The sequence below is a fragment of the Sapajus apella genome, unplaced genomic scaffold (assembly GCF_009761245.1).
Source record: "Sapajus apella isolate SASKATOON/1434 unplaced genomic scaffold, GSC_monkey_1.0 scaffold58, whole genome shotgun sequence".
NCBI lineage: Eukaryota > Metazoa > Chordata > Mammalia > Primates > Cebidae > Sapajus > Sapajus apella.
The window spans coordinates 6351010-6495188 of record NW_022436998.1 but is presented as its reverse complement, the minus strand read 5'-3'; the positions used below and the strand labels follow the sequence as shown (position 1 = coordinate 6495188).

The following is a 144179-nucleotide window of genomic DNA, read 5'->3' as shown; positions in this document are numbered from 1 at the left end:
GAAAACATAGGCAACACCATTCAGGACATAGGCATAGGCAAGTACTTCATGACTAAAACATCAAAAGCAATGGCAACATAAACCAAAATAGACAAAAGGGATCTAATTAAGAGCTCTGCACAGCAAAAGAAACAACCATTAGAGTGAACCAGCAACCAACAGAATAGGAAAAATTTTCACAAGCTACCCATCTGGGAAAGGGCTAATATCCAGAATCTACAAAAGTACTAAAGCAGATTTACAAGAAAAAAACAAACAACCCCTTCAAAAAGTGAGTGAAGGATATGAACAGACATTTTTCAAAAGACATTTATGCAGCCAAAAAATGTGAAAAATTGCTCATCATCATCAGTCATTAGAGAAATGCAAATCAAAACCACATTGAGACACGATCTCATGCCAGTTAGAATGGCAATCATTAAAAAATCTGGAGACAACAGATGCTAGAGAGGATATGGAGAAATAGGAACACTTTTACACTGTTGATGGGAGTGTAAATTAGTTCAACCATTTGTGGAAGACAGTGTGGCAATTCCTCAAGGACCTAGAACAAGAAATACCATTTAACCCAGCAATCCCATTACTGGGTATATACTCAAAGGATTGTAAATCATTCTATTATAAAGACACATGCACACCTATGTTTATTGCAGCACTATTTACAATAGCAAAGACCTGGAACCAACCCAAATGCCCATCAGTGATAGACTAGTAAAGAAAATGTGGCACATATAGACCATGGAATACTATGCAGCCATAAAAAATGATGAGTTCATGTCCTTTGCAGGGACATGGATGAATCTGGAAATCATCATTCTCAGCAAACTGACACAAGAACAGAAAACCAAACACTGCATGTTTTCACTCATTAGTGGGGGTTGAACAATGAGAACACATGGACACAGGGAGGGAAATATCACACACTGTGGCCTGTCAGAGGGCGGGGGATTAGGGGAGGGATACCATTAGGTGAAATACCAAATGTAGATGATGGGTTGATGGATGCAGCAAACCACCATGGCATGTGTATAACTATGTAATAAACTTGTACGTTCTGCTCATGTACCCCAGAACTTAAAGTATAATAATAATAATAATAAGGACCATAGATGAATTATCATTGCTGAGCCAGATCCATACTGCAGATTTTTGAGTAAAATAAATGTTGCTTTAAGGCTTTAGGCTTGAGACAGCTTATTACATAGTTATACATAATAGATAGAAACATACTTCTTAAGAAAATATCATGTTTATGCCTGCATTTATTTTCTGTCTCTTTCCATTTGACTTTAAGTTGTTTGAGGGCAGAGAACGTGTTTTCAGTACTTAGGACAGTAGCTTGCATATAATGGTTATTTAATATTTCTTAAAAAAATGAACAAATTTGTTATATGATATACATCTTAGAAAACACCATTCTGGCTACAGAAACGATATATAGATCCAAGACAGGAAGACAAGCCGGGAAACTTACAATAATCCAGGTAAGAACTCAGAGTAGAAACTGTAGATATTACTGAAATTACTTGGCAGGAAATCTAGAATGAGGAGGAAAGGAAAAGAAAATTCAGATCAAAACTTCAAGAAAGACAAAGCTCAGAAAAGAATAATTAAAGGTTAAAGATCTTTTTTAAAAGTTTGTTAATTAAGGAAAATTTCAGATATTCCCCAAAGTAGAGAGAATAGTAAAGTGAACTCTTATGTATTCATTACTAAGTTTCAAAATTTAGCCATTTTGTGCTTCTTGCATTTCATCTATAGTTATTATAGGCTGTTCACAAGGATATAAGATTCAGTCAATATTTCTTGGTGCCTACTATTGAGGAGGACTATTTAGTGGTTTAGGATGATAGAAATATGAATAAAACTGGGTATCACAGACTTCAGATTTCTGATAGGGAGTTGGGAAAGTACGCTATATCAGCAAGTCCAAGAGGAAATATGGGCAAACAGGATATTTAAGGATTGTTTAATAATTGAATTATTTGCAAAGCTGTGAGCAAGTTTAAAGAAAACAAACAAGGGATGGTAAAGTACTTTAGGGCTAGCAAGAGTAAGGAGCTGTTTCTATCTTAGGACAGAAGAAGCAAGGGGAGAGAGCTCAGAGAGGGTAGCTGCAGGCTTTGGACAGGACCAGCTAAAAGAGCCCTTTAATAGAGGGAGGCCTTTAATAGCGGGAGGCAGCCAACTAAGTGCAGCTTGCAGAGAAGGAGGGAGTAAATAAACGCTCCCTCTCACTGTCCTTTCACTCTGCTCTTGTTGGTGCTTCCTCTTGGTCGAACCCAACTGAAATGAAAGTAAGCTTACTGATACACTCAATCCAGAAAATCTTCCTGGAATACAGGGTGTGCCAGAAAAGGAAGCAAAGGGAATCTAGAGCAGCAAAAAAAAAAAAAAAAAAGAAAGAAAGAAAGAAAAAAGAAATCCAACAAAAAATTGAAATGTAGCCCTATACATTTCAATTCAGTGTGACCAAAGCAACTACAAAGAAAGAATGCATGCAATACAGAAATACAATACAGAGAGAGCCAGAAGTAAATGATTCCCTTTATCATGCAAAAGTAGTGCTTGAGTTGACTTTGGGTTTTCTTTCAACTTTTTGATAAAACACACTCATAAAGGTGAAAAAATCATAACACATCTCAATAAATTTTCAAAAAGTGAACACACATACATAATTAGCACCCAGATCAAAAAAGAAAACACTAGCAACATGCCAGAATTCCCCATATTGCCTCCCTCCAGCCACTATTCTCCTCACAGGAAACTGCTATCCTGGCTTCTAATACCACAGAAGAATTTTGCATGATTGTTGAACTTGATATGAAGTGAATTAAGTAGCATGTATTCTTTTGTGTCTGGCTTGTTTTGCTCAGTTATTTGTGAGTGTTATCTATGCTGTTGTGTGTGGTTGTAGTCTGCTCTATTTCATTGTTATATAATACCCTATTGTGTGAATATACAACAATTTATTCATTCTTTTTTTTTCCCCATTTATTTATTTTATTGCATTTTAGGTTTTGGGGTACATGTGAAGAACATGCAAAATTGTTGCATAGGAACACACGTGGCAGTGTGATTTGCTGCCTTCCTCCCCATCACTTACATCTGGCATTTCTCCCCTTGCTATCTCTCCCCAGCTTCCCACCCCCCACCGTCCCTCCCCTATTCCCCCCAACTGACCCCAGTGTGTAGTGCTCCCCTCCCTGTGTCCATGTGTTCTCATTGTTTAACACCCGCCTATGAGTGAGAACATGCGGTGTTTGATCTTCTGGTCTTCTGTCAGTTTGCTGAGAATTATGGTTTCCAGGTTCATCCATGTCCCTACAAAGGACCCAAACTCATCGTTTTTGATGGCTGCATAATATTCCATGGTGTATATGTGCCACATTTTCCCTATCCAGTCTATCGTCGATGGGCATTTGGGTTGGTTCCAGGTCTTTGCTATTGTAAACAGTGCTGCAATGAACATTCGTGTACACGTGTCCTTATAGTAGAACGATTTGTAATCCTTTGGATATATACCCAGTAATGGGATTGCTGGGTCAAATGGAATTTCTATTTCTAGGTCCTTGAGGAATCGCCACACTGTCTTCCACAATGGTTGAACTAATTTACACTCCCACCAACAGTGCAAAAGTGTTCCTATTTCTCCACATCCTCTCCAGCATCTGTTGTCTCCAGATTTTTTAATGATCGCCATTCTAACCGGCGTGAGATGGTATCTCAGTGTAGTTTTGATTTGCATTTCTCTGATGACCAGTGATGATGAGCATTTTTTCATGTTTGTTGGCCTCACGTATGTCTTCTTTTGAGAAGTGTCTGTTCATATCCTTTGCCCACTTTTGAATGGGCTTGTTAGTTTTTTTCTTGTAAATCTGCTTTAGTTCTTTGTAAATTTTGGATATCAGCCCTTTGTCAGATGGGTAAACTGCAAAAATTTTTTCCCAATCTGTTGGTTGCCGATTCACTCTAATGATTGTTTCTTTTGCTGTGCAGAAGCTGTGGAGTTTGATTAGGTCCCATTTGTCTATTTTGGCTTTTGTTGTCAATGCTTTTGGCGTTTTGGTCATGAACTCCTTGCCTACACCTACGTCCTGAATGGTTTTGCCTAGATTTTCTTCTAGGGTTTTTACGGTGTTAGGTCTTATGTTTCTCCATCTGTTTGTGTCCTCTCTTATTTCGTTGAGCAGTGGCTTGTAGTTCTCCTTGAAGAGGTCCTTTACATTCCTTGTTAGTTGTATTCCTAGGTATTTTATTCTCTTTGTGGCAATTGTGAATGGAAGTTTGTTCTTGATTTGGCTCTCTTTAAGTCTGTTACTGGTGTATAGGAATGCATGTGATTTTTGCACATTGATTTTGTATCCTGAGACTTTGCTGAACTTGCTTATGAGTTTCAGGAGGTTTGGGGCTGAGACGATGGGGTCTTCTAGATATACAATCATGTCATCTGCAAATAGAGACAATTTGACTTCCTCCTTTCCTATTTGAATGCCCTTTATTTCTTTTTCTTGCCTGATTGCTCTGGCTAGAACTTCTAATACTATATTGAATAGCAGTGGTGAGAGAGGGCATCCTTTTCTGGTGCCACATTTCAAGGGGAATGCTTCCAGTTTTTGCCCATTCAGTATGATATTGGCTGTTGGTTTGTCATAAATAGCTTTTATTATTTTGAGATACGTTCCATTGATACCTAGCTTATTGAGTGTTTTTAGCATAAAGGGCTGTTGAATTTTGTCAAAGGCCTTCTCTGCATCAATTGAGATAATCATGTGGTTTTTGTCTTTGGTTCTGTTTATGTGGTGAATTACGTTTATAGACTTGCATATGTTGAACCAGCCTTGCATCCCCGGGATGAAGCCTACTTGATCATGGTGGATAAGCTTTTTGATGTGCTGTTGCAATCGGCTTGTCAGTATTTTATTGAAGATTTTTGCATCTATGTTCATCATAGATATTGGCCTGTAGTTTTCTTTTCTTGTTGAGTCTCTGCTGGGTTTTGGAATCAGGATGATGTTGGTCTCATAAAATGATTTGGGAAGAATTCCCTCTTTTTGTATTGTTTGGAATAGTTTCAGAAGGAATGGTACCAGCTCCTCTTTGTATGTCTGGTAGAATTCAGCTGTGAACCCATCTGGACCTGGGCTTTTTTTGGGTGGTAAGCTCTTAATTGCTGCCTCAACTTCAGACCTTGTTATGGGTCTGTTCAGGGTTTCGGCTTCTTCCTGGTTTAGGCTTGGCAGGAGGCAAGTGTCCAGGAATTTATCCATTTCTTCCAGGTTTATTAGTTTGTGTGCATAGAGTTGTTTGTAATAATCTCTGATGATGGTTTGAATTTCTGTGGAATCTGTGGTGATATCCCCTTTATCATTTTTTATTGCATCTATTTGGTTATTCTCTCTTTTCTTTTTTATTAATCTGGCTAGTGGTCTGTCTATTTTGTTGATCTTTTCAAAAAACCAGCTCCTGGATTTATTGATTTTTTGAAGGGTTTTTTGCGTCTCTATCTCCTTCAGTTCTGCTCTGATCTTAGCTATTTCTTGTCTTCTGCTAGACTTTGAGTTTTTTTGATCTTGCTCCTCTAGCTCTTTCAGTTTTGACGATAGGGTGTCAATTTTTGATCTCTCCTTGTTTCTCATGTGGGCACTTATTGCTATATATTTTCCTCTAGAGACTGCTTGAAATGTGTCCCAGAGATTCTGGTATGTTGTGTCTTCATTCTCGTTGGTTTCGAAGAACATCTTTATTTCTGCCTTCATTTCATTGTTTATCCAGTCAACATTCAAGAGCAAGTTGTTCAGTTTCCATGAAGCTGTGCGGTTCTGAGTTAGTTTTTGAATTCTGAGTTCTAACTTGATTGCACTGTGGTCTGAGAGACTGTTTGTTACGATTTCCATTATTTTGCATTTGCTGAGGAGTGATTTACTCCCAATTATGTGGTCAATTTTAGAGTAGGTGTGATGTGGTGCTGAGAAGAATGTATATTCTGTGGATTTGGGGTGGAGAGTTCTGTAAATGTCTATTAGGTTTGCTTGGTCCAGGTCTGAGTTCAAGTCCTGGATATCCTTGTTAATTTTCTGTCTGGTTGATCTGTCTAATGTTGACAATGGGGTGTTAAAGTCTCCCACTATTATTGTGTGGGAGTCTAAGTCTCTTTGTAAGTCATTAAGAACTTGCCTTATGTATCTGGGTGCTCCTGTATTGGGTGCATATATATTTAGGATCGTTAGCTCTTCTTGTTGCATTGATCCTTTTACCATTATGTAATGTCCCTGTTTGTCTCTTATGATCTTTGTTGCTTTAAAGTCTAATTTATCAGAGATGAGAATTGCAACTCCTGCTTTTTTTTGCTCTCCATTTGCTTGGTAAATCTTCCTCCATCCCTTTATTTTGAGCCTTTGTGTATCCTTGCATGTGAGATGGGTTTCCTGGATACAGCACACCGATGGGTTTTGTCTTTTTATCCAATTTGCCAGTCTGTGTCTTTTGATTGGGGCATTTAGTCCATTTACATTTAGGGTTAATATTGTTATGTGTGAATTTGATACTGCCATTTTGGTGCTAGCTGGCTGTTTTGCCCTTTAGTTGAGCTGGTACTTGTTGTTCCTTTATATGTGTAGAGCCTCTTTCAGGAGCTCTTGTAGAGCTGGCCTGGTGGTGACGAAATCTCTGAGTGCTTGCATGTTCCCAAAGGATTTTATTTTTCCTTCACTTATGAAGCTTAGTTTGGCTGGATAGGAGATTCTGGGTTGAAAGTTCTTTTCTTTAAGGATGTTGAATATTGGCCCCCATTCTCTTCTGGCTTGTAGGGTTTCTGCTGAGAGATCTGCTGTGAGTCTGATGGGCTTCCCTTTATGGGTAACCCGACCTTTCTCTCTGGCTGCCCTTAGTATTTTCTCCTTCATTTCGACCCTGGTGAATCTGACGATTACGTGCCTTGGGGTTGCTCTTCTTGATGAATATCTTTGTGGTGTTCTCTGTATTTCCTGGACTTGAATGTTTGCCTGCCTTGCTAGGTTGGGGAAGTTTTCCTGGATAATATCCTGAAGAGTATTTTCCAGCTTGGATTCATTCTCTTCGTTGCATTCAGGTACGCCTATCAAACGTAGATTAGGTCTTTTCACATAGTCCCACATTTCTTGGAGACTTTGTTCATTCCTTTTTACCCTTTTTTCTCCAGTCTTGCCTTCCCGTTTTATTTCATTGAGTTGATCTTCGACCTCTGATATCCTTTCTTCTGCTTGGTCAATTCGGCTGTTGATACTTGTGCATGCTTCACGAAGTTCTCGTGTTGCAGTTTTCAGCTCCATCAATTCACTTATATTCCTTTCTATTTTGTCCATTCTTGTTAGCATTTCGTCAAATCTTTTTTCAAGGTTCTTAGTTTCTTTGCATTTGGTTAGAACATGTTCTTTAAGTTCACAGAAGTTTCTTACTACCCACCTTCTGAATTCTGATTCTGTCATTTCATCACACTCATTCTCCATCCAACCTTGTTCCCTTGCTGGCGAGGAGTTGTGATCCCTTTTAGGAGGAGAGGTGTTCTGGTTTCGGGTGTTTTCATCCTTTTTGCGCCGGTTTCTTCCCATCCTTAAGGATTTATCCACCTGTCGACTTTGTAGTTGCTGGCTTTCAGATTGGGTCTCAAATCTTTCAGATTGACGTTCTGTTTGTTGATGATGAGGTTATTTCTGCTTCTTGGTTTTCCTTCTGACAGTCTGGCCCCTCTGCTGTAGGTCTGCTGAGGTTCACTCCAGGCCCTGCTTGCCTAGGGTTCACCTGCAGCAGCTGTTTAACAGCAAGGGTTGTTACCAGTTTTCTTCTTCTGCTATCTTTGTCCCAGACGGATACCCGCCTAGTGTCAATCTGATCTCTCTGTTATGAGGTGTCTTTTTGGATATATAGGGGTCAGGGAGCTGCTTGAGGAGACGGTCTTTTCTTTATAGGAGCTCAAATGGTGAGTTGTGAGCTCTGTTGTTGTTCATTCAGAGCTGCTGGGCAGGTACTTTTAGGTCTGCTGCAGCTGAACTCATAAACTGCTTTTTGTTCCCAGGTGCTCTGTCCCAGGGATTTAGGGCTTTATTTATGAGTTTCCGTTATGCTGCCGCCTTCTTTTTTTTTTTCCTTCAGACCTGTGCAGCCCAGCAAGGAGGCCGCCTAGTCACTGTCGGCCTATAGCAGCTTTGCTGAGCTGCTGTGGGCTGCGCCCTGCTGCCGAGTGAACTTCCCTGCAGTCCTGTTTATATGGGTGTAGTTAGAACTGCTTTGGCGATGGTGGCCCGCCTCTGTTGGGGCGGAGTCTCTGCTGTGGCGGGTTGCCTTGGCAACGGCGGGCTGCCTCAGCAATGGCGGGTTGCCTTGGCAACGGCGGGCTGCCTCGGTAATGGCGGACGCCCCTCCCCGACAGAGCTGGACCGTCCCGGGTTCAGCTGCGCTTGCTGTGAAACTCTCAATCCAGAGTTTCTGGTTGCTGTTCTTTTGTGGGGGTGGGGCCAGCCGAGCCTGATCGCCTGGCTCCCTGCCTCAGAGCCTTTTTTAAGTTGGTGTTCCAGTCCCCTGTTGAAGAGGCGCCGGGGTCTGTTTGTTTTCCCCTGCGGCCACTCACTGCGCTGGCTTAAACAGCGGCACTGAGGTTTGTGGCGCTTTTTTTTCTTTTTTTTTTTTGCCCTGGAATCTACTGTCCTGGTTCTCTGCTCAGTCCCCTTTTTGAACCAGCATATGGGCGACTTCCCGTGGCTCCAATCGCCAGCCAAAAGGGCACCCGGACCGGTGTATTTTGTACGGAGAACCGCGGCTCCGGGGCGCCGACAAAGCAGCCGCGCGGGGCAGAGCAGCGGCGCTGGCTGGCACAGCCGCGCTGGCCGAAACAGCCACGCTGGCGACCGTGGAGCTCCTCTGCCTGGGAATTTCCTAGTCAGTGGGCAATAAAAACGCGGCATCCACTCACCCTCTGCACTTTCACTGGGAGCTGCAATCCTGAGCTGTTCCTAAACGGCCATCTTGGATCTCCTCCTCCACAATTTATTCATTCTATGGTAGTAGAAATTCATACGACTTCCAGTTTTTACATATTAAAAGTAATACAGTGAGGAACATTTGGGTTTTGAACAAAGACTAAGAAGTGCCATTTGCAAAGCAGACACAGATGTGGGACTTTCCTGTGAAGGACAAAGCATAAACAATGGGATGGAGGCATGAAATAGCACAGCACTTTTGGGCACCTCTAGGAAGTCTGGCATCACTAGGTCATGGCAGGTGAGGTGAGAGTGATAGGGCCTGAATCCGGAGAAGCAGAAAGGGTCCAGATTCTTCAACAGGGTGTGGGGATGGGATTCAGTGAAGACTGAAAACAAAAGACTGGCTGTACCTGATGAGGATTTTAGAAAAATCGCTGTCACATTGATATTGAGAATGGATTGGAGTAAGAATCAGACAGAAAACAGAAGGGCTATTTCATGGGTTTCTTCCACATTCCAACACGGATAATTAACTGTGCTACGATGTTTAAACATCGGAATTTCCCCAGTCTTTAGAAATATCTTCCTTAGGAATGCTGCATTCTTGTGTCCTCAACTTTTGGAAGACTTTGGTTCTAGATCAGCTTGCATTCTTTTGGGCCATTAATTACAGCAATCTGCAAAAGCCACTTGGGCCTCAGCACAAAGTGGAATTTTCACTATATATTTTTTTATTTATTTAAGTATTTATGGGGAAAATCTGGCTTCTAATATACATGCTGGATGGGGAGTCTAATCAGGCTAGAGCAGGAGAATCCTGTCCATCATAAAGAGTAGTCACTTCCCTTTTAAAAGGCAGCAGGATCCCAATGGCAATAGCTTAAGTTGAGCAAAAAGGCCAGTAGGTCACATGGAGGAAGTGGTTCTTATAATAATTGGAGGTAGTCAGCAGGCAGACAGTGTTGTGTTGCCTCCACTACATTTTTTTTTTTACTTTGTTGAAAAATAGTACTTATATGAAGATTTATCTATCGATAGTAAAATATTAGGTTCATGCCTCACACCTGCATATGTTGTGGTTCAAAGAAAGTCCTGGTGAAATATAACCAAACGACACAAAACATGACATATTACTTTCATGGGTGAGCAAAAGATAACGAGAGAGAGAAGTAGATGGACAAACATATATACAATATCATTACAAATAATGAAAGTTCTACTTACAAAGGCAAAGCCAGTTAGTGTTCTTTTGCAAGTCAACACTAAACCAGACTAAGATTAGTGAAATTAGTGATCTTTAAGAAGTTAGGAAGGGTAATGTCATCAATTTAGACAGAAAAGAGAACAAATATTTTTGATGCAAACTGCAGAAGTGGTACACAGTTCTGAACTTCCCATGCAATCAAACAAGTTCATGGCCATGTTGGGTGTGGAGTCTATCACCAGCCAGAAACTCACAGTCCAGGCAGCCATTTGAGAGTAATTACTAAAATTAAATTTCTTTAGAAATCACAATATTTAATTTTGTGACCTGATGGTAACTAAAGTTTTAATAGGATCTGGAGCTAAGCAAAGGAATTCATGACCAAAGCTTGGCAGCTCACCACATTCAGAAGAATGATTAAGACAAGTAACTTTTGAGTTTGATTATGTATCTAACTCTTAGCAAATAAAGAAAAATAAGGAGAAAAATAAGATGTGTGTCCTATTCCTCTCACATACACTCTGTTATCAAATATCAAACTGCAAAGAGGGGGTCATACATGTTCAGTAATAAGAGAGATCAATTAGGATGAAATGGAGAAGGCTTTTGGAACAAATATGAGGCTAGAAGAATTTGGATGTGTGAAGAGGGGGAAGCCAGTTTTTCTGGAGTAGAGTGTGTATGTATACCTATGTATTATGTTCTGCGAGGTTTAGAGGAAGAGTGACATCACCAATGTGTCTGGAAGAAATGAAAAGTTCTCAGCCTCAGTCAGAGGTTCAAATGATGAAGGCCCTGAACAATGAAGCAGAATAGTGGGGCTTGTTAGGCCAATCAACAATGAGTCATTGAAATTTATTGGCTAGGAGGAAGGCATGGTGTATTCGTTTCCAGTTGCTGTATAACAAATCATCACAAATTTAGTGGCTTAAAAGCAACACAAATTTATTATCATACCATTCTGGATGTTAAAAATCCAAAATGAGTCTTTCCAGCCTAAAGCCAATGTGCAGGCAAGACTTCACTCTTTCTGCAGGCTCTAGGAAGCAAACTGTTTACTTCCCTTTCCAGTTTCTGGAGGCTACCTACATTTGTTGCCTTGTTGCCCCTTCCTCCAGCTTCAAAACCAGTAATGACATCACTCTAGCTTCTACTTCCATGCTGACTTCTCCTCTGACTCTCTTGCTTCTCCCACCTTTTGCAGATCTCTGTGATTACACTAGGCCCACCTGCATAATCTAGGATACTCTCCCTATGTTAAGATTCTTAACTTAATCACAACTGCTGTGAAAGGTAACATATTCATAGGTTCTGGGGATTAGGATGTGGATGCTTTTGGGGGACCATTATTCTGCCTGCCACATGGTGACCTAATCCTAGCCCTGACTCAGTAAATAGATGTCAGCTCTTAAAAGCTGTCATCAATGAAAAGTTACTAAGGAGGAATGTATAACAGGTCTTAATCTTTATAATGACTGCTTTCGTCCCCATGTGTGTCCAATGCACATAATAATTCCAGAAACAACCTGCATAGAAAAGAGTACTGTGTGCCTAAAAAATACACTTTTCTCTCCATTCCTCACCACAGGCAATTCACAATGGCTCACAACTTGCAAATTCTGCAAGCACAGACAACTTGGAAAGGACAGAATTCCCAGAGGAGGGAAAACTCAGCACACTGAGACTTTAGGAAATGGTCCAGACATAGCTAAAGTGAGTGACCATAGGAAGGAACCAGATCATGTTAACAAATCCACTGAGTCCTAGATTTCACTTCTTCTTTTAACATTAGTTTTATTTCCTTCATCAGTTACAAACATAAGTTGTTACTGTGGTCACATGAATGGAGGAAATGTCCATGTATCTACTCCATTGCAGTGAGGAGTAATGAGGTTTCTAACTTATTTCACAGTAATAACTGAGAGCTGACTCAACAAGTACATATTAAAAACTAACTTAGTGTGGGACACAAAGGACAGAAAAATGAGCATCAGCCAATCCATTTCCTCTTGTTTTTAGTAATCCTCACAGTAGTCATGTGAGAGAGTTGTATTAGCTCCCATTTCCAGATACAGGAAAGAAAGCCTCCAAAAAGTTAAATAATTCATCCTAGGACATATAGCTAAGAAATAAAAGGGCAGGAATTTAAACACAGGTCCACTTGTGGCTAAAACCCATCTTCTTCCTACCATACCATACAGCCTTCTCCTGGCCTCAGATCCTTTTGTAAATCCTCACATTTTTGGTTCATATTCTGCCAAATGCTTATATTCACTAACATGGAGAGAATCCCTAACATTGAAAAAACTGACAAATCCGTTTTTTTCTGTCAGTCATATGTAAAAGGATCCTAGAATTCTGACTCCTATTGACTCGGGTGTCAGCAGTGTTTATGGTATGTTCAGCCCATCTTACACTGATACACACAGTTGATGATTACAAAATACTCAAGAGAACTTTATAGTCAGCAAATACTGCTAGAGCTCAGAGCGTGCACATAGAGCTGTTGCCTGGGAAAGGCCAGTGAAAGCTTCAGGAAGGAGGTCAGATTTTAACTGAGTTTTAAGGAGTGGTTCAAATTTGGATAGGCAGATGGGGTAAGAGCAGCCAGATCAAATGAAGACTAAAAGGCAAGAAAGATGGGAAGCCCATGGCCTTTTCAAAGACAATGAGACAATTAATTTGGAAGGAGAAAGTGATATGCAAATATAGAATGTAACCTAAAGGATTGTACAAAAGCTCTTAATCCTTCCAGACAATTAATCCCTTCCTTCTCTATGTTCTTACAACATTTTGAAAACATATTTCTATTGTAGCATTTAATGCTTTGCATCATAAGTGTTTTTGTGTGGTATCTATTTTACCATATACCTCTTCCATTAGTTGTGAGGTCTAAAAACAAGGCTTGTGTCTTACTCATCTTTGTATCTCTAGCTTTGAGCCAATGCCTGTATGTTCTCAATAAATGTTCATTTTTATAAATTTTTATTGATTTTGAGAATGTTCATAAAAATGAACTTTTATTCAGTCTAGGTCCTACTCATTCTTTAAGGATTCTCCATTCTTTCCTTATTTCTTTCCTCCCATTTTCCTCTTTTGAAGTTGTTTCTAATTACCAGCCAGACAAATGTAACACAAATCCAAAAGCAGGCAACTCTCCCCTCTGCACCAGTAATTCCCCATGCGCAAGGGTGCTATTTACAGTGGTGTGCTGAAGCCACCTTATATCAGATCGCGAGAACCTATTTTAAATGATCAGGAATTTTGCAAGTCAGTTGTTAAACCTAACCATTATAAAAGAAAAAATTGTATAAGCTTAAAATTAATTATATTTTAAAACTCATTACTTTGTGATTATTTTACTCTCTCTTACTGTTATCTATGTGCATGTGATTATTTATGCTGATCATAACTATATGGTGAAAATATATAATCATAAACTACTGTACATCTCTTCTCAATTCCATGTTTAGTGATGTCATGTAGGTAGTTTAAAATTGGCCTTGGAGTATTTACAACAAGTAAATTGTCAAGCTCTATAGAACAGAATGTGATTTATCATTTTGTTGATTGTCTACATCATGGATTAGTAAACTTTTTGTATAAAGAGCCAGGTAATAAATATTTTAGACTTTATAGCTGATCTCTATTGCAACTACTCAGCTCTGTAGTTGTAGGTTGGGAGTAGCTACAGCTAAAAACACAGACAACATAAAAACAAATAGATTTGCTTGTGTTCTAATAAAACTTTTTATATAATCAAGGTGGATTTGGATGATAGGGTAGTTTTGGTTTTAATTTGAAAATACTTGGTCTATACCTAAGAAAGCAATGGAGAAACATTATGCAGATTAAGCTTAAAAGTGGGTCACAGATTTTACGGTGAATAGTACCAACAGTTAGGAAATATTCCTCTATTATTCTGAAAACAATTCAGCAACAAAGCCATCCACAAAATTGGTGAATGAGTGAGGTTCTAACATGTATCATTGTTTTTCACTTTCATCTTATGCATTAATGTACATGAAGATATCAACAAGCATTCACATCAAAGCTACCTTCTTTTGTGAGTTGTAACCAGAAGTTAATGATGGATACAAGAGTTCAGCTAAAAACCAATAAAGACGTTCTTTGAAAATAAATTGGTTATATAAAATTTACAATAAAAATTATTGAATATTTTATTATTGATAAATTGTGTGCTACACATCCTTTATATTAGTAAAATTTGTCATAACTGTATGTATGTATACATGTATTCTCCCCACCCCCTATTCCTGGTTGTTACACAATACCAGTACACCCTGGTACTATTATTCTACACAGTAATTTCAAATGGTTTACATACATCTTCTTATTTTTCTCAAGATTTTTAGCATCTTGAAACTAGGGACCATGTCTTATTTATTTCTTTGGTCTCTGAGTCTTAGACAATGTTTAATCCTTATTAGCTCAGTAAAGATGTATTTTTGAAAGTAATTAGGTTAATGATCATAATGGCACTGCCTTTTGTGTGCTGAGCCTCTACTATGTGACAGAAACAGTGCAAAGTATTTTATATGTTCATTTAATCCTCATAACAACTTATGAAGTAAGAGGTATTTTCTCCATTTTACAACTGGGGAGACTGAGGATTTGAAAACCTACATGGCTTATTCAAAGCAATACACTTAGCAAACAGTGAACCTAGGATTTGAAACCAGACCATGTCACATTACAAGCTGAACCCTCAATGATGACTTTGGAGCTTTCATACCACCTCCCATTTGTAATCGTATTTGCTTAATATTTTTTAATTTATTCACTTCTTTCCTTTAAATGTGGTTAGCCTCATTTGTGTAATCACAGGTTTGATAATCTGCCCATATATTTCCAAATATATTAAAATATACATGCAACTGTAAATAAAAATGTTTCAGCTTTCATGGCTTACTTTTAGAAACATTAGCCCCTTCTATACTGCTCTGTAGCATGGCATCTATGAAAATGTCTATTAGAATACCCTAAGCCATCAGCTTTTGCCGCCCCAGTAATGAGTTAGCCGGCGAAGATTTCTCCTGAAGGGCAGTGGCCCCTGTTTGTCAGCATGGAAGGCAAATATAATTTGGGGTGTTAGACTGGTATTTGGGTTTAGAAACAAGAAAGAGATTGTTTAGCACACTAGCTAAACCACTTTCTCAAGCCTAGGTTACCAGGGCTGTATGGATTATGGTTTTGGACCCTAGATGAGATTAAATTAAATTTTTTTCTTTTCCTGTCCTTGGTCCTCAGCTGTGATTCAATCTGTATTACTTAAAAGGTGGAATTTAGTTATATCTGAGTCTTCTGGCCTTATGACACTGCATGGAACCCTAATCTCAAATTAGTATCTAAAAGACAAGTTTTCTGAAACCAACTCCATGCCTGACACAGACAGTATATGGAGAATTAAATTAAATTTTAAAGAAAATTAAGGATCATTTATAAAATGGCTAAAGTCTGTAAACAAAAGTCCCATCTAAATGAGTTTTATTACTATTTGATCTGACATATGTAATCCAGTCATCTTTTATTGTGTAGAAGCACAACTGACTCGATTAAACTCCACTCTAGAATTGGTTTAAAAATGAGAGACAATATTCTGAGACAGGATGGCTTTAAAGCAGAGAGATGGTATTTGATGACTCACCCTGTTCCTTTGCTTTAAGAAACCATTATCTCTGCCAAGAAAGACATTTCTAGTTTGTTTAAAGTATCAAAGATTAAAAGATTATATAATAGCTTGGAATCAAAATGTAGTTTCCATGAAGAAAACACAGTGGTTGAAGAAAAAAACCTCACCATAAACAGACAGTAGGGAAAAGAAAATTACACTGACTGTTGCTCAGCTTCAGTGCTCAGACAAATGAGTGTGTGTGACCAGTGTGATCAGCTCAGAGCCCTAAGCACCTCACAGGCTTCCCTGAGAAGACTTCAGTGATGCTCCCAAGGAAACTCAGGCCACATCCCCTCAGCACGATCATGTGGGGAGCACAAATCTAGGCTGGCAGTTACCATATTGGATTGCCATTGTTTCCCTGGCTATTGCTCCACCTGTGAACAACTTGACATGAAAAATTATATCCTGTTACCTTTGTAAACCAATTCCTGAAATATTTGCTGATGCATAGTCAATGTCCTATAAAAATGTTATTGCCTGGAGGCATGAAAGTAAATTAGGGAGCTTCTGAAAAGGTTAGGTATTTTATTACCAGTTTTAGTCTTGTCACAATTTACAAGTCTTATCAAATAATACTGTGAGAGTGAGAAGACAAATAATTTAAATTATTTGATAAAGAAACTGAAACACAGGGAGGTTGAGTTTGACTAGTCACAAAGATTGCAGGTGGAAGATGAAGAATAAACTTCTAGGCTTTATGCAAAAAACTGAGTTCTAATCACGACAGGAAATTTAGGAGGCCAAATAAGGCATAATTTTGATAATTAATGGATTATAGAAGTTGTAGATGAGATGTAAGAAGCTTGGCTTAAAAAGAACATTCAATAATGTTAGAGAAATCAGTAATGAGAAGTTTTGTTTGGGTTGCCTCAGGCAGTCAGATACTTGAAAATCACAATAATTAGAATTATTCCAGAAAGATCATCTAAAAGAATATGTTCACTTTGCCTTTCCCTAAGGCATTATGATTATTTTATCCTTTTAGCAAGGATTGATTTATCTAATTACCACACTCCATTGCTAATACTTTTTAAGCTTCAAATACAAGCCAGGCATACCCAGAAAAAAGGTAGGCACATGTGGCTCTGTTTAGGGCAATAATTCTCAATACTGACCATTCAGCAAATCACCAGAAAGACTTAATAATACAGATTCCCAGGCCACAGCCAGAGCATTTAGATTAGACTCTTTGGGAATTACACCTCAGGCATCTGTCTTTTGAAAGCTTTGCGGATAATTGTAATGCGCAGGGGAAGTTAAAAATCACTTCACTTGCAGGTCTCAGCATTAATTTTGTGGGTCACAACCATCATTTTATAAAATATTGGTTGTAAAAGAAAATATAAGACAGTATTCTGCATAATAAAGGTATAATTTGTTTTGTAACTTCTGTTTCAGCTGTGTATGTGCTCGCACTGTGTTGCAATGCACCGTACACATACTAGGTGTGTGGTCCAAAATGTTCAATACATACCAATTTGGGTGGATGAGACTCTGTGGTTGAGAGCTCTAGCAGGCAGAAACAGCAGGGGAAACAGGTAGATGAGACAGTATTCTTATTTCCTTCTCCATTTCACTTAAACCAGGTTTGTGGGTCAGTTATACTTCAGAAAACTAAATTCACAGAGCTAGAAGGAGCTTACTTTTTAGGAAATTACCCTCATTTTATGGATTGACACATTTTCTTAAAACAGTGAATCTGTCTTTAGCGGTAGAAAGGAAAAAATTTGTGTTTCAACAGAAAACTACATATTGTCTACAGCATACTCTTCTAGGATATCTTAATGTAATTCTGCAGAAACTACTTCACAAACCTGAAAAATATGAATAACTGACAAATAATTTCTTGTTTATAGACCTGCAATGTTGTCCTGTCTAGTAGAGGTTTATTTGGCTTCTCTCCAGTGAGGAAGAAATTAGTGTTTCCTCCTCATGCACATTCATTTCAGCATTCCTTTACTTAATATAAAAGTGTGATTCTGTGGCTTCTTTGAACTGCTTAGAACATTTATATAGTTATAACTGTATGAGTTAAATAAGATATTTAACACATGTTCATTATCTTCTCTATAAGAGCCATGATCCTCTTATCCATTGTCCTTTATCCTTTTTTTGAAAATTAACTTTTAACAGTGATAATTCTCTCTTTAGAACAACATGGCAGGTCTTTTTACTTTCCGGTATCTTCTTTCTGTGGGCCAGATAACCACCATTTCCTGATCCCATACCACCAATACAACCAGCCACGGTCCAGCCACAAACAGGATCTAAACTCACCGCAGATGTTGGGCTTGGACCTAACCCAAGAAAATCATGCCCATGGCTAAGGTTGAGTAACACTATGGTGTGTCTGTGGTTTCATGTAAAACAGAATGCATACTGACGAAATCTTGGAAATCAAATTATATATAAAACTAGAAAACTGCTGAATTTGCTAATTCATCTTTTACTTTTTTCCTAACAAACTCAATTTCCAGTATTTTTTTTAGTCATGTGCCTTATTCATTTCAACCAACATTTTTAGGGGACTTTCTTTTCTAGCACCATGATGAAATAGATACACTGAAAAACTTCCCCCTTTAAAATAGCTGAAAATGACAGGAAAATCAAATAAGAATCCTTTTAAATGCACAGCTAAGCTTAAAAGAAAATAGAACAAATAGTGCAGAAACAATTGAACATCTACATGAAAAAAAAAAAAAAACCAGGCATACACCCTACACTCTTCACAAAAATTAACACAAAATGGATCATAGAGCTAAATGTAAAGCACAAAATTATAGAACTCCTTAGAAGATAGCATAGGAGAAAATCTAGATGACATGAGGTATGGTGATAACATTTCAGGTATGATATTAAAGATGCAATCTGTGAAAGAAATAACTGATAAACTGAACTTCACTAAAATTAAAAACTTCTCTGCAAAAGACACTGTCAAGAGATTGAGACAAGCAACAACTGGGAAAGAATATTTGGAAAAGATACACCTGATAAAGAATTGTTATCCAAAACACACAAAGAACTCTTGAAATTCAACAATTAAAAAAAATTTTAAATGAAAAAGATCTGAACAGACACCTCACCAAAGATGATACGCAAATGATAAATAAGCATATGAAAAGATGCTCAAATATCATGTCATCAGAGAAATGCAAATTGAAGCAATATTAAGATATTAATACCATTATATATCTATTATAATGGCCAAAATCCAAAGCACTGACAACATCAAATGCTGGCGAGGATGCAAAGTAACAGGAACTCTCATTTATTTCCAGTGAAAATGTAACATGGTACACCTACACTGGATGACAGTTTGGCAGTTTCTTATAAAACTAACCACACTCTTACCATATGATCCAACAATTGTGTTCTTTGCTATTTACCCAAATGAGATGAAAACTGATGTCCATACAAAAACCTGCAAATAGATGTTTATGGCAGCTTTAGATGGATCATTTGGCAATCATAAAATTGCCAAAGCTTGAACACAACCAAGATGTCCTACAGTAGGTGAAGAGATAGAAATTCTGTGGTGAGTCAAGACAATGGAATATTATGCAGCACTAAAAAGAAACGTGCTATCAAACCATGAAAAAACATGAAGAAACCTTAAATATTTATTACTAAGTGAAAGAAGCCAATCTGAGAAGACTAAATAATTCCGATTACATAACATCTTGGAGAAGGCAAAACTATGGAGCCAGTAAAAAGATCAGTGATGGCCAGGCGCATGGTGGCTCATGCTTGTAATTCCAGCACTTTGAGAGGCTGAGGTAGGTGGATCACTAGAGTTCAGGAGTTCGAGACCAGCCTAGCCAACATAGCAAAACCCCGTCTCTACTAAAATTAAAAAAAATTAGCCGGTGTCATGTTGCACCCCTGTAGTACCAGCTACTCTGGAGGCTGAGACAGGAGAACTGCTTGAACCCAGGAAGCACAGGCTGCAGTAAGCAGAGACTGCACCAGTGCACTCTGGCCTGAGTAACAGAGTGAGACTCTATCTCAAAAAAAAAAAAAAAAAAAAAATCAATGATTAACAGGGCAAAGTAATTACCATATTATCAGAATTAAAAAGCACAGGGGATTTTTAGAGCAGTGAAACCATGGTGCTGGATACATGTCATTATGGATTTACCCAAGCCCGCAGAATGCACAACATCAAAAGTGATTTCTAATGTAAACTATGGGCTTTGGATGATAATGATGTGTCAATGCAGATTCATCAATTGTAAAAAAAATGTAGCACTCTGGTGTGTGGTGTTGAGTTCAGGATGTGGATGGTATGGAGTGTCCAGGGGATATATGGGAGATTTCTGACTTTTCACCTAATTTTGCTGTGAATCTAAAACCACTCTAAAAAATAAGATCTATTTTTTAGAAAGATTAAAGAACAGAAAACATGAAAATTAAATCAAAGCTAACCAATCTTCCTACAAAGAAAATGCCAGTCCTAGACAATTTTAGAAGGCAAATATTCACAAATACTGAAATAATACATAATTATAATTTTACACAAACTATGTTATACTGTAAAAAATTAAGGAGCACTTCACAGTTTGTTTTATCGATTTTGCACAATCTTGACAGCAAGCTCCAAAGAACAGACACTATCTTACACTCAGCCTCAACACTATGAATCAAAACCACACCTCATGGGCTATGTTATCACAACTTGGTGCTATCCCTTTGTCTTCATTAAAGTGACTTTTGCCTTCTGGGAGTATCTTGCTCAAGCACATGGTTTTCTGATTCTTTACTATAGAAAGTTCTTAAAAGACCCAATAACTTTTCAATGGTAAACATCAACAGACAGTTTGCACCCTGCAGTTATTTGAATCCTTCCTAGTCTTTTCCCATGCTGAACAGTTATATCTTGATGTTTACCCAATCCTAATTAGTCAGCCTTCACCACCTTTGAAAGAGTCTTCTTAAATCAACTTCCAAGTCAGTAAATTTTGCCCTTACCTCCTATCTTCAGAGACATTGCTAAAGCTTTGCAGAGTTAGTATACTACTGTAAGCATTTGTCTCATCAAACTGTCAGCTTTGTCTCATGGGGGGTCGTGTTGATAATGTTTAGGGAGTCAGCTTTTAACATCTCAAAACAGTGAGCTATGATCACACCACTGCACTCCAGCCTGGGTGACAGAGGAGGAATTATAGGTCAATCCTACTTATGGAGATAGATGTAAAAATTCTAAATGAAATATAATATAACAAATATAGTAATGTATAATGTATAACTTATTATAATGCAGTAACAATTAATATGTGATGACCAAGTTCTCTTTATCCCAGGAATGTAAAGTTGGATTAATATTAAAATATCAATTAGTGTAATTTACTACAATTAATAAAGAAGAAAAATTATTTGATCAGCCTAATGCAGAAAAACCCTTCCGCTAAAAGTCAATGTTCTTGCACATAATTAAAGTAAATCTAAAACCAAATTTGACCACAATGACAGAAAATTATTCAGCAAATATATATTTATAAGCAGATTCAAAAGAGTTTATATAACCTGTCCTAAACCTTGTACTTGACCAAATAGACTTAGGTCAGTTCAGCACTAAGGATAGGTAAAGTAAACATATTTAATAGTAAAGTGCTGAAAGCTTTTCCTTTTAGATCAGAATAAGACAAGGGTACTTTTTATCACCATCTTTTCTTTTCAGTGTTGCATTAGAAGTCCCAGCCAATCTAGTAAGAAAATAAAAGGCTATAGATTACAAAGAGCAAAATAAAATCTCTTTAATTAGATGATAAAATTATAATCTTAGAAATCCAAGGAATCTTTAAAATTATTTGAATTTATCAGAGTTGGACTGATTAAGTGGCTTGAAAAGTTTTTTAAAGAGGAAAAATGAATTTACAAGAGTTTAGCTAATTGTAAAATCAGAATAATAAATTATTCGCATTTCTATACAACACACAGAAACTATAATTTTAAGAAAAAACATTGTAATTTACAATAACTTTCGGGAATGTAAAATACCTAATATTACAGCTAACAAAAAATGTGTATGATATTTATGGGGAAAAATTAAAACATTATTCAAAAGTGTTTTTAAAGGCTTAAATAAATTAAGAGAAAAAAACAGGTTCAGTGTATTAGAAGATGTAATACAATAAAGAAGTTCATTCTTCCCCAAATTCATCTAAGAATTTAAAGTCATACCAATCAGAATACAAACAGGTTTTTTGATTTTTGTTTGGGGGCATTTATTTTTTTAGAAACTGACAATGTAATGTGAAAAGTAAAAATGCTACAAATGGTCAAAACATTCCTAAAAATAAAAGAACAAAGAGGGGCAATGGCCCTTATTAGATAGCTAGAATTATTATAAAATCGTAATTAGCAAAACCATGTATTATTAGTGGAAGAAAACCGGAAAAGTGTGAATGAAACAACAGATTGCCTAGATATATGTGGCTGTGAAAATCAGAGGGGATAGTTTTTTTTAAGTGTGCTGGAAAAATTGTTATCTATATTTTTAAAAAGTAAAATTGGATCACTAATCAAAATTAAATCAAAATCCTAGCGAGCTTTTTTTTTTTTTTAACAGAAGCTGACAAACTGATTCTAAGATTTATTTGGCATTTTAAAAAGGCCCAGAAGATCCTAAACTATTTAGAAAGAGTAGGACAAAGTAGCAAGATGCATATACCTGATTAAAAGTTAACTACACAATTACAGAAATAGAGTGTGGTGTTGATGACAGAATAAGCAAATAGGTCAACAGAGCAGAATGGAAAGTCCGGAAATAGATGTACACATGTATACAGTCTTAACTTTAGACCAGCTGGGAAATTGGGAAACGGAGAAAGGACTGTCTTTTTAAAAAATGGTGCTGAAAACCTTAAATCTCTATATGAAAAACAACAAACTTCAACCCTTACCCTCACAACATGCACAATAATTAACTCAATATAAATCCAAAATTTATGTTTAGAATTTAAAATTTTAAAATTACAAAGCTTTATAATTTATAAATTATAAATTTATAAAGGGCAGGAGCTCATAAATTATAAATATATAATTTCATAAATTATAAATCTGTAATTTTACAAAGAAAATTGTAATTTTTATTCTATAAAATATAAGTTTTATAGATCTTTTAGACAAACTTTGCAAAATAGGGTTAGAATTTCTTAGATAGGCCCCAATCACCATGAACCGTAAAAGAAAACACTGATAAAATTGACTTCATCAAAACATAAAACTTCTTCTTCATGAAAGACACTATTAAGAAAACAAAAAGGCAAGCTACAAAGCCAGGTAGAAAGCCAGGGAGGGGAACAACATACACTGGGGCCTGTTGGAGGGAGGGGTTGGGGAGAGGGAGCATCCGGAAAAATAGCTAATGGATAATGGGCTTAAATACTTAGGTGATGGGATAATCTGTGCAGCAAACCACTATGGCACACTTTTACCTATGTAACAAACCTGCCCATCCTGCATTTGTACCCCAGAACTTAAAATAAACGTTGAAGGAAAAAAAAGAAGTAGAGGAAGGACATTCTTGGCAGAAGAAATAGTTTGAGCACAAGCACAGAGGAGAGAAATAGCATACTGTTTTAGAAACAAATACTAACATGTCACCAAAGGTGAGTTTTGATGATGATAAACTGATGCACTCCTATGTGTGCATGTCAGAAATTCATTTCATTCTCTATCTCAGAAGGACAGCATTCCAGAAGATTATCCTGAGCATAGCACCTAATTCAATGGAATCTCTCCACAGTGGAAATCACTTGCTATTAGTAAATAAGGATCTTTATCTTCAAAACCTCCTGTGCCTCAAAGAGTTTGTGTAATTAGTACATGTGAATTCATAAATCCAAGTTTGCAAACTGAGTGGATTTTGATGATTCATTTCTGTATCCTATCTAACCCTTAAGACTGAAGCCACCTGCTATCCTCTCTGTGAAATTTCCTTGAAATAATTTTTTCTGAGCTGTTAGTGTATTTAAATTTAGCTTAAGAAACTTTCAGATTTCTACCTCATTCCTTACTTATTCATAACCTCCACATTTCTGCAATTTCTTGGAAGACAGAGACCATGTTTATTTTATTTTGGTTACAATGACTATACACAGTGGCTAGGCACTTTAAGATGATGAAATAGTTGATAAACTTTGCAATTTTTTCTCTTAAAGATAATCTTAAAATACTATGTTGTTTGCAGTCATTAAAATTATGCCATTACATGAATTGTAATGGTTTTTAATTCTCTAAAATAGATTTAAAATGCTAAATATGCTTTTCCATATAATATTTGAAGATCTAGGAGTTGAAATAGTGATATTTCAAGGTAGTTTAAATAAAGTGCACAGACAGACACTTCTATAAGGCGGCTTTACCTCATCCTTTTGGTATTTCCTATTGCCCAAGAAAAAAAATGATTTATGGTTCCTTTGAATTTCTTCCATTCTTCAGTTATGCCTCAGGCTAAAGGCTAAATTAACTTTATTGCTAGATTCTGGATACTTAGGATGCTTCTTTTAAAATTGCTTTCTATTAACAAACTTCATGTAATAACCCCAGAGATAAGGAGGAAAGGAAAACAAAGACGTACAGGGTGCCTCCTCCATGAAAGATGCCATACTGTGTGTTCTCACATCTGTGTCTCAATTGCTTCTCACAAAAGCCGTGTAAAAAGAGCATTAATATTAATGATAAGAGCCAACATTTATTGATCTCTACATTCATTTGTTGGAACACCAATCTTAGGAAATAAGGTTAATCTCCAAATTTTACAGATGAGAAACACTAAGGCATACAGGAGTTAAAAACACAGCTGGGAAATCATAGCCTTATGATTTAAGCTCTTATATTAATCCTTCCAATGGCCATGCTTTTAACATGAATCGGTACTACTTATCTGTAAATTAGAGAGCATTATCTCCATTTTAGAGATGAGAATATATTAGATTGGTACAAAAGTAATTGTGTTTTTTAAAACTGATTATGTCTAACTCCCAAATCTGAGTGCTCCACCTTGCACCACACCTTGCTGATGCAAAGAGAAAGTTTTCAAGCTGCACTACAATAAAGCTGTTTTTCCATTCGAGTTTAGATGGGGGACTAACTTTGATATATTATACTACCGAGGCAGGGAATGAATTGGGATGAGCTGGCACTTCATCATGACTAGAAAAGCTGTCTGACTGGGATTGGTGGCTCAGGCTTGTAATCTCAGCACAAGATGAGAGGATCGTTTGAGCCCAGGAGTTTGAGGCCGTCCTGGGCAACATAGCAAGATGTCATTTCTACAAAAATAAATAAATAAATTTAAGACTAGCCAGCTGCAGTGGTGTGTGCCTATAGTCTCAGATATTCAGAAGGCCGAGGCAGGAGAATCACTTGAGCCCAGGAGTTTGGGGTTGTAGTGAGCTATGATTGCACCACTGCACTACAGCCTGGACAACAGAGGGATACTCTGTAGGAAGAAGAGAAAGGGAGCTAGGAGAGGGGAGGGGTGGGGAGGGGACTGGAAGGAATGGAAGGGGAAGAAAGTGGAAGGGAGGGGAGAGATGGGGAGGGGAGAGGAGGGAAGGGGAAGGGAGGGAAAAGGAAAGGGGAAAGGGAAGCAAAGGGGAAAGGAGAGGATAAGAGAAAGGAAAGCGAAGGGAAAATGAAAGGATAAGGGAAAGGAAAGCAAAGGGGAAAGGAAAGGGTAAGGGAAAGGAAAGAAAGGAGAAGGGAAAGGAAAGCAAAGGAAGGGAAAGGAAAGGAGAGGAGAAGAGAGGAGAAAGGAAAGATAAGGAAAGGAATGGAGGAGGAAATGGGAAAGGAAAGGAGAAGGAGATGGGGAAGGAAAAAGGAAAGGAGAAGGGAAAGGAAATGGGAAAGTAGAAGAGAAAGGAGAAAGGAAAGGAGAAGGGAAAGGAGATGGGAAAGTAGAAGGGAAAGGAGGTGGGAAAGGAGAAGAGAAAGGAGAAGGAAAAGGAGATGGGAAAGGAGAAGGGAAAGGAGAAGGGAAAGTAGAAGGGAAAGGAGGTGGGAAAGGAGAAGGGAAAGGAGAAGGGAAAGGAGATGGGAAAGGAGATGGGAAAGGAGATGGGAAAGGAGAAGGAAAAGGAGATGGGAAAGGAGAAGGGAAAGGAGAAGGGAAAGTAGAAGGGAAAGGAGGTGGGAAAGGAGATGGGAAAGGAGAAGGGAAAGGAGGTGGGAAAGGAGAAGGGAAAGGAGAAGGGAAAGGAGATGGGAAAGGAGAAGGAAAAGGAGGTGGGAAAGAAGAAGGGAAAGGAGAAGGGAAAGTAGAAGGGAAAGGAGGTGGGAAAGGAGAAGGGAAAGGAGATGGGAAAGTAGATAGGAATGGAGATGGGAAAGGAGAAAGGGGAGGGGAGAAAAAGATGAGAAAGTAGAAGGGAAAGAAGAAAAAAAAAGAGGGGAGAGAAGGGGAGAGGAGGGAAGGGAAGAAAAAGCCCATCTGGCCCAGACACTCTTCTGAGATGGCCCAATGGGGGAATCTTGGTCCTCCCAATGAGCTAATAATGAGCATATGCTTTCGTGTCCCAAATCTGCCTGTGCCACTTTCCTCAGGATTCTTCCAACAAGACAGCAGGAAAAAAAAATGGTGGTTTTCTTTCCTTCCTGGGTTTCTCTTTGGGTTTCCTTGGTTTCTCTTTCATTTTGGTTTTTCTAATTTGTAACCCAACCAATATCATGGGAGGACACACAGCACTTGTGAAAGGGACTTGGGATTTTTGTCAAACAGGCCAGAAATTCAGTACAGTCCACGTGATCTTTTCTAGACTCCATTTAGTCATCGTGCAGTCCAGCACTATCAGCATCACCTGGGAGCAAATTAGGAATGCATATTCTCAGGACCCCACTCAGACCTATTGAATCAAAATCTGCATTTTAACAATATCCCCAGGTGATATGTACACACATTAGAATCTGAGAACCTTGCTCTACTGCATCATAACAAAGATTCCAAGCCCCGGTTTCCTTGTCTGTAAAATGGGAATGATAAGCAGGGCATTTAGAGGATGATAATAAATGCAAAGGGCCAAGTACAGAAACCTGACTCACAGACGGTATTTAATTTAAAAGATCAGTTATAATTTTATGGTTATTATTGTTATCCCAATTCTCTCTAGATACTATTTCATTATTCAGAAACCTCATCTGTTTTTCCTGCTCTACTAGATTTTTTCCGCTGACATGGAGACATATTTGGGACTGTTTTCCCCATCAGAACAATAAATAGAACTTCTGTCCTGACGCTACGTTGTCTCCGTCATAGCCACATTTCTCTCTCTCCTTCCCTTGATATCGAAGCTTCTCAACCAAGTTGTCTATACATACTCTTCTTCCTTTGTTTCCTTACTCTCTTTGCCCACTCCAAGCAGGATTTGTCCCCAACACTCCACCAAAATAGCTTTTCCCAAGGACACCTGTGACCACCATGTTTCTAAATCCAGATTTCCTTTCTCAGTCTTCATCTCACTTATTCAGTGTATCAACAGTACTTTCTGCCTTAACTTACATTTTCATTTTGATTCTAGGACAGTGCACTCACCTGGTCCTCTTCTTACATCGTTGCTATTCCTTCTCAGTCCCATTTACAGGCACCTTCTCTCTTTTATACATGCATGTAATGACATGCTGTAGGTCTCAGTATTTGGACCAATATTTTTCTGTCTACAAATCACTCCTTGGTGACCTCATTCAACCTCAATGGCTTTAATTATAATATCAACTATGAGGTGATGACTTCTAAATTATATCTGTAGTTTGGAACTTTCCCCTAAATAACAAGCCCCTGCATATAACCACCTACTATCGCCCCCAGCCATCTGCATAGGTCATTCCTTCACTTCTTTAGTCTCTTTACATAAAAAAAAAATCACTTTCTCATTGAGACCTACCCTGGACATCCTAAAATTCTAACTACCCTTCCTCCACACAAAAATACACATCTTCCTTTCCTTTTTATTTTTTATTCCTATCACTTATCACTTTCTAATGTATTACATGTTTTAGCTTTATATACCTTACTTATTATTTCTCCCTCCTCCCTCACTTGAATGTAAGTGCCACTAGAAAAGGATCTTTGTACCTGACTTCAAACTATACTATAAGGCTACAGTAATCAAAACAACATGGTACTGGTACCAAAACAGAGATACAGACCAATGGCCTCAGAAATAAAGCCACACACCTACAACAATCTGATCTTTGACAAACCTGACCAAAAAAAAAAAGCAATGGGGAAAAGATTCCCTATTTAATAAATCGTGGTAGGAAAACTGGCTAGCCATATGAGGAAAGCTGAAACTGGATCTCTTCCTTATACCTTATACAAAAAATAACTCAAGATGGACTAAAGATTTAAACATAGACCTAAAACCATAAAACCCCTAGAAGAAAACCTAGGCAATACCATTCAGGACACAGGTATGGGAAAAGACTTCATGACTAAAACACCAAAAGCCATGGCAACAAAAGCCAAAATAGACAAATGGGATCTAATTAAACTAAAGAGCTTCTGCACAGCAAAAGAAACTATCATTAGAGTAAACCGGCAACCTACAGAATGGGAGAAAAATTTTGCAATCAACCCATCTGACAAAGGGCTAATATCCAGAATCTACAAAGAACTTAAACAAATTTATAGGAAAAACAAACAACCCCATCAAAAAGTGGGTGAAGGATATGAACAGACACTTATCAAAAGAAGATATTTTGCAGCCAACAAACATGAAAAAAGGCTCATCATCACTGATCATTAGAGAAATGCAAATCAAAACCATAATGAGATACTATTTCACACCAGTTAGAATGGCAATCGTTAAAAAGTCAGGAGACAACAGATGCTGGAGAGGATGTGGAGAAAAAGAAACACTTTTGCACTGTTGGTGGGATTAGTTCAACCATTGTGGCAGACAGCTTGGCAATTCCTCAAGGATCTAGAACTAGAAATACCATTTGACCCAGCAATCCCATTATTGGGTATATACCCAAAGGATTATACATCATTCTATTATAAAGATACATGCACACCTATGTTTACTGTGGCACTCTTGACGATAGCAAAGACTTGGAACCAACCCAAATGCCCATCAATGATAGATTGAATTAAGAAAATGTGGCACATATACACCATGGAATACTATGCAGCCATAAAAAAGGATGAGTTCATGTCCTTTGCAGGGACATGGATGAAATTGGAAACCATCATTCTCAGCAAACTAACACAAGAACAGAAAACCAAACACCACATGTTCTCACTCATAAGTGGGAGTTGAACAATGAAAACACATGGACACAGAGAGGGGAACATCACACACTGGGGCCTGTTGGGGGCTGGGGGGCTAGGGGAGGGATAGCATTAGGAGAAATACCTAATGTAGATGATGGGTTGATGGATGCAGCCAACCACCATGGCACATGTACACCTATATAACAAATCTGAATGTTCTGCACATGTACCCCACAACTTAAAGTATAATAATAAAAAATAATAGTAATAAACAAAAATAAAGGATCCTGGTTTTCTTTTTTCTCTACTGCATGCCCTGTGCCTAGAATACTGCATGGCATATAGTTGTTGCTAAACAGTCCCTAAATAAATGTAGGATTCCATTTTACAGCTACAGGAACGCAGGTTCAGGATGGGCGTTCCCAAGGTCACAGAGCTAGTCGATTGCAAAGCTGTGAATTGAATGCAAGTCTTTTTGACACCAAATCTCCATGTCAAATATTGCCTATATTTGAAAGAGTTTTTCCATGGTCACTTTCATTCTTCAGCTTTAGTTTTTGTAAATGACAAGTTTTGTTGGGCTCAGTGCTCTTCTCTTCAGCAGGACTACATTTTTAATAAGACGTTAACACACCATCAAATAATTAGGAAGTATCAATTTATCTCAATTGAAGCACCACGTTCCAAGTTATCTGTTTCAGAGAACTTGAATCAAAGCAAAAAGGGAAATGAATAATGCTTCCTCTTTATTCCATCCTGTCACCTCCTCCTTCCTCTGCCTCAACATGTCCTTGAATATTCTTCACACAGAAACAGCATAGGAAGTAGAGGTTTGTCACATTCTATGGCTCCTCTAAAAATAAGGTTTGATTTAAAACACCAGGAAACACACCTTTTCTCTGACTGCAGAGATAGCAGTAAATATCCTTTTCTCTTCCTGCCACTGCAGCCACACCAATAGGACTTGTGGAAAGTGAGTCTAACTCACGCAAAATATTACTATTAGCTTTGCCATTTTCCAGCAGGGCTGTCTGGATTTCAAGTTTCATTGTCCCCATCTAAAGTGGGAATAATAGGACTCCTTTGAAGATTGCTGCAAGTAAGTATTAAAAAAGATAACACAGACAAAGAGCTTAGGGTGAGGCTTACGAGTTGTTATAAAAGTCAACTTTCTTCTGACTACAATGAAATCAGATCATATTGGTAGGACTTGTTGCTGCTCATTCACTCCAGCAGTATAAAGAAGATGGATTGGGTCCCTTGAGGGGAAAGCAAGGATTCAAACTCAAGCCTAACTCCAAAGAGCCCATTATTTCCACCAGAGCAGCACTTCCATTATCCCTCAGGCCAAGTAGCCCCTTTCCCAGACACAATTTGCCTGTAATGGACTCTCCCAGCCTTGGAAAAATGTCATCACCCAAACAGGCCCAGTCATCACCCAAACAGAAAAATGTATATCTAATTGCATTAATTTTACTTTCCTAAGGCATTTCATATCCATCGTGTCTTCTCCATCCCTGATACCACTGCCTGTTCAGATGTCTATACCTCTCACCTGAGTCACTATAATTTTCCCCTAACCCGTCTCTGTGCCTCCAGTTTCCCAGCTGCATAATTTATCTTCATGTTGCTGTCCGATAAGGCTCACTGAACACAGGTGGGGCCTTCTCTGGCTCTGAATTCTTTGAAAGCTCGCAATTGCCTACAGAGTAAATCTCAAACTTTCTATCATGATGTGCAACCATCTCTCCATGCTCACCTCTTGCAACATCTGCCAAGTACCTTTTGCTCCTTTCATAGTGGGACCTTTACTATTCCCCAAATAGATTGGGCTCAAGTCATGCTTGTCCATGCAGTTCAGTAAACTGAAGTACTAGTCTCTAACCAGCAAAATCTTTCTCATAGTCATATTCACCCTTGCATATGGGAGTATGGTTGAGGACAGATTTTCTAGAAGACTATTTGGCAAAAGATAACAGAATGCTTGTGAATATCTGAATCTTTATCCCTATGTTCCACTTCTAAGAACTTATCCTAAGGACAGTTTCCGAGATGAACACAGAAATGTCTAATGCTGTTTGTTCATAATCCTTTCAAGTTGTATGCAATCTGAATGTCTAACCAAAGGGAATTTATTTTAAAAATATAAAAATGTATAAATTATTATATATTCATATGATAGGAGGTACTGGGTCTTTAATTGTGACTTTCAAAATAGTTAGTGACCTGAAAATATTCTACAGTATAAGAATGGAAAAATGTTGGTTAAAAAAGGGTACATACCTTCTAATTCCAATTCTACGAAGGAAAAATATAAATACACACATATGTATGTATACATATATGTTAATTAAAAAGACTAGAAGTTGTATGCCAAATACAAACATTGATTATCTTTTAGTGTGGATATTGTAAGTTATTTTAATTTTCTTCATTTTTATACATTTTAAAAATACATAGTGTATATTTCTTTATATGCAAAAAAAAAAAAAACTTTAAAAGTTCTTATTCAACCTTCAAGCCCCAGCATAAAATCCTCCTCTGTAGCCTTCCCTAATTCTTATGGTCCAAATAAATCCCTCTTCCTTTCAACTTTCAGGGTAGTCGTGCTCCACTACATCTTATAGTATAGTAAGTTATTTATATATCTTATTTAACAATTAGACTGAGAGTGTCTGAGCACAGGCTCCAAGTCTTACTCACCTATCACAAGCTTCACTCATTCCAGGACACCTTCCTCAGCAGGGACCTAATGAGATATTTACTGAATGCCAGACAAATAGAGACAAACACATCTTTTTAGATGTGGCTTCATAACTGACTTTATGTCTGGGATTCATTTGGAACAGAAATGGGTGTATGCAAGAAAATATTTGGAATTTTATGCTCAGAGTTGGAATGTCTGGTTTCTGATTCCAATTTCCTATACCCTTATTTCTCTCTCCCATGAGCACAAGTTTCCAATAACCATGAGTCCATGCTGCCCACACACCACTGTCCTATATTGTAAGAGAGAGGTGAGGGACAAGGGAATCAAGAACCATGCAGGGGTAAGTGTGGAGGAAGTTCGTGTGGAGTTGAAATTGAGAAGCAAAGAGAGAGTCTTCATGATAATAATGGATTGAGAGATTTTAAGAGCAAAAGAAATGAGAAATAAGTTTCTTTCCTGACTTTTATTTTTGGTTCAGGGTGTACTTGTGCAAGTTTGTTAGATGAGTATAATGCATGTTGCTAAGGTTTGGGATACGGACAATCCCGTCACCCAGGTAGTGTGCATAGTTAGTACCCGATAGGTAGTTTTTCAACCCTCACTCCTTCCCACTCTGCACCTCAACTAATCACCACTGTCTATTGTTCCTACCTTTGTGTTCACATGTATTCAATATTTAGCTCCTGCTTATACACGAGAACAGGTGGTATTTGGTTTTCTGTTCCTGCATTAATTCATTTAGGATAACGGTCTCCGGCTGCATCCATGTTGCTAAAAAGGACATGATTTTGTTCTTTTTTATGGCTGCATAGTAATCCATGGTATATATGTACCACATTTTCTGTATGCAGTCCACTGTTGATGGGTCTCTAGGTTGATTCTATGTCTTTACTATTGCAAATAGTGCTATGATGAACATGTAAATGCATTGGTCTTTTTGGTAAACAATTTATTTTCATTTGGGTATATACCCAGTAATGGGATTGCTGGGTCAAGTGGTAGTTCTGTTTTAAGTACTTTGAGAAATCTCTACACTTCTTTCCACACCTCCTAAACTAATTTACATTCCCACCAGCAGTGTATAAGAGTTCCCTTTTCTCCACAGCCTCACCAATATCTGTTTTTGTTTTTTGGTGTTTTTTGTTTTTTTGTTTTTTGTTTTTTTTTGACTTTTTGATAATAGCCATTCTGACTGCTGTAATATGGTTTCTCATTGTGGTCTTGATTTTCATTTCTCTAATGATTAGTGATGCTGAGCATTTTTCATGTGTTTGTTGGCTGCTTGTATTTCTTCTTTTGAGATGTGTCTGTTCATGTCTTTTGCCGATTTTTTTTAGATTTTTTTTTTATTATACTTTAAGTTCTGGGATACATGTGCAGAATGTGCAGGTTTGTTATATAGGTATACATGTGTCATGGTGGTTTGCTGCACCCATAAACCTCTCACCTATATTAGGTACTTCTCCTAATGCTATCCCTCCTCTAGCAGCCATCCCCACAACAGGCCCAGTGTGTGATGTCCTCTCCCTGTGTCCATGTGTTCTCATTGTTCAACTCCCACTTATGAATTATAACATGCAGTGTTTACTTACATGTTTCTGTGTTAGTCTGCTGAGAATGATGGTTTCCAGCTTCATCCATGTCCCTGCAAAAGACATGACCTCATCCTTTTTATGGCTGCATAGTATTCCATGGTATGTGCCACATTTTCTTTATCCAGTCTATCATTGATAGGCATTTTTCCATTTTTATGAGTTATTTGATTGTTGCTTGTAAAATTGTTATATGCCCTAACCCTTTATTGGAGGCATGTTTTATAAATATTTTTTCCATTCTGTAGGTTGTCTCTTTACTCTGTTGATAGTATCTTTTGCTGTGCAGAATCTCTTTAGTTTAATCTGACACTATTTGCCAATTTTTGGTTTTGTCGAAATTGCTTTTGCGAACTTCTTAGTTATAAATTCTTTTCCAAGGCTAATGTCCAAAATAGTAATTCCTGGATTTTCTTCTAGGGTTTTTGTAGTTCTAGGTCTTACATTTAAGTCTTTAATCGATCTTGAGTTAATTTTTGTGTATGATGAAAAGAAGGGGTCCAGTTTCATTCTTCTGCATATGGCCAGCCAGTTATCCCAATGCCATTTATTGAATAGAGAGTTTTTTCCCCATTTTTTTTATAACAAAAAGGTCAAATTTGTTGAAGATCAGGTGATTGTAAGTGTGTGGCTTTATTTTTAGGTGCTGTATTCTATTCTATTGGTCCACGTGTCTGTTTTTGTTCCAGTACTGTGCTGCTTTAATTACTGTAGCCTTGTAGTATAGTTTGAAGTTGGATAAGGTGAAGCCTCTGGCCTTCTCACTCTTTCATAGGATTGTTTTGGCTGTTCAAGCTCTTTTTTGGTTCCATATGAATATTAGAATAGCTTTTTTCTAATTCTGTGAAAAATGATGTTGGTAGATTCAATAACATTAAATCTATAAATTGCTTTGGGCAGTACAGTCTTTTTAACAATATTGATTCTCTTATCCATGAACATGGAATGTTTGTACATTTGTTTGTGTCATCTCTGATTTCTTTCAGCAGTGTTTTGTAGCTCTCATCATAGAGATCTTTCACCTCCTTGGTTAGTTGTATTCCTAGGTATTTTATTTGTTGGGTAGCTATTGTAAATGGAATCATGTTCTTGATTTGGCTCTCAGCTTAAACATTATTGGTGTATAGAAATGCTACTGACTTTTACACGTTGATTTTGTATCCTGAAACTTTACTGAAATTATTTATCAGTTCTAGGACTCCTTTGGCAGAGACTATGGGGTTTTCTAAATTTAGAATCATATTATCTGTAAAGAGACATATTTTGACTACCTTACCATCTTACTATTACTCTTGCTGTTTAGATGACTTTTATTTCTTTCTCTTGCCTGATTGCTCTGGCTAAGACTGCCAGTACTATGCTGAATAGGTGTAGTGAGAGTGGGCATTCTTGTCTTGTTCTGGTTCTCACTGGGAATAGTTCTAGCTTTTGCCTGTTCAGTATGATGCTGGCTGTGGGTTTGTCATAGATGGCTCTCATTACTTTGAGGTGTGTTCCTTCAACACCTAATTGGTTGAGAGTTTTTAACATGAAGGGATGTTGAATTTTATTGAAAATGCTTTCTGCATCTATTGAGATAATCATGTGGTTTTTGTTTTTAATTCTGTTTCTGTGGTAAATCACATTTATTGACTTGCATATATTGAACCAACATAAAATAGAATTTTATAAAGGAATAAGAAATGAAAATTTTGCTGTGGGATGTAAATTCTGACCTCACAGATGTTTTAGAAGAGATTTTTAATAAATATGGAAAATGCTTGAATCCCTTTCATTTGGCAGACAGTGTTTCTTTGAATGAGATTCTATGCTGGGCTATGAGAAGCCCCAGCTTTTATTTACTTAGCACAGGTAGTAGAGAGGCCCAGAGCTTTTCTTCAATCTTTTGACTAATCTAATGAAATAGTACATCAACCTTCAATAAGGATCTGACACAGATCCAACTATGACATCCTCACTTTGAACTGCACTCACAGTAACTCAGTGCAACACATTTGTTCACTCATGCTGATCAGACCAATTTATATATTTCTGTACCTATAATAAGTATTTGTAAAATCAAATGTATTGATTAATATATTCTGTTTGGTAGCCAAAAAGAAATATTTTAAATTCTGAAGTGTCTGCAGTTAGGAAAAATACAAAAGGAGGGGGGCATTTTTGATAGAAAAGTTAGAGGCATGCAGATCAATCATTTAAATCCTACAGCATGATGAAGCAGATCATTTATTCAAGAAGCATAGAACCTGGCTGCTAGGATTATGTTTCTACATTTATCATAACAAAGATGGTTATCCCAGTGAGAGCTCCTAACTGCCAAATAGCAGAGACCACAAAGCTGGAAGGTACCCTAAGCCAGATCAAAACATGTTAAACCCAGAGAGGGGTGCCTCTAGGCAAAGACACACTACTAATAATTAGGACTATGACAACTACTAATTCTATAGGGAATAACACCTAACCAATTTCTAATTCATTTCTTTATGTAAGCATTTGCTTTATAAAATAAGTGTTTAATATTCTCACATAAGTCAAGAACTCTAGGATTTAAAATTATAATAGATAAATAGATAGATGGTAAACTGATAAGTGGGTAAGTAGATAAATTAAATGAGTGATCCATACTAATTATAAGCTGTTAAAAAGAATAAGGTAGTGATACATGCACTGACCTAGAAGATATTGAGGATATATTACTGTGTGGGAAAAAAACAAATTGCAATAAAATATGTGTAATATGATTCTCTTTACTTTTTAAATTCACAAAATAATACTCGACACCTCTACAGATAGATAGAAGGATGAATCCTATAAAATAAAAACTTATTACATGTAACACCTCTATACATTTGTGAAAGTAAATAAAGGTAATTATGCACAATGATATTTGATCATTGGTAACCTACAAAAGCAACAATTTTATGTGATCTAACAACAATTATAGAGGAAAAGACATAGAAGGCTCTATATCAACTAATAACCCTGGTAATTTCCAGAAAGAAGACTGGGACTAAGGGTTGACACTTAAGGTGACATTTTGATTATCTGAATTGTCTGAATTTTTGTAATGTGAAGCATATATGCATTACTTAATTACTTACATGAAGGTGAGATTTACATTTAATTATGAAAAAAGGAAAAAAGACAGGTAGACAGGCAAAACAAAAAACATTATGTGTATGGAGGTTTAGAAAAATTGGGGAGCAATGAGGAGAAGGGAAAAGGAGAGTTTTGAAGACAGAGACACATTGAGATAAGGATGACTCAAGTGAACTTTAAAGCAATATAGATATGATCATGTATGCAATTTTTGCCCTCCACTCCCAAACTTACCTGTTGCAAGATTAAACAAGGATGAGGGAGCTGGAGTTAGAAATGAAGAAGCTATGAGATCAGTGCCATGGGGTGAGTTTCAAACAAATCATTATTCAAGTCACGTATAATAAAAATGCTAATTATCTCCCAGAGCAAATAATTATGGTGGCGTGACCGAGAAGAAAATCATTCACACATTTTGTATGAATGATTTTAAATGCGGGAAAAAGTACTCTATGAGGCAGGGCTGTAATTCCAAACATCCTACTCAGCAGTTAGTCACCAATTAGATACCACAACCATTTCTCAGGTTACTCTCTGGAGCCCACAGTTGTTGTATACATATAATTGCATATACAAAGTGCTCAGTAAGTAATGGATAACTTGGTTTTGTCCATGAGGACTTAGCTTTTAAGTTTTGTGGTTTGCTTCGGAATAAAAATGACTTTGAAGTCAATCCCAGACACTGGGGTTGGAACCTGACATGTATTATCTCATCCAATTTATCTAATGATCCCAGAGGTGGAAGACCTTATTATGGTTCCTAAAAGAGGAAAATGAAGTTTACAGATATCATGTAACGTTCCCAAAGTCACACAGCAAATAAGCAGATTCGTTGGGAATTGAATACAGGGCTGTCTAATGCAAAGCCTGGGTTCTATTTCAGAAGAAAACCAAGTTCAAGATCACCATTTCTCTACCTCCAGCACATACACCACTGGGGTAAATTCTGACTGTGTCAGGCCCAAGCATTTAGTCCTGGCCCACTCCTTTGTCCCTCTGCATCTGTGGTCGAGAATTTAGAGAGCCCTCCTATCTTGATCCACATAGAGAAATAACAATCTAAAGAATATAAAAAATGTATATGTTTACAAACATGTACTTGTGTGTTCATTTATCAATAAAATTTATTACATATAAGGCTGGACGCAGTGGCTCATGTCTGTAACACCAGCATTTTCAGAGAAATAACCCCTGTTGTTTTCCATTTTTTTGATAGTAGCCATCTTAACAATTATAAAATTGCATCTCATTGTAATTTTGATTGGAATTTCCCTGATAATTAGTGATATTGAGTATCTGTCCTATGATTATGGTATATCTTCTTTGGAGAAATGTCTATTTGAATCCTTTGCCTATTTTTAATTGGTTTTGTTTGGGGGGGTGTTATTGAGTTGTAGTATAAAATACTATTTATTTATTTATTTATTTATTTAGAGTTTCTCTCTTTTTGCCCAGGCAACATATATACTTCACATTACAAAAATTAATTCAGATAATCAAAATGTCACCTTAAGTGTCAACCCAGGCTGGAGTGCAATGGTGCGATCTCGTTCACTGCTCCAACTCCCCGGTTCAAGCGATTCTCCTGTTTCAACCTCCTGAGTAGCTAGAATTACAGGCATATGCCACCATGCCTGGATAATTTTTATTGTATTTTTAGTAGAAACGGGGTTTCACCATGTTGGCCAGGCTGGTCTTGAACTCCAGACCTAGGTGATCCACCTGCCTCGGCCTCCTGAAGTACTGGGATTACAGGTGTGAGCCACCACACCTGCCCCAAAATACTTTGTAAACAAAGAAAAATGAATTCCTTATCTTTTGGATTTTAAAAAGTAGTATCTATCTCTAGGGTTGTTTTGAGAGTGAAATTGGAGAGTGAATGTAAATCAAGTAGATCAGTCCATGGCGCATGATAGCTATTCAATAAATGTTAGTCTTTTTTTCTTTGGCATCATGCAGCCAAATTTATTCTTTTCTTTCTTTCTTTTTCTGTTTGCAAGCATTTGGATAAAGCTTCTCCCACTGTCTTCATGAATATATTTGTATATCTTGGAAGTGTATCATTGTTAAAAAGTTAAGTATTTTATGGTGTTTTGAAGAGTTCATGCTGAGGTATATTTGCTCATGCAAAACTATTAGTTGAGTATGATACTCTGTGATATCTCCCAGCAATCAAGTAAATGCTAGACAAGATTAAGGCACATCTCCTTTTCTCACATATGGTTGTGCAACAAAATATGAACTCCAAATGTTATGTGACTAATATAATATATTCACAGTAGTCCTTATCACACATTTTAGTTGAACATCTGACATTTACAATGTGTTACAATCACTTGCATGACATTGTTGATAATTCATTCAATTGCATTACAAAACTTTGTGAATCACTCCTGATTCAAAGCACTGACATTTTATGAGGTAGCTGTTATTTTTATCACCATTTCACAGGTGAAGAAACTGTGACACAAAGAGATTAAGTTACTCACAGCCCACACATCAAATAGGTGGTACAGTAAGGCCTTCACCATTATGTCTTCACCATTCTAGGGCAAAAGACCAATAGGTCTCCGGATACCAAAAGAGGGTAAGGAGTTACCCTAAAGAGAGAAATAAGAGGACTAAAAAGAGCATTTCATCTACTTTTCAGTTGTGTCTAAGAATGTAAGAAGGAAAGAAGAAGAATAAAGGACAGTGATAAGAGAGGAGAGTGGGGGTGAGGTGAAGTGTGGGACCTGGACAGACTAAATTCTACAATGAATGAGAATGACATGGAGTCCCTGGAGCTGCCAGGGCCAGGATGAGGCAACCCTGGGAACGTGGAGGTAGGAGATTCATTAAAGAATATCTGAGAAACAGAAAGGAAGAGGGTACAATCTAGCTCGTCTTCTTGCCCGGCCACTCTTCCTGAGGGCTAATGCTGTGTAAAATAATCTGTAAATACCAAATATGTTATCATCTATCCATGGATGCCAGCAGCTTTGTTATAGAGGGCCAGGACTGTTCCTAACATGAACAGAAAAATTAGAAATTATATTTTACAAGTATTTGTTGACACAAGGCTCTGAGCCAAAACTGGTCAGATCCTAGAAATTTTTTGATAGAAGAGCTGATAGGATTTACTGATGTATTTTTACATGTTATGAAAGAAAGAGAAGCATCAAGGATTTGTTTTTTAACTGAGCTAGTAGAAAAATGAAGATGCCATTTACTGAGATAGAAATGACCGTGAAAGATGTGACCATGGAAAGATGCATACTTGACTGAAAAAAAAAAAGGCAAACAAGAGTTCAATTTTGGATATGTATAGTGGAAGATGCCCATTGGACATTAATGTGAAGATGTTGTTTTGTTTTGTTTTTTGAGACGGAGACTCGCTCTGTTGCTAGGCTGGAGTCCAGTGGCATGATTAGCTCACTGCCACCTCAGCCTCCTGGGTTCAAGCAATCCTCTTGCCTCAGCCTCCCGAATAGCAAGCACTACAGGTGCACGCCACCAGGCCTGGATAATTTTTTGTATTTTTAGTAGAGATGGGGTTTCACCATGTTGGCCAGGGTGGTCTCGATCTCTTGATCTCGTGACCTGCCCACCATGGACTCCTAAAGTCCTGGGATTACAGGCATGAGCCACAGCACCTGGGCTCATGTGAAGATGTTGATTAGGTATTTGGATACACAAGTATAAGACAAAGAAGAGGTCCAGATTGGAGATATGAATTTAGAAGTTATCTGCCACAGGGTTAGATGCATTTACTTAAAAGATCTATGTTGATAGAGCAGTGAAGAGATTTAAGGATGGAACTCCAAAGTTCTTCAAAGTTTAGAGTTTGAGAAAATGAGGAACTAAAAGGAGAATGAAAAGACATTACTAGTGGGATGGGAAAAGCCCCATGAGAGAGTAGGTTGTGGAAGCCGAGAGATGAATAGGTTTCCAAAATAAGAAATAAATCTACTATTTCAGTATATAGAGTAAGGTGAGGCCTGAGAACTAATCATTGAATGTATCCTTGTAGGGCTTATTAGTGACCTTGAAAAGCACTGTTTTGGCAGAGGAGTGGGGATGTAGCCTCACTGAATAGATTCAAGGGAGAAGGAAGGAGAACAGGAGACAGTGAGTTTAGACAACACATTCAAGCTTTTTTGCTACAAATAGAGAAATGGGGGGAATTAAAGGGAAGGGGAGAATTAAGAAATTACTTTTTAAAGATTGGGGTCATTAAAGCACATTTGGAAGCTGAATGGAATGACCCTGTAAAGGGAGAATAAATGAGTGATACTTAAGTAAGAGGACACAATTGCAAGAGCCCTGTCTCTGAGCAGGAGAGATGTGCCAAATGGAGGAATTGGCTTAGAGAGAGGAACATGGCCACTCATCCTTAGAAGGAGGAAAAGCAGTCTAGGCAGTGAGGTATGATGGTGAGTGCAGGAAAAGTCTGTCCATGTGGCTTCCCTTTTCTCAGAAAAATAAGAGAAAAGGCCCTCGATGAAATGAGAAGGGTAGAGGAGATGCTGAAATTTGAAGAGCGAAGAGAGGCACTTCAGACTATTGGCGAATGATTGGACTGAAGAAAAGATAGAAGGATTATTGGTCCTACACACCCTCTTGAGGTTACTAGTGAGTGAAAACATTGGCCAGTGATATACTAACATTTTTGTTACTAAGTTTACAACATCACTTGATGGAATTTTTCAAATTAATTAACGATCTTAAACTTATCCTTAAGAAGTTTTTCTCAAATAGTGTCTTGTTCTATACTTGTTATTAAATGTACAAATTGATAATTTTAAGAATATTATTGTAATCACTTGGAAGTTTTATCATTATTTCATGGATCTTCAGCAAAAGTTGGGACTCAGAAATGTAGACACAAAATATGTGCTCATCGTTTCATGTATTCAGTTTATTTTATTTTTTTTTTTAAATAGAGACAGGGTCTTGGTCTGTCACCCAAGCTGGAGTGCAGTCGGGACAGTCATGGATCACTGTAACCTTGAACTCCTGGCCTCAAGCAATCTTCCCACTTCAGCTCCAAAGTAGCCAGAACTACTGGCATGTGCCTCCATTCCTGGCTAAATTTTTGTGTTTTTTTAAGAGAAGTCTCACTGTTACCCAGGCTAGTTTTAAACTCCTGGCCTCAAGTTCCTCTTTCACTTCAGCCTCCCAAAGTGCTGCTGTTACAGGCGTGAGCCATCATGCCCAGCTCATTTACTCATCTTTTATTCGTCCCTTTCACAGCATTGCCCTTTTCAAAAACATGGCAAGTGTTTATCTTAGAATCTCCCACTTGCTCCACATCTCTCTGTCTTTAACTGTGATAACTAGTACTGCGTAATTACCAGACTTCAAGTTTGTTTCAATGTCTTGAGGAACTAACCTTATAACTTCTAAAAGAGTGTAATTTCGATTGGTTGTCTTATTTAATAATATTATGCCCTGACAGTGTATTTAAATTTATATCTCTGTTCCCTGAAAAAAATAAATTCTTTGAGTTTTCTTTAAGTCAGAACCTTAGTTTGAAATTCCCTTGCCTCCCACACTGCTAGAAGTTTAAAAAATAAAATTAAATCTAAGATTGTTGTATTTCTTCTTTAAACAAAGAGTTCAAAAGTGTGATCTTATTTAAATTAGCAATGATTAACTCAAGGGAATTTTGATGGTAAAAACCTATGTTTAAAAAAATTATTTCTTTAAGCAGATTAGGATTAAGCAATGATAAAGTCTAAGCCATTTTATTGGCTATTTTTTTATTTGAGACTTGATTCCAAAATTAGTTTAACAGATATTAGGGTTTCATATCTTTCTAACCTCAAGATGAATCCTATTGACAATTTACCAAATATTTTTAATTAAGAAAATAAATGTTAAAATACATTTATTAACACTAGAAAGAATAATTGGCATGAGGTTCCTATATATACATATTTTACTATTTGACTCATTTTATTTTGTAAAAATCACAAATACTAACATGACTAAATTGACTTGCTCTTTAATCATTCCCATATTTTCCCAGCTATATCTAACATTTAGACTTTGTAATGTCCTTGGGAAAATGGGCCTTCTTATTGGGAAATAGCTTTATTTTATTTGGGGAGAAGAAAAGAAAGAATGAGAAGACTGATTCATGAGCCTGCAAATCAATAAAACTGAAAATATGTAGCATATGGTTTTCATTGCTTTCCAAAAAACCACACATGTTTTACAGCACAGGGAGATCAGATAAACAGAAAGTCTGGATTCCACTTCTTAAGCCTGGCTTTTCTGATTCTAGCAGGAATGAGATCAATTACTGATGGAACTTAGAGTCATAGTTTCAAGGAAAACAAATCGTTAGGACTGTGGACAGTACTGTAATGAAAGAAGACTCAGTTCTACTGATAGGTCAGGAATGACTAACTGCTACAAGAACATTTTGATATAATTTAAACAAGTGGATTTCAGGTAAATAAAGAGGATTTCAAAAAATATGCCACCTCTGCCGAATGGGTATATGTGTCATAATATGGTTATGGCCAGTTTCCATGTATACATTAAACAATTTGGATGTTTACACAAATTGATATTTGAAGAAAGAGAGAGAGAGAGAGAAGAAAGAAAGAATGAATGAAAGAAAGAAAGAAAGAAAGAAAGAAAGAAAGAAAGAAAGAAGAAAGAAAGACAGGAAGGAAGGAAGGAAAGAAAGAAGAAAGGAAAAAGGGAAGGAAGAAGAGAGGGAAAGAAAGAATAGAAGTGAAGGAGAAAGGAAAAGAAATAGAAAAAAGAGAGGCTAACTAGAAATGAGAAAAAATGATTTAGGAATAGGTAAGAATGAACTCTATGGTAGATCTCAACCTTTCATGGACTATAATTTGCCAATCACTCCATCAAAGTAATTGAATCCAAAGATATCAGCAATATTAATAAAAGTAAAACTAGCAATATACCAAGAACATTTTATATTATATGAAAATGTTTATTTATATTATTTAATTTTTACAACTCTACGAGTAGCTTTTAGAATAAACTTTATCTTAACGTTGAAGATAAACCTAAAAGAGGGTAGATAACTTTTTGAAGATCACCTGACCATTAAGTTGCAAAATTGAGACCTGAATTAAGCTGCCTAATGCCAATGTTTTTCTTTCCTAATACTTGCAAGAATGAGGCCTGTTAGCCACTACTATTCTACTTCCTTCAAATTTGTCATTTTCTGACAGGCTATAAATTGCTTGATAATTCTAAATAATGCTTGTATGTTTCCTGGATGACTTGTTTCTACTATGTTATATGTGTAGTAGATGAGAGCCAAGGAACAAGGGGCTGCTATGGTTCTACCAACTTCATTTTGGAAAAGAAAAAAATTCCATGCCTCAGTTCCATCCAAACCAGTTAAATCAGACTTTCATTAAAGCTCCCAGGTGGTTCAAATGTGTAGCTAAAGTTGAAAATGTATATATCTGGAACCTATATTTGTCTTAATGTAGCCCATGATACCATTAACTATTTTGGTAACCATGTCACATTTATGAAAGATTTTGATCATAATACGTTGTCGTAGATACTGTTTTAAACCACAAATTCCTCCACACTGAATCTGTGCATATGCCTTCTGGGATTTCAGAGCAGATCTTACTTTTAGCTCAGTTTCTTTTTCCACTGTGTTAGGTGGCTAAGAGATTTTTCAACACAGTTTCTACCAATGAACCTGACATTCTTCTCAGTTTCATGTCATACTCAAACCTGATCATCAAAATTTATGGATTCCTCTAAGTTACTAACTAATATAAAACAAGGTAGATCTAAGAGTAGAACCTACATGCACAGTATGAGAGACCTCCCTCCAATCTGATAGTCTACTTATTAATCATCTCCTTTTGCCATTCATCCCATCCAAATTGTCAACTTTTGTTGTTTTCATAAGCTACTTATAATACTTTGACCATAATAACAAGATGTCTTAAAATGACTTCCTTCTAGGAAGGTCTTGAGTGCCCCTGTGGCCAATGAAATGGTAACACTTCTGGTATAAGAACTTTACATCCTAGCTGATGAATATCCAGCTCACAGTTGATCAAACTCTTTTGTCTTTTAATGGGCAATATTCTCTACTTAAAATGGCGTGACTCCTCTGTCTCAGGCTTGGCAATTAAAACTTGGGCGGCTGCTAACTAGAACAGGAATTTCCACTGGGAGTTAATATGAAGAAGAATTAGAGACGTAGCCATATGTGCAAACAGCAGCCTCACCACTGAGGATGGCTAGCTGTGTTTGCAGCATGAACGAGGCTCCTGCTTAAAGACACACCTCTCCAGGACAAAAGACCTGTTCTCATCAACAATCAGCTAAACATAGCCTTTTTAATTTTTTCAGGAAAAAAAAAAAAAAAAGCAAAATAGAACTTTTGAAAAAAAAAAAAAGCCTTTGGAGGGCCGGGCATGGTGGCTCACACCCTGTAATCCTTGCACTTTGGGAGGCTGAGGCAGGTAGATCACCTGAGGTCAAGAGTTCAAGACCAGCCTGGCCAACATAGTGAAACCCCGTCTGTACTAATATTAGTCTGGCATGGTGGCACAACCTGTAATCCCAGCTACTTGGGAGGCTGAGTAGGAGAATTGCTGGAACCTGAGAGGTGGAGGTTGCAGTGAGCTGAGATCGTATCACTGTACTCCAGCCTAGGCAACACTGTACACCATGCCTGGCTAATTTTTGTATATTTAGTAGAGATGGGGTTTCACTATGCGGGGCAGGCTGGTCTTGAACTCCTGACCTCAGCTGATCCACTCACCTTGGCCTCCCAAATTGCTGGGATTACAGGAATGAGCCGCTGCAGCCTGAAATTATTAAATTTTTAAAACAATCTTGCAAGGTAATGTTATTACTCCCATTTCACAAATGAAGAAGTTGAGCTCAGAGTTAATGGACCTGCCCAAGAGACTGAAATGACATGACCTAAACTCAGGCCATGGTAACTGTGGTGCTGGTGGCTGAGGCAGGACTGGCCCTGGATAGAATGTAGTAAGTGTGGGTCTCAGCTTGGTGCTTTTCAGAGGCAGCTTTCTATTCTCCTTCCTGGTAAGGCCAATCTTAGTGGTTTCCTCTACGTAAAGTAGGACTATGTCCTGTGCCAAACAAGATAATCAGCTCTATGCATGTCTCTGAGAAGCTAAAATAGTGCCAGTAGTGATCAACTCTCCAAAGACAAATAGATTATAATCTGGATTCAGAAAGGAAAAAGTGACTAGTTGCCTGAAAGAACTGACATCACCTGCAAGATAAGTACCTTTTCCTGTAACTGTGGGCTTTCTACTCAACCTGGCTAACTGCTGTGCTCACTTGTACCAGATGGATGGTGAAACAAGACTTGCCAGGAAACCGAAACTTGCAGCCAAACAAGGGAGACAAATTGCCAGACAGCATGTTTCAACACTGCTCCGCCAGCACACAACTTACATAATCGCTTGTTTATGCAACAGGGTATGTAATTTTTATTGATAGAACTGTCAGGTTTGATTCAGTGTCATCTAATAGAGAGTTCTTGATTGGAGATTCTACTTACGGTTCTACCACTAACTTTGTAGTTTTGTATTGGGGGTGGGAGGAAAAGTCAGAATCAGCTCTGTTTGCAAGAATGAAATACTGCAAGTCAATGTTGCATTTAAGGAGAAAAGGAGTGAACAGAGGGATGCTTCTCCAAAGTTCGACTCATTGGAGAAAATGAAGAATTTGTAGCAGGGTTACAGAAAATACAACAAGATGTCAATAACCTTATAAGGTTGAAAGAACCAAAGCTGAAACAAGAATGTAAGAAAAAGGAAGTTGTGTCTTCAGAACTAACTGTAAATATGAAGTTTTCCACAGAGGAAACATCTGCACATTGAGACCTCACTTTAAATATCAGATCCTCTAGGAAGCCTTCCCTACTTCCTCTATACCCCAACACTGACTTGGAGAGATATTGTGTGTGTTCAAGTAGCACCTTCTCTCCCACCTGTTATAGCCTGCATTATACAACATCCTAATCATCGACATACTTGTCTCTGTTTCCACAAATGTCAAAAATTTACCATGGCAGGACTGGGACCTCACTCACTGTCATAACCTTTGCACCAAGCTCAAATCCTGGTATGTAATGAGCACCTCAGAAGAATTTGTTGAATTAGTGAACAGTGTCCCATGTTCCACACAATAGTGATGATCTCACTGAAAACCATCAAAGCCAATGATGACTGGAATATAAAAGAAGATGTGGAACAACAAGAAGGAAGAAGAAAGGAGTCGAAGGGAGAAGAATTGGAGCAAGGAAAGGAGGGTGAGGAGGGTGAGAAGAAAGGAAGAAAGAGGATGATAAGGAAGAAGAGGAAGGGAAGAGGAGGATGGGAAAAGAGAAAAAGAAAATAGAAAAGAACAGAAAGAAGAGGAGTGACAAGAGGAGGCTGAAAATAAGAGAGGAATGAAGAGGAGGAGGAATAAAAGCAGCTTCAAAGAAAAGAAGCAGGAATAAACTCTGCCTCACAAAATATGACAGACATAAGGCTCATCCTTCAGATGAAAAAAAAATGCAGAGAAATAGAAGTACTTGGAGGATCCCAAGCACTTCCAGGTCCTGGCATGCAGTCCTGCAGTGGGAATGGTAGCAGCTGTAGGGAGTCCTGTTGTGGCTACTAGGGATGTCTTATTGGAGTGAGTGTACATGAGCTACCTGAAACTTATCTCACTGCTCTCTCCAGCTGAGTCAGGGAGCAGATAACTCTCTCAGAAGGATCTGAGGGACAAGGTGAAGTTTGAAAGGAAGAAGCTAAATGAGCTAAAGAGACATAGAGGAGCAACATGGCACATGGTGGCCTAGGTTTGAATCCTAGCTCTCTCAATTATCATCAAATGGTCTTTGGAAAATTATTGCATTTTCTGTAGCCACAATAAAACCATTCTCTCTGCATTGTAATAAAGATTAAATTAAATGAGATAGCATATAATTGCCATAAAGCATCCAGCCCAAAAGCTGCCGATATGTAGCAGTCACTCAACAAATACTTGTTTCCTTTCTTCCTCCTGGTTGAAGAGGTTGCATTTTTCTTATTTCTTCCCAAATGCATTTGGAAATCAAAAGGAAAATTCTGATGGGAATAGCTGCTCTACAGGTGGTAGTGGATTTGGGGAGATCTATTGCTGGGATCTGTCCTCAGTGTTATCCTGTTTACATTTTCCCCCTAATAACCTAAATGCAGTTAGAGAGAAACTGAATATCAAAATGTAAGAGACAAAAAGCCAAGTTGAATAGGACTATGAATGATGGCAGCATTAGGTTCCAAAAAGAGTTTAGCCGGAGGAAGAGGCCAAAGCTCAGAGAATGCAATATGAAAGTGTAAGTCCCCACACCTGGGTTCAACAACTCCGGTGCATAAAGATAAACATCATATGTAGATTGACTGATACTGAACATTATGTTTTTGTTATGGTTTACACTAATTTGTATGTAACATGAAACCTCAGTCAAGTGTAACTATATGAAATTTGGCACCTTCACTTGAGTTTAAATTTATGGGGAAAGTAAAATGAATTTCATGCCTGCATGACTCAAAAAGATGGAGTGGTCTTTTTCATTGTCCCCAAATATCTTCAGGCTGGTCTAACACAACACAATCAAGATGACTCAGAGGACAAAGAAACCTGCCCTATCCTCCTACACGAGTCTTATGTTTCCTGATCATTGCTTTCTTATAAGCCTGAAAGAAAGACACTCAGAACCTACACTTACTCCTGGGAAAAGGCCAGGCATGGTGGCTCACTCCTATAATCCCAGCACTTTGGGAGGCCAAGGCTAGGATTATCACCTGAGGTCAGGAGTTCAAGACCAGCCTGTTCAACATGGCAAAACCCCATCTCAACTAAAAATACAAAATTTAACCAGGCATGGTGCCACACATCTGTAATCTCAGCTGCTAAGGAGGCTGAGGCACAAGAATCACTTGAACCCAGGTGACAGAGACTGCAGTGAGCCAATATCATGCCACTGCACTCCAGCTTGAGTGACAGAATGAGACTCTGTCTCAAAAATATCTATTACAATAAATACAGAAGGCATAATAGGGATGATATTAGGTAAAATTCATTTTACTCTCCCCATAAATTTAAACTCAAGTGAACTTGCAAAATTCTGTATAGTTACACTTGGCTGAGGTTTCATGCTACATACAAATTAGTGTAAATCATATCAAAAATATAATGTTCATTATCAATCAATCTAGGTATGATGTTTATCTTTATACAGTTGAGTTGTTGAACCCAGGTGTGGGAACTTACACTTTCATATCGCATGAAATATCATGCAAGACCGCACCTGGCCGTTTCCCAGGAATACGTGTAGGTTCAGAGTGTCTTTCTTTCAGGCTTATAGGCAAGCATTCATCAGGAAAGATGAGACTTGTGTAGGAGGATAGGGCAGCTTGCTTTGTCCTCCCAGTCATCTTGATGTGTTGTGTTACAACAGCTGGAAGGTATTTGAGGAAAATTAAAAAGACTATTTAAGTCTATCTGGGTCTACATCTATCTGAGTCATGCAGGCATAAAATTCATTTTACTTTCCCCCTAAATTTAAACTCAAATGAAGGTGCCAAGTAAGTACTGCTATTTGAGCCAAGTATAACAGAATACCACTGTTACAGAGCCAAGAAACAAATTGAATATGAAAACATCTCTGATTAATGCTGAAAATGAGAAAATTAATAGTTCCTTCAGGGCAATTTTGGAGATACATGAGTGCAACAGTCCCATTCTCCCCAGGAACTAAGAAATAAGGGAAATTAGGGTTGCAATTTGAGATTGGACTTTTAGGATGAAGAGAAAGAAAATATTCTAAATCCATAAACATAACTACCTCAGTGCGAATGGCTATCTAGATTAATGAGGATTAATAATGATTTCTGATTGGACCAAAACCGGAACACTCAGTTACCAAAACTAGGGCTAGCACCTTTCCATAGAGAGACACAAAATTTGTTCAATGCCTGGCATCATAGGACTTCTCTTCAAACAGATTTTTGGCCAGAACTGCAGCTGGGTAGGAAAATCTAAACACAGAAATAGGCCAGGCATGGTGGCTCATGCCTGTAATCCCAGCACTCTAGGAGGCCGAGGTGTGCAGATCACCTGAAGTAAGGAGTTCAAGACCAGCCTGGCCAACATGGTGAACCCCTGTCTCTACTGAAAATACAAATATTAGCCAGATATGGTGGAATGTACCTGTAATCCCAGCTACTTGGGAGGCTGAGACAGGAGATTTGCTTGAACCCAGGAGGCAGAAGTTGCAATGAACTGAGATTGTGCCACTGCACTCCAGCCTGGGCGACAGAGCAAGACTGGGTCTTAATAAAACAAAAACAGAAATAAATTAGAAGCTGGTGTTGGAATTATTTGCCAAGAGATGTTAACTATGCAAAAACAGTCTGTGTCCAGTAAACTTGGAAAAATGTTGTAAACCAGATTATCTCCTTGAAGATTCCCATTTCACAAAAGCACATCAAAGTTTCTTTCCTCAATCTCTATGCTTGACTTGAATTGGTCTTTTAGTCACATCAACATATGAAGTGAAGATTTCGATATGAGCAATTCCCTCCGCTTCAAACTGTCTTCCTTCTAATCATCACATGGCTGCCTCTTTCTTGTTATTAGAATCTCAGGTTAAACGGCACCTTTTCAGGGAAACTTTCCTGAACGCCAAATTTAAACTCGCCATTAGTCCACTTGGTGATATTTCAGTGATGCCTATTTTAATTTTCTGCATGTTAAGTAAAAATTCCAGGTAAACACGAAACTTTTCTTCTTTGTTCACCACTGTATCCTTAGCACACAGAAGTGCCTGACACAAATTTAGCACTCAAAAAGTGTTTGTGATAAATTGTTCAAAAAGCATCAGCTGTTTCATAAAATATAGTTTGGAAAATAAGACCTAGTTTCAACCTTTCATTGTATAGGTGGGAAAATTTTGCCCACAGAGGTAAATTGACTTGCCCAAGGCATAGCATCTGCTGGAAGCACAAGAACAATCAAGATAGGCTTAAATACCAGAATGTGGGAGAAGAAATAAACATTTATTGGGTGACCCTTCTGCACTTTTCAGTGGTAGAACTTATATCATCACTTAATACCTAAAACAACTGTACAAGAGGGGCATTGTCATGTTTATTTCTTCAGATGAGGGAGAAAGGGCTCAAGCTAATAAAAGGCAATACTAAAATTTGAACCCAGGTGAAAGGCAGTCCAAAGCCCATGACTATGACATTGTACCACACTGCTTTTTTGGAGTAGAAGGATCTACCATAGCATGAATCATCTGGCCTAAAAAGTAGGAGTATGCCTTAAACAAAGGAAATGCAAATGCCTAGCACAGGCACAGAAGTCTAAAGTCAGAGCATGCCCAGGAACAAGCGATGCCTTCTGATTACCCAAAACTGCAGAGTGAAAACTTCTCAAGTGCTGCCTTCCAGAACATCACTGGTCCCAAACTCTGAATTAGAATTAGCCTGCAGATAGGAGCCAAGTTCCTCCCACTTAAAAGATTTCTATGTACCACATTTTCCCTGTCCAGCCTATCATTGATGGGCATTTGTGTTGGTTCCAAGTCTTTGCTATTGTAAACAGTGCAGCAGTGAACATATGTGTGCATGTGTCTTTATAATAGAATGATTTATAATCCTTTGGATATATACCCAATAATGGGATTGCTGGGTCAAATGGAATTTCTATTTCTAGGTCCTTGAGGAATCGCCAGCACATACACAACATAGAATACCATGCAGCCATACAAAAAAAAAAAAGATGAGTTCATGTCCTTTTTAGGGACATGGATGAACCTGGAAACCATCATTCTCAGCAAACTGACACAACAACAGAAAATCAAACACCACATGTTCTCACTCATAAGTAGGTGTTGAACAATGAGAGCACATGAACACAGGGAGCAGAGCATCACACACTGGGGTCTATTGTGGGGGATTAGGGGAGGGACATTGATGGGTAGGGAGTTGGGGAGGGATAACATGGGGATAAATGCCAGATATAGGTGATGGGAATGGAGGCAGCAAGTCACATTGCTATGTATGTATCTACCTATGCAACAATCCTGCATGTTCTTCACATGTACTCCAGAACCTAAAGTGCAATTATATATATATATATATATATATATATATATGTAAGTATGTATATTTTAAAAAGGTTTCTAATGTGGGACCAATAAATAAGGCAGGTCATAGTAAATACCTTTGCCAGGAATTGGCTTGGGACAAACTAGGAAGCTAAAAACCCTCTGCAGATGTTCTGGTTTACCTATTTATGCAATTGACACACAAATAGGCAACTTATACATCATTTATCCAACAAATATTCTAGTGTTTTCCATATCCCGTGCACTGTGATAAATGCTGCTAACATAGTAGTAAACAGGACAAAGAAAGTCTCTGCTCTATTCAGTAAGTAGTTCATGAATGGATAAGTCAATGTAAGAATTAATGAATATGTTTGAAGATTTGGAGGGCATCAAGGGATACTAGCTATGCTTCAAGGGTTACATACTTAGCTATGGCAAAGAATAAATAACCTGGGAAAAAGCATTTTAGTGCCTCACTACTACTCATCTAAGTGTCATGTACCTTGGGTGAATGTGGTTTTGAGACTTGCTCCAAAGGAAGCTATTATACTGTGCCTCTGTTTGACGAGGCATGTCTAATGAAGCATCAGCTACCACCTGCTTCTTCTCATCCCTGTTATACCAATATCTGATAACTTATCTGAATGGCTTTCATTTAAAAGCCATTGTCACTGTCAGGAAAAGATGTAGTATGAGCTGTATATCTTTCAGGGTTCTCCAGAGAATCAGAACCAACAGGAAAATATGTCTTTATAGAGGTGTATTTTAAGGAATTGGTTTGTGCAGTTGTGGACGTTGGCAAGTCCTAAGTACACAAGGCAGGCCAGAAACCTGGAAACTCAATGATCTATTGATTACTAAATTTCTCATATATAATTTCTCTGAAAATTCTTTTACTTTATCTTTATTGTTAAAATATATTTTAACTGAGCTAAAAATTCTAGGTCAGTAGTTATTGTAGTTTTTTTTTTTTTTTTGAGATGGAGTTTCACTCTTGTTACCCAGGCTGGAGTGCAATGGCGCGATCTCGGCTCACCGCAACCTCTGCCTCCTGGGTTCAGGCAATTCTCCTGCCTCAACCTCCCGAGTAGCTGGGATTACAGGCACACACCACCATGCCCAGCTAATGTTTTGTATTTTTAGTAGAGACGGGGTTTCACCATGTTGACCAGGATGGTCTCGATCTCTTGGCCTCGTGATCCACCCGCCTCGGCCTCCCAAAGTGCTGGGATTACAGGCTTGAGCCGCCGCGCCCAACTAGTAGTTATTTCTTAATCAACAGATAGCGTTCCACTGGTTTCTACCTTCCACTTTTGTTTTCATTGGGTCAGCAATTATTCTAATGGTCATTGCTTTGAAGGTAAGATGTCTTTTGTCTGGATTCTTTCAAAACTTTTCTCCCAGCTTTTGGGTTTCTCTAAATGTATAATGTCTAAATGTAGATTTTAAAAAATTTTATCTTGCTTGCATAGGCCTATGAATGGTTGGGTGCCAAAAGCTCTGGAAAATTTTCAGTTATCATGTTTGAAAATTTGCCTTTGCCTTATTTTTTCAGCAATCAAACATGTATTAGTACTTCTGTACATGTTCTGTACTGTATCTATTAGCAATTCTTAAAGTATTTTCCATATTCTTCCTCTTTCCTATATTTTTCAATATTTTGTCACTTTGTGCCATAATCCAGATAATTTCTTCTTCTCTGTCTTCTGATTTACTGATTCTCTATTCTGTAATATTCAATCTGTACCATATCCTAAGTTTTAATTTTAGTTCTTTTGTTTACCATATCTACCATACCTATTTTTTCCCCAAATTTGCCCTGTGGTTTTTCTAGTGGCCTGTTATTTGCAGATATTTTCAAACCCAATGAATTATTTAAACCTAGTAAGCATATGTTTTTCAATCTGCCTCTAAAATGCCAATGCCTGAAGTCGGTAAGATTCTTTTCCTATGTCTGTTGTTTTAGTTTCTGAGTAGCCATGTAGCCTTTTTTCTTTGTATACCTGTTAAATTTACCTGCATGCTAGTCATTGCTCTTGAAAAAAAATTATTTGTGAGTGATCCCTGAGGCCTAACGTTGAGTATATCCTCTTTCAGAAAGTCCTTACCTTTGCTTCTGCCAGATACCTCTGGTATTTGCAGCTGGTGACAACCTCAAGTCAAGTTCACTGCTCAGTGTTCCCTGGCAGGTATGGGTGGTGTGAACCCAAGATGCAGATCCACATGAAAGCCAATTTGCAACCACAAATTCCCAGGGGTGTCTTTCCTGCTCTTTTTCTTTATTTTCTGCATCTACCACAAGAGCTTTCTCTAAAGTCTCCTAAAATTGAGGCGTGAGAGAGAGTTTAGTTCTGACTCTCCTTTATGCCCAGGGTCATGTCCTCTTTGGATGCCATTTAATTCAGAGACAGTTTCTTGCAAACCACCCCAAAACTTAGGGGCTTAAAACAACAAACACCTATTCTCAAGCACACGAGTCTGCAGGTCATCAAATAAGGTCATCTATACATGGGCTAATTTTGAATGAGCTTGACTAGGCAGCTCTGCTTCAAGCTATACTTTGACTAAGCTTGGCTTCAAGCTGTCATTTGGTTCAAATCTCTTCCATGTGTGTTCATTCTGGGGCACAGACAAAGAGGCAGCCATGATCCTTCCATGTTCTCAGAAGGATCATCAGAGCACAAGGAAGCATACCTAACAGACATCTGAGTCAATATTACAGTCGGTAATCAGGAATTACCTGATTCCTCTGTGCACTATCTTTTCACTATTCTATTCCCATCCACTGCCAGCTTACTGTATACTCTATGCTCTATGTGAAACAAACCTTTGTGTAGCACTTAAGTGCCAGACTGCTTAAAGACATTGTCTCTTTAATGCTTAAATCCACCCTAGGAATTTAGTATTATTGATGTTTGGAGAGGACAAGTAAACTTGAATAAGGTCACACATCTTGTACATAGCAAAGTCAAGATTCTGTTTCTAATACCTGAGTCTTCCCTACCTCCTCATGGTGATGAAATGCAGAGAATGGTTACATTAAGAAGAAGGTGCCCATTTGAGTAGAGGGTAGTCTCTGGAAGTCAAAAGGTAGAGGCAGGGTGCAGTGTGTGTGTAACATCATTCACTCCTCCTACATCACAGTTTGTCCTCAGGACTATCTTGATGATTCATATTCTCATATTATAGCATATAAATAGTATATAATAAGAGGAAGAATGCTTATTATTTGTCAACAAAAACAAGGATCAGAAGAGTAAAGCAAATTGAAATCATACATGGGCTACATATTTTCTTCAGATTTTTATTTAAATTGAAACAACTGCAGAAAGGTTAGAGAGTTCCCATCTACTGCTATGATCAGCTCATTGTAAAAATAATTTGTATCTACTGAGAGAGAGAGAAAGAAGCATTTAGATTTTTTTTAACCTCTTAGCAAGAAATATACAATTAACAAAAGGGATTTAGGAATTAATGAGTGTTGGAGGCCAAACAACGGTAGCCATGTAGTGTTTCTACCATGGTATTTGTAGACTGAGGATAGGAGAAGAAAGTGGGTTTAGAAGAGCAAAGAAAAGAGAAATTTGTGATGTTAGAGGCAACAGTATAAGAGACACAATTATTAACAAGTGTCTCTAGAAGATTAAAATATGAAAAGTAAAACCAGAGTTGGCATTTTAAGAAGATACTTGTACATACATAATTTATTTTTACATTAACACAACCTTGCTGCATATAAATTGTTTTATGAGTCAGCATTTTTTTCACTCTTGAAATCATGCAGAGGAAGAGGAAAACAAAGAGGAGGAGAAGGAAGAGGAGGAGAATGGCGACTATAACAAGAGCATATTTTCAGTAAAACTAGGAAAGAGATGTGCAAAAACTCCGCAATGGGTAGAATATCAAAATGTAGGTAAGACTGGGTAGAAGTCACTCAAGAGGAAGCATAAAGAATTATAAGAGAACTAACAGTGACAGATCTTAGAATGTGCCAGCAAATAAATTTTCTAAAAGAGAAGAGGTCATTTTGAATCACAAAAGCTGTATCTTGTTTTCAACAAAAGTTGAAGGATAAACCAATATAGAAATAGGTAAAGGAAATCCAAAGAAGACAGAAACAATGAAAGTGTGAAACATTTACAAACAAAGATAGATTATAAAATTTATGATTGATTAAATTGTTAAAATAAATGAAGTAACAAATCTTCATAATGGAAGAGTACAATGTACTCTGGAAAATGACCCAGAATTTATTTGGACATAAAGACATATCCTAATAAAGTTATACACTTCAAAGATTAAAAAAAAAAATCATCTGGACACCCTTGCAGGAAGACCAAATTACTAAGCGGCAGAAAATCAGGTTGATCTCAGATTTGTCCATAGCCACATGCAATTCCAAAAAGAATGTAGAGCAATACCAGAAGATATTTGAGAAAATGTGAACCAAGGATTTTATATCCATTCAAACTTTCCTTGCAAGTATAAAATCTGCAGAGCAATATATTTTAATGTGGGAAAACTCAGGGAGCAGTTTTCAAGTGAGTCCTTCTTGAGAAAACCACAGGAGGATAAATTTTATCCGAATAAGGGATGACTAAGTAAACTATAGGAAAAAAGATTAGTGATAATAAATATATTTTACTATAGAACTAAAAATAAAACAAATGTAGTAGGTGCAATGTAAGTTTTCTAGAACCTGACAATAATAGAATATAAATTTTCTAGACTCTGACAATGTAGAAATGAAGCAACTACAAAAAATTAGGAATGCAGAGGGAAGAAGGGAACATATAAGTAAATTTGCTGATTGCCTAATCTGCAAAACTTGGGAGTCAGAGATATTTAAAGCTGACAAAATCAGTCACAGGTGTGGTAACATATTAACATTATGAACAAAAATACCAAGAAAAATAATTTTGACTAAAATGACATGATGGGAACTAATATCTAATGTCTAAGGAAAAAGAGCTCTAAAATTACTATGTATATGGTTAACCACTAAATAAAAATTCAATTCTTCTTAACTATTAAAAGAACTAAAAACAAGAAAGGACAAAATAGTTAACAATTTTAAAAGAAATCATAAAAACAGAAACATTGTGTAAAGTAATATGGCAAGATTAAGATCAAGTATATTTGTAAAACATTAAATATAAATGTTTTTAACACATCAATTAAAAGAAAAGGATTTCAGAGTGGAACACAAAGCACAAGTAAGCTAAATAGAAGTCACACCTAAAACAAACCTAATTAGAAAGATTGAAAATAAATATATGAACAAAGTAATACCAAGGAAATGTAAATGAAAAGAAAGTAGAGGTCATTATTTTAATATCAAACCTGGTGAAATTCAGGTTGAAAAATACTAAAAGAAACACACACAGAATACTTCATAATGCTAAAGAGTAAAATCCATAATTAATATAAAATAATTACATATATCTGTAGGTAAAATAATATTGTAAGAATATTCATAAATCAAAGATATAGGAAATATGATAAGAAATAGGAATTTGAGAAACATTAATTTATCTCTTTCAGTCCATGAAAAATAAGTGGATAAAAAGTAAGAAAACATATACAAGATCTAAATAACAACCAATAACGTTGATTGTATATACATACATTCTAAAATTAGAAAACATTCTTTATTTTCAAGAGTCCTTAAAATAGCCACAAAAATGACTATTGTCAAAACCCCCAAATTTCCAGAAACACAAAAATAGTAAAAAATCAAATCAAATAAAGCCTCTACCATAAACGTTTAGAAGAGATAACAACATAATAAATCAAAGGAAAGCAGGAGGAATTAATAAAGATAAACCTAGAAATCTATAAATTAGAAAATTTAAAAAAGATAGAAATAAAAATATATAAGCTAGTTATTTTAGGAAAATAGAAAAAAATAAATAAAATAAATAAACCACCAAGAAATCTAATCCTCAAAAAGGATGGGCATGGGGAAAAGGAGTATTTAATAGACAAATTTCATATTTAATAGACAAAATATGAAATAAAAGAAAGAAAATAAGTTCAGAAACAATAAATTAAAACAATCAAAAGAGACTATTTTGCTAAACTTTGTGCAAGTAAATTGGCAAATCTGGCCAAAATTAGTGGTATTTTAAGAAAATGCAAAATGGTTAATTTTCTTTCTTTTTTTTAAATTATACTTTAGGTTCTGGGGTACATTTGCAGATCATGCAGGATTATTGCATAGGTGCATATATGGCAATGTAGTTTGCTGCCTACATCCCCTAACACCTCGTAGGAGCAGAAGGCCACTGAAACACAATTCCTGCCTTTGAGGTGTTAATAGCATTGAAGAGGAGATGCTAAGTGAACACAAATCACAATAACACAAAACACTGGTATTAAGTGCTATGACAAGGGGCGGGGAGGGAGTAATAAAAATCTCAAGGCAGGCTGAGTTGAAAAGACTCAGAATGTGTGGGGAGTAACCACTTTATATCAAAAAAAGCAGACTCAGATTTGCTTAACCAGGGTCAGAACAACCAGAGAACAGAATCTTTACACTGGAATGTGACTACATTCATTTATTTTGTATAAGTCACTGGAGAGTCCATGGTAAACATGGCACACATGGTCCTTCCCCCACAATGAGGTTTACAGCCAAGTTAGAGAGAAAAGTGGTTTTGAACTGGGTTACAGATGTCAATGTAAGCATCCAAATCAATAAAATAAATGAAGTAACAAATCTTCATAATGGAAGAGTACAATGTACTCTGGAAAATGACCCAGAATTTACTTGGACATAAAGACATATCCTAATAAAGTTATACACTTCAAAGATTAAAAAAAAAATCATCTGGACACCCTTGCAGGAAGACCAAATTACTAAGCAGCAGAAAATCAGGTTGATCTCCTTCTTCAGACCTTAGAACACCATCTATACATCTAGTCTGGCAAATTACTCCTTCCTTTTCCCCATTTTAACTCATCCTAAAAGCCTGTCAAAAATTCAACTTCCTCCATAAGGTCACCCTTGATAATTTATATTAGCTCCTGAACCCCCATCATAAATACCACTCTTTAATGATACCTTAGTACTGGAACTCTTTCTTCTACATCTTCTCAAGGGTTACTCAATAGAGTTAATTTTTGGGGACTGTGGGCTCTCCTTTCATGTCTTCCTTACCCCCACCAAAATGTACGCTTCTTCCACAGAGTTCAGTAAAATCAATTTTGAGGCAACCAAAGAGTACAAAAGCTTTCATGAGCTGCTGGGTTAAAAATTACATTCATAAATAAAAGCTTCATTGAGTTCTTTAGCATAAAACTGTAACCCATAAATCTCTTTCTTAACAGATCTAATTGAATTCTCCTACAGACTTCATAGTTCCTTAAGCTCTGAAATTTGATTTGGATGAGCTGTCCAAGGCCATGGAATCCTATACCATTGCTGATCTTTAGCTCCACATACAAGTACGGCTTTATTTGATATTAAAATATTGAAATCAGTCGTCCTCATTCTTCTCAGACTCCTACTTGCTAAAATGTATGTGTAACCTCTAAAATCAATAATTATGGCACTTTTATTGTCATTTATGGACATGCTCAGAGCAGCAAAATGTTTGAGTTACATTTTGCTTCTTGCATTAGCTCTCTTTCTGTAAACACATGTCCTTTCGATGATCTATTTAGTGCCATGTTTTTCACACTTCTGTGTTTTTTGTTAATGATTTTCTGTTTAAAATGGCCCCAGGCATAATGCTGAATTGCTATCTAGGCTTCCTAAACACAAGGAGGCTATGCTGTGCCTTATGGAGAAAATACAAGTAGTAAAAAAGCTTACTTCAGGCATGAGTTATAGTGCTTTTGGCCATGTTTAATATTAATAAATCAATAACATATCCTATATAAGATGGTTTTAAACAGAAACACACATAAAACAAGGTTATCTATTGGTTAGTTGACAACGAATCTGTGAACCCCATTGTTTATTTCCCCTAGGAGCAATGGCTCAGGATTTACTAATTCAGTGCTTTTACCAACTTTATAGAACATACTACTATGAATACAAGAGACAAATGTATTTCCACACTACTTAGTGAGTAGCTGTTAGTCCTGCCCATGAAGAGTGTCTTCCCATTGCCTTGGCTGCCTTGACCTCTGCCCCCAGCCACACACCCTCCTAGACCTTTCCATTGCCTATGAGCTGAAGGCCCAGGAAGGGCCTGTAAAATACAGAAGACCAGCATTCTGATTGGTTAGTACCTGTGCTGTGTTTGATGTTAGGTATTTTTAATATCACCTTTGTGTATAATTATCTCATTGACTTCTCTCCAGTAGGGAATTATAGTAAGTCTTCCATTAAACGGAACTTGCCAAAAGAACTTTTATTCAATCAAAAGCGTGTGAACTCTCTCCTTTTAGAAAGGCAGACATAACTCACAAGAAAAATCAAAAATAAAACATTTGCAAAAATAACAAATTTCCTGACATTAATTTTCAGCCAGCTTCCTAGGCCATCTAAAAAGTCCTGACAAATGAGACTGAATCTGAGAATTATTTTTCTTGTCATTTGCTCAAAAGTTTAATGTCCTGATATTCTAGGTTTAAAAAAAGAGGAGTAAGATGGTAATATATGAAAGAAATATCTGATGCTTGAAATAATTCAGAATTTGCCATGTGGGAGAGATATTTTAGAGATATCCCATCAAGGATATTAGGATTTGACAGCAATGAGAGTTGAAGAGGTGTTTTAATTCTCTTAATGGAGTCAAGGACAAAAGCTCTAGGATCACAAGAAACTTGAATTCTGTTGACTTAAAGAAAATATTAAGGTTTTAAAAAATTAAAGTTTGTTTCATTAATTAATTAATTTGTTTATAAATTAAAGTTTGTTTTCAGAAGCCTTAAGCGCTATCAGTTGAAAACTACATCCCTGGAAGAGTCTGTCAGAGAGGTTCTGTCTGATGGCTCTGATGCAGTATTCCAGCTCGCAGCTTACATAAAGGTAGTGGAAGTTCGGTAGGTGTTCAGAAGTTACATCAAATTTGTTCAAAAGTTACATTAAAGAAGAATCACCTAAAGTTTAGGTACAAGAGTATATCTGGTTAGAGACTATACAGGCATAATCACTAACTCTGTCAGACATTATCTTATGCATAGGGAAGGGCAAGGACTATGGTTATATATCTTTAAGGATGTAGTGACTTGGGAAGGAGATATGAGGGCCACATGCTCTATCTTGTTTTGTCTTCAGAGCATTTTTCCATAAAGCTGCTCATAGAGTCAGGGTCTTTGTGAAATTATGCTGGAGAGCAGAGATGAACAAACGTGGTTTCTTAGGTTTGCTACTTTGTCTCACAGTTTAAATCTTGGCTTTGCCATATGTTTCACACATTCAATCTTAGGTAAGTCACTGAACTAAAAAAATGATAAGCCTGTTCCTTAATTGGTTAAATGTGGATAATCCAAGTTCTAGTCTCACAAGGTCTTTGGGTACAAAAAATAGACAGTGGGTAAGTACTGGGCACAGAACTTGGCACAGATAAAGTTGACAATTATTAGCAGTTATTATTAAATTTTTATGTGACATTTATATTTCTCTTAATATGTAAGTAATACATGCTTTTTTAAAAAAATGGAAATATAAGAAAAGAACATATAAAGAAACCATTATAACTTTATCATCCAGAGACCACCTCTTTTAAAATTTTGGTATATATTTTTTAGACCCTATTACAACTCTATCCTTTTTTTAAGTATCTACAAATGTTGTAGACATCTGAATATAATTTTAATGGGAAAAGTATATAATGTAATTCTTTGATGAGAAAAAATATTGGTTTCCTAGTGACTCCTTAATGTAATTATTTGCTCAAAGTGCTGTTCATCTGTAGCATATTATAAGAATTGGAAGACAGGTGTCGGTCAAGGCCAAATTTCATACAAATACCGAGAATTATTTAGAAAGAACTTGTCCTGTGACTCTTCGCTGCCATTTTCCTGTTCCCACAGAGCTATTAGCCTATTCCTTAGTTGCTTTTCATCAGATCAGGAGGCTCATGTTCAGCTGCAGGATGACAGTCCAGTCAGCATTCCCAAAAGGGCAAGAATTACTCAGTCCTTATCAGCGTGTGCACACACACAGCCCACTGACTGTGAAGAGTACTGCTGCAAGCTGCTACAAACTATGTGCCAGTTTCATATGCAGCTATTTCTGAGGACAAGCTGACAGCATTGAGGGATAGATGAGATGATAGACGTCAGCAATAATCTACAAGTATTTTGGCTATCAAAGACTGATTATTCCCTATTTTGTTCAAACAAGCATACCATAACATATCCATTTCAATGACACCTGATGGGACTAATTTACACCTCCTATACTGATGCCACTGTTGCTCAGAATATGCTGGGAGAGATATCTCTCTCTCTTGAAACTACCTTTAGAGGCTTTTGTCTGCTATATGGTATTTTAACCATTTTCCCAGGTATTGAAAAGCTTTTCGACGTTGGTACTGACCATAGAACCAAAGCCATTTAAAATGGTATTTCTTTTTTAAAAATATACTTGATACTCTAAAGTCAAATCTGCCCTTGCCTCCCTTTTCAAGGCTTCTTTGTAGACTGACTAAAATAGTTCTTTGTTAACACACTGTATACAAATATAGGTTGTTTTTTGTTTTTGCCATGTATGCCTTTACAGTCATAATATTTAGCAACCAGAAGATACTGTAATCACAGAGGAATTTCATTTTGCGATTCTGTCCTACTGCTGGACTTGAATAGACTCTGCTAGTAAAGTAACTTTCTCTGTAAGAATGTAGTTACAGAAAAAGTTGCTCCGTCACTCTTTCCACACTATTTTGACTTCATTCTGACTACTACTTTAATATTTTCCAAAGCTGTTCCAAGCTTTGGAAAGGAATGTGTCAACTCTAGGCTTTAGCTACAATTGGAGTCACCTTCCCAGGCCTCCATCCCTGCAAGCCCTACCGCAGCATGTGAGCTGGGAACCTGCAAAGCAGAAGCTACCATTCTGAGAACCTCTAGAGGGCCGGGGGTACTTCTAGGGCTGCCCTCATTAGTGGAGTTTTTGGTTTGCTGAGAATTCACAGAATCTGGAAGTACAGTTGTCCCTTCAAAGAACAAGCAGTTACTTTTCATCTGCTGCACTTTTCATCCAGTGCCGTCAGGGTTTCTCAAATTGTGGCCCGTGAATCATTTATATAAGAACTCTTGGTCCTTACCCTAGACCCACTGAATCAGAATCTCTGGGGTTACAGACTGTGAATCTTATTCTGTGTGTGCTCTTTTGGTTTTGTTTTCGTTTTTGCAGTTTTCCCTGGTGATTCTTATGCATTCTAAAATTTGCGAATCATAGTTTGACGGATTATTTTAGCCTGACTTCTAGGGTACAGTATGAGCTAGACCTGATAACTTGTTAGTATAAAGCTGTGTTGAGCTGGAAGATGCATTAATGTTATGTGTTTCATTCTTCATTAGGACCAGATAGGTAGGAAATCACGAGGACATCAAGGCAACATCAGACCCACATTCTTTCTCCTTGATGTACTCACTTTCAGTGCTCCCTTGGTTCTAGATACCTTTGATCACTCAAATGCATAGTTTTAAAGATTAATTATTTATTTGACAACTATTAATCAGCCCCTGACGAGACCTGGATCATGTGCTTATCAACAACAGCTTTAGAGATTAATTAAATTGGATGCTTCCCATCAAAGAGTTAGAATTTAATTTTTTTTCCTGGTCTCCCCTAGCAATGACTGGAGAACAAACACCTTATTTCAGACAAAGAAATTCTAGAAATCCCCTGGTCCACTGGTTTTTCACGGTGTTCCCTAGAGTTCTGAGGTGCCTCATTGTTCCCCTGGGATGTATGAGTGGCAAGTCAAGTAGGCCCTGTACAACTATTTCCCATTCAGCCATAACAGCTCCAGTGTTCTCTATTTTTATTACATTTCCACACAAGCTTTCAGTTAAGACAAGATAGAAAGTTTATAAGACAACAGTGTAGAATTGACATATTTTAAAATATTTATCTCCAACAAAGATTTTCCAACTCTATATTCAACTATCCCCTTCTTGCATTCTTTCAGTGTTTCTGGCAAATCAGAGAAAATATGCCTCAAATTGGTTACTTGCAAAACCTCTTTCCCTACCAGCTAAACTTTCTTTTCTTTTTTTTTTTTTTTTTTTGAGACAGTCTCACTTAGTTGCCCAGGTTGGAGTGCAGTGGTGTGATCTTGGCTCTGCAACCTCCACCTCCTGGGTTCAAGTGATTCTCCTGCCTCAGTCTCCCAGTAGCTGGGATTACAGGCACCCATCACCACCCCTAGCTAATTTTTTTGAATTTTTAGTAGAGACAGGGTTTCAGCATGTTGGCCACGCTGGTCTCGAACCCCTGACCTCAAATGATTCACCTGCCTCAGCCTGCCAAAGTGCTAGGATTACAGGTGTGAGCCACCACACCTGGCCTCTCACCAGCTAAGCTTTCTACAGGTATTTGCCCTCAAGTGAGCTGGAGGCAATAGATATCTTAACTTTCAAGGAAAATACTGCCCTGATATCTCATTTGGAAGAAGTTTTTGAAACCATGTAAAGACACACAGGGATATTTGAAGCTACCAATGTTAATTTTTCCATGTCCTGAATTATCTCTCATTCTAACCTGCTCCAGTTTTTCTTGGTCTAGGCCAATCTCTTTGCTTAACTCTGCATTGAACTGTTTATCAACACCAACCTTCATTTTCCAAAATAATGTTTGCCTTTCATATCAAGAGCTTTGCTTCAAGTTTGTTCAATTGTTCACAGGAACTTAGATGTTGAAAAAGAACAAAAGCCTCTTTAGCATCAATGAATCACATATAAATATGCATCGTTCTATCAACCTACACATTTAGACACAGAAGACCTGTGCTCCCTAGGAGACCACATTTTAAGACAGGATTAGTAGAGGAGACCAATCGGAGTTGTGAACACAGGTCTCCTGGAGATAATAGTTATTTCCAAATCCCAATGGATGAAAATAACATCATAATTTGGCTGCATGACAATTAATAGGCTGGGCTGTTTGCACTCTAGCTACCTATAACTCCATAGGCCAATGTAAAGTTTACATTGGCCTCCTATCACACTTCTTTTTACATCCCAATGTAAATACCCCATGTTTACATTGGGCTGTGAAGATCTGCTTCGTCTTGACATAGTCCTTGTTGAAGCAATTCTTAATAGACAATTATTGAAGTTCTTCGCACTTACTGCTTATGTTGGCACTTGCTGTTGAGATAAAGGGCTGTTGTTATAGAAAGGGCTGTTTCTGGATAAGGCTGCTTACACTGTTATGGATTTACTCTACTGGAATGATCACTCAACTCCAATTAGTCTAGAATCACTATAATCATTTGGAGAGGTTTTAAATGTTATCCATCTTTGGGTTTAGGACTAGAGAAAGCAAAGGATTTAAATCTTCATGACCTCCAATGGATACAGCAGTTGCTACTGGGATCCTGGAGAGAAAGTAAAAATGTTTGTGAACTTAGACATCTTGTTTGACATCTCTAGGTTCAGGCTCTAGATTGCTTGTTTGCTAGATGAAAAATTATCAGACAATCCAACCTCACAAGGTTGTAATACATATAAATGTTCCAGACTGAGAAAGCATTCTATAATACTCTTTATAAAGGTAAGGGAAACATAATATTTTTGTAACTACTACTGAGATAACTAAATAAAATCATTAACTGGGCCCAACCCAGACCCTAGACCCTACTCAGTTGCACCAAAAATGTTTCAACTGCCTCCACTCCCTTGAGGGCAAACACCTTTATTAAAACCTAGCTGGTAGGAAAGGCTTCTATACCATAGCATTTAGGGAGCTGTCTTAGAGAAGAAAGAAATATGGCTAATTGAAAAGTATTCATGTTCTCTAATTTATCCCTTAATTCATACTTCCTTCTATATATGGATGAAGTCATATCTTACAGCCAAAAGCACAGAGTGGTGCTAATGTGCATTTTCTGGAATATAAGACATGAAAGGGCTTCTTTCTTGGAAGAATGCCTCTAAGACTTTTAATGGTTTAAATATTAAGGTAATCTGTCAAGACAAATTCAAAAATAGCAGTTTACTTTTTGCCTGTTTGGTCCTCTTCCTGCCAAATCCAGCCAACTTCTTTCACAGCAACTTTTGAAAGCTGGCAAGCAGGTAGAAGCACGTGGAAAGCAAATACTCAAAACAATAGAACAAATGCAGGCATACAAATTACCACCACATGGTTAGAGGTGGTGCGATAAGATTCCTTTAGATCATTTACTCCGACTTGTAAAAGCATTGAGCGCAACTCCAGAATGATTGAAAGAGGAAGGCTGGGGTGAGGATATGGTTGTCTGTAAAATCTTTTTGACTCTGAACAAAACACATTACACGCTGCAGGGCCTCTCATACAGCTCTGCAACTTGAGTAATCCACACCTCTAGGGGGCGCCATTCGCATTACCGCCTATAAAAATGACACATCTGGAGTTGTTCATCGTACAACCTGCAAGGCTGTACATAGCTGACCTAGAGAGCATATTAGTGGAGGAAGGGGAGAGAAGAGAATGGTTGGAAAATACAGGTTTTACTTACAAACTGAATTTGTATCCTGGTTCTCCACATATACTCTGGGTGGTTATGGGTAAGTCATGTAATCTTTCTGAACCTCAATTTCCTCCTCTGGCAATTGTGAAAAAGATCTTATGAAGTTTCTGGGTTAATGAGGGCTAAATGAGATGATGTAGATAAAAGTGGCTGATAAATGGAAGGAATTTATTAAATAATATTTATCTGTAATGACTTACAGGCTGCCAAGCAGATACTAGAGAAAGCAAGCATCCTTCATTTAAAAGAAGAAAAATAAGAATAAGGAAAATGCCCCTCACTTAAGTAGTGCTTTATGTATTACCATCAAAATAAACTTGTTTGTAGGTACTATAGTAGATTGATTGTACAGATCAGTTAAGTCGCTTTTTCATAGTCACAAAGTTAGTAGGTGAAAAGGCTAAAACTTTCTTTTCATCAGAAGTCCAGTGTCCTATCTATCTCTAAGTGATTCAGCAAGAAATAGAGGGGGCTGGGGGAGGCATTTGAAGAAAGCTCTATTGGCCAACTGGAGTTGACTACTGAGCTTCCTTGGCAATGGCGTTTATGGGACTCACTAAAATATTTTTAAGAGTATCCTTTCTTCTCATCAGCCACTTGGAACTGCTTTTGTATAACCCAGGGATGGGAAAAGAGATCAGCTCTAGGACCACACATACCTATGGAGAGAGGAGAAACATGTGAAATTTAAATGATGGCCCCAAGCTAAATTACTTTTATCTTGCATGAAAATATGTTTTGTGCTTTCATCTAATAATTGATATGCCATGATTTGAACCAGTTCAACAATTACTACAACAAAGGCTCAGTTTCCAAGGGAACTTCCTATTTAATCATTTTCCTCATCCTGTCCTTGCTCTAAGTTCAAATCCCCCCTCCACACCTAAAATAACATACTAGTTAAAATTGAGAGCACTGCAGCCTCATGCTTGGGTTTTTATTCTGCTATATAAAACTTTGTGTGAGATCCTTCACCACTTTGCGCTTCCATTTTTTTCTCCTCTTTAAAAATAAGATGGCATTTACTGAATAAGCTTTTAACAGTGAAGGCATTTATGTGTAAAAAGCAGGTAGAAGAATGTCACATAGTAGTTGCCTGGTAAATCAGGAGTGCATTATGATCCTAAATTTTTGTATACCTCATGTAAAGATACACCTCACAAAGTTCAAAATCAATGAAGCAAAAACGGATAACGCTAAAAGAAGTAGAAACATCTAAATTATAATCAGAGATTTCCAAAAACCACTTTCAATAATTGATAGAACAAGTAGAAAGAAAATATGGATAAAAGAAACGTGGGATACACTTCAATCAACTTGATATATTTAACAACTACAGAACATTCCATCCGAGAAGAGAATACACATTCTTTTCAAGTATTGTTAAAGGCTGAATGTTTGTGCCCTCTCAAAAAAAAAAATGTATTTGGAGCCCTAAATATTGAAACCTTAAGCCTCAATGTGATGCTATTTGGAGGTGGAGACTTTGGGAGTTAATTAAGTTTAGATGAGGTCATGAGAGTGGGGCGCCCATGATGGAATTTGTATTCTTATAAGAAGAGGAAGAAAGACCATCACTTGCCCTCTCAGCATCGTGTGAGAAGGTGGTTGTCTTCAAGTCAGGAAGGGGGCTCTCCCCAGAAACTGAATTGGCCAGCACCTCAGAGCCTCCAGAACTATGAGAAATGAATGTCTGTTGTTTAAGCCAGCCAGTCTATAGTATTTTGTTATAGCAGCCCACGCTGACTCATATAGGCACACGTGAAACATTTTCCAAGATAGATCATATTCTTGACCACAAACAGCCTTCATAAATGTTAAATTATTCAAAACATACAAGGTAGGAGTTGAAATAGAGGGTAAGAAACTCAAAAAATTATCCCTTCTTAAAGGTAACCGAAAAACTATCAAAAACTATCAGAATCTCCCAAAGGCTCCACCTGTAAATATCACCACATTGGGGGTTAGGGCTTCAATATTTAGGGCTCCAAAATATAAAATTTTTTGGAGAAGGCACAAACATTCAGAATCAACATTTTCTGGAACTTTGGAAACTAAACAAAAGCTTGAAAGAACCAGGAAAATGTTTAATGAATAAAAATTGGCTGACCCTCAGTAAGAACAGAGAGATTTTTATCATTTTAATTTACCCTGGCTTCATGCCCCACTTCCCATCTTAACAGTTGCCTTAAAGATAACATTCTGCATTCCCATTATAGGCACTGGTACTGGCAGGCGCAGAATAGACTTCATTTTCAAAGAACTGTGTTCATTTGTTATGACCAGTTTGGTGTCTCCCTGGAAGATAAACCCAAAAGACTTGCCTTTATTTAACTTAACTTGGACTCACCCAGTGCTGCTACTTGGGCAATAGATAGCAATTGGGCAAGCAATAAACTAACCACAACGTAGGGAGGAAAGACTTGAAAGCTTTGGAGAAGAAGCTGTCTCAAATATACATAAATAAATAAATACATATATATATAGATACACACACACACACACACACACACGCACGCACGCACACATGCATTTTTATGAGAGACAAAAACAATTGTATTGTGATAAAATGTTCAATTCATCAAAAAGATATAGCTATTCAACACACATATGCACCTAGCACAGAGCCCCAAATTGTGTGAACCAAAAACCGATAGAATTGAAGGGAGAAACAGCTTAACAATAACTTCAAAACCCTACTTTAAATAATGGACAGAATAATTAGATGGAAGATCAGCAAAGAAATAGAAGACTTTTTTTATACGTTGCAGGGTTTATTACTTTTTTTTTTTTTTTGAGATGGAGTCTTGCTCTTTTGCCCAGGATGGAATACAATGGCCTCCCAGGTTCAAGCAATTCTCCTGCCTCAGCTTCCTGAGTAGCTGCAATTACAGATGTCTGCCACCACACCCGGCTAATTCTTGTATTTTTAGTAGAGACAGGGTTTCACCATGTTGGCTAGGCTGCTCTCGAACTCCTGACCTCAAGCGATCCACCTGCCTCAGCCTCCTAAAATGCTGGGATTACAGGCAAGAGCCTCCATGACCTGCAGGTGTATTACGTAAAAAAAAAAAAAAAATTATTTCCATAGGTATTTTGGGGAAAAGGTGGTATTTGGATACATGAGTAAGTTCTTTAGTGCTGATTTGTGAGATTTTAGTGCACACATCACCTGAACCCAATTTGTAGTTTTTTATCCCTCACCTTCTTCCCACACTTCCCCCCTCCGAGTCCTCAAAGTCCATTGTATCATTCTTACCCCTTTGCATCCTCATAACTTAGTACCCACTTATGAGGGAGAACGTACAATGTTGGGTTTTCCATTTTTGAGTACTTCACTTAGAATAACAGTCTCCAATCCCACCCAAGTTGCTCCAAATACCATTAACTCATTCCTCTTTCTGGCTGAATAGTGTTCTATCATATGTGTGTGTGTGTGTGTGTGTGTGTGTGTACATACAACAGTTTCTTTATCCACTAGTTGGTTGATGGGCATTTGGGCCTGTTCTACATTTTTGCAATTGCTAATTGTGCTGCTTTAAACATGTATATGCAACTATCTTTTCCGTATGACTTCTTGTCCTCTGGGTAGATACCCAGTAGTGGGATCGCTGGATCAAATGGTAATTCTACTTTTAATTCTTAGTTGTGTAGTTTCCATTCCTCCAAGCAATAAAGAAGCGTTCCCTTTTCACAGCATCCATGCCAGCATCAATTATTTTTTGATTTTTTGATTATGGCCATTCTTGCAGGAATAAGGTGGCATTGCATTATGGTTTTGACTTGCATTTCCCTGATTATTCCTGCTGTTGAGCATGTTTTCATGTTTGTTGGCCATTTGTATATCTTCTTTTGAGAATTGTCTATTTATGTTCTTAGCCCACTTTTTGATGGGATTGTTTGGTTTTTTTCTTATTTGTTTGAGTTCCTTGTAGATTCTGGATATTAGTTCTTTTCTGATGTACAGATTATGAAGATTTTCTCCCACTCTGATGATTGTCTGTTGACTCTGCTGAGTGTTTATTTGGCTGTGCAGAAGCTCTTTAGTTTAATTAAGTTTGACCTATTTATCTTTGTTTTTATTGCATTTGGTTTTGGGTTCTTTGTCATGAAATCTTTGCCTAAGCCAATATCTGAAAGGGTTTTTCCGATGTTATTTTCTAGAATGTTTATAGTTTCAGGTCTCAGATTTAAGTCCTTGATATATCTTGAGTTGATTTTCTTTTTTAAGGTGAGAGATGAGGATCCAGTTTCGTTCTCCTACATGTGGCTTGGCAATTATCTCATCACTATTTGTTGAATAGGGTGTCCTTTTCCCCACTTTATGTTTTTGCTTGCTTTGTCAAAGATCAGTTGGCTGTAAATATTTGGGTTTATTTCTGGGTTCTATTTTGCTCCGTTGGTCTATGTGTCTATTTTTATACCAGTATCATGCTATGGCCTTATAGTATAGTTTGAAGTTGAGTAATGTGATGTCTCCAGATTTGTTCTTTTTGCTAAGTCTTGCTTTGGCTATGCATGATCTTTTTTGATTCCATATAAATTTTATGATTGTTTTTTCTAGTTCTGTGAAGAAGTGGTATTTTGATGGGAATTACATTGAATTTGTAGCTTGCATTTGGCAGTATGATCATTTTCACAATATTGATTTTACCATCTATGAGCATGGGATGTGTTTCCATTTGTTTGTGTCGTCTATGATATAATTTCTTTCAGCAGTGTTTCATAGTTTTCCTTGTAGTGGTCTTTCACCTCCTTGGTTAGGTATAGTCCTAAGTGTTTTATTTTTTGCAGCTATTGTAAAAGGGGTTAAGTTCTTGATTCGATTCTCAGCTTGGTTGCTGTTGGTATATAGCAGAGCTACTTCCCTTATACCTCTCGGGCAGGAACTCTCCCTCATCTCCCAGTTCCTCTCGATCACGTCAACCCAGTTCATTTTTTAAGAACCTACAAAAAGAAGAGCAAATTCAACTCAAAGTAAGCTGAATACAGGAAGTAATATGAATGAAAATAGAAATAAGCAAAATATAAAAATAAAAACAATTTTAAAAAAATAAAGGAAAGCAAAAGCAAGTTCTTTGAGAAGACCAATAAAATTGATAAACCTCTAGCTAAACTGATGAGGAAAAAAAAGACACAACTTATCTATGTTAGATACAGGGAGGCGACATAAATGCACATTCTACAGATACATTCACGTTCAAAGGTACATATTCAGATACACATATAGATACGCATTCAAGGATAATAAGAAAATTTTATTTTTAACATTATATCCATTTTTTAATTAAAAACTCCCAGAAAACTAGGAATAAAAGAGATTCTTCAATCTGATGAAGGGCATGTACAAAAAATTTGGAGATAATGTCATACTTAACCATGAAACAATCAGTGTTTTTTTCTCTAAGATTAAGAACAAGGCAAGGATATTCTTTCTCATTACTTCTATTCCATTTTTACTGGAGGTTCTAGCCTTCTAGCCAGAGGAAGAAAGCAAGAAAAAGGGAAAAAATACATCCAGATTGGAAAGGAAGAGGTAAAATGTCATTATTTGCATACATAATTTGCATACTTCCATATCCCAACCTGTCAGAATCTAGTTATCTTTATCCCACAGTCTGGGACTTGGGATGGAGTGGAAGCTCTTAAGCCCCAAGGGCATCTTGCAGACAAACTGCCTCTGCACAAGGCACACACAACCCCAGCCCATGGTTACTATGGAGGGTGGATACCACTTTAGAAGATAATCTCTAACTAAGGATAAAAACTGCCTTAACAACTGGCTAATGAGCTGGAACCTGGAAAATCAGAGGTCAGAGAGAAATGGATAATAGGAAAGGAATTCAAATGGCCAGCGTCCGAAGCAAGGAAGAACACTTGGACAGGTGAAGCAATGGCAGCTGAAAGAGGGCATGACACGCTGAGTGAACACATTGGAAGAGACTGAAGCAAAGTGATAGGACCAGCCTTGGGCCCCAGCTCTGGCTTTTACTGTAGAGCTATTTGCTCTTAGGCAATTACTTTAACCTTTTCTTCTTGTCTGTGAAATAGGAATGAACACACAATGTACTTCGCCTGGCTGGCTCCCTCTTATCATTCAGGTCTCCTCTTAAACATCACTTTCTCCAAGAAGCCTTCTCTTATCCCCCTTCTGCAGGAACCCTCCCCACCTCCAAGGTCCTCTCCATCACATCAATCCAGTTCATTGTTTTTCATAGCATTAACATAATCTGAAATTAATTTGTTTGTGTATTTGTTTATCATCTGGGGTGGATCTTTGAGATAAGTTGATGACTGCATTACTTAACCAAGAAGAGTGTTAGCTTTGAAAATAAGTTTTTTGGCCGGGCGTGGTGGCTCATGCCTATAATCCCAGCACTTTGGGAGGCTGAGGCAGATGGATCACCTGAGGTCAAAAGTTCAAGACCAGCCTGGCCAACACAGTGAAGCCCTGTCTCTACTAAAAATGCAAAGATTAGTCAGGCATGGTGGTGTATGTCTTTAATTCCAGCTACTCGAGAGGCTGAGGCATGAGAATCACTTGATCCTGGGAGGTGGAGGTTGCAGTGAGCCGAGATCATGCCACTGCACTCTAGCCTGGGCCACAGAGTAAGACTCCATCTCAAAAAAAAAAAAAAAAAGAAAAGAAAAGAAAAAGGAAATAGGTTGTTTTAAGGATAAAAAGGAATCATATGTGCAAAACATTTAGCAGAACACCTGAGCCATCGTCAGCAATTGTTATATAATAGCCATTATTATCATTATTCTTGTCACCGTTATCATGATTATTTATTATCACACTGTAGGTGCTCATTAAGGTGTTGGTTGAATTGAAGTACTGAGCATTAGGCCAGGGAGGCAACATAGACTAGTCCTATGTAGCCTGAAGTGCTGGGCTCTGTGCTGGTAACATGATCAGAGAGAAGCCCTCGACCAGAGCAGCCACTAGGAGGGTCAAACCAGAAAGAAGCCCTAACTTTGGACAACCAGACCATAGCTCCTGGCTGGATGCACAGCAAGCTATGTGTTAGGAAGCTGCAGCCTCAGCTGGGACATCAAACCCATGGGGAACACAATGTGGCACTGTAGGACCCGTTACCCATAAGAGGTCTGTTAGGAAATAAGGATATGCTCTCTATGGGAAGGATAGGATTCAGGTAAAGTTTGGGCTTCCAAGTAGGCTTTGGTTCAATGTCTTTTTTATGAGACTTGAGATGCCTTTAACAAACATTTGGAATAAACTCTGCGCTCAAATTGCTATAAAATAGCACTTGCTCACCTTGGATAATAGAAGGTCAAGATGGGGTTGGCTTGTACTAAACAATGTCAGAACACTCATTTTGTTCTTCACATTGACCCCTAAAAACCACACATAGTCAGTTTGCCTTCCTGGCCTGTGGAGCACCACAGCCTCTGGCTGTCAATTAGGATGTGGCTATTCATTGTCCACTGATGACAACCACTCATAACCTCCTACACTGGTTTGCACTAAGGGGCTTCCTCCTACAATCTAAAGGCAAAAGGACACCACAGAACACTCAGGTTTCAACCAACGTCCTCTTTATGTACAAGAACCAGAAAGGTATTTAACCAGCCCAGGAAGAGGAATCTATTAGAAAGTTATGGAACCCAAAGGCAAAAAGTGTAGCAGGTTTAGGGCCTAGAGCTTGGGCCTAAAGAGCTTTCCGACACCAGGGCACTGGTCTGCTCCCAGAACTCCCATTCCCCTTCCACTCTTTCCAGGGCTATGTGTCTCTCATTTCCCCTCCCTGAAAATCTGCTCATCCTCCTTTCCTTCTATGTACAGATGGGCTTTCTTGGCATCATGACTCACACAGTGTGAATGGCAGCCCCAAAATGGTCACCTGGATCCACTGGCTTACATATCCTAAATTTCTGAGAAATAGCCTAATTTTTCCTTTGTGGATCAGATTTCCAACTATGGTACAGAAAGCTGTGGCCATGATGTAGTGGTCATATAGTATTACAATAGATACAGGGGCCCAATCTGTGTTTGTATGTGTGCATAGTGCGTGTTGTGGAAGTTCTTAAAGAAAGGGGTCTGAGTTTTGCAGGCTCCCAGACATGTCTTCTTCCTCCTGAGAGGCTTTCTCTGGTAGGTCAGGAGAAACGATGAGCAAAGGATGAATTATAGTCTCTTTCTCTCTCTATCTCTGTCTCTCTCTGTCTCTCTCTCTCTCTGTGTGTGTGTGTGGGGGGGTGTTGTGTGTGTGTTCATGATAAATTGGCTTCAAAGCTAAAACTCAGAACATGAGGTACTAGATTAATTTATCATCATCATCATCACCATCATCATTTGGTATAACTGACGTACTATAAACTACACATATTTAACATATACAATGTTAATCGTCTTTTTCTGTTTATTGCTGAGTCATATTCCATTGTATGAAGACTTTTTAAAACATTTCTTAGACAAAACTTTTCAGAGTTCACAGGAATAAAAACAATGTTCACACTTCCTACCCACAAAAGTATGTGGCAGGGTAGATCTTAGCAAAATTTGAAATAAACACATCATCCAAATTGCTACAAGTCAGCAGAACTATTTATGTTGGGTTTCTGCAAATGATTAGCAAAGAATATTGATTGCAGCAATTTCTAAGTAGTGTCCAATAACTGCATTCTTGATACTCACCAAGCGACAATAAGAAACTTGTTCAAAATCACGAAGTTCATAAGCAGTGGAGCCAGTTCATAAGATTGGAATCCAGGCAGAACTTTCAACAGCCTCCTACCTGGACTCACTGCCACTGTTCACTGCTGCCAGTTACCTTCTTGAACCAGATCTAGCATTATTCCCTTGCTTGAAATCTGTGGACCACCCTCCCCACTCTCTTAATTGCCCAAGTCCAGGTTTCAGTGCATTTATCCGTCTATTCATTATAAATCAACAAATAGTAACAAGCTCTAACATTTGTTTCAAAGCAATTTTACATACAATTTGTGAAAAGCCCTGGGACATAAGCAGGTGAACCAATAGTTCTAAAAAGTTTCAATGGCTTGTGAAGAGGCAAGACAGCAAATGCTTGTTGCTGGGACCCAATCCCAGGCCCTAACTGCCTTGTTGGATATATGCATTGAATGTCGGACAGATTTCTTCCTTGCTCATTCAGTGCTTGGAGCTTCCTGACTTGTTTCAAGAATGTCAAGTCTTTTCATTCCTCTCTAGTTTTGCAACTGCTGTTTCTTCTGCAAGGTATGCCCTTTACCCTGCTTAGTGAAGACACAAAAATTCTTTGTGATTTAGCTCAAATGTCCCATCTCTTTTTGGACTCCTTTAACAACCTGTTAATATCCTCCATTACAGCACTGGCCACGTTAGATTAAATGGATTTTCTTGCCAGACTCTCTTTCCCAGTATACTGTGACCTCCACTAGAACAGAGATTATGGGTGGTGAACGTGGCCGGAGTTAGAAATCTGGGATTGACTAGTGATGGAAGATGGATAAGAACAAGAAGGAATGGATGAGAAATGCATGATTTTTTAATTATTATACTTCAAGTTCTGGGGTACATGTGCAGAATGTACGGGTTTGTTGCATAGGTATACACATGCCATGGTGGTTTGCTGCATCCATCACCCTATCATCTTCATTAGGTATTTCTCCTAATACTATCCCTCCCTAGCCCCCACCACCAAACAGGCCCCGATGAGTGATGTTCCCCTCCCTGTGTCCATGTGCTCTCATTGTTCAACACCCACTTATGAGTGAGAACATGTGATGTTTGGTTTTGTGTTCTTGTTGTCAGTTTGCTGAGAATGATGGTTTCCAGCTTCATCCATGTCCCTGCAAAGGACATGAACTCATCCGTTTGATAAATGGCAAAGGTATGCTTCTAGTTCTTCCAGGATTCAGGCAACACTGAACCAATGTTTATTAAGAACTGGACATAGTACTAGAGGCAGAGATAAATAGCAGATAGGACAAAAATAGCTGTGTGTGTTTATGTATGTGAAGAGCAAGAGAAAAGGAGGTATAGTGTGTGTGTACACATGTAGTACAAATATAGCAGGTTTTTACATGTTTACATGTATGGTGTATGTACATATAGTGTATACACATATATAGTAGTATGCGTATACATATGTGCATATATACAGTATATGTACATTGTGCATAAATACATGTATTATACATAAAATAGCATATCAATATATAGATTGTGTGTAGTGTGTGCATATATATCATGTTTACATGTTATGTACATATGCACACATATATGGCATATGTGAATATACACATGTACACACATTGCGTATAGAGTACATAAGGAGATAGGAAAGATATTAATTATATGCAATACAGGCATTTTTTAGTAAAATGAGAAGCACCTTGAGGCTTGCCTTCCTATTGTGGTGAGAGAGGAGCCATTGAAGAGAGAAGAAACAGCTGGAGAATGAGGAAGGAAAGGAGTTGAGAGAAACCTCACTAAAGCCACACAAGAACCATATTCTAAGATGAGCTGGTTTGCAATAGCAAATTCCTTCAAAAAAGGAAAGCCAAGGCAATGGAAAACCAAAAGGGGAAAAATCACTGGATTTGGTAATTAGAAAATTAGTAGGCAACCCAGAGCAAAAGTTTCCAGAGGAGTGGGAGTAGAATGACTCAGAGGTAAGGAAGTAAAATCAAACAAAATAGATTTCTGTCTCTTTTCAAAACTTTTGCCTTGAAAGGATGCTAGGAGAGGCAGCTTGTGATGGAAGCAGAATCAACAACTTAGCTTTATTTGGTTCCCTGGAAGACGAAAGAACACGAGCATGTTTGTGAACAAAAAGCTTACCATTCTGAACTGCAGTTCTAGTGTTCACATTGGGATGCATCGGTCACAGCAAACCCTACAGTCAGATTTCAGATTCGTCTAGCGCTTTGCTTCTAGTAACTCAAAAATCCCTCACAACTCTTCAAGGAAGGGTCTATGATCATCCACATTTTACAGGTAAGGAAGCTAAGGCACAGAGAGGTTAAGTAACTTGTCCAAAGTCACTCAGCTAGTAAGTCTCAGAACCCAGATTCCCACCCAGGTAAGCTGGCTGCAGTAGTTGGGTTTGTAATGCGGGTGCAATGAAGGATGCAGAAAACACAGACCTTGACCTGCCTCCTGTTCTCCTAGGTCCTGCTTAGACTGGCCTTGATCTACCTCTCCTGGCTTTCTCTTCTACCCAGGCAGAGGCTTTGGCAGCCATGTGGAAGTGAAGTCATGGGCCAGGGTAACAATGTTTTAGAGGTAGTAACAAAGGAGGAACAACAGAGGGAGGCCATTTGTTGGTGTTGCAGGGTTTGCACCTCTCTGGCAGTTATGTTATCAAAAAGAGAGGCACAGTATACACTACCAAACCTAAGTTTAGTAGAACTGGCTCCCACTCCTCACATTCTGTAGCCTGGAAAAAAGGTACTTAACCTATGTGGGTACCAATCCTCCATCCATAACATAGGATGACGATGATGATGGTGATGATGATGATAACTATTCTACATCCCTTATGGTGTTGTTGTAAGAAGCAAGTGAGAAATTATGTGAAAGTGCATGCACATATGAACTTTTTCTTTACTGTTTTTATTAATAGGTTCTCAAGCTATCTGAAAAATTTCTCATCTTCTCTACTTCCCCAGTTATACTTCCCAGGGCATTAAAAACTATTAAGACATTTGATTGTGAGAAAGTGTTTCTAAATCCAAATTGTGCAGTTTCCGTATGTACAATTTGCCCCGAATCTAAAATTCCCTAAAATCATGTAATGATGCAATGTGATACCTTTTTACACTTCTCTGAGGATAAGCTGTGATAAATTGTCATTATCTGTGATTTACAGGGCAACTATTGGGTGCCCACACTGCTTCCAACTAATAGTTGCACCACAGATTCCACATCTGCCTGTTTATCCTTCTCTTCTTCCTCCAGGCGCCACATGATAATAATATACTACTGCCAATGTAGCATTTTCCCCTCACATCTCACTTCCTCTTTTCATGGATTTCACTTTTATAAATCAATGTCATCTTTAAATCCCAGCCTGATCCTGATACAGACAGAGGAAGACATAACTTCAGTCAAGAAGCTAAAGGAACACACACGTTGAAGGGAACATGGGAAAACTGTCTGTGCGGCTCCACCTTCTGGGCATATTCTGCCAAACATTTGGAGGGCCTAACCATATTTCTTGGGAGTCTCATTTGGCTGACTGTGGAGACCAGGTCTCTAGATGGATGTTTTACCTTTAAACATGACAATTTTGTTTGAATATGATGAGCCGAGAATTACATACAAAGCTGCCATTCTTTATGTTTTGTCTAAATTGTCTTGATTTTTAACTTTACAAATATAAACTATATTCCAAAAACAAAATTAAAATGAATAGGCAGGAGTTAGATGGGGTACATCATGGATGCTGGGTGTGTAGTTAATAATAGGAACATTTACTGCCATCTACAAGAACACATGGGACACTTTCTCCTTTTCTAGATGAAAAACCAGGGATTCAGGGCCAAATTTCACTTTCTCTTTCTTTTAGAAAGAGCTGTACCTGTTGCATGTAAGTTTTAATTAAGAAAACTGAATATACAAAAATTCCAGATTTCAGAAGCAATGTTTTGATAGTAATTTGCAGTAGCTAAGGATGGCTTCGTGAAAACAGGGCCTTCCTCAGAATCCCCTTCTGTATCTATCAGCTGCTCTAGTGTATGCAATTGACTTAAAAGTTTTGCAAAGCAAGGCACACCTCCAATTCTGTTCTTCCCCAAACCAATCCTTTCTCACAAATACTAACATGATTGCCCAGTGTAAATCTCTCTATGAAACTTTACAGAGTAATCCTATCATTTGTCTGTTATGCAGAAATGAGCTGAAAGCATCAGGAACATTAGCATATTTTTCCTCCATGAAATTTCCAGAGCACAATGACAAACAGATCCCCTTCTCCTGCCTCCTTCTCTCCAACAATCCCCGACAAAATACCCTACACCCAGATTCCTCTCTTTCTGTGGTAAGGCTGATGGAGGCTTAGAAGGACACTTGGTATCCCCACTCCCTCTTCCCATTTTAATCAGTCAAAATGCCAGTGAAATGCAAGTCAACACATGTTCTTTTTTTCTTTTTTAAAGCATAAAAAAGATTTCTTTCAAAATAAATATACAGTTCTATAAAAAACATTAAAAGGCACTCTAATCTTGGCTGCTGTCCAGCAGAAACATGTTCAACTGTTTTTAGAGTCGTCCATAAAAATATGTTCTTTTAGCCAGGTTTTAGAACACTTTCAAACATAGGAAATTCCTTATTCTACAAACAAGTCCTTTTAGAGATACTCTAAATATGCCTGTGATGAATGTCTTTTTCACATCCAGGATTCAAGGCTGTTGAAGTGAGCTAGACTATGAACACCAAACACAAAAAATTGTATTGATACACAAACCGTTCATAAATTGCTTTGTCAGACTACAAAAATACATCAGGTTTTATCTATGGTTTTCATCAGTTAATAAGTTAGTTGTCTCTTAATTCAAGTATGAAAGTCAGTCCCAAGTCTTAGGGGCACCCACCGCAGCCACATTACCGGACAGATGCAGGCCGCAGCGTTCCCAGAATTTTGTCCCAGTGTGTGAAGTACGGGGCAAAGTTGCAGTTAAAGTGAGAGTGATGCAGGTCGTGGTGCGCCACACCCCCGTACCACCCGAAGGGCACCAGTCTGTGAGTGGACCAAGGGAAGTTGTAGCCGGAGTGGTCCTCCACGGACAGCCAGATGTTGAGCACGTGGAAGGTCAGGGCAGTGAGCGGATGGCACCCGAGCAGCGTGACGTTCATCATGTCGAGGACGCCCAAGGAAAACAGTTCCCAGACGCTCATGTACTGCGTGGCCAGCGCGAACGAGGACGGGTTCTGGTGGTGCACCTTGTGGAAGGTGCGGTACAGCCAGGGCACTTTGTGGTGCAGCAGGTGCCACACGAAGAACTCCGTGTCGAAGAGCAGGAGGCAGAGCAGGACATGGTGCAGCAGCAGGAGCAGCTCGGGGGCTTCGTGGGGCAGGAGGGCCGGGCTGCGGGCCCAATGCAGCAGCGTCACGGGGAACACGAACATCACGTGCTGGTAGAGCGTCTGCCACAGGCAGGGCAGCAGCTGCCGCGCGGACGGCGAGAAGTCCGGGTGGATCTTGTAACGCCGCAGCGCGGGCACCCAGCAGCACAGGACGTCCAGCACCACGAAGGGCAGGCAGAAGCCCACGTACGTGGTGATGGAGAAGATGACCGGGAAGAAGGGCGACAGTATGAGGGCCTCCCAGCTCCTCACGCGGTCCCAGAGGGGCTGCAGGAGCAGCTGCTCAGAGCTGCAGAGGACCTGGGGCTGGGAGCAGTTGTGGCAGCTCATGGCGAGGCTGGGCGGGCAGCAGCTGCTGCTGCTGCTGGAGTCCCACCGACTTTTCACAGGACTGCGGGCCCCGCCCCAAGTGACGTCACTGCGTTTCCATCACTCTCCGCGGGGTGCGAAGTCTGAGTAAGTCATCGGCCCGGCAGAGCGGCGCTTGATTGCTGTAAATATGCTCCTCTACAGCCGCATCTCAGCGGCTCTGATACGTGCGTGCAGGCTGGGCACTTAGTACTTTTCATCTATGTTCTGGATTTTCAGTTGATGTACAGTCAACACACGATATACAATGTACAGACCTACCGTGCGGAGTTTCTATGAGTTTGGCAACTCAGTTCACGTGTGTCATCACGAGTCTCAAACTAAACGGTTTCCATTGCCACCAGAAAGCGCATCTTGGCAATCAGTGCAGAACTGTTTGTATTTTTTAATGCATACGTACAACTACATCCATGTGCTTTCATAAAGACGCAAGCATAACCACATTTTTTAAAATTGTCTAAAGCGGCAAGCGGTCTGTAGCTCGGGTGTTGCGGTCTATCCAGCCGCGAACTGGAAATGATCCCTTCGCACAGGGAACCGCGGGTCCCCGACCGGCGGCGGTGACCATCAGCTCAGGAAATCAGACGGGACAGGTGGCCGGATGGGAACCTCCGCCAGCTCCAGCTTCTCCCGAGCGTTTTCCTGGCAGGCGGGCAGCAAGCTGGAGAGCCCCAGCACTTAGGCTCTCCGGGAGGGGCCGCAACCCGGCCGCGGAGCTACCTTAGGAGGCGCTTCCCGGGGCGCCCGGCCGGCGGTCGGAGCGGGGAAGCACCACACAGCTGAGACAGGGCTCCGCTTCGCTGCATTTAAAGCCCAGTCTGCGCCAATCTGGCTAAAAAGCCGTTGTATTTGGGGTGGGAACAGTTAATTCAGCAAACCACCTGCGTTGTTCATCAAGGGAAAGAGATGCGCATTCCTGAAGCCTCCCGGGAGGCTGTTGAAGGAGCAGGTGAGGCGGCCACTACCCTGCCCTTCCCCCTTGTTGGCTTCGCTGGGCCAGCTGGCCCCCGCCCTCCGCCTCCCTTCCCCGAATCCACTCCCGGCCGACAGAGCTGGGCTACGGGCTCTCTCTATCCCCTGCATTTATCCGCCACCCCACTGGGGTCCTTGGGCCAGGGGACACCGAGCACAAGGAGGTCGGTGCTAGGAGAGCTCTCGGGAGACCCTGGGAACAGCACAAAAATCCTTGCTTTCAACCCAAGACATGAAACAAGGGTCCCTTAGAGGATAGACGTTTTGGACACAAGCTTTGAAACCAGGAAGCAATCCCAATTCTTTCTTAGTGTCTTCTCTCTGTGTGGTTGGGGTCAGCCCTTCACTCCTTGAAGCTTGCCTTTTCTTATCCCCACAATTCCCTATAAAGGGAAATTGAGAATATTAAATGGAAAAATATTCAGTCTACCGTGTAAAGCCCACCTAGGTGCCACGCATTGGCTAAATGTTTTATTTGAAGTGATTTCATCCAATCCGGAAAAGAGCTGGCTTCTTCACCTTGCCAAGAAGTAGGATTATTATTATTGCTGTGGGTTTACAGCAGTAAAATCATAAGCCCTAGCACACGGCAAACACACAAAGTAATATGCATACAGTTTTAAACTCCAAATATTACCTGAAAGATAACTGAGTAATTTGAAATTAAAATCAAGTAAGATTATGTAAAGAGAAATAAAAAATACAAAGCCGTCTATTATGAGGAAAGAACAAGTGCTGCAAAAATATGGACCAATATATGGGCTTAAAACTACGATAATATATAGCATATATGCATACATATATAATAGACCAATTCATAATATATAATATATAGCATATAGATACATAGGCCAATTTGTAATTCAGAATCATCTAACTTGTGTGTGTCCATTAACCGCCCCTGATGGAATTCTGACATTCCTTAGACGCTCATTCCCAGAAACCCTCAGGAGTAGCCTCTAGCCCCACAGCAGCCTTTTTAAACCCAGTGTGCCATAAAAAATATTATTGTATTCTACTGACATATTTGCTGTTGATGAGATAAAGGTTCAGAAGCAGTTCTGGGCTTCTTGACAGCCAATGCAAAAAGGGAAAGAGGATGTATTTTTCTAATGCTGCTGCTTTGATTTCTAGATAGCAGAAAATAGGTATAATGCAGGCCCCTGGTTTCTTCCAATTAAACAACCTGTCCTTCCCAGGCTGTTCACCTTCACCAATACCTCCCATCTCCTCCCTTCCCCAATGCTGTTTTCATGTCACTTTTAGGGCAACCCAGAAACTTTTCTTTCTTATTCCCACTAGACATGGTCCTGTCCTTGATGCAGTGTTTCGGAGAAAAGCTTCCTTCTTACTACTCCAAAGGAACCATTAGAGCTCAATTTCTCAGCACTAAAAATGGATTTCTGCTCGTAAGTAAAATATCACTCAAATTTACCCTCAACAGAAGTTAACCCCCAACCTTCCTTTCAGCACACATTGTCCTGTTCTTGTGATCTCAGTTATCATGCTTGGGTGCTTTGGATGCTCTTCCAGACTTTTTTTAAGTGAGTGGCATTGGCAGGTTTGCTTACTTTGAATTTAGCTGCTAGGTTTGCTGTCAGGACTGTCTTCTTTGAGCCCCCCCACCCCAACCAACCCATTCGTTTTCTGCTTTGGTGCATCCATCTTCTATCACTGTTAGAATAGTCTCCATGTGCTGATTGCAGAAAGCTGTGGGCAGCAAAACCTGAGAGCTGTGGCTTCAGCCTGCTTTGTCGGGGCTCTCCCCTCTGACTTCATGGCACTTTGAAGACTAGCAACTAGCTTCTCTGCCATCTTTGCGCTTGCAGCTGACCAGGACAGAAGGTTTTATCTAACTATACCAAGGGAACCATCCCAGGGGAAATGATGAATCATAGTTGTATTAGTTCACTCTATATCATGGGGAATGCTGAACAATATGTCAGGTAACCAAAAATAGCATCACTTAATGGACCAAAATAAAACTGAACACTAAGAAGAACTAAGATGGTATCATTTCTTCAGTTTGGCACACTTCCACCTTTAGACAGTTTTTATTTGTGCAAAAACTTAATAGCTTGCTAGATGAATAGGTCTTTTTAGAGCACAGGGTATCTCTTCTTGGGCTTTTTCCCACAGTACCAAGCATTGCATCTTGTATAAAATGAGTGTTCAAAAGGTATTTGTAGACTCAAGATTCATTGTAAAGGATATTGGCTCTAAATTGAGGCTAAAAAATAATTTTTTTTTCTGGAGTACTGGTTGATGTAGATTGGATCTACTTACCTGGAAAGATGGCTTTCCCTAAAATGGGGTGTTTATGGGTGGCATTAGAACTTTGGCCACGCCATTTCTTGTTCAATTGATGTTTTTCCACAAAAAGGGGTGTTTTGTGACAGATGGCATTAGATCTTTGGCCATGCCATCTCTTCCCCAGCTGATCATGGCTTCCTGCATATCATTTTTGTCTTGGCATGGTTTTTCTGGCAGGGTTGGAGGACAGGAATCCTTTATTTTCTGTTTATTACAGGGGCCAAATCACTTTTCTGAGAGTACAACAATCAAGTCTCTGCATACTAATCACAATCTCAAAGTTCTATGGCACCAACTCACCAAAAGACTGTGGATACTGCTCCCCTACTTCCTGCAAATAGAACATGTAGTAGCAAAGCCTGTTACCAGACACATAATCCCTTCCTAAAGTAACCTTTATGATTTCTTTTTTTTCTCAAATTAGGTAAGGCCTAGTTTGTAGGTAAGGATACTAACTAAAACTGTTCCTGGATATTAGAAATGTATAGTGTTGTGTATCATAGAAGACTCATAGAGGCAGAATGATCTCAAAGACCAAAATCGAATCCTTCATTTTAAAGACTAAAGATTCAAAATGCAGTCTCAGAAAAGTCAAGACAAGACTAGCTAGGGTTAAAAAAGCAAGGTGCAGCCAAAGTGAGCAGAAAAGGGCCAATGCTGGTTCTAAGGTAAGTATCTCTTCAGGAGGAGTTTGGTGTTGCAGTGGGGCATTGAAGCTGCTTTTATGTGACACTTTACAAAAGACTCAGAAAACATTAGTTAGCCAAGCCAAAAACAATGGGAGATGCTGATGAAGAACGTGAGGATGTTAGCTCCCTCCAAACACTCCCTTGATGCTCCTATTAGTCCAAATACTGGTGCAGATTTGGTTTTAAACACTTTATATTTCAATCACACGTCACATGCAAATGGGTGCTTCTACTCACTCAAATTGTTGAAGCTCTCAACAACTTCTCTGAAAATTTTAAGGCAAATAAAATCATCCCCATTAAAAGGCATACCCTTGCCTGGAAAGTAGAGAAACAAATACTTGCCTCACCTGTCAAAGGGGTTATTGCAAAGATCGAAGCCTTATGAAAAGGCTTTGAAACCCCACAAGGCACAATGCAAAATGCAAAGTATTATTTTTAGTAATGCTAAGACAATTTGACAAAGATTTTGAGAGTTTTACTTGCTTAATCCAGAATTGAAGTTGAAATCTGCACCTAACACAACATAATAAAATACTGGTTGAATGACTTTTTAAAAATCAGAATAATTACTTTTCAAAGTTGCCTTTCAGTGTCACAACAGATCAGGGTGACTTCTCTTTTGAAAATCTCTTCATATGTTAAAAAATAAATGACAAGAGATCAAATTACAGCATATTTTTAATGTTTACATTTAACAAATTAACACTTTTAATACCTACAAACACAAAATAATCATTATTTGGGGATGTCACTAGTATAGATTTCAGTCCTATATAAGTGTGAGGCCTGAGTTAAAACCTTTTCCTCCTGCCACCCACCCCCCAACCACATCTGAAGTTCTGATCAGTCATTTACCTATTAGGCAAACTTTTATTTTCAGTTTACATTTGAGGGGCAGCTATTCCTTGAGAACGTCTTCCAGATGTTATCCGCTAGGCAAGAAGTAATCATACTCCTGAACAGAAATACAACCATGGCTGGCCATCAAATTACCAACTGGCTCATAATGCAGCAAAGTTCTCTACCTTCCCTAGAGGAAGACACTGGAGAAAATCTCAGAAAAAGTAGTGAGGGAAGGGGGCATGGGAAGATTTGCAAGCAAAGCCAAGAGTGCCCTCTTGTGGCAAACAAAAACATGATTTTTTAAAAAGTCGCTCTCATTGTTACTTGGTAGCCCTTCATTTCCCAAGTAAACACATTATTTTAAAGAAGAGTTCCAAGTCCTGCCAAGAGAGAAAGGGAAGAATAGAATGTCTATTAAATAAAAGAGAAAAAACATACACACAATTCTTTGGGCCTATGAGGCTTATTCAGTTTTATTGAAAAGTTTAAGTAAGACTTTAAACATTACAAAGTAGTATTCTGCCTGCTTCTATTAGCCAATACCAAGCACTGTATTGTTACTGCAGCTAAAATAACTATATCAGAAAAACATATCAATTGTCATTTTGTCCACTGGACAATACTGTAAAAAACAATGCTACAAGAAAAGCATAAAAATATGGACTTCCCAACACAGGGACGTGAAGCAGGTGTATTCAAAATAAAGACACATATAAAACTAAGACATAAAATGAATCCCTGAGCTGAGCATTCATCCAAAAACATCATATTCACACTTCATTTGGGTGAAAATGAACTAGGACACTTCTCATGGGCAACCACAGACTTTGGCTTCATACAGATATGATCAATAATGACAGTAGCTGATTCCAAGAGTATATTAATCTCAGGGGAAAAAACAGTGATATAGTCTCCACAGGGATTTGCTTCTCGAATAAGTAGAATTATGGCCTGGCATGAAATCTGGAGTTCATGGATATAGATGGTTGAATGTATCAGTCTTCAAGTATTTAAAACATATATATATATTTTTTTAATCAGTGCAATTTGTTTTTGAAGACTCCAGAAGATTATTTCATGTAACCTGAGCAATTAAAACGTGTCAAATCACAGCTGTCACAGTTAGGTTTGATAAAATTCATTGTAGAATCTTTGTTACTGGCACAGCTGTGATATTTCTAGATTTGACTATGCACCTACTGCCAGAAAACATGATCAAATGTCATTTAGATCTCTAACTACAAGGCCATTAGACTAGAGAGCCCTTTAAGGCAAGGACATGAAAACTGTGTACTTTTATACCTAACTCAAGTCAGTGACAGATTTACCAATGACAACACAATTTAAAAATTCCAACATACCTATTAATTTGTCCTATGAAGGGCAAAAAAGTCAATATAGTATATTTAAAATTTTAAGAACAGAATGGATATAATAACCTTTTCACACATTAATGATATTTAAAAGACTTAAAGAGACAACACCATGGTTGAGACACTAGCTTCCTATTCCAGCCCTAATTAAAGAAAAAAAAAAACAGCTAGTGTGTTTCTAATTGTAACAGGGCATCTTCAAAGTTATCATTTTCTTAGGTATGAAAATACAAAAGACCTGGGAAAGGAAAACAAGTGTTTTACAGAAATTAAGCAAACACATTTTCACATGACGTACTCACTGACTTGATGGTACACAGCTCAAGTCCAGCTTTCACTGATATTTCCTCATTAGATTAATAATTTTATTATATAGCCGCCAAGGGGCATCCAGGCCCCAGATGAAGTCAAGATGCTCCCACTCTGGAATGCTCTCATGGGACACCAAGTTGGTGATCTGAGTCAGTAAGATATTGATGTCGTAGACATCTGCAAGCCAGTCATGACCCCCACTCCAGACTGCAGTCGGCACAAGCATGTCCTTCACATTGTACATGGGAGGGTAACTCTGCAATGAAAAGGAAACACAGAAAGCCTCGTTGTTGTTTTAATTTTTGAAGTCATAATAAACACAATCTCCATTAAACATTGTCTAGGTTTGACTAAGAATAACAGACTAAATTATACATATATAATTGCACTTCAGGTTCTGAGGTACATGTGAAGAACATGCAGGATTGTTGCATAGGTACATACATGGCAATGTGGTTTGCTGCCTCCATCCCCATCACCTATATCTGGCATTTCTCCCCTTGTTATCTCTCCCCAACTCCCTACCCCCCGCTGGCCCTCCCCTAGTCCCCCCCAACAGATCTCAGTTTGTGATGCTCCCCTCCCTGTGTCCATGTGTTCTCATTGTTCAACACTCGCCTATGAGTGAGAACATGTGATGTTTGATTTTCTGTTCTTGTGACAGTTTGCTGAGAATGATGGTTTCCAGGTTCATCCATGTCCCTACAAAGGACACAAACTCATCGTTTTTGATGGCTGCATAGTATTCCATGGTGTATATGTGCCACATTTTCCCTGTCCAGTCTATCATCGATGGGCATTTGGGTTGGTTCCAAGTCTTTGCTATTGTAAACAGTGCTGCAATGAACATGCGTGTGCATGTGACTTTATAATAGAACAATTTATAATCCTCTGGGTATATACCCAGTAATGGGATTGCTGGGTCAAATGGAATTTCTATTTCTAGGTCCTTGAGGAATCACCACATTGTCTTCCACAATGATTGAACTAATTTACACTCCCACCAACAGTGTAAAAGTGTTCCTATTTTTCCACATCCTCTCCAGCATCTGTTGTCTCCAGATTTTTTAATGATCGCCATTCTAACTGGCATGAAACGGTATCTCAATGTAGTTTTGATTTGCATTTCTCTAATGGCCAGTGATGATGAACATTTTTTCATATGTTTGTTGGCCTCACATATGTCTTCTTTTGAAAAGTGTCTGTTTGTCTCCTTTGCCCACTTTTGAATGGGTTTGCTTTTTTCTCCTAAATATGTTTTAGCTCTTTGTAGATTCTGTATATTAGCCCTTTGTCAGATGGGTAGATTGCAAAAATGTTTTCCCATTCTGTTGGTTGCCAGTTCACTCTAATGAGTGTTTCTTTTGCTGTGCAGAAGCTCTGGAGTTTAATTAGATCCCATTTGTCTATTTTGGCTTTTGTTGTCAATGCTTTTGGTGGTTTAGTCATGAAGTCCTTGCCTATACCTATGTCCTGAATGTTTTTGCCTAGGTTTTCTTCTAGGGTTTTTACGGTGTGAGGTCTTATGTTTAAGTTTTTAATCCATCTGGAGTTAATTTTAGTGTAAGGTATCAGGAAAGGGTTGGGTTTCTGCTCTCTGCACATGGCTAGCCAGTTTTCCCAACACCATTTATTAAACAGGGAATTCTTTCCCCATTGCTTGTTTTTGTCAGGTTTGTCAAAGATCAGATGGTTGTAGATAGGTTGCGTTGCCTCTGAGACCTCGGTTCTGTACCATTGGTCTGTATCTCTGTTTTGGTACCAATACCATGCTGTTTGGGTTACTGTAGGCTTGTAGTATAGTTTGAAGTCAGGTAGCATAATGCCTGCAGCTTTGTTCTTTTTGCTTAGAATTGACTTGGCTGTGCAGGCTCCCTTTTGATTCCATATGAAGTTTAACGTGATTTTTTCCAGTTCTGTGAAGAGGGTCATAGGTAGCTTGTTGCGGATAACATTGAATCCATACGTTACTTTGGGAAGTATGGCCATTTTTACAATATTGATTCTTCCTTACCATGAGTATGGAATGTTTTTCTATCTGTTTGTGTCCTCTCTTATTTCCTTGAGCATTGGTTTGTAGTTCTCCTTGAAGAGGTCCTTTACATCCTTTGTTAGTTGTATTCCTAAGTATTTTATTCTCTTTATAGCAATTGTGATGGCAGTTTGTTCTTGATTTGGCTCTCTTTAAGTCTGTTATTGGTGTATAGGAATGCTTGTGATTTCTGCACATTGATTTTGTTTCCTGAGACTTTGCTGAAGTTGCTTATCAGTTTTAGGAGATTTTGGGCTGAGATGATGGGGTCTTCTAAATATACTATCATATTGTCTGCAAATAGAGACAATTTGACTTCCTCCTTTCCTAATTGAATACCCTTTATTTCTTTTTCTTGCCTGATTGCTCTGGCTAGAACTTCCAATAGTATATTGAATAAGACTGGTGAGAGAGGGCATCTAGCATCCTTGTCTAGTGCTAGATTTGAAAAGGAATGCTTCCAGTTTTTGCCCATTTAGTATGATATTGGCTGTGGGGTTGTCATAAATAGCTTTTATTATTTTGAGATACATTTCATTGATACCTAGTTTATTGAGAGTTTTTAGCATAAAGGGCTGCTGAATTTTGTCAAAGGCCTTCTCTGCATCTATTGAGATAATCATGTGGGTTTTGTGTTTGGTTCTGTTTATGTGGTGAATTACATTTATAGACTTGCATATGTTGAACCAGCCTTGCATCCCCGGGATGAATCCTACTTGATCATGGTGGATAAGCTTTTTGATGTGCTGTTGCAATCGGCTTGCCAGTATGTTGGGAAAACAGGCTAGCCATGTGCAGAAAGCAGAAACTGGAACCCTTCCTGACACCTTACACTAAAATTAACTCCAGATGGATTAAAGACTTAAACATAAGTCCTAACACCATAAAAACCCTAGAAGAAAATCTAGGCAAAACCATTCAGGACATAGGCGTAGTCAAGGACTTCATGACCAAAACACCAAAAGCATTGGCAACAAAAGCCAAAATAGACAGATGGGACCTTGGGTATATTGATCCAGCCTTGAATCCCCAGGATGAAGCCTACTTGATCGTGATGGATATGCTTTTTGATGTGCTGTTGCAGTTGGTTTGCCAGTATTTTTTTGAAGATTTTTCCATCTATATTCACCATGGATATTGGCCTGAGGTTTTCTTTTCTTGTTGAGTCTCTGCCAGGTTTTGGTATCAAGATGATGTTGGTCTCATAAAATGATTTGGGAAGGATTCCATCTTTTTTATTGTTTGGAATAGTTTCAGAAGAAGTGGTATTAGCTCCTGTTTGTATGTCTGGTAGAATTCGGCTGTGAACCCATCTGGACCTTGGCTTTTTTTTGGTTGGTAAGCTATTAATTGCTGCCTCAACTTCAGCCCTTGTTATTGGTCTATTCAGGGTTTTGACTTCTTCCTGGTTTAGGCTTGGGAGGGTGCAAGTGTCCAGGAATTTATCCATTTCTTCCAGGTTTACTGGTTTATGTGCATAGAGTTGTTTGTAGTAATCTCTGACGGTGGTTTGTATTTCTGTAGAATCTGTGGTGATATCCCCTTTATCATTTTTTTTATTGCATCTATTTGATTATTCTTTCTTTTCTTTTTTATTAATCTGGCTAGCAGTCTGTCTATTTTGTTAATCTTTTCAAAAAAAACAGATCCTGAAGTTATTGATTTTTTTTTGAAGGGTTTTTGTGTCTCAGTCTCCTTCAGTTCTGCTCTGATCTTAGTAATTTCTTTTCTTCTGCTAGCTTTCGAGTTTTTTTGATCTTGCTCCTCTAGCTCTTTCAATTTTGAAGATAAGGTATTGATTTTTTATCTTTCCTTGCTTCTCATGTGGGCATTTATTGCTATAAATTTTCTTCTAGACACTGCTTTAAATGTGTCCCAGAGATTCTGGTACGTTGTGTCTTCATTCTCATTAGTTTCAAAGAACATCTTTATTTCTGCCTTCATTTCATTGTTTATCCAGTCAACATTCAAAAGCCAGTTGTTCAGTTTCCATGAAGTTGTGCCATTCTGAGTTAGTTTCTTAATCCTGAGTTCTAATTTGATTGAACTGTGGTCTGAGAGACTGTTTGTTATGATTGCCATTATTTTGCATTTGCTGAGGAGTGATTTACTTCCAATTATGTGGTCGATTTTAGAGTAGGTGTGATGTGGTGCTGAGAAGAATGTATACTCTGTGTATTTGGGGTGGAGAGTTCTGTAAATGTCTATTAGGTTTGCTTGGTTCAGGTCTAAGTTCAAGTCCTGGATATCCTTGTTAATTTTCTGTCTTGTTGATCTGTCTAATGTTGACAGTGGAGTGTTAAAGTCTCCCACTCTTATTGTGTGGGAATCTAAGTCTCTTTGTAGGTCTTTAAGAACTTGCTTTATATACCTGGGTGCTCCTGTATTGGGTATGTATATATTTAGGAACGTTAGCTCTGCTTGTTGCATTGATCCTTTTACCATTATATAATGCCCTTCTTTGTCTCTTTTGATCTTTGTTGGTTTAAAGTCTATTTAATCAGAGACTAGGATTGCAGCTCCTGCTTTTTTTTTGCTTTCCATTTGCTTGGTAGATCTTCCTCCATCCCTTTATTTTGAGCCTATTTGGGTCCTTGCATGTGAGATGGGATTCCTGAATACAGCACACCAGTGGGTTTTGACTTTTTAATCCAATTTGCCAGTCTGTGTCTTTTGATAGAGGCATTTAGTCCATTTACATTTAAGGTTAACATTGCTATGTGTGAATTTGGTCCTGTGATTTTGATGCTAGCTGGTTGTTCTGCCCATTACTTGATGAAGTTTCTTCATTGTGTCAATGCTCTTTACCATTTGGTACATTTTCAGAATGGCTGGTACTGGTTGTTCCTGTCTATGTTTAGTGCTTCTTTCAGGAGCTCTTATAAGGCAGGCCTGGTGGTGATGAAATCTCTGAGCAGTTGCTTGTTCATAAAGGATTTTATTTCTCCTTCGCTTATGAAGCTTAGTTTGGCTGGATATGAAATTCTAGGTTGAAAGTTCTTTTCTTTAAGGATGTTGAATATTGGCCCCCACTCTCTTCTGGCTGTCAGGGTTTCTGTCAAGAGATCTGCTATAAGTCTGAGGGGCTTCTCTTTGTAGGTAACCTGACTTTTCTCTCTGGCTACCCTTAGCATTTTTTCCTTCATTCAACCCTGGTGAATCTGATGATTATGTGCCTTGGGGTTGCTCTTCTTGAGGAATATCTTTGTGGTGTTCTCTGTATTTTCTGAACATGAATATTGGCCTGCCTTGCTAGGCTGGGGAAGTTCTCCTGGATAGTATCCTGAAGAGTTTTCCAGCTTGGATTCATTCTCTCCATCACATTCAGGTACACCTATCAAACGTAGATTAGGTCTTTTCACATAATCCCATATTTCTTGGAGGCTTTGTTCATTTCTTTTTACTCTTTTTTCTCTGATCTTGCCTTCTGGTTTTGTTCATTGAGTTGATCTTCAAACTCTGATATCCTTTTTTCTGCTTGGTCGATTCAGCTATTGAAACTTGTGTATGCTTCACGAAGTTCTCGTGTTGTGTTTTTCAGCTCCATCAATTCCTTTATATTCCTCTCTAAGCTGTTTATTCTCTTTAGCATTTTGTCAAACCTTTTTTTAAGGTTCTTAGTTTTTTTGCATTGCATTAGAACATGTTCTTTTAGCTCAGAGAAATTTGTTATTACCCACCTTCTGAAGCCTGTTTCTGTCAATTCATCAGACTCATTCTCTATCCAGCCTTGTTTCCTTGCTGGTGAGGAGTTCTAATCCCTTGGAGGAGGAGAGGCATTCTGGTTTTGGGTGTTTTCAACCTTTTTACACTGGTTTCTTCCCATTTTTGTGGATTTATCTACCTGTGGTTTTGTAGTTGGTGACTTTCCGATGGGGTCTCTGAGTAGATGTCCTTTTTGTTGACGATGAAGTTATTTCTGTTTTTTAGTTTTCCTTCTGACAGTCAGGCCCCTCTGCTATAGGACTGCTAGAGGTCCACTCCAGACTCTGCTTGCCTGGGGATCACCTGCAGTGGCTGCAGAACAGTAAGGGTTGCTGCCAGTTTCTTCTTCTGTTATCTTTGTCCCAGAAGGATACCTACCAGATGTCAGCCTGAGCTCTCTTTTATGAAGTGTCTCTTTGAATATACGGGGGTCAGGGAGCTGCTTGAGGAGACAGTCTGTCCCTTATAGGGGCTCAAGTGCTGAGTTGTGGGCTCCATTGTTCCGTTCAGAGCTGCCGGGCAAATATGTTTAAGTTTGCTGCAGTGAAACTCATAACCATCTTTTTTTCCCAGGTGCTCTGTCCCAGGAAGTTGGGGCTTTATTTATAAGTTCCTGGTGTGCTGTTGCCTTTTTTCAGAGATGCCCTGCCCAGTGAGGGGATAGCCTGGTCACAGTCTGCCAGCCGAGGCATTGCTGAGCTGCCATGGGCTCTGCCCAGCTGCTGTGTGAACTTCCTTGCAGTTTTGTTTATAGAGGTATAGTTAGAACTGCCTCAGTAATGGCAGTCTGACTCAGTAATGGAGGACTGCCTCGGTAATGGCAGTCTGACTCAGTAATGGAGGACTGCCTCGGTAATGGCGGACTGCCTTGGTAATGGCAGACTGTCTCAGTAATGGCAGACACCCTTCCCCCAACAGAGTGGACCATCCTGGGTCCAGCTGTGCTTGCTGTGAATCTCTCAATCTGGAGCATTTCAGATTGCTGGTCTTTGTGGGGGTGGGGCCCACTGAGCCAGATCACCTAGCTCCCTGTTTCAACCCCCTTTCTTTCAGTTGAATGGGCGGCTCTGTCTCCCAGATGTTCCAGTCACCAGTTGAAATGGCACCTGGATTTGTGTGAGTTTTTGTGAGGATACCCACCGAGCCGACTGAAACAGCCATGCTGCAGACTTGTGGCACTTTTCCGCCCAGGAATCTCCTGGTCTGTGGGCAGTAGAAATTTGTTTGGAAATGTGGTAATCACTCACCCTCTGCATTTTTGCTGGGAACTGCAATCCAGAGCTATTCCTATTTGACCATCTTGGATCATCCTCTGCACCAACCCAGAGTAAATTTTTTAAATCCCTTTGAGTATCTTTTCAAGTTACCATTACCAGCACCAAAAAAAAAAAAAAAAAAAAAAAATCTAACCCCAAATGAAAGAATCCTCATTATAATTGCCACAGCTGTGGAGCTGCTGCTGTAGGCTGGGCACCAAAATTAGTGTTTAATCCGTGGCAAAGAAGGCATTGTACTCCATAGGTAGTAGATGCAAAGCAATAGAACCCAATGGTTAGAAAGAGTTTGGAGTCATGCCCTCTTACTTCCTCCATTTGAGTGTAAGACAAGTCACAGAAATTCTCCAAGCCTTACTGTCCTCATCTTTAAGTGAAAGATAATCATGCTATGTCACAGAGATGTCCTGGGAATTAAAAATAAATAAATAAATAAATAAATAAATAAAAACAGAGCAAAGTATCTCACACTTCAGCACATTTAGTGTGCTTATAAATGCTAATTTCATTTATACAGGGAAGAAGAAGCTTAAGCAACATCATTTGGCTAGGGCCCCACAGCTACCAGATAACAGACCTAGGACTGTCTGATTCTACAGGCTGTGTTTGCAATCACTCTGAATAATGCATAACAGTGAAGACTCTTATTTAGAACTGGGGAAAAGACAAAGAGAGGAGGCCCAGTCCACAATATCAGCTACAAAGCTTGGGTTGTTCTGAATGGACTGATGGAAAACAAACAATAGTGAACTCCCCCAAACATTTCCCACAGCAGCTGAGCCTGGCCAGAATCCTGATAGGCCAGACTGTCTTTCTTGATGAGTTTTCAGGGTGCCCTTTAATCAAAAAACTGAAAAGTTTACCTGGTTGTAATGAAAATAATTCTTGGCACTGCTTCCCCAGTCAAAGGCTTGAAACTTTTGGAATTTAACAGCCTAAAAGATAATAATTTGGAAAAAAAGTTATCTGACATCGAAGTTAGAGATAACAGCATAGGTAGGTTGCTGGAGCCAGCCATGACCTCAAAACCAACTTTACAGCAATAGCCAGAGTTACTCTTTATTTCCAAGGCATTATTTTAAATAAAATGGCATGGTTTTGTTCTACTTTACTGGATGACTCAATTTCTCATTGTAAGATTTTTAAGCAGCTACTACCTGATACAAGAAAGCAGCTATACACGTAAGCTGTGGATTATACTAGATCAACAGTGGCTCCTGCTAGGGGAACTTTATGCTGGCATTTTCTATTGAAATTTGCATCCTAAACTTTTTCAAAGAGTTAGTGATTTTACTTGGGAAATATAGATATGTAGATAGATACATATATACATACATATTTATATTTTATAGAGAGATGGATACATATATATATAGAGAGAAAATAATTATACAATTGGCCCTCCATATATAGTTTTGCATCTGTGGATTCAACCAAGTGATATTTTACAGATTGAAAATATTTGGAAAAAACAATAAAAGATAACAATAAAACAATAAAAAATACTAATTTTAAAGTACAGTATAACACCTACTTACCTAGCATTTACATTGTACTGGGCTTCATAAGTAAGTCATCTAGATAAAATTTAAAGCATATGAAAGGATGTTCGTAGGCTATATGCAAATACTACCCCATTTTATATAAGGGACTTGAGTATCTATCTCTAAATTTTGGTTTGGAGGGAAGTGCCTGGAGCCAGTCCACAAAGATACTTGAGGGACAACTGTATAACATTTTCTATTTACCCATTCTACTGGTCTAGTTATATTACTTAGTCAAATTTTAATGACTGTATCGATTAAACACTTTTTCTTGAGTACTGGTACCAGTACAATCACCAAGTAGAACTGCATGTCGGCTAATTCTAACTAGTTAGGGATATTAGAGCCATGAAATTGAAATTTACATTTATTTATATTTAAAATCGTATAATATAAAAATGTTAGCAAAAAGTCACTTATTTTTTAAATTCGAAATAATGCAAATCCATATTTCCTCTACACTCTCAAATTAAATGTACGTCAAGAATTAAACCCAAAACTGGCAAGCCAAATGAATTGAAAATGGTATTTTTTGGCCACAAGGTGGCGCCTGGCGAAAAGAAATATCCACTTTTTTTTTGTCAAAATTGCGTTTATGTGAAGTCTTTTCTTACCAACTGCATAAAATTCTGTTTGATGTAATAAAAGACAGAGTAAGATGATATACTACAGGAGAAATGTTTGGCATCTGCTTTTGCCATTGCAAATGACAGATATTAAATACCTGTGGTATATTTAACAAGCAATACAAAATTTGGATTCACAGCACCTGTTAATGCATCTGTTCCCCATCTTTGTCAGTGAAAATATATTGATGCAAACTATTCTGCCACTGAACACAGACAGCAGTTCATCACTTTGTGACACATCCTTCAGAATTCATATAAAGCACCAGCATGAGCATGGAAAACAAAGGTGAAACTTGCCTATAGCTCAGACTGAACTTCTAAATTTGACTTTGTGCTCAGACTCACTTAGGATTTCAAGCTATCCACTTGAAAGGGTATTTCAAAAGAAAAGTGTTACAATGACTTATATAACAAAAATATGGAAATAAGCTAAAGCCCAATAATAGATATTTGACTAAATATATCAGTATACACGAGGAGTATGCCGCTGTTATAATAGTATGATAAAACAGAAACAGAAAATGGCTTACAAATAATCTCATAAATAATATTAAATGGAAAAAGAAAATGAAACTGATATGCATCAAGGTTATATTTCTGTGATAATCATGTCACAGAGAGTATGTAGATAATGATCAGGAGGAAATGCTTATAGTATTAGGGTAAATGGTTTTAAAGTGACACTTTAAAAATTATATTTAGATCTTGAATGGTAATAAAAATGCAAACAGGTTCAACTTTTCTAGAGTACAATATGTATCAGAAGTCTTAAAGCTATACCTACTGTCTCACTACTAAGTCTACTACTATGAATGTATCACCCTAAGAAAATACTCTCACATATAACGACAGATGATATATGACTGCAAAACAACTATCATTGCAAAAAACAAAATGATAATAAAATTCAAGCATCAGAATACTGCCCTTTATGAAAAGTCCTGGAAAGGCATTTTTAATTATGGCAGAGACTGTCCCTCATGCCCATTCTTGCCTCTTCCTTTCAGTAACAGAATTCCTAAAGCTTTCCCTAAGCACACGGCTGCCAGGATAGAAACCACATCCTCATCTTCCTGCAAGCAGGCAGGCTATGACCATACTGCTCACTTCTGAGTTATCTCCTTCACACAAAGCCACTTGCCCTGAGCTACCTCTCTCCTGCCTTCCTGTGGGTTGGAAGAGACATGGAGGTGACCCAGCTGCAGCCAGGGAACTGGGTCCCTACATGACCTCACAGAAAGCAGCCACAATCCCCTCTATCATCAATCTGGGGCTCTGCTCTCTGAACTTTATTATAAGAAAGAAACTCTTTATTTAGCAGCTGTATTTTGGGGTTTCTAATACATCAGCTTAGCTTGTATCTAGCAAATATAATGGTATTTCATTAAATGAAAATTTACTTAAAAGCAGATGTAGTATGATCTGACTTTTGTCATGGAAATGATTATATTATAAAATTATAAGATTATACCAAAATATTAATAGTGACTATTGCTGGGTGCTAAACAGTCATTTTTCTTTCACTCACATATTTTCTAAAATTTCATAAAACATATTACATATATAGCAAAAGTTATCCTGAATATCTTTTATATGGTGTTCTTTAGAAGTCTTCCAAAAGTATGTTTTTTCCTTTAAAAAAAAAAAAAAAAAAAAAAAGAGCACATCAAAATCATCTAAGGTACTTATTCAAACATAGATCTCAGGATCACAGCCCTGGGAATTCAGAGTCTCCACAGGGCTCAGGCCCAAGAATCTAAGAATCTGTATTTTTAATAGCACCTTAGGTAGTTCAGAACAACACTGGAAAGATATGTTGGGATGGCTTTCCTCAAACAGGCGTGAGTACCTGGACTCTGGGCAGGGCCAGTAAGAAAGTGAGCAATAATATCAAGTCGACTCTGGGGAGCTTCAAAATTCATCAGGTTTATAAGGGGAATGGAAGATAAGCACACTAAATTTAAAAGCCCACTAAAGAATGAGGTATGACATTTATTAACAAGTTAATATGCATTATTTAAACAAAAAGTCAACTTCTGAATGTATGTAAATAAAATGGCCTTTAAGGTCAACCCCAAACTCATACCATAAGAGCCCTCAAATGCCACACCCGAATTCTAGCCTCAGCCTGCCCAGCATCCAGACCTGCCCGGCATCGAGACTTGCCCGGCATCGAGACTTGCCCACCTTCCACAGAAGCCTTTTCCTGGGCTGCCTCTTGGAGCCTGCAGCCTGTACCAGTGGCAGCCCCTGGCCAATAGCCCAGAGGAAGGAGAGCCAAAGGGAAGATCATACAAAACGCTGCACAGAGCAACCATTTTATTGACAAAAGATGGTTTAGTGGTCAGAAGAGCAAAGGGCCAGGCTGCTTTCTACAGCAAATCTGGGCTTTGCAAATATTCTAGAGGTATATTCCAGTGTAGTTATAATCTAAAGTCACCAGGTCACAAATGGGGCAGAGAGCAGTGCTCTGGCCCTCACCCTGCAGCCTTTGACCCTGGCTAGCTTCTGGGTAAGTGGGCTGGAACAAGAGCAGTAGCCTAGATGACAGCCAATCCACTGGCTCTACTGCAAACCCCATGCCAAGAGGAGGCCCAAGACACAGAAGGGTGAAGCAACGCAGGTCTGTAATATAAAATGGAGTTGTCCCAGGGCAGCCTTGGTTTCAACATCCCAAGGGCATCTGAAGTCCCAGGTCTGGTGGCCATTTGTACTTTGCTGAGGCCTGGGGTATACTGTGCATGGGCTGCTGGCGGTCACTAAACTGGTAGGAAAGCTCAGCACCTGTCTCCAGCCGGCTCAGTCACCCTCCATCATCTCTGGGGGTGCCAAAACTGCTAAGGTGACAGACATTGGGCCTTTCGGGAAAATGTGCATTAGGTAAGAGGCTCCAGGCATCCTCAAAAATGTAGGGGAATTCTAGTGACAGCGTATATGAAGAAAACAAGTGACTATCAGCATAAATGTGACCAAGGAAACAAGCAGAGATCTGAACCAAGAACCAAAAATCCTCAATATTTATGAATTTGAGAACTTTTGAAGGTTTTGGGCATTCCATAAGTGGTAAGTGTGTGCTGTCTAGCATGTCATGAACTATTTGCATTCCAGATGCCCCTCTTCTAGGCCACAGCAAACTCTGCCCCTGAGGAACTGACACTCTCAGCCTTCTAGTTCCTGTAAAGGGCCAGGCACCTGAGGCCAGGCTCTTCCTAGTTCCTTAGAGATGAGCCCCAGGGAGAGGAGAACTATAACACTGTTGGAGTTCCTGGGGCAACTGAAGAAGGAGATGAAAGTATCAGGATGTCCCGATCAGTGACTCCCAAACCTGGTGGGGCAGAAGAATCTACTAGGCAGATTTTTTAAGAATACAAATCCTCAAAAATAAAAAGGAATGAACCACTGACATACACAACATGGGTAAATCACAAAACAATTATGCTGAGTGGAAGAAGCCAGACAAAAACAAGTATAAACTGCATAGCTGTTCTCATACAAGCTCTAGAAAATGTAAACTAAGCTACAGTGACAGGAAGCAGATCAGTGGGATGGACGAGAGGGGTAGGAGGAGGTGTCATAAAGGAGCAGCAGGGACCTTTTAGGGTGATGATATATTCACTGTGTTGATTATGGTGATGGTTTCACAGGTGTATACCAACACTGAAATATATCAAATTGTCCACTTTAAATATTGTATGTCACTTATACCTCAATAAAATTTTTAAAATAATAATAAAAGTGGTGAGGCACAGTGGCTCATTCCTGTAATCCAGCACTTTGGGAAGCTGAGGGGGGCAGATCATGAGGTCAGGAGTTCAAGATCAACCTGGCCAAGATGGTGAAACCCGATCTCTACTAAAAATACAAAAATTAGCTGTGCATGGTGGCGGGTGCCTATAATCCCAGCTATTCGGGAAGCTGAGGCAGAGAATTGCTTGAACTCGGGAGGCAGAAGTTTCAGTGAGCCGAGATCATGCTGCTGCACTGCACTCCAGCCTGAGTGACAGAGCAGGAGTCAGTCTCAAAAATAAATTAATAATATTAATAATAATAATAAAAGTATAGATTCTCTAGTCCAAATGATTGGGACACAGGAGTCTTTGTTTTTAGAAGTCTGGATGGTAGCCAATCCAAGAGTTCCACTAGAATCCCAACTCCTTTTACCTTTTTAAAGCAACGTTTCATTAAGGGCGTACTTTCTAGAGCAATTCAGTGATTCTTCTGCAAGCAGTGACTGCCAGGTGTTTGGAAATTACTATTCAAGACACTTACAGTATCTTGGTTTAGGGCTTAAATGGTGAGTTGTTTCATATTTAAAATGAACTTAGTTAAAAAAAGAAATTGCACAAAATTATGTCCTGAGGTGGAAAGAAGTTCCGGTCATACTGTCAGGTGAAAAAAGAAAAGCAAGCTGTAAAACAGTAAGCAGGAGAAAAATCCATCTATTTCTACATCTACTACTGCTATCCATGTCTTTAACAGCATCTTTTTGAAAAGAGGTATAGAATAGAATGTAGAGACATTCAATATCTATAGATGTGCATTTCCTCTCCATCTAGGGTTATAGAGTGATTTTATTTTCACTTTAGGAGATTTTTGTCCTAGATGTAGTTACTAAATTTTCTAGAATGAACATGCCTTATTTATGTCATAAAATAATCAAAACTGTATTTCAATAGTCAGGGGCCCCCATTCACATCTGTGATTGGTTTAGCTCCAGTTTATCCACTGATGTTTCAAGCACATTGTGTTCTGGGCTCATGTTGAAACAGTGGTTTCTATCTCCAAAACTGCTTTAAAATCACTCTTTGTGAAGCAACACAGAAATAAAATAAATCTAGGACTCAGTGAGAAACAGATGGAGGGGAGGAAACAGGAGGAGGAAAAGAAAGAGGGAGAGAAGGAAAGGGAGAGAATATGTAAACCTGAGACTTGAAGAAGGGAGAGGAGGAAAAAGAAAGAGGTCAACCCCGTAGCTGTCTGTGAACCCATGCATAATACAGTGTGTCCCACCAAGGCTATCAAAAGCAACACAAGTGTGATGACAAAGCCCGAGACTCTGGGGAAGAAAACCAGATCAGATTTGTAAGCAGACGGTCTTTCTATCTGGGAAGGGTTTACATGCCCAGACGTTTCTGATGTTGATTTACCTAAGCCCAGCTGCACTCCTGGCATGCCTACCTGGCTCCAGTGTAACATGTTTTGCACAGAAGTTCCAGCAGGAGAATGGGTTGTATACACATCCACTCGAGACTGCAAAATAAATACATTGAAATGAAGAAAACAGCATTAAGGTGGCATTGATAATAAACATTGTGTTTTGCCCTTCAAATCACTAAAAACTAGAGCCACAATCTCAAGTTTATGAGATCAAAGGTAGAAGAAAATTATTTGCTTAAAAATCTGTCATGTAAAAATACATACAACCACACTCAGAGTACAATGTGAAGGAGGTGCAACAATATGGTAAGCATGGGACTGTATGGGTGGTCTTTACAGGGCATGTTCCTTTTCTTCTTCATGCTTTCCTGAATTTCCCAAATTTCATATAACAATTATCAGGCGAAAGAAAAATGGCACTTAAATTCCTTAGGGCCTTTATTCTAGGATTTTAACACCTGTTTTTAAAATGCTACATGACAAACTAACAAATATATTTAGAAACACCAGCATAGTATTGGCTAAGGGTTTACATTTTATAAAATAAAATGGGTTTAAATTTTATAAAATTTTTATACATACACAGACACAAGTGTGTGTGTGTGTGTGTGTGTGTGTGTGCAAGTATACACATATGTGTATGTAAATGACCATTCCAAATTTAAATACTTAGAGTAATTTTTTTAATTTGTGTATTTTAGATTCAGGAAATACACGTGCAGGCTTGTTACCAGGGTAGACTGCATGATGCTGAGATGTGGGCTTCTACTGATCCCATCACCATAGTACTCAATATTGGCTATGGTACTCAACAGGAAGTTTTCCAGCCCTTGTCCCTCTCCCTCCTTCCTTTTGGAGTCCCCAGTGTCTATTGTTCCCATCTTTATGTCTACCACTTACTTTAATTTCTAAAAGAAACAAATCACTAGAATGAATATAAATATTACAACTTAAATTGTGACAGATCTCCTCATTCAATAGTCTCCATCTAAACACAACACAGGAAGGTGACGGCCACCAGCCTGAGGATAGCAGCAGGTGGTACTGTATTCCTGGCATTGGCCAAAGTTCATTCTTGTGCCTCTCAAAGGAAAGACCCTTTAGAGTTCTGATGAGGTCAATCCTGCCTCTCCCACATCATTCAACACAAATAAGCATATTTACAGATAAAAGAAAATCAAATCTTACTATAAACAGGCATACCATATTTAAATTTCTCTCATTAAATCCACACAGAAGAAAAAAGAGATTTCCACAGAGCTCCTTCAGTATGACATGAGTGCAAACATGGGTACCCAGCCACTTCAAAAATGCACTCTGGGGAAGAAATTCTTTGTCTCCAAATAAGTCCTACAAAATAAAAAGAAACCCAAGAATATCTCAGCATGTCCTTCTGGTGCACAGGTCTCCATGACTCACCTCAGAAGCAGAGACAAACAGCCAGTGTCTCCACAGTCTCGGGAGAGACTGGCAGCCAGTGGACATTCAAACCAGGATGCTTTTGCAAAAGTTTACTAAGGCAAAATCACACACTGCAGAGGTGTATGTAAATTCTCCAAATGAAGAGAAGGAGGCAGAAAATAAAATAAGTTTACAGCAGACTTCTGCAATGGGAAAGGGCCTTAATGATCCCCTATCCCAGGGCCATCCCAAGTAGTTTTCACCTGACTCTGATGGATGGGTGGTTACTTCTAAGAAACGGTCAAAGCTGTGATTGATCAGCAATGTCTGCCAGATGTGTGTCCATCTAATTCAATGCCACTGGCCAGCAAGCCAAATCCAGTCCACTCCTTGATTTTTGTTTTTAAATTTTTTTTATTGGCCAGGCATGGTGTCTCATGCCTGTAATCCCAGCACTTTGGGAGACCAAGGCAGGAGGACTCCCTGAGCCCAGGAGTTTGAGACCAGCCTGGGCAACATGGTAAGACCCTCACCTCATTAAGTTTAAAAACAAGACGAACAAACAAAAAACATTTTTATTGTGGTAGAACATACATAATATAACATTTACCATTTTAATCATTTGAAACAGGGATCCTCAACTCCCAGACCGTGGACCAATTCCAGTCATGGCCTGTTAGGAATCAGGCCACAGAGCAGGACGTGAGTGGCTGGCAAGTTAGCCTTACCACCTGAGCTCTACCTCCTGTCAAATCAGCAGTGGCATTAGATTCTCATCGGAGCACAAACCCTACAAACTGCACATGCGAAGGATCCAGGTTGCAAGCTGCTTATGAAAATCTAATGCTTGATGATCCTAGGTAGAACAGTTTCATCCCCAAACCATCCATCACACCATCCATGAAAAAACTGTCTTCTATGAAACTGGTCCCTGGTGCCAGAATGGTTGAGGACTGCTGATTTAGAAGAGTTCAGTTTAGTGGTACTAAGTACACTCACACAGTTGTGCAACCATTGCCACTATCTTCAGAACTTTTCCATCTTCCTAAACTGAAACTCAGTACTCATTGAACAACAACTCCCCATTCCCCCTCCCCATAGCACTGCCTATTTTTATAAATAAAGTTTTATTGGAACACTACTATACTCATCTGTACACATTGTTTCTGACTGCTTTCATGTTATAATGGCAGAGTGGTGTTTTTACAAGAAACCAATGGCCCACAAAGTCAAATATATTTACTGACTGGCCCTTTCATTTACTGACTGAAAAGTTTGCCAACCCCTGGCCTACACTGTTCCTAATCAATGGTCGGTGAACCTGTGTGCAAGTATTTGCCGGGCAATCTCTACACTCTAAAGGAAGATCTTCACATACTTGTGCAATGGAAAGAGGAGAAAGATCTTCCTTATATTGAAGCCAAACCTGCCCCCTTATAATTTACACTCTTGCTCATGTCTATCCTCTAGAAGGACAAACAGAAATAAACAACCCAAATGCCTATAAAGGCAGTTTTAGAAGTTGAATTGTATCTCCCTTAAAAAATATAAAGAACCCCGAACCCACAGTATCTCAGAATTGCCATATTTGGAGATAGGCTCCTTACGGAGGAATCAAGTTAAAATGAGGTCATTAGGGTGGGCCCTAATGCAATATGATGGCTGTCCCTACAGAAAGGGGAAATTTGGGCACAGTGACAGACATGCACACAGGGAGAATGGCATGTGAAGATGAAGGCAGAAATCAGGGTGTTGCTAACAAGCAAAACAATATATTTCTTTTAGTGCATCTGTATGTATATAAATTCACATACAAGATCTTTAGGAAAAGATCCCAAAATGAGTGCTGTGTTTAATTCTGAGAAAAGTAGGAGAAGTCTTGATAGTTCAAGAGTACTTTATTTGTAATCTCTGAACTGTTCATAATGAAAATTCATGCTTCCATTACCCAGAGCATCAAAAATAAACTTAGTCAGAGGGGCTACATCTTATCTGCATGCTCTGGTCCCTGGTGCAGTAAATCTCCTATTATGTGAAGTCAGGTTTTGAGATCAGAGAGGCCATCTTTCCTGTTAAAATCTTCTAAATGGCCCATGAGAGACATCACACCTGATTTCAAGTATATATTTCTATATAGGATTTCATGTGTGTGTGTAAACATATATTTCATAAAAGACATATATAATGTATGCATAACAGACCATCTGGACTTAGCTGGCTTGAAACTCTTTTTCATGAAATCTATTTCCTCCTTGAACAGAACTTGGGGTCTCAAAGCTTTAGGGCAGACCTCTGATGAAGCTACTGGCTGTGTTTTGGAGCCATATTATAAAATACGGTAATGATGGTGTTGTTAGATCTCCCTCAGTGTAGCTAGGGATGGGCTTTTGGGAAAAGCACATTTCCTGTCTCCCATCTCCTCCTACCTCCTCTGTGCATAGGCTCACCTCATGGGATAAAGGGCAACTCCACCAATGCTTAAACAATTTTCTCCCAGACCCCCCTTGCTGTCCCTATGAGGTAGGCAGAGCTGTACTGACAATGCTAACCATGAGTACACGTGGCACCAGTGTGCAGGGAATGACAGGCATCCCAGGCCACCCCTGGGTCTGGAAGGAGGGGTAAATGGAAGAAGAAAAGCCCATTGTTCCACTGATATCAAAATGCAGGGAGGAAGGCACAGCTTCTCCCTCCACTGGCCAGTCCTTCCAATCTGAGGAGGAATCTGTGGGGAGAGGAGAGGGATAGGAGGGGTCCAAGTACCTTAATGAGAAGATCTGGAAAACGTCCTAATTTGGCCAGTGGGCTAGTACAGAAGTCCACGGAAGCCACAGGAGCCAGGGCAAAAAACATTTTAATCCTTTTGGCCAGCTCAGGTATCTGTGAAAATGCTATAAAACCTGTGAGAACAAAGGGAAGAAAGCAGGAATTCCATTTTCTGGGATTTCCTTTTCTCAGAACAGACAAAGGCCATCACCCGTGGTGTCCTCTCGCAGTGGCCTGAGACCACGCAAGCAACACCACCGGCAAGAGGCAAAACACTTGACATGGAGCCCTCTGAACTTCCGTGTGCCCTAACACTAAATTTGATTAAACTAGTAAATCAAGCATTTGTAAATGCTAGTTCCAAATCTCGACCTAGATAAATGCTGAAAGAAATCCAGGCTGGGAGAACCAGAAAATCTTTCCAGTTCCGTTTCCAATTTAAATCACAGAGTGTATTTCCAAGAGCCTCACCCCATCACTTTTAGCCCCACCATGCCCCTCCCCCAAAGGACAATTCCCAGACACCACGTTCAAATAAACCACCAATGATTTCAAAGGAACTCATAGTTAGAATCCTCTAGCTTTAAAATATTTTTTAACCCTTGATATGGTTTGGCTGTGTCCCCACCCAAATCTCATCTTTAATTGTAGTTCCCATAATTCCCATGTGTTGTGGGAGGAAACTGATGGAGGATAATTGAATCATGGAGGCAGTTTCCCCCATGCTGTTCTTGGGGTAGTGAATGAGTCTCGTGAGATTTGATGGTTTTATAAGGGGAAACCCCTTTTCACTTGGCTCTCATTCTCTCTTGTCTGCCATCATGTAAGACATCCCTTGATCTTCCACCATGATTGTGAGGCCTCCCTAGCTCACCATCCATTAAACTGTGAGTTCATTAAACTTCTTTTTCTTTATAAATTGCCCAGTCTCATGTATATCTGTATTAGCACTGTGAAAACAGACTAATACAACCTTCTCTGACTTCTTGCCACTTGGCCCCAGAATGTCACTTTAGTGAGCAGTGGAGCAAAGGGCACAAGTAGAAACTCTTGCTTACTATAATTATGGGCAATTTTTATTTTCTTTAACTTTGCTAAATTTTCTGTTTTTCTACAGTGAACACACATTACTTAATAATCAGCATAAATTAAAATGCACATAACTTTTCAAAATTGTTTGTAAACCAAATGTAACTTGTACCTGCAGTTAGTTAAATTCCACTTAACTTCAGAAGGCAGTACATTTTTTTTTTGTTTTCTTTTAAAATGCCTCTGAATTTAGAAACTACTTGTTTTCTACCGTCTCACATCCCCATCTTGCTTTATCTAGGAAAACATGTAATATATTGTGGCTTACATTAATTTCAATTTCGAGAAAACTATATACCATTAATTTTCAGAGAAGACTAAATGTTACCAAAATTCCTTATCCTATTCATTATTTCTGTTTGGCGTTTTAAAATAAACTGTATTTGAAATAACATCTTTTTATATTTCACTTGTAAGTACAAACTCTGTAATGAAGACTTTATATCGACTTCTGATCTTATTTACATACATACCTATGGTGGTGCCTTGAGAATGACCCACATAATACACTTGTTCTTGGCCAGTTTTATTCAGAATGAAGCTAATAGAAGCTGGTAGGTCATATTTTGCCATCTCATCATAACTGTAATCCAAGAAAAGAACTCTTTCATTGAAATAGTACATGCAATAGAATAGCACACACATACTGAGTATGCAGTTTAATGAGTTATCACAAACACAGCTGTGAAAACCAGCAATGAGTCCAGGAAACAATATCAGAAGGGCTGCAGAAGCCCTCTTGGGCGCTCTTACAATTGTATCTCCCAAAGGTAACTATTGTGCTCATTTTGCACACCATAAATTAGTTGTAGCCATTTTAAATATTTCTGTAAGTAGAATTATACAGTGTGTATTCTTCTGTATCTGGTTTCATCCATTTTTTGCTGCATATAATTGTAGGTTGTTCATTCTTATTCTACTATATAAATATATAACACTTTATCCATTCACTGCTGACATGCATTTGGGTAGTTTCCTGTTTTCTGCTGTTACAAATAATGTGACAATAAATCTATTTTTGTATATGCCTTTTGGTAAAAGCTCTCATTCTTGTGTTTCAGGTCCTTAGAGTGGCCTCTGGTTTTACAAATGGGAAGCAAGCCCAGAGGCTGCTATTGTGCTGCTGACTTTCTCTAATACCTGAAACCAAAACATAGACCAAAATCCAGGTGTGCATATGGGCATGTGTGTGTGCCTGCTGCCACTGTCAGGAGAAGAGCCAACACCTAGCAAGCTCCTACAATGTGCCAGGCTCTGTAGAGGTTCCTTCCTGCATCCTCTCTTTTAAGCCCCCAGTGACCTTATGAGGTAGGTGTTTATTATGCCCCATTTTAACAAATGAGGAAACCAAGACACAGGGGGCTTATGTAATATATCCAATGTTGTACAGCAATTAATTGGTAGAGCCAGAAGTAAGAGAGAGGAAAGGATAATTTCTGGAAAGAAGAAAAGTGAACATCTGGAGTGCATATTTATGGAGAAAGGAGGAAAGTTATGGAACCGCATTTACCCAGCAGCTCCCACACCACCAGAAATGCCAAAATAACGTAAGAATTCCTAACTAAATCTAAATCTTAAAGTAATCATTTACTTATAATTTACTTTACTGCTAGTCATTAAATTCCTAGCAACATTTAAAAACTTTCAAAAGACACCAGCTTCCCCTCTCATACAACTTCAAAGTTACCCACCCATCTGCCTCGTCTGCTGGAATCCTGTGTGTCTGCTTTAAGAGCACTAAGGAAATACAGCCATGCCATTATCAATTCAAATATACCTGAAAGCCCAGAATTCATCCTGAGAAACTGAGAGTGTCTTATGTTTCCGAGACCAGGTATTTCCTCTGCTGTTGCCCATCCACACATCAAAACCAGCATCAGCAAGAATGAAGCCCAGGCTGCTGTTGGCAAGGTTTGTGACCCAGTTACTAGAATCCGCCAGCAAGCCATGTTGCAGGAAGACAACTGGTTTGGGACCTGAAAAACATTCATTGTTTAGGAGGTAGAAGCACCAAGCTTCAAAACAAACATGATATCTTGCTAAATAGAACATTCATAAAAGATCCATAAGCAAATAATGAACTAGAAGTAAATTAAAATCTTGAGGTAGCGATGTACTCCCACATGACATTAGTAAAGAATTTTTTTAAACAGCGCTGGCAAGGTAGCAGTAAAACTGGACCATGTTTTGCATGACCAGCAACAAAACACACTTACTTAGCAGCATGAACAAAAATCAACATATTTGTAAGAACTTATAAGATGTTTTTACAGTTTGCTTTGGTAATTGCATCTCTCACAATAATTCCTAACAAAATAAACCAAAGGAAAGAAAAAGATCACACATGATGAGACACTACTATACATGTATCAGAATGACCAATATCCAAAAACGCTGAAAACACCAATTGCTGATGAGGATGTGGAGGAATAGGAAATTTCATTCATTGCTGGTAGAAATGCAAACTGGTAGCACCACACTGGAAAAGCTTGACAGTTTCTTACAAAACGAAACAGACTCTTACCATATAATCCATATGAAATACCACATAATTCCTTGGTATTTTACCCAAAGGAGTTGAAAACTTAACGTTTACACAAAAACCTGCATATAGATGTCTATAGTAGCTTTACTCATAACTGCCAGAATTTAGAAACAACCAAGATGTCGTCCAGTAAATGAATGGATGACCAAACTGTGCTACATCCGACGATGGAGTGTTGTTCAGCCCTAAAAGGAAATGAGCTATCAAGCCATGAAAAGACATAGAGGAATCTTAAATGCATATTACTAAGATCTATAAAGGCTACATTCTATATGACATGCTGGAAAAGGCAAAACTAGAGAGACAGTAAAAAAGATCCTGGTTGCCAGAGGTTAGGAGAGAGGAAGGGATTCATAGAGCAAAGAGGATTTTTTAGGGCCGCGAGACTACTCTGTATGATATTAAAGTGGTAGATACATGTCATCATACATTTGTCCAAAACTATAGAATATACAACATAAAGAGTGAACCGTAACGGCCGAGAATGATGGTTCACACCCGTAATCCCAACACTTTGGGAGGCTGAGGCAGGTGGATCACTTGAGGTCCATAGTTTGAGACTAGCCTGGCCAACATGGCGAAACCCTGTCTCTACTAAAAATACAAAAAAAAAAAAAAAAATTAGCTGGGCATGGTGGCGTGCACCTGTAATCCCAGCTATTCAGGAGGCTGAGGCAGGAGAATTGCTTGAACTCAGGAGGCAGAGGTTACAGTGAGCCAAGATTGCACCACTGCACTCCAGCCTGGGCAACAGAATGAAACTCCATCTCAAAAAAAAAAAAAAAAGAGTGAGACTCCATCTCAAAAATAAAAAGTGAACCCTAATGTAAACTATGGCCTAGTGTTAATGTAGGTTCATCAGCTATAACAATTACAATTCCACTCTGGGGGACATTCATTACAGGGGAGTGTGGGGGCAGAGGGTATATGGGAAATCTCTGACCTTCCATTCAATTTTGCTATGAACTTAAAACTGCTTTTAAAAAAATAAAATTTAATACAAATGTTTTATGCTAAAAAAAGTTATATAGATAAAAAGGCTCACACACACAAATTCATAAAATTATGTGTATGTGTCTGCCTGTGAGAATTTATTTTCTACTCCCCTGTACCTGAGACAATGATACAGCAGAAAAAAACAGGCCAGGCGCAGTGGCTCACTCCTGTAATCCCAGCACTTTGGAAAGCTGATACAGATGGATCACTAGGTCAAGAGATAGAGACCATCCTGGCCAACATGGTGAAACCCCATCTACTAAAATTATAACAATTAGCTGCGCATGATGGTGCATGCCTGTAATCCCAGCTACTTGGGAGGCTGAGGCAGGAGAATCACTTGAACCCAGGAGGCAGAGGTTGCAGTGAGCTGAGATTGCACCACTACACTCCAGCCTGGTGACAGAAAGAGACTCTGTCTCAAAAAAAGAAAAGAAAAGAAAAGCAGGAAAGGAAAGGGAAAGGAAAAGGAAAGGAGAAAAGAAAGAAGACAAAGACATGGAAGCCAAAGAAACCTGACCTCAAGCTGCTTCTCTAATGCTGAGACCTTTCGATTATTTGTGAAACAAGCCTTTATTGAGTGCCAACTATGTGCCAGGCATTCTTTTCAGCACTGAGAACAAAGCAGAGAACAAAAACAAGAGGGAAAAAAAGTACCCCCATGGAGCTGACATTATACTGACCATGAGTTTCATTTTATTCACTTATGTGACTGATTGATTGATTGATTGACTGATTGATTGAGAGAGATAGGGTCTTGGTCTGTCACCAGGCTGGAGTGCAGTGGCATGATCTTGCGTCTCCTGGGCTTAAGTGATCCTTCCACCTCAGCCTCCAGAGTAGTTTGTGATTACAGGCATGCACCACCACAGCCAGCTAATTTTTGTGGGTTTTGTGGAGAAGATGTTTCACAATGTTGCCAGGCTGTTCTCAGACTCCTGGGCTCAAGTGATCCTCCCACTCAGGGCCCTGAGGAGTTGGGATTACACGCATGAACCACAACATCCAGCCAATTTTTTAAAAAATTTTTTCATAGAGATGAGTTCTTACTGTGTTGCCCAGGATGGTCTCAAACTCCTGGCCTCAAGTGATTCTCTTGCCTCAGGCTCTTAAAGTGCAGGGATTACAGAAGTGAGCCATCATGTCTGGCTACTGTGATTTTCTAATCACAAAATAGAAATGCCAGGGCCATGTAAATGAACTTCTAGACATGGGGAGAAAATAGAAAGCAAACAGAACAAGATTAGGGCTACTCAATGTGCTCATGTTTGCCTTCAAAGGTTCATTTTAATGCGATATTAACAAGACTGAATTTACTATGAAAAGTGTGTGTGGAAGGCACTGTGGTAGATACAGTGTCTTATGCACAGGCTTCTTCGCTTCAATGAAGATGATAATCCAGCAAGGAAAATATGAAAAAAATGATCATTAAAAGTTCAAAATTATAAACTTCAGTGTAAGTGACAATAATAATCACCAAAATTAATTCATCATTAAATTATAGTTGAAAAAAGTGTTTTGAATAATAGTTCATCCAAAGTAGGGCTGCCTTGTTGGCAACTGCAGGCAGCATCGTCATTTCATGGTAACTATACAATGCAGTGTGAACGGCACCCAGGAGCTATACGATGCAGTGGCTTTGCCCTACTGATGGAGAAGAAAGATGGGCTTTCCTGCTCATGCCACAGCTCCTTAGGTATGCTGAGACCCTTTTCACGCATAGAAGTGATTGGGGGGCTAGGCCATGAGGAAGGCAACTTGACTTTCAAAGGCCAGGAGTAGGATGCTCCCACAGGTCAGGTCATTTCCAACAAAAACAACTGCAATTGTCTTCCCTCGGGATGGAGAGTCAAAGTGAAACAAGAGGAAGGCTCCATAGGTGGCCTAATTCTTGGCACCTGTTCCAATCTGTGCCTCTGTAGCTAACAGTGGAAAACCCGAGGCTGCCTGTTCCACTTCTCAGGGAAGAGTGTCCAGAGAAAGGCAGGAATGGTTTGAAACCAGAGAGGGCCCTGGGGCAGGGATAACTGAGAGAGGAGGAGGAGGGTGATGTGTGGCAGCCAGGCCAGAACAGAGGCTGGAAGGGAGATGTTGGCCAGCTCATGGGAGCAAGACTCAGCTCCCTACCTTCTCTCAATGAAGAATGTTTAAAATTCCCCTGAAGTCTCTGTACTTCTCTCTCTAACCTCCAGGAGCTTTGAAGGGGAAATGTGGAAGTGGACAAGTCAAAGATATATCAGGAAAATCTTTAAACATCCCCAATAAATAACTCCTGGATTCCCCAGGAAAGTCTTTAAACATCCCCAATGAATAACTCCTGGATTCCCAAGGGCAATGAGGAGCTGCCGCAGCTTTCCTGGAAGGTAAGTGTAAAACAAGGAATGCATGTGAACAATTGCATGTGGACAGCTGGAGCACATGCTACCCAGGAGACCACGTCTAAGGCAGCTGAGTGGCTTCTAAGAACACCTGTAAATGCCCTCCTTCCACCCAGACCTAATTCACACCTGTACAACGCTTTTCTCAGGGAGTTACTTCATCCTTTAAAGGAGCCTTCTAAAAAGTTCCCAGACCTTTACCCTGCCCGCCATGGAAGGTTTTCCCAAAGCTCCTGGCTTTGCCCCATATATTACATTTCTGTGGATTTGACCTTGCCCAAAACAACCATTACTGCAACATAGGTTATAAAGAGTTCATGTTTGACAGAAAAAGAAACAAAGAAAATAACAGTTTAGCAACATTAAAATAAACTATTTACATGAAGGGGTTATCTGTGGATATTCATTACCCCTAACTCAGTGCCACAAGTGGCTGGGCACAAAATGGGAGTGACAGCTCAGGGATAAAGAGAACACAGCAGCACACACGCAGGTACGAACACATGCACATAAACAGACCTGCTGGTGTAGACCGCAGAGTGACAGCAAAGCTGTCCAGTGGGATTGATGGGGAGAGTGTGGACAAAACTCAGGGATTTGTTAAGACATCTGTAAAACAGAAAGAACAAGTCAAAGCCACTATTTTTCTAATTGTTTTGCTTGTTTGTTTGTTTGGGTTTTTCCAACCCTCACTTCAAACTGAATACAAAGGCTCAATGAACAACAGACACAAAAGATGCACCAGATGGGAAAGAGACAGTGAATCTATTCTTTGCAAGCTAAATCTGGAAAATCTGGGCTAAGCACTGCAAAGGGTACTGCAGACCACACTGTTTTCTCATGGGAAATACTGACAGATGAGGAAAGGGGCTGATAAAGGCAAACACCTGACAAATGGCATGGCTTTAGAGTAATGGAGGCCACTCAGCTGTGACGTCCACATTCAGCTGAAGAATTTTTAATGAGAATCTGCTGTATCTTAGGCAGTGCACTAGAAATTAAAATATCAAGAACTGATTTGAAAACACACATTATGTTTTGTGTAAACCTTTAGCGATGCCTACTGAGTAGCAGCCACTGTGCTATTAGGTTGTTGCAAAAGTCTTTGTGGTTTTTGCAATGGCAGGCCAGGCACAGTGGCTCACACCTGTAATCCCAGCACTTTGGAAAGCCAAAATGGGCAGATCAATTAGGTCAAGAGTTTGAAACCAGCCTGACCAACATGATGAAACCCGTGTCTAATAAGAATACAAAAAATATATATATTAGCCAGGCATGGTGGTGGGCACCTGTAATCCCAGCTACTTGGGAGGCTGAGGCAGGAGAACTGTTTGAACCCAAGAGGTGGAGGTTGTGGTATACCGAGATTGTACCACTGTACTCCAGCCTGGGCTACAGAGCAGGACTCCATCCCCCCTACTCCAAAAAAAAAAAAGTAATGGCAAAAACTACAATTACTTTTGCACCAACCTAATAGATGCTGGGAATGCAAAGACTGGTAACCCACACTCCCTCCCACAGGGAGCTCCATCGTCTGGGGAGACAGATGCACAATGACCAGCCCAGCAAGAAGAAGGCTAGAGCACCTTTCAGGAAGATCCAGAAGAAGGAGAAAGTTACTCAGCCAGAGGCAGAAACATTTGACCCAGATCCTAAGTAAGAGACAGATGTTTCCACAAAGGGTTCTGGAGAAAGCACAGGAGCCAAATAAATAGAGAGCTGATACCAAACCCAGGCCTTGGCTGGGTGGGACCCCATGGTGCACATGAAGGGCTCCCTACCTGATTCTGACATGCAGCCAGGCTGGGAAACCACTCGGAAAGTCCAGTGCCTCATCTGACTTGGCGATACAAGGTATAGGAAGGACTTCATGGGGTACACATCTTTCCAGGCTGGGCCAGTTTCCTTTCATCCCAGAACAAAAAAAAAAAGGCTCTTCTGAGGAGGGAGATGCAGAGGATATAACTTACTGAGCTTCCAGAGACAGTGGTTCCATTAGGCATGATGGATCCTCAACAAAGAAAATAGTATCGAATCCTGGGGCGGAAAACCTTTAAAAATGTCTGCTAAACTGCTTGCCCCTTCCCTCAGGCATTGGGTGAATACCAAAGGGTATGGAATAGACTGGGCACTGGAAGCAGGCCCAGCCAACTGTCTGCCAGCTTCTCTCACCTGCTCCCACCAGGGGGAAGATAGTAAGGTACAATGTGGTTCTTTCCCATCCCACCACCAAACAAGGATTTAAGGATTTACTGGCAAAAGATGTTTCTCTCTGGGAGGGTTAAACCTGTTGCCACTCACATCTTCCCGTGAACTATTTTAGATTTCACTTCACCTTGCTGAGAACAGCTGATTGAAATGATAGCTAGCTCCAACTGTATGCTTATATGCTCTAGGTACTGTACTGAAAATCCTTTGAAGTTGGCACTACTGCCATTTAACAGAACAGGGAATTGTGGCAGAGAAGTCATGTAACTTGCCCAAGGCTGAATGAGAGCTAGGAAATGGAGAAGTTGGAGTCTAACCAGGGGTGTCTGACACCACAGGCCATGCTTTTCACTGCTTTGCTAGGGAAAGAAGGTTAACAAGAGAGAAGTCTCTAGAACACACTGAGGCCTTCTGGCTGAAGGCAGGAAGCTATTTTGAAAGGATGTGGACAAAGTGCTTGAAGAAAGTCATCTCTAGTAGATGGATCGGATAGGGAATGAAAGGAGGGGCACTCACTTGGCCTCACCTGTTCAAGCCCAGCTTTCTCAATGCACTCAGGCATCCTGAAGTCCTGTTTGTCTGAGCAACAAACCAGCATGACAGGTCAAAGGCTGCCTTCCCCAGCTGTGCCCTACGGGTGGCTCTAGGAGGGCTGGGGATTAAGGGAAAAGACTAAAAGATCATTTCTTGGCCTGTAGATGGCAAGTAATTTCATCATGGTCCTAAATAGGACAAAGCTGGTGCCAGTTCCATGATGCTGCCTTTCCAGTGTGGGTGGAAGCCAGGAGGGGATTACTCAGGCTCCGAAACTGAATGTGCTGAGCACACAGTCCCACAGGAGGAAGATGACCGAGTGGGTGGGGAAGTTCCTCCTGCCTCCCAAGGCACTGGCCTTCTCTGCCAGGATGCTGAGTCCAGATAGGACTTTGTCACATTCCAAAACACGTGTGAGAAACCAGCTGAGGTCCAGGGCAGAACCAAAAGAGGGAACAAGGAGGAGGTCAGACACCAGGGCAACAGCATGAAGAAGACCTCAGTTCTTAATGGCAACAAAACTTTGCAGGATTTGCTCAACTCTTTCCGAAGTATAGGTGTCCTTTTCTAAAGTGAGGATGATGAAGTAGTTAATACGTAGTAAAGCTGAATAAATAACAGTCCCTGATAGTAATAATAATACACATATACAGTTGGCCCTTAAACTTAACACAGGTTTGACCTGCACAGAGCCACTCATCCATGGATTTTTTTCAATAAACATTGAAAAATTTGTTGGAGATTGGCAACAATTTGAGAAAAACTAACAGACCAACTCTGTAGCCTGGAAATAATGAAAAGTTACTAAAAGGTTAGGTATGCCATGAATGCATAAAATACATTTAGATATTAGCCTATTTTTTATTTATTACCATAAATATACACAAAGTATAAAAAGTTAAAATTTTCTTTTTTTTTTTTTTTTTTTGAGTCAGAGTCTCACTTTGCCACACAGGCTGGAGTGCAGTGGTGTGATCTCGGCCCACTGCAACCTCCACCTCCCAGGTTCAAGGGTTTCTCCTGCCTCGGCCTCCTGAGTAACTGGGATTACAGGAGCCTACCACCACATCCAGCTAATTTGTGTATTTTTAGTAGATACGGCAACCCTGTATCTTGGCCAGGCTGGTCTTGATCTCCCTGACCTCATGATCCACCTGCCTTGGCCTCCCAAAGTGCTGGGATTATAAGCGTGAGCCACCACGCCTGGCCAAAAAGAAAATTTTCAAAACTTAGACACACGCTTACAGACTACACATGGTGCCATTCACAGTTAAAAGAAATTTAAACAAATGTAAAGATGTGGTATTAAACCACAACTGCATAAAATCAACTATAGTATATAGTGTACTACTGTAATAATTTTGTAGCCACCTCCTGCTGCTCTTGTGGTGAGCTCAAGTATTGTGAATATCTGCTTAAAATTCCGGTGACACTAATCATCTCCACATGAGCTGTTCATGTCTCCAGTAAATTGCATATTTCGGTATAAAGCAATCTTTTGCAGTGCTCATATGTTTTTCATCATGTTTAGTGCAACATTGTACACCTTGAATAACACCATGGGTCCCATGCAAAGAACTAATAGTGATCTAGGAGTGCTCCCTAAAAGCAAAGAAAAGTCCAGACATTACAAGAAGTTGAATTGCTTGATACGTGCCATACATTGAGATCTGCAGTTTCAATTGTCTTCATTTCAAGATAAATGACACATAGGACAATTGTTTTAAAAAAATAAAAATTTTTTTAAATGTCTTTTAAAAAAAGAAATGTAGCAGCTCTGCCACTTTTGTCATTGCAGCTATGACAGCAAGCACAAAAACCTGGCACTTTTTCTGAAATACCTTTTATCTCATATTGAAAACGCAGCTTTTATGTGGGTGCAGAATTGCTCTACTATGATTCTAGACCCTAATACTCAAGGAAAAGCAAGAATAGATTCTAGACTCTAAGATTCAAGAAAAAAAAGCAAAGTCATTATATGACAACTTAAAGAAAAAAGAAGGTGAAGAATCTAAAGCTGGAGAATTTAATGCCAACAAAAAATGGTTTGATAATTTTACAAAGAGGTTTGGCTTTTAAAATGCCAAGACAGACCAGGCATGGTGGCTCATGTTTGTAATCCCAGCACTTTGAGAGGCCAAAGTGGGAGGATCTCTTAAGGCCAAGAGTTTGAGACCAGCCTGAAAAACATACTGAGACCCCATCTCTACCAAAAATTGTTTTAAAAGTTAGCTGAGTATAGTTGGTACATGTCTGTAGTCCTAGCTACTTGGAAGACTAAGTGAGAAGACTGCTTGAGCCTAGGACTTAGAGGTTATAGTGAGCTATAAATGTGCCACTGCACTCCAGCTGGGTGACAGGGCAAGATGTAGACTCTAAAAACCAAAAGTTAATTAATTTTAAGAATTAAAAGTTAAAAAAAAAAAACTTAAAAAATATGTCAAGATAACAGAAGAAGCAGCTTCTGCCAACCAAGAGGCTACATATAAGTTCCTGGAGGAAAATGTATCTGCTTGAACAGGTTTCTAATGCAGATGAAAGTGTTCCATTCTAAAAAAAAAAAAAAAAAAAAAAAAAAAAACCCACAAAGGACATTTATTAGTAAGGAAGAGAAGCAAGCACCAGATTTAAGGCAGGATGGGATAGGCTAACTCTGCTGTTTTGTGCAAATGCAGTAGGGTTGATGGTCAGGTCTGCCCTTATCTATAAATCTGCTAATCCCTCAGCCTTGACGGGAAAATATAGACACCAGCTGCCAGTCTTTTGTTTGTACAGTAAGAAGGACTGGACAATGAGAACTATTTCTAGATTGGTTCCACTGATGCTTTTTTCCTGAAGCCAGGAAGTACCTTGCCAGTAAGGGACTTTCTTTTGATATTAGACAATGCCTCTGGCCACACAGAATCCCATGAATTCAATACCAAAGGCATCGAAGTGGTTTACTTGTCCCCAAACACAATTTTAATTCAGCCTCTAAATCAGGAGGTCATAAGGACCTTTAAGACTCATGACACACGTACACTATGGAAAGGACTGACAACGTTATGGAAGAGAACCCCAACAGAGAGAACATCATAAAGGTATGGAAGAATTACACCACTGAAGATGCCACTGTTGTTACAGAAAAAGTTATGAAAGTTATCAAGCCTGAAACAATGAATTCCTTCTGGAGAAAATTGTGTCCAGATGTTGTGCATGACTTCACAGGATCCATGACTTAGCCAATCAAGAAAAAGATTGTGGATATGGCAAAAATGTGGAGGGTGGGTGCAGGTAAAGGGTTTCAAGATGTGTATCTTAAATAAAGTCAAAGGCTAATGGACACACCAGAGGAATTAACAGAAGATGACTTAATGGAGATGAGTGCTTCTGAAACAGCTCCAGATGATGAGAAAGAAGACATAGGAGAAGCACTGCCAGAAAACAAACTGGTGTTAGACAATTCAGCAGAAGGGCTGCAACTGCAATTATTCAAGACTTCTTTTACAACACTGATGCTTCTGCGACACAAGCACCGAAACTAAAGCAAATGATGGAAGAATTGCCATTCTACAGAAACATTTCTAGGGAAATGAAAAAGCTAAAAGGACAGAAATTACAATGAATTTTCATAAAGTTACCCCAAATGTGCCTACTTCTCCTGTCTCCCCTTCCACTTCCTCCCTCTCTCCCACCTCTGCTACTCCTGGGACAGCAAGACCAACCCCTCCTCTTCCTTCTCTTTCTTAGCCTGTTCCAACATAAGAATGAAGATCTTTATGATGATCCACTTCCACTTAATGAATAGTAAATGCGTTTTCTTTTCCTTATAATTTCCTTAATAACATTTTCTTTTCTCTAGCTTACTTATTATAACAATATGGTATATAATACATATAACATACAAAATATATGTTAATCGACTATGTATGTTATAGGTAAGGCTTCCAGTCAGCAGTAGGCTATTAGTTAAGTTTTGGGGAATACAAAAGTTATATGCAGTTATCAATAGCCCCCATGTTGTTAAAAAGTCAACTGTAAACGTACTAAAATATTATTAGAACATAACCACTGTGAAGAAGGATAAAGTGAAGTGGCATTCGTTAGCCCAGGTAATACAGCCATAGTAACAGCAAGATCATACTAAGTGTTGACAATGTGTCAGGCACCATGCTGAACACTTAGTGCTTTACATGCGTTATCTCAGATAAGTCACCTAACAGCTCTCTGAGTTGGTGTAGTAAGCAGAAATCAAGCTACAGAATATTTAAATCAGACATTTTCCACCGTGTGACTTTATCAGGGATATCACAGCTGTTCTCAGACCTGAGAAGAGGGCCAAGTGGGCAGGGACAGTCACAGGCTGTATGATTCCTGTCTTCACTACCCATCAGCTGCTTTATCTTGGGCAAGTTAATTAACCCCTATAAACTTTGGTTTCCTCAACTGTAAAACAGGGTTAATAGAAGTTCTTATGCCCTAGAATTGTATGAGAGTTCACCTGATGATTCACACAGAGCGCAGTGCTTGGCCTGTCCACAGGACATATTCAGAGAGTCATGTGGCCTTTGCCACCGCACAGTCCACTGAACTCACATTTCACTGTCACCCTGCTGGGGAGCAGGTGACCTGCAGGAGTGAACACAAGAGCACCCTGCATCACAGAGCAGGGGAGAAAACCGTTCCATACCTCAGAATGCTATTCTCCCCACCACCAGCAATAATTACTCTGATCACCAGGCAACATGAAGGCAGTGATGTGGTCTGTCTTGTTCACTGCAGAACTTTCTGGAACACTGTCATAATTAGAGTTCTTCATGCACCCAGGATGGTGCTGGGCCATTTATATCATTGTTCCTCCTTTGGGGCCTCTGAGGCTTAGTGAGAATAAATAATTGGCCCCAGGACAAACAGTTAGTATATGATGAAGCTGGGAATCAAACCCAGGTCATGTGACAAACATGCTCATCATCTCCATCTCAAACTGCCCTTCTGTCTCCCCTGCCCCTCTGTGCCACCACGGCCTGTCTTCAGATAACTTTGCAACACAGCAACTTGAGTTCCAGAGTTTCACAGTTGACCAAATTTTGGGAAATTATCCAGCTCCCATCCAAAATGCTCCCTCAACAGAAGGAGCAGAGGGGCCACAGAAGAAAGCACTTTCAGGGACATATGGCTAGGGAGGACACAGTGCTTGTCACCTGACCCCCAGGCATAGTTCTACTACATTTCTTACTTTTCTTACTTCTGTCCATTGTAAACAAAGGCATCTTCCTCCTTTTTGTACAGTTTAGAATACATCACTGTCGTGGAGGGCTGAATCCTGAAGAAGCCAATATCAGAGACCACCATCAAATCCATGTTAACATTTCAAAATTCAAAACCAAGGCTGGGCACCATGGTTCATGCCTGTTATCCCAGTACTTTGGGAGGCTGAGGTGGGAGGATCATTTGAGGATGCAGTGCACTATGACCATACTACTGCACTCTAGCCTGTGTAGCCCGTGAGACAGGGTAAGACTTTAAAACTATTTATTTATTCATTCATTTAAATATCTTAAATAAATATTTTAAAAGAAACTGTATCACCTGCACTTATTGTAGTGCATATATTTCTGCATATATTTCACAGGTCTTATCAAATTTTCACAACAGCCTATGAAGTAGCCAGTATTATTCTTTCTGTTTAGTAATTGAATAAATCAAAACTTCGAGAGCTAAAGAAAGTTGCCAAGGTCACACAGCTAAAGTAGTAGAGCCAGAACTTACACCCACGGCTGGTGGCTCTTCACATGCTCACTTTAACCACGAGGCAATAAAGCTTCAAGTTTTACCCACCACAGCGAGCCTTCATGTTGTGTTTGTGGATTCCTAGGAGCTCAGGAGTAGGGAATCCTTAATGCAGTGTGGCCTTGAGCAAGGGACACTATTAAATTGCAATGCTTTCCTCAACCCAGTCCCAGGAGGGCTGCAGAAACATGCTTGGGTAGGCTGCAGCCTGGAACTAAAGCAACTTACCAGGTAAAGAGAATCAGAAAAGTCTTCAACTCCGCAGAGTCTGGTGAAGATGACAGAGGTCACACACATCATCACCTACATATGATATTGTTTACTGTCTTAATTGCTATAGAAGAAAAACACAGGGAACTATGAGAATAGGTAGCCAGAGGCCTGACCTAGTGTGAGGCTGGAGAAATCCTCCCTGAAGATGACAATTAGTTTGAGGGCAGAGGACAGGTCAGAGCGGTTAACCAGGAGGAAGAGGAGGGAAAGGGACAGGGCAGAGCACTCTCTGCTCTGGTCCCAACCTGGGTCTACAAGACAAACTCTATGGCTGACCTCACTTATGCTCCTCCATTAGGCAAAGGTTCCTAACACAATCCCTTACACAATGCACCATCACGGTGCCACATGAGCCTGAGCTCAGCCCAAGTCACCAAGCTCAGGCATTCATTAATGAACCCACAACTGTTCAGCACCACTAGGGGTGTGGAATTTTATACCAGATTACCAAGGCCTATGTGTAGCCTATTAGAGCACTGCAGTGATTCAAAAAATAATTTCTTTGGAAATAAAGGATACATCTAGAAGGAAAGAAAAATCCAGAAGTCAAGCAGACTCCTAAGATAAACAATCAAAGCAAACTACAAGCTGATGGTCTTCTTCTAAAGACTTAACTCACAAATCACGCTGTGAATTTTCAATTAGGACTCTAGCAGTTCAGCGGGAAGCCCCTGGGTAATCTTTGCTAAGGCCACAGTTGAAAAGCCTTTTTCAGCATGCTGAAGGCAGTTATTCCAGGCTTTCACAGTCTAGAATGCCACTTCACCCACTCGGCAATCAGATGCATAACTTTCAGATACAAATGTGCCACTCGGTGTTTCGATGATTGGCCAATTTCCTAGTCAGACAATAAGTAAATCTGCCTTGTTGTTGCTGTTTTACATATTTAATGCAAGACCAGTATGTATTTCCTTGTTTTAGTCAAATAAAATCTATATTGTGACTATTATGGGATCAATTGGGTTAATATTTATTATGTAACGACACACTCTCCAGTTCAAAAATCACTGAATCTGTAGTCAGAGAGGCCAGGCCATGACCCTCCAACCTGAGGCAAATTCCTTTCCCTCTTTGAACATGGCTGTCTTATCCAACAACATGAGGGTGTTAGTCTAGAACACAGGTTGCCAAAACCAAGAATTCTACCTGGGAATCCACCAGCAAACTGTGTTAAAAAAAAAAAAAATCCCTAGCCAAGACAGGAATCTGAGATCCCTCTAGTGCTAACTCCCCATGACTTTCTGAAATAAGGCTGAGCAGATGAAAATAGAACTACTTCCCTATGAAGGATTAATTTCTGAATTTCAATTCCCTTCAGGAGCAAAAGCAAAAAGCGAGGGTTGCTCAACACTTCCTAAGAAGGTTGCTTAATGGTGGAAACAGCACACATATACTGCACAAGTAGCCAAGGGCTACCACTATACAGAATATAGGTGAAAGGTACAAATACCAGCCAGGACAGAATATCAAGGAAGAGTGTGCATCTTCATTTCTGAGACCCCCGAAGATTGCTGAATGGCAATTTCACATAATTACAGCTGGGCTTTAAGAAACTTAATCCTGCAAAACCACGTAGGATGAACAAGAACAGGAAGGCTGGCAGAGAAGACAGTAGTTAGGTAAAGCTTGTAGGCAAACATGGGCAGACAAGCCATGTGGCCAAGCCCTGTGTTCATAAAAAACATGATCTCCAAGTGAGGCTACACAGTTAGTCACAGGCCCACAGCGACAGGACTGAAAGTTGCTCACCATTCAGCTGTAGACTCAGGTTCCACAAGGAATGTGACAGCAAAAAACGAGTAATGTTTTAATATATTTTGTAATTACTTGTAAATAGTATGGACGTATAGCAGTAATTTTGTGTGTATTAAAAGCATTGATTTCTTAAATTATATAAGCAGACTGAATTTCCATAATCCTGTTTTGAAATTCTGTCTTTTTGTTAATATACAGGGATCCTTAAAAATGGAAATGGCTCAAGACTCTCTCAGCTGCCGAGTTTATTTCAGGTGCCCAGTTAAGTAGTAACAAGAGCCTAATGTAGGATGGTGGTCAGGGAAAGAGAAGAAAAAGATGAACTGAAGCAATTTAACGTGGGTGGCCTAGAGAGGACCGATGGTCAAGAATGATTCTGCAGATTCCAGGCTAGGTCATTAGGAGGATGCTGGTGCTATTAATAATAGAGGAGGAAGTCAGAGGGGAAGTGGCATGCACGAGAAGAGGACGTGTTTCACTCTGTGTATGAAAGGCCCTCTCCATTCTTTTTATCTACTTGCCTTTAAGCAGCCAAAATAACACCAGTGGCAACACCCTTGCTCTTGAAGAGGAGTGAAGGATAGTAAAGAGCCTCTGTCCATGCTCTGTTTTAGATTGTGGAAATGCAAACCATCAGAAAAGCACCTTTGCAATTCTTAGAAAACCACAATTCCTTTAGAGAACAGAGTTGTTCACCGTAGACTTCCTTGAAAACTTCCCACTGAGGTTAGCTCATAGCAGGTATGACACACACATCACTGATCCCCCACAGGGAGGGCCTCTTCAGAATAGGGAAAGCACACGAGGACCAAATGCTATAAAGAGATCTAGCTTAGAGTGAGTACTTTCAGTCTATATGCCTCCATTCTAAAGACCTAGACTCTCCACTCTCCCAACCCCCAGCCCTCCTGCCAAAAATAAAATAAAGTATATATCATATATCCCACAGAGGTTAAAAAAAAAAAGTACGTAAGAAGTCAAGGGCAGATCCAGGTCTAGCACAAGGTCCCCTAAGTCTCCTTTCTATTACGTGGGAGAATATCAAGATTTATGCTCACTTTCTTCATATTCCAGGGCACTACACCTTCACCTCCAACAGTGTGATACGCACAGGTAGGGCATGTGGCCCTGAGTGTTTTAACCACTGTATGGAGAGAGAAGCCTGAAGGTGGATATAGGAGGAGAGCTCTCAGCATGTTTTATTGAGATTCTGAGCATCATCTAACAGTGATTTACACTCCTAAACAACTATAATTTTAAGAAAAATAATATAAAACATTTTTCTTTCTACAATGTCTGAAATAAGTATACAGAGGTTATTCTTTCTGGGGAAAAAAAAAAGGAAGGAAACCAAGATCATATGCTCACTCTGGCATAAAATATATGTTTTGAGTGTTTTGAAAGCAGGAAAAACTAAAAGCTCTCACTGTAACTCACCACTCATTTTATAATGTATTTATTTTTTAAAAGGAAGCTTAATGGTGTATATCTGTAAACCATAAAAATCTCAAGAGTTAGAAATCAAATTTCAAAAAAAAGTGGTTGTCATGGCCACCTAAACATTATTAAAATCCTTATTATAACTAGAACACATGGAAGAAAAAAGTTAAATCAGATTAGACTAAGAAAAAACAAAGCAGAAAATAACATAATGTTCACATTAACACAGAGGGTTTTTAAGTTTGCTTTGAGTAACAATTTAGGCAGGAATTGAGGCAAAGGTGGCTCTTCTGCCCATATAAGAATAAATAGTTAGCTAACTACCTTAATCTAAACCTTAATTTCTCCAAGAAAAGTTTCCAGAAACAAAAAATGTTAGAGAATAAGCTACATTTTACTTGAACCGGGGAGGCGGAAGTTGCAGTTAGCCAAGATTGCATTATTGCACTCTAGCCTGGGCAATGAGACCAAAAATCCGTCTCAAAAAATTAAATAAATAAATATAAGCTACAACTGAAGAGATAATTTAATAAAAGCAGATCCTTCTTCCAATTCCTGCTTAATAATTTCAGTTTGTCTAGAAATTCCTTTATCTGCACTAGAAACTATAATTTTGCTTGAGTTATAAAATGAGACACAGAAAAACTGTGTGTGTGTGTGTGTGTGTGTGTGTGTGTGTGTATATATATATATATATATATATGTACATATATACTTTTTAAGCCAAAGCTCCAAGAACTTTCATATATTCCGAGTGATAGTAATTATCAGGACACGTGCAGATAAAAATCAACTTAGCAATATATATCAAAATCACAAATGCATACATCCTCTGATCCAAAAATTTTATTTCTGGACATGTATCTTATAAATAAACTTCCACACACAAAAGCTTATTTACAGCAGCAATATTTATCAACAGAAGACTGGAAATAGCACAAATATTCATCAATAGGACACTTGGTATTAGCGGGCACAGTGGCTTATGCCTATAATCCCAACACTTTGGGAAGCCGAGGCAGGTGGATCACCTGAGGTCAGAAGTTTGAGACCAGCCTGGCCAATATGGTGAAACCCTGTCTCTACTAAAATTACAACAATTAGCCGGGTGTGGTGGCAGGCACCTGTAATCCCAGCTACTTGGAAGTCTGAGGCAGGGAGAATTGCTTGAAGTTGGGAGGCGGAGGTTGCAGTGAGCTGAGATTATGCCATTGCACTCCAGCCTGGGTGACAGAGAGAGACTCTGTCTCAAAAAATAAATAAATAAATAATAGGACACTTGTTAAATAAATCATGATACAGCCATATAGTGAAATACCATCGCCTGTGGAAGATGGACTTTATGTATTGTATGGAAAGATCTCTAAGGCCTTAAGTAAAAAATTCAATGACCAAAATAGTGCCATATTTTGCATTAAAATGGAAGCAAGGGGAAAATAAGAATCTGTGTTTGTATTTGTTTCTAATGAGATTTTTGGAAATAAAAAGATCTTAAAATGAAGTTATTTTAGAAAGATACACAAAAAAGTAGGAAGTAGGGAGTGAGACAGAAGAGAGGCATTTCACTTTATGTCTTCTAAGTCTCTGATTTTTAGATTACGTGAATTTTAAAAAAATAAATAATTTTCAAATAGCGAAAGCCATCTATTTAATGCTCAAAACATTTCATTAAATAAGACGCTTCCTTAAAAAAAGAGATTTTATCACATCCTCAAATGATTCTGACCTTTGAACAAAACTTGAAATTAGATGACTCTTGCTCTTACTTCTTTAAAAGAAAATGTATTTTTCTATGCCTTGTAAAAGTGTAACACATTTAGTGCTTTCTAAATCTAAAAATAATCCCATTTCAGTGTTTTCAAGTTAAATCTGAACTTGGTTACTAACACAAAAACTGGCCAAATTCTGGTTTTTACTTTTAAGAGCTCTCCCATACCTTTGTCAGAATGGTTCTTCCTCCCATGAGGAATTCGGTTAAGGCACAGAATATACCCATCTTCTGTCTCAACTAGGTATTCCTCACTAGGGAATCCCCAGTAAGAGATAATTTCACTCTGTAGAGAAAAAGGACAATGGAAATTGGGTGAACAGAATCTGAAACAGTCCCCCACATTAACAAGCAAAGGAGCAGATAAACTGTTCTCCAGGCTTTAAGAAAGCATTTGTCATTGAAAGTTTAGTCAGCTAAATATAGCAGCCAACCTCCCATCAGAAGTGTAAATCCATTGTTTCATGCTTGTGTTCTACCTACAGGTGTTTGGTCACACTTCAGTTTCATCATTCCAGCATGTTTTATACCAGATGTACCTAGCTTTACCACAGCTTGGGCCTCTTTGCTTCCATCCTGCCTACCAGGCACAAATAAACACTCATTTCTTTCTTTTCTAAATATGCCAGCTAGAACTGTGAAAGTATAAAACACTTTCTCTGTTTTGAGAGATCCCCTGCTGGCCAATAAAGCATAAAAAATTTAACCTGTTTTTATCAATGGACTAGAATGTTAAGGTGGGATGGAAGAAAACCTGAACAAAATAGAGGATTATGGTCACCTTCACCTCTCTATAAGGAACGATTCATGGAACAATTGTTAGTCAAGAGCTCAGTGGGATATGGATAATTCAATCATCCAGAGGATTTAATGTAGATAACTGCACATACCCGCTCTAAGAAAAATACTTGAAATAATTTAATTTTATCATTCTTATAAAAAAATTATTTTAAACGTTGGAAAAGTTAGGAGGTAAAAAGAAAAGCTTTGGGCTAAGAAGTAAAACTTAACTTTAAGACCCTGTTATCAGGTCATGCTCTCCTGGCTCACTCTGAATTTCTCTCCAAGTCCCTAAGCTTGCCTGATTCTTCAGCTGGGTCACTGCAACATCTATTTTAAAGCTGCTGTTTTCATTAATAATTTGTACTTTTCTGATATTTTGTGCCTAAATGACATACTTCCAGATTTTATTGTTTACTTATGATTAATAACTTGCAGGTGTTTTAATTAGTCAAGTGGTTATTTTTGCATATTCTAACAAAATTTTGTTTAGATACTTTGACTTCTGTATATAAATATGTTCCCTGGATATTCTTAATCACAATCTTTGTTCAATGTACTCTAAAACAAGCACTCAGTAGCAGTAATGTTCCTGCGCAGTTGAAATACACTTTTATTTTTTAAACAAATTTAGTAAGACTTAAAAATGAAATTAATAAAAATCATAATTTATCTTATTAAGAAGTATATATAACAGTAAACTGAGGTTTGTTAACTACATAATACCTGGTGAGAAAAGTCTAGCAAACTGAATCTAAGATTCAGAGAAATCGGACAGGGTGTGTTGGCTCACACCTGTAATCCCAGCACTTTGCAAGGCCAAGACAGGCAGATCACCTGAGCTCAGGAGTTCGAGACCACCCTGGGCAACATGGTGAAACCGCATCTCTACTAAAATACAAAAAAAAAAAAAAAATTAGCTAGGCATGGTGGCTCATGCCTGTAGTCACAGCTACTCAGGAGGCTGCGGCACGAGAATTGCTTGAGCCCCGGAGGGGGAGGTTGCAGTGAGCCAAGATCACGCCACTGCACTCCAGCCTGGGCGGGTGACAGGGTGAGACTCCATCTCAAAAAAAAAAAAAAAAAAAAAAAATTCAGAGAAATTGAAAAGCAAAGGAGCTATAAAGAGATGAATGTATGGCTTCATGTAGCCTACATAACTGGATCTGGGAAAATAACATTTGTCACAGGTGCATTTTAAAAGCACAAAACTTTGAGAAACTTACCACATTCATCTTTGTTTCAGGATCCACAGCTGTCAGTTTCCCTCCAGATCCCTCAGAATGTGGGGTCCAGAGAACCAAACAGACCACCAACCCCAAGGGCCACATTTTCATTCTGTATAATAAAATAGTCTATTATTATTTGCTTGAATTTTAGTACACAAAAATATTCTGGTAGATTAACGCTCCAATAAAAAGTTCTGAACCAGATTTAGGGCAAGTAAAAGGTGAAGGGAAAATATGAAACAAATGACTCCAGCCATATCTGAAAGAAGAAAATAAGGATTTTTTTTTTTTTTTGAGACAGAGTCTCACTCTGTCACCCAGGCTTGAGTGCAGTGGCATGATCTTGGCTCACTGCCACCTCCTGGGTTCAAGTGCTTCTTCTGTCTAAGCCTCCCAGGTGACTGGGACTACAGGTGTGTGCCAAGAATGGCCATGAATTCTTGAAGAAAGGCAAAGTTGGAAGAGTCTCATGACCAGACATCAACATGTAATTAACGTGATGTGTTGCTGATACAGGCACAGAACAACAGGCAAATGAGAGATCCCAGCAAATCCAGAAATGGCTTTCTGCATACCTGAACCCTGGAGTTACCAAAAAGAGGACACTGTGATGCAATGGATAGAGGGCGGGACTTTGGATGGCACCATGCCGCATTGGAAATTAGCTGTGTCCAGCTAATTTTTGTATTTTTAGTAGAGATGGGGTTTCACCATATTGGCCAGGCTGGTCTCAACCTCCCGACATTGTGATCTACCCACCTCGGCCTCCCAAAAGAATTATTTTTAACTAAGAAACCTTCCATCCACCACCTCCAGTTAATATGTGACCTTTGGAGTCCAGCATACCCACTCACCTCCTAACCCCAAAGTTAAAAAACAAATTGTTCCTGGAAAAATAACAAAAGGCAAGACTTAGAAGAGGATAGTTTGAGAAAAAGGAAGAGCCACAAAATTTCTGAGCTTGCTTATTTCCCACCTCTTGCCCTCCACCTGTGATTCAACCACATTAGCTCTTCCTACTTATTTAACCACTTCTGTTCTTGCCCCAAATTATATGTCAGCATTTAAATTTGTCATCATGGGGGAAAAAAAGTGAAATGAAAGAAAATAGATCCTTCAAAAGAAACAGAGAGGAAGAATTTGACCCATCTATCTCCTTCTGAAACTCTCTAACCATCAAATCAACAAAGACCGTCTTGGTTTCTGGCAGTGATGACTCAAAATCACAGCAAAGACCTTGAGGTTGCTGAAGGCAAAGTTAAATGCCTCTCCTAAGAACACACAAATGGTTAGAGAAAAACCTAGGACTAGAGCCCAGAACGTCTACATTTTTAAAAAATAAGTAGAATCACTTAAAAAGATGCAGGCATGTATGCCCATACAAAGCCTTGTACATAAATGTTTATAGCAGCTTTGGATGTAATAGCCAAAAACTGGAAAAATCCAAATGCTTTAAATGGGTGACTGGATAAATTGTGGTATATACCTACTATCAGCTATAAAAGGGAATGAACATAAAATATATAGATGAATCTCAAAATAATTATTCTAAAAGAAGCCAGATCAAAATAAAGAAATAAGTACTGTCTGACCTCTTTCATATAAAACTCCAAAAAATGCAATCTAATTTCTATTGACAGAAAGCAGATTGATGGTTTCCTGGGGAGAGAAGGGGCAATAAGAAAGGATTACAAAGGGGTATGCACAAAGAATCTTTTGGGGGTGATGTACAGGTTCATAATATTGAATGTACTGATGGTTTCATAGGCGTATACATGTGAAAACTTACACAGTTGTACAATTGAAATATGTCATGCTATTGTATGTCAATAATACTCCAATACAGCTGTGTGTTTTTAAACAGTCTTGTGTTTAAACAGAGTATTCCACGAGTCTTAAGAAATTGCTTCTCAGGAGATTGCAAAAGTGAACTGAATCCCTTCTGTTGATGCAATTCCTCCTGGGATTATTTTTCCAAGAAGTAGTTAACCCTGAAATTCTAAACAGGAGCAAACATTATCTTCAGTGTACATTGGCAAAGCAAGGCCACCACCTCCACTTACAACTTTGCACTTCTTTGTGATAGCTAGGAAGGATTGTACAGCCCCAGGCTTCTTTTTATCATAAATGCAACCTCCCAAAAGTCTATTATTACTAGATAATAAGGAGTAAACCGAAAGGGAAAAAAATTAAAGGAATTACCACAATTGAAAATAGAGTAGCATCTGCAGTAGCTGCATTCATTCAGTGCTTTTCCTACAGAACCTGTACCAACTGCCCAGAGGAAGCTCCATGGGAGTAACAGCTAAAGCTACTCAACTGAAAATCTCACCCAGTTAAGTTTCCTTCCCAACACAACACTACATACTTAGTATGTTTTTTCTCAACATACTAAGCCAAGCAATTCTTACAAAGAAGGAGATACTGTGAAAATCTTGAAGTGGTGGTGGGGGGACCCTCCAGGCTGAATTCAGTGTGCTTTTCTGGGCTGCATCAACACCTTTATCTCAGTTCTTTAGATTTTGTAACCATCCAATTAAATACTTGTCTCCTCTCATTTCTCCCAGTCCACAGGGCACAACCTGAGTCTGATTCAACTTTGTACCCCCAGGACCCAGCGAAATGCCACATACATATTAGATGTATAGTACAGATTCTAAAAAGATAGTAGTCCAGCAGTTCCGTGGCAAAAGAAAAGGCCCCAACGCAGCATGCCATTTAGCTTTCTAATAATAATTATTAAGACTCTCATTCAAGCTCTTGCGAGGCGCCAGCCACCGCAGGCAGCACTTTTGATCTACTATGTCAAACTCCTCCACCGACCCTATGGCAGTGCCATTAATTCCATTTTTCAGGAAACTGTCAGCTGCTTAAAAGGCAGTATCGCTGGGATTTTAACCAGGACTGAAGCCCAAGTCTGCTCTCGACCACGCCGTTGGCTAACAAGAGAGGCAGGACACGATGCCTGGAGGAGCTAATGGGAGGAGGCACGAGGATGCAGAGATAGGAATCAGGCATCCCTGCTGTCCCCTCAGTCCAGGAGCACTGGGCAGCTTCACTGACCGCCGACCGCGCCTGTCCAGGAAAGCGGAGAGCGCCCAGGGGAAGAGTGGGCAACTTCAGAGAGCACCCGACTCCCGGTTGATTGGCAGATGCCATGAGCCAATGACTGCAGAAAAGCCACCCTCAGGCCCCCCAGGCAAGACTCGCCGGGTCCAAACGCAGAGAGTCCTGCTGGCCTGCAGCGCCGCGGGACGCTGGGACCGAGCACCCGAGAGACGGGCGAGGCCCTCCCATTGGTGGAGGCACCAGCTTCCACGCCGCACCCGCACCTGGCAGCGCCGCGGAGCCGGCACTCACCTGGAGCCGTCCTCCCGGGCCGCTGTCTCGAGTCGCAGTGCCAGGTCGCAGGGGCAGGAGTGAGGGTGCGGATAGGGCACCTGCAGAAGGCCTGGTCGGCCTTGGCGGGAGGGCGGGTGCCCACCACCCTCAGGCTATTTGTTCAGCCAATCAGAGCAGTCAGCCGCCGGGAAGTGCCCCGGAGACTCCGCCCCGACCCGACCCAGAGCCGCCGCTTGCCAGCCAGCCAGTTAACCCTGCAGAGCATGCGTCGTAGGCGGTCCTAAGAGAAGGGGCCGGTCCTCCACCTCCCCGGCTGGCAGGTCCCCAGCCCTGCCGGCTCGCCGCCCACGCCTGCTCTCTTAGCAGAGGCTCTTTTAGGCGGCCTTCTGCTCCGCCTCCGCGGCTCCTGCAGGGCTAGCACCCTCTGCATCTGGCGGAGAGCATGTGGGCTCTATAAAGGAAAGTGAATCATAATCTCTGTTTAACATGCTTATTGTGCCTGATGCAGAGCAATCTTGCTGCTTTTAATTTTTTACTATTAAAGATTTGTTAAAAGAGGAAACAATATTCAATATGAAGTATTATTTATTAATCATTTCTTGAAACAAATATTGAGCACCTACTAAATGCCAGGCATTGGTAAGAGAGTGGAAGTATAGAAACCAACCAAACAAGGCTCCTGTTCTCTTGTTCATATTCTGACGGAAAGAGACACATCATGAATAACTATGTAATAATTGAGGTGGTGATAAGTGCTATAAAGAACAACAAACACACACACACACACACACACACACACACACACACACACACGGGGCTGGGTGCGGTGGCTCACACCTGTAATCCCAGCACTTTGAGAGGCTGAGGAAGGCAGATCACCTGAAGACAGGAGTTCGAGACCAGGCTGGCCAACATGGCAAAATCCCGTCTCTACTAAAAATACAAAATTAGCTGGTCATAGTGGTGGGCCACTGTAATCCCAGCTACTCAGGAGGCCAAGGCAGGAAAATCTCTTCAACCAGGGAGGTGGACGTTGCTGTGAGCCAAGATCACACCACTGTACTCCAGCCTAAGCAACAGATGGAGACTCCATCTCAAACAAAACAAAACAAAACAGGGATAATGAAGGAGGACGATATGTGTATGGTAATCAGAAAAGGACTCTGATGAAGTGGCATCTGAGCACAGACAAGGATGTAGTCAACAGCCTTAGACACTGGAGAAAGCACATGCTGGGTGAAAATAGCGAGTACAAAGGCCCTGTGGTAGGAATATTTCTGGTGGGCCCTCGCCAGAATGGTGAGGTCTTTGTGGCTAAAACAGAATGTACATAGTAGAAAGTAGTAGAACATGAAGTCCTAGAAGTTTGGTGCGTTGGGAGCACTTGTCAAGATTTTACCACATCTTCTGACTAAGATGAGAAGCCAGTGGAGAATTTTCAATAGAAGGGCAACATAATATAGTTTAGAAAGATCACTCTGAACTACAGAACCACGAGACAAATTAGAAGGTATATTAGTCCGTTCTCATGCTGCTAATAAAGACATACCCAAGACTGTGTCATTTAAAAGGAAAGAGGTTTAATTGACTCATAGTTCCACAGGGCTGGGGGAGGACTCACAATCGTGGCAGAAGGTGAAAGGCACGTCTGGCAGCAGACATGAGAGAAAAAACAAGTGAAAGAGGTTTCCTCATATAAATCCATCAGACTTCGTGAGACTTGTTCAATACCACAAGAACAGTATGGGGGAAACTGCCCCCATGATTCAGTTATCTCCCACTGGGTCCCTCCCACAACATGTAAGAATTATGAGATCTACAATTCAAGATGAGATTTGGGTGGCGACACAGCCAAACCATATCATTCTGCTCTTGGCCACTCCCAAATCTCATGTCCTCACATTTCGAAACCTATCATGCCTTCCCAACAGTCCCCACAAGTCTTAACTCATTTCAGCATTAACTCAAAAGTCCACAGTCCAAAGTCTCATCTGAGACAAGGCAAGTCCCTTTTGCCTATGAGCCTATAAAATAAAAAACAAGTTGATTGCTTCCTAGATACAATGGGGGTACAGGCATTTGATGAAAACACCCATTTCAAATGGGAGAAACTGGCCAAAATAAAGATGCTAAAAGCCCCATGCAAGTCCAGATCCATCAAGGCAGTCAATTCTTAAAACTTCAAAATGGCCTCCTTTGACTCCATGTCTCACATCCAGGTCACACTGATGCAACAGGTGGGTTCCCATGATCTTGGACAGCTCCACTCCTATGGCTTTGCAGGGTACAGCCTTCCTCCTGGCTGCTTTCACAGGCTTGTGTTGGGTGTCTGCAGCTTTTCCAGGTTCACAGTGTGAGCTGTCAGTGGATCTACCATTCTGAGGTCGGAATGAGCCATAGTACACTATGTGCATATTTTTCTTGGGGGAGGAGAGAAGGCTGGATGACAGAAGGGCATGGGGAAACTTGGAGGGAATAAATATGTTTGTTATCGTCACTGTAGTGATGGTTTCACAGGTATATACACATGTCAAAACTCATCAAAATGTACAATTTAAATACGTGCAGTTTAATCTTCATCAGTCATACTTTGGTAAGCCTATTTTTAAAAGTATTAATAGTTACTATTTTTTGAGCTTTTACTATATAACAGATACAGTCCTAACACTTTGTATTCACTGTCTTGTTGAATCAGTAACCATCCAACAGAGGTGTTTTCCCTTTCTTCAGATGAGGATACAGAGACTCAAGTCATGAAGATGATATATAAACTTAAGTAGTCTGATGCCAGAGATCCAGTTCTTCTTAACTACCAATAATTTAACCCATTTTCATTCAATGAGTTCATATCCTTGTTCAGCTCTGAATCTCCAACCCTCAGTGACAGGCCACTCTCCTGAGGGTTGGAGATTCAAAGATGAACAAGGATACCTGACTCCTGCCCTCAGTGAATAGTGGAGAAGGCAAGAAGTTGGAGAACCTGAGACTCAAAACAGAAAGGCCCAGCTCACCTGGCTTGAGGATGAGAGGTTGGGCAGCTGTGGAGAAGATTGGCTAAGCTAATTAGAACTGAATGTTGTCTCACCCTTCATTGCCAGCAGGGGACAGCAGTTCCCCAGGAAGACTGGGTCTAGGCCTATGCAAGTTTGGGGCTCCTCCTGGGAGGTCCTGACACATTTTGGTACTTGGGGCCTCAGCGTCTCAATGGGCTGTCTCTGGTGGACTATGTTTTTCCCACATCTACACACATTTTAGTGTTTAAGAATTCAAGGCCCTCCATCTCCATGTGCTCAGTAAAGGGAGGGAGACCTTTACTTAGTACACACAGGAAAGGTGGCACATATTTGATACACAGGGCAAACTGCCCTGCCTCCCAAAGGGTGGCCGTTTAAGCATGTCCTGTTCTGCTTTTTTCCATTGGAAGTGCTGATGAAACGCTAACTAGCATGCACTTGAAGATGTGGTTCCTGTATCCAGGACGCTCCAGGCTTTGACCCGTGATGGTGAGCTAGGGTTCCTCCTCCCTTTTCCTTTTCCTTTTCCTTTTCCTCTTCCTTTCCTTTTCCTATGCTGGGCTTCTCAGTCAGTTTCATCACAATAAGTGATAGGTAGCTAGCAGTGACACATTTTAGCACCAGAAGAATTTCTAGAAATTATTGTCTAAGGGCCTTTAATTTCCAGCCCATAGTTGCCTTTGATTCCTGTTAACACCTATGGACGCCTACTAAATAATTAGCCAGGAGCTGAGGACACAGAAATGACTAAGTCCAAGCTTTCAGTGCTCCCCCACATAAATGTGAGTAACTGGGTATGATGCTTAGTCCAGAGGTCATATACCTAGAGGCCCTCAGATATGCATCCTTTGTCAACACACCTGGACCCTCTGGGTGTTGTAGAAATTTGAACTAGTAGTCAACAGTTAAAAATCAGAGGTGCTCACATAAAAATATATAATCCTGGCTTCTCTTGAAAAACGGAGAGAATGCTAGCTCTTGATTATAAAATAAAATAAATGTCTTAGAACTGTGGGAAAATGTATTGGCATAGGTCAAGTCCAGCCCCCTCTCAGTGCAGAGGAGAATAGAACTCTATTCTCATCCTGTACCTTCTCTAGTTTATTCTTACTCTTCCTAGTTGAAACATGTGCATCTAACACTAATTTATATTGAATAGGCTGAACTTGCTGGGATACATGAAGAAATCTTTCTCTCTCTGACTGTCCTGTATCATGCTATTTCTGAGCTCCCTCCTTAACCCTTCACAGCCCTTTAGGTTGATTTTTTTGCCGTAACCAGTCCAATTCCAATCTCATTTTTCAATTCAAAGTTTCTCCCCTCTTTTATTTCAGAACTGCTTAAGATGAATCCGGCCATGGGAAGGGGTATGTGATCTGTTGTTTTCCTTGTCCCAGGTCTTTCCTTACCCATTTACCCAATGCTTACTGCTGGCTTCTTCAAGCTAGAATCTGGAAAAGATAAGATAATAGAAAAAAAAAGATTTTTATTGTTACCTGAGTAGGGCTGAGGACAAATATACTCTTGGTATTCCCTATGGGAAGGTATATGATTGCTAGCGCTCTTTAGCACACACCAATGGACTGAACTTTCCAAAACAAAAAACCAAAATATACCATCTGACAGTGGCAAGCTACTATGCAGGCAATAAGGCATGAATTAAACAGGACTGAGTGTCTAGAAAGCCTTCCCTCAGTGGCCGCAGGTCATTCCCAGAGTCTGTTCAAAAGCTGCTCTCTTTGTCTCTGCATTCTCCATTTAGCACTGGTTGGGGTCTCTCTTTTCCTTGTCTCTCTATACCCACAGCCTAAGGCTCCTATATGAACCCACAATAAGCAAAGGGTCATCGAGACTCAATATCTTTCTTCCTGTCTGAATCACAGCTTTGCTAAGCAAACCTTGATCTTTTTATATCTTCATTTTGCGGATGTCATCAGACTATCCCAGCCCTTTTACAATCTTGCTACACAAAGAATGATCCCTGGCCCAGCACGTTGTGATCATCTGGGAGTATGTAAGAAATGCCAAAATTCTGGCCTCACCTCCAAACTACTGAATCAGAATCTGCATATTTATTAGATCCCCGGGTGACACATGAGGAATGTTTGAGAAGCACTCTCTACAAGATTCTATCTATTAAATGTATTTTTCATCTTTGTGGTAAATTTCATCAAAACAATTCCAAACACTTTCCACGCATTTCCTCAGAAATCCTAGTGAGCCCTTGTCTAGGATTCCTCTCAGTTGACAATCCCTTTTTGTGAAGGGAACAATAAAAATGCCAAGCCCAATCACATTTGCAGTTTTTGGAGTTACTTTAAAACATACTAACATGTTGCTATTGGCAGCTGAGGCGGAATAAAGGGGATAGGCAACTAGAGATTCCGTCAAGTCTTCACGAATTCCTTACCCCTTTCTTCCTAGAACTGCTTTCCCCATACAAAATAGATGTCAGGGTATCAGGGACAATTTGGCTTTCACTTTCCCTTCTCTTCCTCCTAATTGCCCTTCACCACCTCCAAAACTTCCTCAGCAAATTGCAAACCTATTGATCCATGAATAGATCCTGAATTTCTGCTAGATGACAACAGGTTTGGTTTTGCTGCAGGGGTGGTGACCTTATTCCAACTTTAGAAAAATTATAAAAACAGGAGAAGGTTGTTTTAGTGGTATTAGACTTTACTTACTAAGTGCTCCATTTTGTGAGAAACTACCAGAGATTTTTGGTGGGTTGCTACCAAAAACTACAAATATCACTTTTAATATCATTGCATCTTTGGTTGGTTTTATGTTCAGGAAAACAACTTCATCTCTGTGGTCATTTCTATTTGCCATGGTAAAAATTCTCCCCTCCTCTAACCCTACCAAACATACCATGAAAAAGCAATAAAAAAAACCTAAGCAGAAAGTTATGATTAAGCAAAGTTGCTTGAGAAGCATGGATTTGGTTTTTAAAAGTACTGATAGAATGTGGAACTGTCACAGGATCCTTAGGGTGTCACTTTTCCAGCCAGAAGCCTCTGTGGCTGCTGGCATCTTTGCCTGAGCTTTACTCAGACCTGCTGTGCTCATTTTGTCCACTCGGCCTGGCAGGCCGTGCTCAGCTCATGCTAACCAACCAGATCCCACACCTGCCCAGGGCAAGCCAGGTGTACAATGACGAGGGGTGCATGAGCATGTGAGTGTGGGGGCTGGCCACTGTGGAGAGCCAAGTGTCTGGGGATGCCCAGGTCTGCAGCCACACATCAGCAGCTGCAGCTGTGCCTGGGAGGGTGGGGCCCTTGCCCTGCCAACTTGGAAAGGGGCAGGGCTCCTGCCAGCTCCTTGGAGCAGAGTCCTGTCACATCTCCCCTGGTGCGACTGGCATCTTTGCAGAGGCTACTCCAGATGGGCTGCTGCTGCCATCAGAATCAGTAAACATATCATTTTGTGGAAAATTATTTTTGAACAGTGTATAAGTAGCTTTCAACTACATAAACCAAGTGATACAGAAAAGATGCTTTTGTTCTTTGGGACTTGATTTAGAATTATTTTACTTTTGTTTTACATTTTTTAAAAGTTGTTCATAGAGTCAATTAATATCTAGTGAGTATTGATAATGTGCAGTCTAGTGTCAAACACTGGAAAAGACTGGAAACTCATAGAAGAAGTTGTCCATGGTGCTTAACTATAGACAAACCTTTTCCATTGATTCCTCCTAAACTGCAAGTTCTCCAATTTTTGCTGTGTTCAGACTTGTAAAATAGCTCACTAGGTAATGAGAGAGACCTCATTATTAGAGGATTAAAAACTAAAGAAGATGCTATGTTATTATTACAGGTGGAGAATCTCCATTATCAAAAAATCCAAAATCCAAAATGCTCCAGGATTCGAAGCATTTTTGGGCCAACACCACAAGTGAGAAATTCCATTCTGACCTCCTGTGACAGGTTGCAATCAAAACACATGAGGCCAACAAACATATGAAAAAATGCTCATCATCACTGGTCATCATAGAAATGCAAATCAAAACAACATTGAGATACCATCTCACGCCAGTTAGAATGGCGATCATTAAAAAATCTGGAGACAACAGATGCTGGAGAGGATGTGGAGAAATAGGAACACTTTTGCACTGTTGGTGGGAGTGTAAACTAGTTCAACCATTGTGGAAGACAGTGTGGCGATTCCTCAAGGACACAGAAATAGAAATTCCATTTGACCCAGCAATCCCATTACTGGGTATATATCCAAAGGATTACAAATTGTTCTACTATAAGGACACGTGCACACGAATGTTCATTGCAGCACTGTTTACAATAGCAAAGACCTGGAACCAACCCAAATGCCCATCGACGATAGACTGGATAGGGAAAATGTGGCACATATACACCATGGAATATTATGCAGCCATCAAAAACGATGAGTTTGTGTCCTTTGTAGGGACATGGATGAACCTGGAAACCATCATTCTCAGCAAACTGACAGAAGAGCAGAAGATCAAACACCGCATGTTCTCACTCATAGGCGGGTGTTGAACAATGAGAACACATGGACACAGGGAGGGGAACACTACACACTGGGGTCAGTTGGGGGGAAATAGGGGAGGGACGGTGGGGGGTGGGGAGCTGGGGAGAGAGAGCAAGGGGAGAAATGCCAGATGTAGGTGATGGGGAGGAAGGCAGCAAATCACACTGCCACGTGTGTACCTATGCAACAATTTTGCATGTTCTTCACATGTACCCCAAAACCTAAAATGCAATAAAATGAATAAATGGGGAAAAAAATGCAGGTGCACAACACACAGTTTATTCAGTGTCCCTAAGGAAAGAAAGAACCTCTCAGCTTCCTTCCGCTGCGATATATGTTTTCCACACATGCTCAGATTATCACATAAAAAAATACCTTACACAGTAACTTTTTAATCAAAACACAGAATTATAGGTTGAGACTGAAAGCTTGCTGTTGTTTATTATTGCTGTCATTTAACAGCTGATGCAGGTATTCCAGTGATGCTACTGCGCTGTTTAGTTACCCTGAATAAGTTCTTTTCTCACTGTATTAATATGCCATTTTAACTGTAAAATTTTTTTGTGTGAATTAATGTAAGAAAATGACTGCTTATTGGTAGCGTATAAATTCAGAGTCAAGAATGATGGTGACACCAAAAACCACAGACTGTCCATATGTGTGACTGAAATAATGACACGTTTGCTTTCCAATAATGGTTCAATGTACACAAACTTTGTTTCATGCACAAAATTATCTAAAACATTATATAAAATTACCTTCAGGCTATGTGTATAAGGTGTATATGAAACACATATTAATTTCATGTTTAGACTTGGATACCATGCCTGAAATATCTCATTATGTATACGCAAATATTCCAAAATCTGAAACACTTCCAGTCCCAAGCATTTTGGATAAGGGGTACTCCATCTGTACTTTATGTTATCTTGAACAGAAAATAAAGGAGGCTTTATAAAAAATGTTTTACTCATTTCTATTTTCCATTTCTCAGTTTCTAATTAAAGAGGGTCTAACAAGTAACCTCATAAATCTGTTACAGATCCAGAGTGGTCTATAAAATGCTCTGTGACTTAATGTCTGTGCTTGCCAGAAGCTCTGTATATTGCCCTGAGAACTGCAGAGAGAATTGCTTTTGCGTAGTTATTCTGAGACAGCAGCGTCTGTAGAACTGCAGAGTGTATCCAGATTACCAGGCAACGGCCTTTACAAACATTCCTAAAGCGTATCTAGCCTATCGAGGGCAGAGAAATAAGGAATGCAGAATGAGGTGTGGGTGGTTGTGAATGTCAAACAAAAATCTTTGTTTATAATCATCAAGTTTACTCCCACAGATTATTTATTTTTGTATTGTCTTCAACCCTCCTGTTCATGTGCTGTGTTCCCAAAATACTCAATGCCAGCTTTATGAACACAGGGATTACAACTTGTATGTCAGGATCCTAATGAGGACATTCAAAGTGTAGTGATTCAAAAAGAGCTGATTTGCAGACAGACTAACAGTTGTTTGGCAGGGGAACCATAAGCTAGCGCAGTAACCCCAGGCAGTAGCGGTTGAGTTGTTGACCACACTTAGGCTCAAACAGATGAGATTGTTACTGGAAAATGGAAGGACAGAGTCTCATAGAAGCTTCCGTGAAAGGAAAAGTATCCCTCAACAGACTGACACAGCCTGCTCCAGGCAGTCCCAGCAGGGAGACAACCCAAGAAATAAATACTCCACCATCACTTTCCCTTCTTTTCAATCTCCTACAGGTGCCGCCTGTTGACAAAACCCAACCAGTAGCCGAGGACACTGGAACCTGCAAGTATAGTCTCTGCTGTAAGCCTCCCACTTAATAGGGCAGGGTGAAGAATGATGGAAAGTGGAACTCAGGGAGATAAGGAATGAGGAATAAGCTGTGGGTGGCTATGAGTATGAAACTTAAAATATCTTTGTTTATGGCCATCAAGTTTATTCCCACAGATCATCTATTTTTAAGTTATCTTCAACCGTCCTGTTCATGTAATGTGTGCCAAAATACTCAGTGTCAGCTACATGCGAGATATCCTTCACATGATCTTTATCCACTCTCCTTTGGAAGAGGAAAATAGGAGGTCCAGGCCTGCGGTTAGGAGTGCAGACTCAGGGGTCAGGCTGTCCACGTTCAAGACAACATCTACAATTTGCTGGCTGAGCAATCTTGTGTAAGATTTTTAACTTCTTCTTGAGTCAGATTTCTCATCTGCAAAATAGAATATCGTCTAGGGACCTCTCAAAGTCCGAACAAGACAACATATGTTAAGTGTTAAGAATAGTGCCTTACACTCAATAGATGTTAGTTGAGTGACTGTTTTACATTTTTCCTGACACTAATTTTTTTTTATAAATCCAATTTATTTGCTGATTATTAATGGCTTCTAGTTACTATGTAGGTTCAATATAGTTACCATTTTGGTATGTACTTTCAACCTTATTTTCCTCTGATATATAATTTCACAAAAATAGGCTCATGCTATATATATTATTTAGTTCTCTACTTTTATTCCCACTTAATAATAGAAATATACATGTGTCCTTCAATATTTTTTGAAATCATTTTTAACGGTTGCATGTATTATTTTGTCATTCGGAGTTACAATGATTTACTTTAAATTATTTGAACGATTTACTTTGTTTAAAAGTACTTTAAATGATTTACTTTATTTAAAAATACTTTAAGAAGTTTAGCTTATTTCTATTTTTTAAGCAAGGATAAGCTGTATATCCATGGTAATTTCACTAGGATAATGTCCTAGAAACAAAACTTGTGGGTCTAATGTAGGCATGTCCTTAAGGAATTTTTTTTGCTCTAATTAATATTTTACTCTTCAACATTGTGTAAAAGCTTCAATATAATCGACAAATAAAACTTTGGTGACATAAGCATTAATTCCTCTGTAGTCAACCATATAGTCCTTTAAGATTACATGAAAGTTTGTACATGTGAGACTGGAGTTTCCGAGGCTTAGGCGTTTCTCTTCTGGGGAAATTCAAAGTGATGCATTGGCAAGACAACAATGCAATTGTAGCTTTAAAAATATGTATTTCCTTACCAAAGGTTAATGTCCTATAACTGACCCTCCATACTTTGCTATATTTAAAATTTGGGGGAGGATGAGTTTTTTTTAAAACTTTATTCTTTACTAAAAAGTGAGATTAATTCTTAGCGATGAATCTGCAGGCACAGATTTGTAGGTGGCAACTTAATGAGATTACAAAGCCACTAAGGTTTTAAATTGTGGGTATTTGGGCTTAGACATTGGAGCTACACAGATTGCTTTGAATTCTGATCAGGCAAGTTGTGTGACCTTTACTCCAATTTCTTCCTCTTCAAAGGATTGCTCAATTATGTCTGTGCAAAGTACAGATGGATCTTGGTTAATAGCTGTGGATTATTGTCAACTTAATCATGTGGTCACTCCAATTTAGCTACTATTCTAAAGGTATTTCTGTTGTTGGATAAAATTGACACATTTCCTAGCATGTGGTATGCCACAATACATTTGACAAACGTTATATTGTCTATGTGTGTTACTAAAGATTAGCTGAACTAGTTTGCTTCTAGCAGACAGGGCCAGAAATCCACCTTCATTGTCCTATTTTAGGGATACATAATTCTCCAGAACTGCAAAGACTTTTTACTTGCAAAAACTTATCACTTATCCATTTCACAAGACATCATGTGGTCCAACATGATACTGATAGTATTTGCTGATTTAGACCAAGTAAGCAGGAAATAGAAAGCATTCTAGACACCTTGGCAAGACACAAGTGGGTGGGAAATAAACCCCTTAAAAACTCAGAGGCCTGCCACCTTATTGCAATTTCCAGGGGTCCATTGCCTGGAGCATGTTGACATATCCTTTCCAATGTGAAGGATACATTTCTGTATCTGCTTTCTTCTACCACTGAAAAAAAGGCACTGATCCTAGTGGACCTCTTTGGAGGTCAACATATACCTCATTTGGGCCTGCTCCTCTAACCCACTTTCTGAATAACCGTAAAGGCTGCCAGTTTTGAGTAGGGCCCAGAACAAGAGAATGCAACGGCTCTAAGCTAAAGGCAAGCTGCTCTGCTACACATATCATACAACCCAAAAGATCTGATGGTGCTCAAAGTGTCTGTGACAGCTAGGGATGCTCTATGGCACCTTTAGCAGGTGAATCACAGAAGATACCCTTAGGATCTTGGAGCACAGCTATATCATCCCCTGCAGAAAACTGTTCTTTTGATGAACAGTGTCTGGCTTACTTTGGGGCTGTAGTAGAGATTGAATGTTTAACCATGGCCCAAGATCTGAGCTATGAATTGATGTCATCTGACACATCAAACCTTAAAGTTGGGTGTGCACACCAGCACTCCATCACACGAAAGTGGTAAATGAAATTAAGCTTATGTAGATCCTGAAGGCACAAGTCACATGAGCAAGATTCCCATGACCCCTAATCATACTACATTGCACCTTCTCTCTCATCTGTCTTCTCATGGGGAGTTCCATGTGACCAGTTGGCTGAGGAAGAGACTATTTGGTCCACTTTATAGATGGGCCTGCACAATTCACTGGTGTCACCCAAAAATGACCAATGCTGTACTCCTGTCACATTTAGGGATGATTCTGAAGGACAGTGGCTATGGGACATTCCTGCAGTGGAAAAAGCTTCGAACAGTTCACCTAGATGTTCATTGTTCCTAGAAGGAGAGATGACCAGAGTGATGGGTTTACATTGATTCGTGGCTCCATTAACCTGGAAAGTAAAACTGTCCCCAGCCACTTTGAACTCCTTATGATAATTAACCAACAAGCTAAAAAAAGGTGATTATTGTTCTGATGGGGTGATTTATCCTGGCTACAAA

The 144179-nt window shown here is 39.2% G+C and overlaps 2 protein-coding genes and 1 long non-coding RNA gene across 3 annotated transcripts; all 3 read right to left on the bottom strand.

Moving 5' to 3' along the window:
- Window positions 1–79432: 79432 nt before the first annotated feature.
- CH25H (cholesterol 25-hydroxylase) lies at window positions 79433–80695 on the bottom strand. Its single transcript, XM_032245589.1, has one exon. The coding sequence runs from the start codon at window positions 80620–80622 to the stop codon at window positions 79810–79812; it is 813 nt and encodes a 270-aa protein (XP_032101480.1). The 5' UTR covers window positions 80623–80695; the 3' UTR covers window positions 79433–79809.
- Window positions 80696–85932: 5237 nt separating this feature from the next.
- LIPA (lipase A, lysosomal acid type) lies at window positions 85933–132126 on the bottom strand. The gene is made up of 10 exons (XM_032245588.1): window positions 131799–132126; window positions 128436–128547; window positions 126598–126715; window positions 108541–108739; window positions 107237–107346; window positions 105672–105808; window positions 102711–102857; window positions 101529–101600; window positions 95041–95112; window positions 85933–87422 (listed from the first exon to the last, which is right to left on the bottom strand). Exons 2-10 carry the CDS (start codon window positions 128544–128546, stop codon window positions 87189–87191), a joined length of 1200 nt encoding a protein of 399 aa, XP_032101479.1. The 5' UTR covers window position 128547; window positions 131799–132126; the 3' UTR covers window positions 85933–87188.
- LOC116528365 lies at window positions 95760–100168 on the bottom strand. The gene is made up of 2 exons (XR_004259000.1): window positions 98530–100168; window positions 95760–98495 (listed from the first exon to the last, which is right to left on the bottom strand). It is a non-coding gene; the product is annotated as an uncharacterized LOC116528365 (long non-coding RNA).
- Window positions 132127–144179: the final 12053 nt, after the last annotated feature.

Bases quoted from the DNA above. Each gene is read 5' to 3' on its own strand.
- LIPA (XM_032245588.1), bottom strand. From the start codon at position 128,546: ATGAAAATGTGGCCCTTGGGGTTGGTGGTCTGTTTGGTTCTCTGGACC. The intron at 126,716-128,435 runs GTAAGTTTCTCA...TTTTCTCTACAG, and splicing joins CTGAAACAAAGATGAATGTG to AGTGAAATTATCTCTTACTG. The intron at 102,858-105,671 runs GTACTTGGACCC...TTTATTTTGTAG, and splicing joins TTCCAGATCTTCTCATTAAG to GACTTATTTGGAGACAAAGA.
- CH25H (XM_032245589.1), bottom strand. From the start codon at position 80,622: ATGAGCTGCCACAACTGCTCCCAGCCCCAGGTCCTCTGCAGCTCTGAG.